At 48.7% G+C, this 124397-nt stretch overlaps 2 protein-coding genes across 2 annotated transcripts; both read right to left on the bottom strand.

The window, feature by feature from the left end:
- Nucleotides 1–5683: 5683 nt before the first annotated feature.
- Nucleotides 5684–70655, bottom strand: LOC119969407 (tumor necrosis factor receptor superfamily member 5-like). Its single transcript, XM_038803024.1, has 9 exons — nucleotides 70284–70655; nucleotides 47566–47650; nucleotides 45541–45666; nucleotides 37809–37955; nucleotides 37563–37659; nucleotides 35282–35334; nucleotides 30896–31003; nucleotides 24436–24473; nucleotides 5684–9810 (listed from the first exon to the last, which is right to left on the bottom strand). Exons 1-9 carry the CDS (start codon nucleotides 70317–70319, stop codon nucleotides 9604–9606), a joined length of 897 nt encoding a protein of 298 aa, XP_038658952.1. The 5' UTR covers nucleotides 70320–70655; the 3' UTR covers nucleotides 5684–9603.
- An 11342-nt stretch (nucleotides 70656–81997) lies between these two features.
- Nucleotides 81998–118932, bottom strand: LOC119969406 (tumor necrosis factor receptor superfamily member 5-like). Its single transcript, XM_038803023.1, has 9 exons — nucleotides 118649–118932; nucleotides 99776–99860; nucleotides 97000–97125; nucleotides 95795–95944; nucleotides 94925–95018; nucleotides 91657–91712; nucleotides 89264–89374; nucleotides 84316–84353; nucleotides 81998–83027 (listed from the first exon to the last, which is right to left on the bottom strand). The coding sequence occupies exons 1-9, from the start codon at nucleotides 118694–118696 to the stop codon at nucleotides 82902–82904; spliced, it is 834 nt and encodes a 277-aa protein (XP_038658951.1). The 5' UTR covers nucleotides 118697–118932; the 3' UTR covers nucleotides 81998–82901.
- Nucleotides 118933–124397: the final 5465 nt, after the last annotated feature.

Genomic DNA, 124397 nt, shown 5'->3' with positions numbered 1-124397 from the left:
TCCCAGCCATGGCCTGCTGTGACTGGGCCACGCTCAGGAGCACTGCTGCAATTTCCAGGTGGCTCTGAGACATTGACACCTGTGAGGCAGCAACCCTGTCCTGGGCCTCGGTCAGCACCTGCACAGAATGCCCCAGGCCTTGGACAAGCTGATCCATCGCCAAAACCTTCGCCCCCCCCCCAATGCCTCCATCGCGGACACCGCCCATGCAGTGTTGGCCTGGGTGGCACGCATTGTTAGCACCACCTCCTGCTGCTTCACGTGGTTGGACTCCTCCAACTGCGCCTGCAGGTGCTGGATGCTCACCGATAACCCCTCATGCAGTCCCTGGCTCTGCGACTGCATCTCCACTATAGATGGGACTGTTTGTTCCAGAAGTCCGAGATCCATCTGGACAGCAGCTTATCCCTGGGTCCGCCCTGCCCTCTGACCTTCCGCCCCTCGGGAGTTCCTACCTCCACCTGGTGTACCAGGTCAACTGTGTGGTGCGCACCAAATAGTGTCGCAAGAGCCTCTTTATTAACATACCCAACTGAGGCGAGTGTCTCTGAGATGGTGGAGGGTGCTGGAGACAGCAGTGATGGAAAATCACTGTCACGCCTGACCCAAACTACGGGGTCTCCTGAGTCTCAGGTGGAGGGCTGGTGCTCGAGCTGTTTTAAGTGTTGGCGCCCAGCTCACATGGGGGCTCCAGCTGTGGCACTGGCTGGGGACGGGGGACACCAGATGGACCCACCCAATCTCCAGCAGGTCCTGCAAGACACAAGACAAGATGCATGATTAGACCATGAGCTGGGCGGGTGGGGGGGGGGGGGGGGAGGGGGAGAGAGTGGGAGTGCAGGTGGAGGTGGGGGATGGTGGAGTTGGCATAAGGGTGGTATGAGGCGAGGATGGTGGGGGGTTGGTACACGGGTAAGCGCAACTAACCGGGGTCTCACTTCCTCGCCCGTTCCTCTGGGCCATCGACCATGTCCAGGACCCTCTGCTCGGCCACGGTAAGGGGCCGTAGGTCAGGCGGTTGTGCGCAGCCCTCCTGTCTTCTCCCACCCCCGGCAGTTGTGTGCAGTCTTCTCCTGGGGCTGGGGTGAGGGAACAGATGACTATAGTGTTAGATAGCCCAACGCATGCTGCCCAGGGGATGGATACCCGGCCATGGCGGCTGGTATGGGTATGTGTTGCAGGGTAGAGGTTCAGCCGTCATCCTGGTAGTGGGGTGTCGGGTTACGGGTGTGTGGGACGTGGGTTACTGCCTGCCTGGCTGCCGTGAGGAGTTTTTTCCAGCATTGTTGGCCCGTCCAGACAGTGTTGCCCAAGGCATTCACGGCCTCTGCGATCTGCGCCCAGGCACGGCAAACGACAGCTGGCAGCAGCCTCCTTCCCGGGCTGGGATACAGGATCATCTGCCACTCTTCCACCGTGTCCGAGAGGGTCTCCAGCTTGGCATCAGTAAACCTCGGGGCTGCTCTCCTCGCTGCCATCTTGTTGGCTGGGATGGTGTGTGTGGGGAGTGAAGTGTGTATACGCACCTGCAGCTTGTCAGCCTCATGATTGTGAGTTGCGAAACTGCCGAATCCAGCACCATTTCTCATTAGAATCGATGTAGTGATCTGGCGCCAGTGCTGGCCCCTTAGCAGTAGCGGAATCGGTCCACGTGGCGCCAGTTTTTCGGAAAGTCCATGAATTCTGCATTGGCGTCAACACTTAGTCTCAGAAACGGAGAATCCCGCCCCTTAGCACAGTGGGCTAAGACAGTTGGCTTGTAATGCAGAACAAGACCAGCAGCGCGGGTTCAATTCCCGTTCCAGCCTCCCTGAACAGGCGCTGGAATGTGGCGATTAGGGGTTTTTCGCAGTAACATCATTGATGTTGTTGATACTTGTGATAATATGCGATAATATGCGGGCTGTGAATTCCACCCCAGGATCCTGGGATCTCCTGGGCTTCACGCACTCTCACATCCCCTGCCAACCCTCAGGGTGCCATCCAACCCTCCCTGCAAATGCACCCCCGGCCGTAGCAGCCTCCCTTGTTCATCAGACCCCAGACCCCAGACACCCACCAGGCACATTACCTGGACCGATCGCTGGTTCCCTCCCCTGTCCACACACCCACCCTCTGGCCAGGGGGATGTCCCCGGTGCTGTGGCAAACTCCTGGGTGTTGGAATGTTGGAGGCTGCCTTTGTGGTGTTGATGCCTCCCGGTGTTCAGGCAAAGTATCCAGGCCTCTCAGTGTTTGGATTCTAGGCAGTCACAACCGCCTGCATCATGGCATGTGTACTGACGGGGATCCATTTGGAAGCTGTGAAGTGCTCACAATACTAGAATTGCCAATTTCCCATTAACAATCGCCTTCAGCTGTGCAGCCAGAGGCCCCCATGGTCAACAGGAGTCAAAGTGATCAATATCTTTGTCGTGATCTGTACATCTGTACCTACATCTGCACATACACCAGGAATTGCAGCACAGATGTAACAGCCACAGCACCACTAGAGGGCAGCATCAGAGACGGGTATAAAGAGTCGAGCCCAAGGGAGGATCCGCCTCTTTCAGAAGCACAGGGCTAGTGAGCAGCAGCAGACAGAGACAGCTCAGCATAGGCAGATTACCTTAGCTTCACTGGTCATACCTCTTGACTGTTTTACATCTAGTTGAGCTCTGGAAGCAGAACAAACCTACTGAATAAAGTATTTGTGTTAACTGGAAGTCTACAATCTTTATTCAGACTTCGAGAATAACATAACCATATTACCACGAACAGGGCTCTGTCCCATGTGTGTTCGTTGGGACAGACAGGCAGTGGCTGGAGCTGCCCCTGTTGTGGGTACACAAGGTCCAGGAGGGGGGTGACATGCCGGGCCCTTGGGCGTTGGACAACCACCCCCCACAAGCTCACTATGGAGGTGGTCAGATCACAGGAGACCGTTTGATCAGGAGTCCTTCCCATTAATGGGATGGTGATTGGTCTTAATTGGTGATTGCTTGTTTCTCACCATGTTGCAGTGGGATTACCGACGGGAATGGGCCGGTTAGATCGGAATCTGAACGGTGTCCAGCATGGTTCCCAATTTCGGCCTCTCCCGCTATCTAACCAACCCACTCGTTCACTCACCTGGCCCGGTAAGGCTGGTAGATCGTTCCCCAAATCAGACAAGAAGAATGTCACCCACTCTCTTTTTAATAAATATACATCATCGCAAAAAGGGCACAAGTGGTTCATTTTCTAGTTGTGCACAACAATTGATGAGGACTGGATGTGACACCATTGGCCGACTTTGCTTTGTCGTATTGACCTCCCATCTCCAATCACCCAGCAATGAAAGGTTCTTGTTTCCCAGAGCCACTACTTTGTTTTATTGCAAATTAATGAATGGGTGTGATTTAATGGAAAAGTTTCCAAGTGTGGTAGCGAGCGGGAACTGCCACGAGCTTCCCAATGTCTGGCTCGACGAGGCCGTCACTGCAGCAAACTATTAATTAGTCCACGTAACGAAGCCCCATGGGCTTCTCGCCGCACATCGTGGTCTCGCCGGCTGATCGCTGGGACCACGCTCGCCAGCCCCTCCCGCTAACTAGGGAGAGCAGCATTTAAACCGCTCCTGCACAGCCTACCCCACTCCACTCACAGCCATGCCACGGAGACAACCAGCCCCACGATTCGGCAATGCCGACCTGGACAGACGACTGGAAGCAGTAGAGGCTGCCGGGATGCCCTGTTCCCCCAAAGGTCTTGGAGGGTCAGCCACAAGGCAGCCAGTGCTGCCTGGGAGGAAGTGGCTGCACCCATCAGCTTGTGGAGCGTCACGAGGAGGACTGGCACAAGAACGTCAATGACCTCCACCGTGTCGCTCAGGTGAGTTTGCACCGATCCCCCTATACTCATCCCCCCCTCCATACGGCCCATCTCCCCAAGCCCCCTCTCCCACACCTTGAGCACCCCCCCCCCCCCCCCACACTGAATCAGGTGTGCAGCTAACGATGCCCCCTCTGTGTTCCTGCAGGAGAAGTTAGCCCACAGTCGACAGGAGAGGGCCTAGACAGGCAGCAACGTGCCGGACATGAGTCTTCACTTCCGATGAAGAATGGGCCCTGGGGGTCGCAGTGGTGGCAGAAGACAAAGCAGTGACCACCATAGAGGTCAGCGCGTGGCCCAGAGATGAGGATACACAGGCCCCCACCAGATGACCTGTCAAACGTAAGTTGTTCATGCCCAAGTGACACTGCAAGATTGGCAGGGGCATTACCAGGGTGCCAGGCTGGCATTTTGTCCACGATCGGGCCTTGGATGCCCCGCCTGTGTGAGGTGGGGCGCAGGGGGAGGCCGCGAAGACATCCTTAGAGGTGTGTTGGGGCGTTGGAGGGGTGGGGGTTGCGAGAGATCAGGGCGTCACTTACAAATAGCCTCCCGATCCCCCTCTGCACTGAGGAGTTCTGGCGAGTGGAGCTCCTCAGTGCAGGAAATCCAACCGAGTGTGGCCATGGGGGAGTGGGAGAGGGCGGGGGCATTCCTCGCTGGGCCACCAAAAATAACCAGAATACCATTAGATAGCGGGGCTGTTCCTGCTGCAGAGAGCACCGGGAACGGCCTCTCTATTCTCACCCAAAACACATTCAATATGTCCTATTCTGGTCACCATACTTCAGGAAGGATGTGAAAGGTCCTTGAGAGGGTGCGGAGGAGATTTATCAGAACGATTCCAGGGATGGGGGATTTTAGCGGCAAGGACAGACTGAAGAATCTGGGTGTTGTTCTCCTTGGAACAAAGGAGACTGAGGGTAGATCTAATAGAGGCGTACCAGATTATGACAGGTTTAGAGAGGTAGACGAACAGAAGGTGATCCTGTTAGCTGGTTAATGAACATGGTTGCCTTCAGCTGGAAGGACAAAAAGATTAGCTGACCGTGCAGGGAATCGGGGACAGATTTAAAGTTTTGGACAAGAGATACAGGGCGGAATTTAAGGAAGATTTTTTAAATTTTATGCAGCGAGTGGCAATGACCTAGAATCCTCTCCCTAGGAGGGTGGTGGAAGCGAAACCAACGAATGATTTCACTGAAGAAACTGGATGTATCCATGAGGGATATAAACCTGCAGCCGACAAGGACAGAGTGGGGAATGGGTTTTGGAGGCCAGGAAGGAGGGGGGGAGCTGAGGGGATGGGTCTTGGAGGCCAGACAAGGAGGCACAAAAGGTGGAGGGTTACCATCTTTTTTTAAAAATCCAATTAAGGGGCGATTTTACCGTGGCCAATCCACCTATCCTGCACATCTTTGGGATGTGGGGATGAGACCCACACAAACACGGAAAGATTGTGCAACTCCACACGGACAGGGGATTATCACCTTAAGGGGTTGCTGCCCCCCCCCTTGCCCCGCCCCACCGATGCACTCAAGGCACCCCCACAGGATGTACCAACCCCTTCCCTTCTCTCCCACCCTTCCACCTGCCCGACTTACTTTACATGACATCCCGCCCACCAGAGGTGGGAGGCGGGCTGTGAAATTCCCCCCCTATATCATTTCCAAATTTACAACTGCACCCCTCCTCCCCCCCACCCCCACCCCCACCCCACTTATTTGTTTCCATTCGAGTGCAGCAGCAGGAGCTGTTGTGTTATGCTGCTTTAGATAACACAGGCTGCTACTTGATGCAGTCTTAACTAAAGGATGCTCCAGACTCTGAAATAAGTTCACCGTGTTTATTGAACTATTAACACAGTTCTCAAATGAGTTTGACTCTCTGCTAATCTAACTGCAGTAACTCAGTCTAACTGTACCAGCTTGCTCTAAGCCACGTGCTGGGGTGTGATGCTGCCGATCAACCCTGCCTGACACTCGAGATGTCTGTCTGTGGAAAGAGGCAGGGTGTGAGTGCCCCATTCCTTTTCTAGTGTTTATGTCATGCCCCCTCGTGGTGATGCCACCTCTGAGTGTCCTGACTGCCCATTGGTTGTGTCCTATTCTGAGTGTTCATTGGTTGCATGTTTGCATATCATGACAGAGTTCAGCTGTTATAGAAAGCAGGTGAAGGAGTAACAGGATGAGGAAATATAAACAATTGTTTTATGTACATTTCTAAAATTAGAGGATGAGTAAGTGCTGGAAAGTACAGAAGCAGTCAGCATTTTCCTGCAAGGTCATCACAATAGGGAGAGAGATCCCACAGGAAGACACACACATTTGTCTGAACTCACTCTGTAAAGAAGAGAACCCTGTGGAGTTGCAGAAGCAGATAAAAGTACTTTCTGCTAATTTTGGAAAGCTCCTATTTTACGGATTGCACAGGCCCCACTTTGCCCTTGGCTTTTCCCTTCCTCAAAACAACGTGTGCTACAATCATTACCACCGTTGAACCCCATAGGTTCTGATCTCCAGTAGTCCACTGTTATTTAACACCTGAAATGCTGATTCAAGAGTTATGGGGATAAAACAGGCAAGAGGAGTTGAGGATTATTTATAGGATCAGTCATGAGCTCAACGAACGGTCGAGCAGACTTGATGGGCCAAATGGCCTACTTCTGTTCCTATATCTTATAGTCTATTCCATTCCACTGCTATTTAACCTCTAAAATTCTGACTTATCCTACTCCATTGCTATTTAACCCCCAAGATTCCAGATCAATCTCACTTGTACTATCCAACCCATTGAAATATTCAAGAAGACTTTGATCTTGGACTGTTTTCACTGATGATATTGACTCGCTGCTGAAGGTTAGTTCAACAGGCACCAGTCACACCCAGAAAGCCATTATAGATGAGAGAGACTATCTACCATGTAGAGGGGATTCAACCACAATGTGCATCACAGCTAATCTCAATGTTACCCCTCAGCACAAATGGCAGCTATCAGAAATGGTAACAGTGGTCAATTCTCTGCCCCGGAATCTTCAGGCAAACTCTGAAATCTGTACTGCCAGCCCAGCTGAGAACAGCAAATTCTGCTCAGAATGGGATTGATACGAGGAGCTTCCTAACCTCTGTTACTCAACTACTCACTAGATAACCTCACATATCAAGGGCAATAAAGGCTGGGAAGGAGATCTGTGGCAGAGTGGGTAGTGCCCCTGATCTCTGAGCCAGAAGTTCCGGGTTGAGTCCCACCCCAGGACCTGATGACCAAGGAAGGTGCATTCATGACATGGCCAAACAGGTTGAATATCAACCATCAAATCCAACATGCCATGTCTGACAGTAAGAGCAGAAGAGACTCCTGGTCAGCCACGCTTGATGTGGAGTGGTGCCCCCTCAAGCTGTAAGTCCCTGGCGGCAGACTAGTGACCTGCTCCAGGAATAATTAGCTATGGAAACAGACAAAAGTCTGCCTTGGTGCACCACCAGGTGTGGAATGAGAATTGGAATAAATGCTGGCCTAGCCAGTGACACCCACATCCCATGAATAAATATATTTTATAAAAGAATGATTGGGTGATTTTACTCTTTGAGAGTTCCTAATAACCAAATAACTACTAATAAAGAATGCCTCAGAAACTATACAATTGTAATAGGTATCACTGGTTTCTAAAAAATAAATGCTTTTTAGTTTATCTGGTAACTATGCAATCAACACAAACCAGGGAGTTCCCAGGTTTAATCCACAATCGTGTGTGGCCAAACCTATGCCTATAATAGAAGGTAATTACTGTAAAAGTCATCAAGTGTGCTTTGTGGAGAACACAATAGTCCAAATGTTTCTAGGCCTCAAGCCAAATGATTTACTACCCTAACGTCACCATGGTGATGGACATTGGAACAGCTCTCTGGGAAATAAGCTGCTTATCAGCTGGGGTGTAAACTCAAAAATTATCTCTTCTGGCCTTGCTGATTGAAGTAAGGTTTGTCTGGAGGAGATAGTTCGCTCCAACCTGCATGTGAAATAAAATAGCCATTCATGAGGAAATTCAGGGAGGTTCAGACTAAAATCGCTACATACGGCTGACAAAGCTCATCGTCAAATTCCTGCTTCTGCTTTAGCCTACTCACATCACAAAAGGCACCTCTGCGAATCGAAAGATGAGCAGGAATCTAAACGCAATTGTTATTCAAGGTTATTTTGTGTTTTTTTATATACAAGTGGCAGGGTGATCAAGTCATTTGTGATCTGTTGCATTACTTCAGGTGGTTTAAATCTGGGCTGAGTTAAATTCACAGCCTAACCATCCTGTCTGTATGTATGTTCCCTTTTACTGTTTGGCTCTCTGGTGAAATAAATTCCCAATATCTGCAACAGTATCTAGTCACCAGGCTGGGAAACTCTCAATCTATCAACATTCTGATTAATCGGTTACTTCCCAATCACCATTGGACTTGCCGACCTACATTGGCTCTCCGTCCCCAAATGTGTCATTTTCCTGTCCTTGTCCAAATTCTTCCTCGAGCTCGCCCCACGCTATTTCTGGAACTTTTCCTGGCCCTCAACCTTCCCAATACAGAGCATTCCTCTAACTCTAGCCTCTTGTCCATCCACTTCCTTCATACCTCCTTTGGCAGCCATGCCTTCCATTGTCTGGGTCCTAAACTCTGGAATTCCCTCTCCCAACTGACTCACCTCTCCTCTTGTCGTTCCTTAAGACACTCCCAATAATAATCTTTATTAGTGTCACAAGTAGGCTTACATTAACACTGCCATGAAGTTAGATCTATCTGTTTGATCGACCTGTCCTAACATCCCCTCCTTTCACTTCGGTGTTCTTGGCTGATAATACTCCTGTGAAGCGACGCAGGAACATTTACAAACTTAGATTTGTTGTTGTAAATAGAGAGCTACCGTTAAATAATTCCCCCCCCTCCCCATCCCATTTTATAGCCCTTCTCGCTCCATGCTCGAAATTGCTATAAATCTAATCAATTCATGGTCACCAAGGAGTTGGCCAGAAATGTGGCCTCTTCACAGCCCACTCAGTGAATTGTAGCTCATCACCGTTCAATATACATCAAGTTGTCCTTCCTAATTCCATACTTAATATTTATTCATCAAGGATCCCATTCCACCCTTGCTTCTCATCAGCCCTCAAGCATTTTTTCATCCATTCTCAGGATGTGTATGCAACTGGCAAGGCTGACGTTTATTGCTCCAACTTGACCTGATGGGTCCGTTACTATTGAATTTTTTGGGTTGTGTTAACTGATCAAGGCTAATTGGACAATCTCTTTCGCCACCTGACTGTGCAATTAGGTAACTTAAGCACTGGCCACTGTCCAAACTGGAAACTTTCCTCACCCCTACAGCCAAGTAGTTTTAATTTTGACACCCCTTTCTGCACATTTATGATTTATATGGAGTGTTAATTCAATAATTAGGCTTTTCAATGCAACAAGTAATTCTGCTTTCTCATGGTCATCGGTAATGGGAATGTGACAGCCTTATTGTCCCTGGTCCTGGAATAAACAGATGAGGATTTAGATGCAGGATTGTCACATCAGCCAAGGTGGTCAGGAGCCATAAGACAATCAAAATAATTAGTACACAGAAAAATGTCCATTTCAGTAACGTCATGCCAAGGCTTGGGGTTCAATGTTGTTCAGACGTTCCTAATAACCTGTCCATCAGCAAGTAGCACAATATAGTCCTTTGGCAAGTATGTTTACTAGGTCTTTGGCAGAGGCATCTACTCTTGCTCTTGTTCTGGGAGATGATACTCCTTGCCATCTTCTTGATGAGCTGGGATCAAGCGATGTTCTTCTGCCAAGGACTCTGGAATCGGGACTGACGTCTCATCGCTTGCCTGTTGTCCAAAATGCCAGTTGTCTTCCGGCAAGATTACAGCACCTCCATTATTATCCTTTCCAGGAGCGTGCTGTTCTGGTTGTTTAAGCTGTAGGAACATTAATGTTAGGTTTTAAAGATGGTTCCCAACACCAATGCATTCCAAATGACGAGTAAGAAATCAGAAAGAGCTGCCCAACTGATCCTTAAAACCTGCTTCTTTGACCAAGCTTTTGATCGCCCGTTATAATATCCCATGTGGCTTAGTGTCAAATTTGATTTAACTACACTCCTGCATTACAAATACAAAGTTTATTAGATTGTTTTATTTTGGGACTGTTTCTTTAATTCACGGAAAAATGGAGGGGATCATCTGATCTGTTCTGAATTCCACCCAGCAACAGGTTTGAGTGGCTCAGGTTGTCTTGCTGGGGAGAAGGTGCGAGATATTCACACATGTGAACAATGACCAGAACAGCTCTGCTGTTAGTCTCCAAGTCTCACAGGAAGGTGTTAGGTTTTTTTAAATGGTTAGACTTTAAAGTGTCTGTTTTATGCCAAGATAGAATGGAGTTGGGGAGTTCGAGATCTCGAAGAGAGCTAATTATAATTAATACCTGGATACAAAGCTCATGTTGCTGTGGAGATGCGCTTTGAGAGGGGAACAGACCACAGTAAGTCACTTGGCTTACAGTTTTCTTAAGGGGGCCTCACAGTAGCATGGTGGTTAGCATCAATGCTTCACAGCTCCAGGGTCCCAGGTTCGATTCCTGGCTGGGTCACTGTCTGTGTGGAGTCTGCACGTCCTCCCCGTGTGTGCGTGGGTTTCCTCCGGGTGCTCCGGTTTCCTCCCACAGTCCAAAGATGTGCGGGTTAGGTGGATTGGCCATGCTAAATTGCCCGTAGTGTAAGGTTAATGGGGGGATTGTTGGGTTACGGGTATACGGGTTACGTGAGTTTAAGTAGGGTGATCATTGCTCGGCACAACATCGAGGGCCGAAGGGCCTGTTCTGTGCTGTACTGTTCTATGTTCTATATCCCTGAACCACACCAAGCTAGTAAGATTAACCTATGGAGCCCCCCGCACCCCCCCCCCTTCAGTCCCACGCCACCTGCACCCACAGATATCTAAAGTGACCACCGCCCTACGAAATTACAGCGCCCCCACTCCCGGCCAGGAGTTTCTGTGGTATTTTTGCTGATTCTTTTGTGAATGTCATGGTTGGGGACAGGGGAAGCTTATCTCCTCCCGATGGAACTGTGGCAGCCTTACGTAGCAAGAACAGCCTTTTCCAAATGGTGCCTTTAACATAGTAAACTGTCTCACACAGGTATCATAATCCCCATCGAGACTTATAACTTTAAGAGTTTACTTGAATTTCCAGTGACTGACTGGTTGGATCACACAACAAGGTTTCATGTTTTAAGACGTTTACCTCTGTCGCTGGCAGGTCAGGTGCAGGCAATTAAAATTAATGTGTGCTGGGGTTTTTTTAAATATTTCAGTCCTGCCAATCTTTTTACCAAAGATGTTTTTCAAAGAGGCGGAGAAGTTGATTGCCTTGTTTATTTGGGGAGCCGGGTGGGAGAGAGGGGCTGGGGGAGGTGGCGAGGATTAGGAAGGTACTTCTGCAAAAAGGACGCCAGGCAGGGGTGTTGGGCCTCCCGAATCTATTGTATTATTGCTGGGCGGCGATGACCCACTGGATTAGAATGGAGGAGAGTCTGTGCAGGGTGTTGGGGTTGAGGGCATTGGCAACAGCACCGCTCCCGATGGCCCCGGGTAAATATTCAGGGAGTCCGGTGGTTGTGGCTATGTTGAAGATCTGGAGGCAGTTGAGGCTGCACTTTAAATTGTGGCCGGGGTCAAGAAAGATGCCAATTAGGGGGAACCACAGGCTTGAGCCAGGAAAGTGGGATGGGAGTTTTCGGAGATGGAAAGAGAGAGGAGGAGTTAGGATATTTAAGTACTTGTTTCTGGGAGGTCGTTTTGCGAGGCCGGAGGAGTTGGGGGAGAAATATGGACTGGGGCAGGGGGAAGTTTTTAGATATCTGCCGATCCAGGATTTTGCCAGGAAGGAGGTTCAGAGCTTCCCGATAGCGCCGGCCTTCCCATTGCTGGAAGAGGCATTGACGTTAAGGGGAATGGAGAAGGGGTGGTGTTGGATATGGGAAGTTTCTGGGAATGGACAAGGTATCATTGGAGGGGATTAAAGCTAAGTGGGAGGAAGAGTTGGGAGAAGTTATGGAGGATGGGCTGAGGTGCTTCGGAGGGTAAACGTCTCAACCTCCTGCACAAGGTTGGGCTGATACAGTTGAAGGTGATATAGGGTGCACCTCACGAGGGCGAGGATGAGCCGAACTTTGAAGGGATGGAAGGTGTGTGTGAGTGCTGTGGGAGGAGTCCCAGAAACCACGTTCTTGCCCAAAACTGGCAGGGTATTGGAGGGAGTTTTTTTTAAAGGTTATCACGGGGGTGATGCATGTGAGGTTCAAACCAGGGCCCCGAGAAACCATTTTCGGAGTGTCAGACCAGCCCAGGCTGCAGGGCAGATGTCCTATCGTTCGGCTCGCTGATTGCCCGAAGGCGGGTCCTGTTGGGGTGGAGGTCAGCTTCTCCGCCCTGTGCCTCGGCTTAGCGGGGGAACCTGCTGGAATTTTTGACTCTCAAGAAAGTTAAGTACGAGTTGAGGAGGAGGATGGAAGGATTCTATAATTCATGGGCACTGTTTATCTTACACTTTCAAGAACTGGATGTCATCAAACATTGCGGTGGGGGGGTGGGGGGGGGGGTGTTCAGTATAATTTTATTGTTGACTATGTATGGGATGATTGTGGATTCTCTTTTGGTCTTTCCGTTTTGTATTTGGGATGTAAGGATGATGTTTGGGTTTGTTTGTTGGAGAGGATGCTGGTTGGGGGAATTGCTATTGTATTTGTTATTGTTGGTTATCTTTTGTTGGTTGTATATTTGATGAAAAAGTGGAAAATGAGGAGAATAAAAATATAAAAATAAAACAATACCACAGAAACTAATGGTAAGCTGGCGATGTTGTGGTTGTGTTACTGAGTTCGTCACCCAGAAGTCTGGAATAATAATGCAGAGAATGTGAGTTTAAATTCCACCACAACAGTTTGAGGTCCTAAATCCATTTTTTTTTAAATATGAAAATAAGAAGCCGGTGTCAATACAAGTGACCATGTGGCTGTCGGACAAACCCGAACTTCCGGAGACAGGGATGTGCTGAGCAGTCGCACATCAGAACACAGTAAAATAGGCACTTCTGAACGAATTTAGCCCAAAAATTCAGACTCATTCCACCCATAAACATAAAAGGAAGAGGAAAGGAGTATTATGCCAGTAACTGGGAGCTCAAGAGGCCACAGGGAAGGTAGAAGCGGTGCAAAAGGACAAGAACCGCGAACAGGCAAGTCCGCGGACCCACAAGGCGGGGTGGGGTGTCCCCGGCCACCCCTGACAGAGGGATGGAAGATATTCCTGACTAAGGAATTGATTGCGAAGAGGGAGGCAATCAAAGTGGAGATCCAGGTGGCGGAGGCGCTGGTCGCCATGCAGATGGCAATCGATGGAATGGGGAAGAAGCTGGAGGCTCAGGGGAAGACGATCCAGGAGCTTGAAAAGGCATTGACTGACAAGAGTGGCAAGTTTGTAGCCCTGGAGGCCGAAATAAAAAGGTTGGTGGCGACCCAGAGGAGCCTGAAGGGGGAAGTCAAGGTTCAGGAGAACCGGTCTCGGCGGCAAGATATTTGAATAGTGGGCCTCCCAGAGACGATCGAGGGCAGGGACCCGACAGACTATGTGGCTCAGATGCTGGGCAACTTGGTCGGAAGGGACAGCTTCCCCAAGCCGCAGGAGATCGACAGGGCACACAGGTCACTCTGACTGAAGCCCAGGGCTGGGGATCAGCCAACGAATATAATCGGCAAACTGCACACGTACCAGTATCAGTGGAGGATCTTGTATTGGGCTTGGCAGACAAAAGCAAGCAGTTCAGAAGGACACAGAATACGGGTGTACCAAGACATTGGGCAGACCTGGCAAAGTGCAGGGCCGAGTTTAACCAAGCGAAATTGACCCTGTACAAAAACGGAATAAAATGTGGGATGTTATTCCCAGCCGGGCCCTGGGGGACATCCCAGAACAAAGAACATTATTTTACCATCCCAGCAGAGGCAGACGGGTTTGTGCGTGCGAATCGCCGAGACAAAAATCAGACAAGGCAGCGATGAGGAAGGCACAGGAAGAAAAAGGAGAAAGAAAACTGATAGACATGAGCAATATTTGCGCGGGACAGTACTGCTTCGCTTTGAGCAATAACACCAGCTCACAGGGAGGAAGGTACGAGGGCAGCGGAGCACAGGAAAAGGGCAAAAGGAGACAGAGGGGATAGCAATTGATCAGGCATAAGGAGGGGGTAGGATCATCCCTGGGAGGGGGGGCCATCACAAGGGGGGCCGGGGCGCATCTCCCAGCAGGGAGGGGGGGCTAGAAAAGGGGACAGAGAGGGAAGGGGGACTACAGGGGGAACACAATGAGAAGGAATGGAAGGATTTTAGATTGGCTTCAGCAAGTCAGGTTTGGGTTGAAGCAATAAGATGGCACCGTAAGCAGCCACTTGAGGGTCCCTAAACAGTGGGAAACCCCAAAGTGCAGGATCTCACCCACGTGGCATACACACAGTTGGTGGCAATGTTGGGTGTCCCCTAGACAAAGGGAGCGCAGGGGCCCAGCCTCATGGTGAGAATGGCGACCGCGATCATTATGGATGGCCCCCGAACAAAGGGGAACTCAAGTGCAGTGGGGCATCCAGAAGGTAAGCATGGTTGATCTTGCAGGAAGGTGGGGGACAAAACCCCCCACCAGGATTATCACCTGGAACATTAGGGGACTTAATAGCCTAGAGAAAAGATCCAGAGTCTTCACCCATTTGAGAGGTTTGAAAGCCGACATGGTCTTCCTCCAAGAGACGGACCTGAGGGAGAAGGATCGACTGGGTCGGAGAGATCTACCATTCCTGCCACGGGACGAGAGCGAGGGGGTAGCTATTTTGAAAAACAAGAGGACGGTGTTTACAGTGACAAAGATGGTTACGGACAAAGGGCGATGGTATGCCATGGTCAGCGGTGTCCTAGATGGGGCAGTGTTAATGTAAGCCTACTTATCACAATAAAGATTATTATTATTATAAGAACCTGGAACCAGATGAGATAACACTTTGGTTTAACTGAGGTGACCACCATGGCCCCCATCTGCGACAAACACAGGTTCCCACCAGCCACGCCAGATGCCACCTTTAAGAGGCGGAGACAGGACGAAGGGACGCTAGAGATCAGGGACCTTTGCACGGGGGACAGGCTTGCAACCTTAGAAGAGCTGACGAAGAGATTGGAACTATCGAACGGACAGGAACTTTGACATTTACAAGTTCAAACTTTCTCCTTAAGGAGGCGACGAGCTACTCGAGAGCCCCGAGACACACAATGTTGGAGGAGAAGACAGTATGGATAAGGGAATTGTGGGTACGAATATGGGCGACTTTTAGAACATAGAACAGTACAGCACAGAACAGGCCCTTCGGCCTCGATGTTGTGCCGAGCAATGAGCACCCTACTCAAACCCCCACGTATCCACCCTATACCCGTAACCCAACAACCCCCCCCCCCTTACCTTACTTTTTAGGACACTATGGACAATTTAGCATGACCAATCCACCTAACCCACCACATCTTTGGACTGTGGGAGGAAACCGGAGCACCCGGAGGAAACCCACGCACACACGGGGAGGACATGCAGACTCCGCACAGACAGTGATCCAGCCGGAAATCGAACCTGGGACCCTGGAGCTGTGAAGCATTTATGCTAACCACCATGCTACCGTGCTCACCACTGGTCATGCAAGGCAGAGATGGGAGGAAGAATTAGGGTGGAGACTCTGGAGCGAAGAACTGAGCAGCGCCAACTCCACCTCCTCCTGTGCAAGGCTAAGCCTCATGCAGTTTAAAATGGTGCAGAGAGCGCACCTGACAAAACCCCGAATGAGCAGGTTCTTCCCCGAGGTGAAGGACAAGTGCGAAAGCTGCCAGGGAGGCCCGGTCAACAACGCCCACACGTCCTGGGCATGCCCCAGGCTTGTCAGGCTCTGGACAGCCTTCTCCGAGGTGACGTCCATGGTTGTGGGGGTAAAGTTGGAGCCGTGCCCAATCTTCGGGATATCGGACCAGCCAGAACTTCATACGGGGAAGAGGGCCAACGCCCTTGCCTTTGTTTCCTTAATCGTCCACCGAAAAATTCTGCTCAGCTGGCAATCAGCAGCACCAATCACAGCTGCAGACTGACTGGCAGACCTATCGGAATTTCTCCATCTGGAGAAGATCAAATACACCATCCGAGGGTCGGACGAGGGCTTTCATAATTCGTGGGGGCAATTCACTAGCCTGTTCCAGAACCTGTTCGAAGCCAACAACGGATAGAAAGTGGGGAGGGGGGAGTGGGGAGTGGGGGGGGGGGGGGGGGGGGGAATGCACGGAAACCACCAGGGCCACAGAAAGCAGGGGCGGGGGGGGGGCGGGGGGACCGCCCACAAAGCTACAAGAGCAAAACAAAAGACAAACAAACAACCTACAATGAGGGAAAGGGCCTGAGATAGGGCCCAAAGACAATAGAAAAGGGGAAGATGGTGCCAAAAAGGAATAACATGTAAATTATAAATAATAACCGTTTCAGTCATCTCCTGTACAGTGTAAGAATGTAAACTTCAATAAAAATATTTAGTTACAAAAAAAATCGTACAAACCCAAAGGATTCACTGCTGTCACTTAAGGAATGAAACCTGGCATCTTTGCTCTGACTGACCTATGTGACTCCAATCACAAACCAGTCTGTTTCCTGCTCTATAAAATGGTCTAGCAATCAAACAACAACCAGCAGTGTAACCTTTTCAGGGAAACTGGGATGGGCAGAAAACGTCAGCCTTGCCAGCAACAACCACACCCTCAGAAGGAATTTATCTTGAATGCCTGCTTTGTTGTTTCTGCCAAGTATCTACTGAAATTATAGGTGACGTTTAGGGAACCTACAGAAATCTCAGGTGATAGTGTTAATGTGAGGAACTAAGACCTCACCCTGTATACTTTTTAAAATAAAATATACAGAGATATGTTCATTGCTATCTCTAAATATTAAATCTGGACAAAAAATAAAAAAATGGCTGAACGCATGTCTCTTCGTGACCCTCGAACAAAAAAAGCTACCTGGCAGTATCAGAGCAACTCATCTCATTTTCTCAAAGAGACACTAACGACATATTGTGGTCTGCACAGTCCAAATTCAAAGAGAGCTATACAAAGCCCATCTACATTTCATAACCCAGGCTGGCCGACAGGAGTCTGCTCGTCTGCGAAGACAAAGGACCCTTCAAACTTCCTTTCAATTCTTAATGGTTGAGACATTCAACAACTTCGGGGATCCAGGTGAGGGATATGCACTCTTTGTCAAAGACAGTATGAAGACATGGACCTCTAATTTGTGGAACTAGCAATATTGCTTTGTGGAACTGCAAAGTCAGTCTGTCATTTTACCTTCCGAAGCAGCATTGCAGTCGAGGAGCTCTGGTCCAGGTTGGCTACCTGGCCCCATCTACACCTCTTCTGCTGGAAATTCTGTACCATCACTTACAAGACCGAATCATCTCTGCATGTCTATCGCATTGTGTGAAGTCAACACGGGCAGCATGGTAGCACAGTGGTTCGCATAGTTGCTTCACAGCTCCGGGTCCCAGGGTCGATTCCCGGCTTCGTCACTGTCTGTGCAGTTCTCCCCACGACTGCGTGGGTTTCCTCCGGGTGCTCCGGTTTCCACCCACAGTCCAAAGATGTGCAGTTAGGTGGATTGGCCATAATAAATTGCCCTTAGTGTCCAAAAAAGTTAGGTGAAGTTACTGGGTTACAGGGATATGGTGGGGGTGTGGGCTTTAGTGGGGTGGTCTTTCCAAGAGCCGGTGCAGACTCGATAGGCTGAATGGCCTCCTTCCGCACCATAAATTCTATGATGATTCTATGAACACCACCACCAGCACCGGTTTTCAACCCATCAACCTTGGTGAAGAAATACCTCACTGGACATTGATTCTGGAGTCTGGAACCCATGTGAAACATTATTTTCTCTGCATTGCCTCTGCACAGTAAATCTTTCTTTTCTCTATCGCTTTTACTGCCAAGGAGACAACATTATGAACCTCCTCCTGTGTTTTGAGTGAGTGCAAATAAACTAGCCCTTTTGAGTTCAACCTAACTCGGGTTTGCTATGGGGTTATTAATAGAAATCGGATCACACCAAAACCAAGGGTTTGGGAAGTACACAACCTTTTATATAATGGGGAGGCCAAACAAAAACACCTTCCTGTTTAAGGGTGGGAGGTGAGAAGAGAAATTAGTACTGTTAAATTATGCCCCTTCTGTCCGAAAAATCAGACATCGCTCAATTCCATCAAGTGAAGGCTGTGATCTGGAAAATTAATTCACGTGCAACTCTCATTTATAGACTAAATATTTTATATAGTTAAAACTATAACCTTTTAATAATTACTGCTCTGCCCAACACAATGTTCTCTCCTCTTCTTTTCACGTTGGAAACTTGCCAGTGAGTATTGACTATTTGATTTACCCACTCTGCAGCCTGGAAATGAGCTGTGACAGGACCTGGTCTACAAACGCACCTATCCCAGCAGGAAAGGGGGATAGGAAATGAAAATGAAATGAAAATGGCTTGTTGTCACAAGTAGGCTTCAAATGAAGTTACTGTGAAAAGCCCCTAGTCGCCACATTCCGGCGCCTGTTCGGGGAGGCTGGTATGGGAATTGAACCGTGCTGCTGGCCTGCCTTGGTCTGCTTTCAAAGCCAGCGATTTAGCCCTGTACTGAACCAGCCCCGGAATTCGGAGCAGGAGAACAAGCCAGAGTGTTTGCTCCCCTTTGCCCACCCGCGCACGGCCAACGTGGCGCAAGCCAAGAATCAACCAGGAGCCTTTTTTTTTTAAAAGATTTTTTTAAATTCTTCCATTGGTTAGTTTTTGAAAAGAAACATGTGTCCTCTGACATCTTTGAATCTGAAATCTGACTCTAATAGCGTCCTTTGCACATGACTCAAATGCTTGTGTCATTCATTAATCATCAGCGGTTGGGTAATATGTTGCTTCAGAGAAACGCATTGCACATTGTAATCATTACTATCACCCACATCGGGCCTCAATGAACTGATCCTGACAGGCAAGTTCAGTAGACTGCCTTTCCCCTTTGCAAACTGAGTAGTCCCTTCTGAGTTACCGAAAATAAAAACCTTAAAGATAAGTAAACAATCCACAAACCAATTAAACTAAATATTTGTAACAAGTGGATAATATTCCTAATAACTAAAACATTAGTGTTATCTGGCTGTAATGTAGATTAGAGATCCTCATGTTTCAATCTATAATCTGCACTGAATTAATGGTCTAGATGCGAATGTGCAGGGTATGATCAGTAAGTTGCTTTTTTTTATAAATTTAGTGTACCCAATCATTTTTCCAATTAAGGGACAATATAGCATGGCCAATCCACCTAGCTTTCACGTTTTTGGGTTGTGGGGGTGAAACCCACGCAGACACGGGGAGAATGTGCAAACTCCACAAGGACAGTGACCCAGAGCCGGGATCGAACCTGGGACCTCAGCGCCGTGAGGCGGTTGTGCTAACCACCAGCGCCGGCCCTAGGGTTGCTGGCGCCCCGGGCAAGCTGAACTTCGTCGCCCTTGGGGGGGGGGGCCGAGAGGGGGGGGCCGAGTGGGGGGGCGGGGCTAGGCCGAGAGGGGGGACGGGGCCGGGAGAGGGGGGCGGGGCCGAGAGAGGGGGGGCTGGGCCGAGAGGGGGGAGGCGGGGCCGAGAGAGGGGGGGCGGGGCTGAGAGAGGGGGGTGCGGGGCCGAGAGAGGGGGGAGGCGGGGCCGAGAGAGGGGGGGCCGAGGGGGGGGGGGGCCGAGGGGGGGGGGGCCAAGAGGGGGGGACCAAGAGGGGGGGGGGCCGAGAGGGGGAGGACCGGGGGAGGGGGCGGACCTGAGGGGGGGGCGGGGGAACGGACCCGAGGGGGGGGCGGGGGGGGGGGAGCGGACGAGCGGTGGGGCGGACCGAGGGGGCGGACCGAGGGGGGGGCCGCCCTGGGGGAGGGCGGCCACCGCGCATGCGCTGGTTGGCACCGGCCCAACTGCGCATGCGCGGGACCCGAGTCTCTGGCGCCCCCTAGCACATGGCGCCCCGGGCGACTGCCGAGTTGCCGGTGCCTTGAGCCGGCCCTGCTAACCACTAGGCCACTGTGCTGCCCTGTATGATCAGTAAGTTAACAAATAGCACGAAAATTAGTTGTGTGGTGAAATTTCGAAAAGGAAAGCCTTAGATTACAGGACAATACAGACAGGTAGAATAGTGGCAAATGGAATTTGACCGAGTGCTGTTAGGGAAGGAGTTCCAGGATTTTGACCCAGTGACAAAGAAGGAACCCACAATATATTTTCAAATCGGGATGGTGAGTGTCTTGGGAGGAGGACTTGCAGGTGGTGGTGTTCCCATGTGTCTGCTGCTCTTGTCTTTCTACGTGGTAGAGGTTGCAGGTTGCTGTTGATGAAGCCTTGCTGAGGGCTGCAGTGCAACTTGCAGATGGTACATACTGCTGCCACTGTATGTTGGTGATGGTGTGGATGGGGTGCCAATTGAGTGGACTGCTTTTTCCTGGATGGTGTTGGGCTTCTCAAGTGTAGGTGCTGCACTTTGTCATAATATCCACTCATGTATATAATGGGATGCAGACAGGCAGTGATTGACACACAGGATGACCAGTAAGCACACAACACAGTGCAGCCAATCACCAGACAGGACACTACCACTATAAAGCCAGAGGGCACTAGGTTTCCCGCTCTCTCTGGACCCAGCCACTGAGACAGTCAGAGTCCACGAGCTAGCAAGTGCAAACACCATGCGGTAGCCACTAAGTCTGGTCAGGCTACTACTAGGTCTCCAGTCAGTTCAGTATAGTGTCGACCCACAGCTGAATATGTTTATCAGTTCTATCGTTGAATAAAACAGTGTTGGATCTTCAGTGTTAGACGTCTGTTTCTAGCTTCCCTGCATCGAGTGCAGTCCACATCGAACCAACCTGCCTAACACATCACACTTATACAGGCAACTTGGGAGTATGCCATCACAATCCTGACTTGTGCCTTTGATGCACTATCAATTGACCACAGAAGCGAAGTTGTAGTCCGAAACTGAAGGCTTTAATAGGCAAGATGTTTCCCCAGCAGCTCAGGTACAGAAAGGAGGCTGTGGGGAACGCACGGGCTCTTATACCCCGCCTTACAGAGCGGAGCTACCTTACAGCTCTAACCAATGGGTGACTAGTGTTATATACCATTGGGCCAATGAGCAGTGAACCTTCTCCACCAATGGTGTCTCAGCCTGTGCCTCTATATTTTCCGACCAAAGTGCACAATCTCACACTTTTCTACATTCTATTCCATCTGCCTCTGCTTTGCCCATTCTCGTAACCTGTCCAGGTCCTTCTGCAGCCTCTCTGCTTCCTTAACACAACCTGTCCTACATATCTTTGTATCATCTGCAAACATAGCAACAATGCCCTCAGTTCCTTCTCCCAGATCATGAATGTATATGGTGGATAGCTATGGTCCCAGCACCGATCCCTGCAGAACACCACTAGTCACCGGCTGCCATCCTGAAAAGGACCACTTTATCCCCACACTCTGTCTTCTGCCAGTCAGCCAATCCTCTATACTCCAAGGCAGTATCTTGCCAAAACACCATGGCCTCTTATCTTGTCTAGCAGCCTCCTGTACGGCACCTTGTCAATAGACTTCTTAAAATCCAAATAGATCACGGCCACTGGTATTCCTTTGTCTAACATCCTTATTACATCCTCAAAGAATTCTAACAAATTTGGCAGACATGACCTTCCCTTGATGAGTCCGTGCTGACTCAGCCCTATTTTACCATGCACTTCTAAGTACTCCGCAATCTCATCCTTAATAATGCTCTAAAATCTTACCAATGACCGAAGTCAGGCTAACCGGCCTATAATTTCCCATCTTCTGCCTCCCTCCCTTCTTAAACAGGGTGTTACATTAGCCATTTTCCAATCCCCTGGAACCCTCCTACACAATCTCCTCAGCTATTTCCTTAAGAACCCTGGGGTCTAGTCCATCAGGTCCAGGTCATTTATCCACCTTCAGACCTTTCAGTTTCCCCAGCACCTTCTCCATTGTGCTGGCCATTTCACTCACCTCTGCTCCTGACTCTCTTAAAGTTCTGGCATGCCACTGGTGTTTTCCACTGTGAAGACTGATGCAAAGTACCTATTCAGTGACATTTCTTTGTTCCCCATTACTAATTCTCCAGCCTCATTTTCCAGTGGTCCAATGTCTATTCTTGCCTCTCTCTTACCTTTTATATATCGAAAAAACTCTTGCAATCTTTAAATCTTTATTTTACTAGCTAGTTTACACTCGTATTTCATCTTCTCCCCCCTTATTGCTTTTTTTGTTGTCCTCTGCTTGCTTTTAAAAAGCTCCCAATAATCCTTGCCACACTCTGGGCGGAATTCTCCGCTCCCGGAAAAAATCGGGAGGGCCTCCGTGAACTCGGCCGAGCTTCACGACGGCCTCGGAGGCCGCTCCTCACCCCCTATTCTCCCCTCCCGGCGGGGCTCGGAGCGGTGCTCCATAACTCTCAGCCACGGGGCGTCGCGCCGAGAATGACACGGCCGGCGCGCCTAATGACGTCAGCCGCGCATGCACAGGTTGGCTGGCTCCAACCCGCGCATGCGCGGCTGACGTCACAACGCTGACAGCTCGACCCCGCGCATGCGCGGTGGCCGTCTTTCCCCTCAGCCGCCCCGCAAGACATGGCGGCTTGATCTTGCAGAGCGGCAGAGGGGTAATAGTGCGTCCGATTGAGACGCCGGCCCGACGATCGGTGGGCACCGATTGCGGGCCTGTCCCCTCCCGAGCACAGTCGTGGTGCTCATTCCCACCAGGCCCCCTACAAGCCCCAAACGGGCATCTCCACACCCGTTTCACGACAGCAGCGACCAGGTGTGGTTGCCACCGTAGTGAAATGGTCACAAACGGCAGGCCGCTCGGCCCATCCGTTCGGAGAATCGCCGGTCGCCGTGAAAAAGGCGAGCGGCGATTCTTCCGAGCGGGGGGGCGGAATCACGGGGGGCGTGAAATTTTTCGGGGGGCCCTCCCGCGATTCTCCCACGCAGCGTGGGAAGCGGAGAATCGCGCCCTCTATATTTTTTCCTTTGTTCTTATCTGTCTTTGACTTCTCTTGTCAGCCATGGTTGCCTTGTCCTCACCTTAACATGTTTCCTCTTCCTTGGGATGAATTTCTTTTTTATATATAAATTTAGAGTACCTAACATGTGTTTTCCAATTAAGAGGCGATTTAGTGTGGCCAATTCACCTGCCCTGCGCATCTTTTTGGGTTGTGGGGATGAGGCCCACACAAACACAGAGAGAATATGCAAACTCCACACGGACAGTGACCCGGGGCCAGGATCAAACCTGGGTCCTCAGCGCCATGAGGCAGCAGTGCTAACCACTGCGCCACTGTGCTGCCCTTGGGATGAATTTCTGTTGTGCCTCCCGAATAACCCCCCAAAACTCCTGCCATTTCCATTCCACGGTCTTCCCCTCTAGGCTCCCCTTCCAATCAACTCTGGCGAGCTCCTCCATCATGTCTTTGTAATTACCTTTATGCAACTGTAAAACGGTTACGTATGATTCCAGCTTCTCCCTTCCAAATTGCAGGGTGAATTCTATTATATTGTGGGCACTGCCCTCTAAGAGTTCTTCACCTTAAGTTCCCTCATCAAGTCTTCCTCATTACACATCACCAAATCCAAAATTGCTTGTTCCCTGGCAGGCTCTACCACAAGCCGCTCCAAAAAAAACATCTTGTAGACATTCCAAAGTCCTTTTCTAGGGATCCGCTACCAATCTGATTTCCTCAATCCCCCATGATTATTGTAATATTTCCTTTCTTATACGCCTTCTCTATCTCCTGATTTATTTTCTGCCCACATATTGACTGCTGCTAGGGAGCCTGTACATAACTCCCACAGGGTCTTTTTCCCTTTGTGATTCCTCAACTTTACCCACAGAGATTCTATGCCTCCTGTTCGTATATTGCTTCTTGCGATCTATTTCATTTCATTCCTTTCTAACAATGCAACTCCGCCCCCTCTGCACGATAGGACACACACACACACACACTCCATCGGAACAGATCCCTCCTTCCCCAGTACAGGTGCCAATGTCCCATGAATTCAAACCCATTTCTCCCAAACCAATCTTTCAGCCACGCATTTACCTCTTTAATTTTATTGATGTTGCAAGGTGGCCAGAAGAGCTTCTGGAATAGCCATGTCCAGGAGTCACAAAGGCAGGGATGAGAGCTTCCACAGTGGATAAGCTGAGGCAGATAAAGAGACAAGCAATCCGACGGAGGTGGAAGTAGGTGGTCTTAGTGCTGGGGAGGGTATTGGGTTTGAAGCTCAATTCAGGATCAGGTAGGAAGTCAAAGTTGCAAATGGGGTTTTTCAGCATCAGAGAACAGCCAACAAGATGGATAGAGTCACGCTTTTCAACTGGAATACTGATAACAGTATAACCTACCTGTTTATGTAACCGGCCCAACATTTCCTTCAGGTAATCTACAAAGAAAAAGCAATCATGAACCACACTAATTAATTTGAAATATTAATAGTTGTAGTTTTTGATCATGCATTATCAACATACATTGCATTTAGCCTGTAATAGTGAAAAGAAGATCTCTCTGACACATTGGCAATGACCATATGATCGGGAACACCAAGATTTGATTCCTTGTCTGTGCTGATCTCAGAATAGAAGGGGCACAAGATTGTTTCTTGCACTCTAATGCACCCAATCCCTACCCAAGAATCCTCACCGGAAGCCCACAAGGATTGGTCTTGACATAGAGTAGGATCGCGCATGCCTGCACGAAAATCGCTTATTGTCACAAGTAGGCTTCAAATGAAGTTACTGTGAAAAGCCCCTAGTCACCACATTCTGGTGCCTGTCGGGGAGGCTGGTAGGGGAATTGAACCCGTGCTGCTGGCCTTGTTCTGCTTTACAAGCCAGCTGTTTAGCCCATTATACTAAACCAGCCCCTAATAGATCCACCCACAGCACAAACAACCAAGCAACATTCTTCAGGCTCAAACCTGACGGACAGAATTTTACAGGCACCCACCGATGACTGATCTGCAGGCGGTCTACCCCATCCTCCCCGACCAATTGGAAATTTCTCAGCCCCACTGAGACCTCAGGCGGAATTCTTCGCTCACAGGAAAAATCAAGTTTCACGACGGCCTCGGAGGCCGCTCCTCGCCCCCTATTCTCCACTCCCTGCGGGGCTAGGAGCGGCACTCCGTAACTCTCGGCCGCGGGGGCGTCGCGCCAAGAATGACGCGGCCGGCGCGCCTAATGACGCCAGCCGCGCATGCGCAGGTTGGCCGGCTCCAACCCGCGCATGCACGGCTGACGCCATGACGCTGACGGCACGAACCCACGCATGCGCGATGGCCGTCTTTCCCCTCAGCCACCCCGCAAGACGTGGCGGCTTGATCTTGCGGAGTGGCGGAGAGGAAATAGTGCGTCCGATTTGGACGCCGGCCCGACGATCGGTGGGCACCGATTGCGGGCCTGTCCCCTCCTGAGCACAGTCGTGGTGCTCTTGCGCCAAACAGCCCCCTAGAAGCCCCAAACGGGCATCTGCCGCCCGTTTCACGACGGCAACGACCAGGTGTGTTTGCCGCCGTCGTGAATGGCAGGCCGCTCAGCCCATCCGGGTCGGAGAATCGCCATTCGCCGTGAAAAACAGCGAGCGGCGATTCTTCCGAGGGGGGTGGGGAGAATCGCGGGGGGGGCGCCAGGGGGGCGTGAAAAATGTCGGGGGGCCCTCCCGCGATTCTCCCACGCCGCGTGGGGAGCGGAGAATTCCGCCCCTTATTATTTTCCATTTAAGAGCCACTTACAACCCAGGCACAATTTTGAAGCTGGCGGGAGGAGGTGAGGGATGGAGGGGGAAATACCAGCTGGTAAGCCTGCTCAGGGTTCGGTTCGGGTGGGAAAGAGGAGGTTGGGGGCACCTCCATCACTGGCTTTTCCCGATTGGTGCCCTAGTCAAGGTCCACCCCCCTCAAGGTCCACCCCGCCCCCACACACACACACACACACACACACACACACGGGGTCGTGACTGTTCCCTCCCTCATGATCCTTTCCAACATGGCCCATGACCACACCAAATTCACCGATTCCTCAGAAGTTCACCTCCCCCCAGCAACGTCCAATCCTACCCCTTCCACAGGACTTAACTTCATCCTTGATTCCCAGCACTTCATCCTTGATTCCCAGCACTGAGAAATTAGGAACTGCCTGTAGTCCTAGTGGTGGTCACTGCTCCTGGTGGCGCTGCTAGAAATAAAGAGCTGCCTAGGGCGGCACGTGGCGCAGTGGATAGCACTGGGACTGCGGCGCTGAGGATCCGGGTTTCGAATGCCAGCCCTAGATCATTGACCGTGTGGAGTTTACACATTCTCCCCCTGTCTGCGTGGGTTTCACCTCCACAACACAAAGATGTGCAGGTTAGGTGGATTGGCCACACTAAATTGCCCCTAATTGGAAAAAAAAATAATTGGGTACTCTAACTTTTAAAAAAAATAAAAGGCTGCCAACCAATCAGGTTTGCTGGCAGCTATCTGATGCGGAGTTTCCAATGAGAACAGGGTTGTGGTAGGGGAGTGGTTTCCTGCTCAAGTAGTAGCAGTATGTGGAAAGAGCAGAGAAGTTGGATGTCGGTACCAGGAGCACAGGAATGATGGGCCAAATGGCCTCCTTCTGGAGATCCCATGATTTTTATATTTATACTGCGTCTTTAACCCAGAAAACATTGGAGCAGCGTAGTCAGACAAAGTCAGACCCGAATCTGAAGAAGGAAATAACACCAGTGATGATGAAATGTTTGCTAAAATATCTGTGTTTGAAGGTCTTGAAATAAGTGAAGAGGCAGTCTGATTGAGGGAGGGAATTGTGCAGTGCAAGACTGAGATGGCTGAAGTCACGGCTACCATTTCTTACTGTACAGTATTATCTTCATAAATAATGACTCTAACCAACAAAAGGTCAGAAGCTGGAATCCTGGGCTCCGGTGTGCACCATGGAGTAAGTGGTCACACACAAGGCAGCTCCTGCCCAAGGTTACAGAAAAGAGCTCTTCTTTAAGCAATACGGGGTGGAATTTTGATGAAAAGGCGTAGGTGAATGTTAAAGGAGTACTTTCCCCCAGGAATGCTATGTTTCTTGGTTACCAGACCCGCAGAAACAGTGAAAGATTTGGCTGAAGCTACAGCAGAGACAAAAGCCTCTTCCAGCATGCAGGCGGGGGAAGGGCGAGCTTAAAGGCCTCAAGCTGACTTGAGGGCCTTTATGAAAGCTGAATTCTAGCAGCAGAGGGAACAACTGTGAAAAGATCTCACAAAGGCCATTGAAGAAACGGTGACGGCTAACGTCCGGTGACGGTGGGCGGGAGGCAGCCGCGCGTTGGAGAGCCCCCGTTCAGGAACGGCATTGTTGGGGATTGACGCCCGGTCCTAGGGGCAGCGAAGGTGGTGAAGGCCAGGAGAAAGTACAGGGAAGGGATATGTTGAGGTCCAGTAAGAAAACGGCTGTAAAAACAGCTGAAAGTTCGGTGGGGAGTAGAAAGGTCACCGTGTGGTCACCAAGGAAAATGGAGGCTGGAGCAACAGGGGTGGCCGCATTGCTTACGGCTTAAGAAAAAACTACGGTAATGGCTGCGGAATTCGAAAGGCAGTTTACAACATACATGGAGACAATGAGGAAGGAGATGAGGGAGGTTTTGAGTGTGCTGGTGGAAGAGGCGATTTCCCCGGTGACGATTGCGGTGGCGAGTGCAGTGGCGGAGGTGCGGGAGCAAGGGGAGGCGCTGAAGGCAGTGGAGGAGACACTATTGCAGCATGGTGATCATCTTACGTCGATGGAGAAGGAGATGCGGAAGATGATGGAAATTAATATAGATCTGCGAGGAAAATGGAAGACCTGTGACGAAATTCTCCGACCCCCGCAGGGTCGGAGAATCGCCCGGAACCGGCGAAAATCCCGCCCCCGCCGTGGCCGGAATTCTCCGCCACCCAGGAATTGGCGGGTATCGCGCCGCGACGATCGGCGAGCCCCCTGCGGCGATTCTCCGGCCCGTAATGGGCCGAAGTCCCACCGCTGAGAGGCCTCTCCCAATGCCGTGGTTTCAACCACCTCTGGTGACGGTGGGATTGGCGGCACGAGCGGGCCCCCGGGTTTCTGGGGGGGGGGGGGGTGAGGCGATCAGACCCCGGGGGATGCCCCCACGGTGGCCAGGCCCGCGATCGGGGCCCACCGATCGGCCGGCGGGCCAGTGCCGTGGCGACGCTCTTTTTCTTCTGCTGCCGCCATGGCCTCCACCATGGCGGAGGTGGAGGAGAACCCCCCTACCGCGCATGCGCCGGTGGTGACGTCAGCGGCAGCTGATGCACCGGCGCATGCGCGAACCGGTGAAGGCCTTTCAGCCAGCCGCAACGTCGGGCAGCGGGCATCAAAGGCCGTTGGGGCCAGTTTTGGCACCAGTTGGCGTGGCGCCAACCACTCCGGCGCGGGTCTAGCCCCTAAAGGTGCGGAGAATTCCGCACCTTTGGGGAGGCCCGACGTCGGAGTGGTTGGCGCCACTCCGCTACGCCGGGACCCCCCGCCCCGCCGGGTAGGGTAGAATCCCGCCCCTGGAAAACAGGTCCAGGCGACAGAATTTGAGGATTGTGGGGCTGCCCGAAGGAGTTGCAGGGCCGAGACCTTATGAGTATTTTGCTGCGATGCTGGCGGAACTATTGGGGGAGGGGGAGGATCCCTCTCGATATGAACTGGATCGGGCTCATCGGTCGTGGAGACCTGTACCAAAGGCGGGTGAGCCGCCAAGGGTAGTGACTCTGTGCTTCCGTAGGTACAGTGTGAAGGAGAAGGTCCTGTCCTGGGCCAAGCAGAAGCAGGTGGTGTACTGGGCTGGAGCTGGTATACGTGTATACCAGGACTTTACGGTGGAGCTGGCAAGGAGGCGGGCTGCTTTCAACCGGGTGAAGAGGGCACTGTACATTAGCAAGGTGCAGTGTGGCATTGGATATCCAGCGAAGCTGAGGGTGACTTACAAGCTCAAGGACTTTTTTTTTGGAACGGCGGAAGCAGCGGAGGAGTTTGCGAAGGCAGAAGGACTATGGCAGAATTGAGAAATGGCCATGTGCCGATGTAACCTCATGACTGTATTTTCTCTTTTTTTTGTTTGTTTGTTTCACTGTGTGCGGGTGTACGGGCTAAAGAAGCCAATGTTGTATATATTTGGGCAAGGGAAGTGATGGGACTTTCACTCGAAGTGAGGGCTCTTTGGGGTGTAGGTGGAACTGCGGGGTTTGTGTGCTAAAAGGGGATTTCTGGGCTTTCCTAGGGTCGGGCAAGGGGGAAAGGGACCTGGGCGGGGGCCTCCATGCTGGCCGGTTTAAGCCAATCAGTGAACGGGAGTGAGGTGGGGGGAGGGGCTGCGGCCATCGGAGCCTGGCAACTCTTGGGTATCATGTACGGCACTCTTTCAGAGGTTGAACGGTGTTGAGTGTGTGTGTGTGTGGCGGGGGGGGGAGTGGACTCTATGGTGACCATGGGCAGTCCCAGGCTCCTTTTTTCTTTTTCTCCTTTGCTTTTTGTTTCCACCGTGGGTTTGTTTTATTGGATGCATATATTGACAGGTGGGCCGTTGCTTGGGGTGGTGGGAGGATGGGAACGTTGTTATTGTTAAGGGGATTGATTTTGTATTTGTTACCGTTTACTGTTTGGGGGTGGGGGTGTAAATTTTGGAGGAAAATGTGAAAATGGAGAATAAAAACATATTTTTTAAAAAGCTAGGAATCCTGTGGTCACTCACCACCTCACTTCCCAAAGCCTGTCTATCATCTACAAGACACAAGTCAGGAGTGTAATGGAATATTCCCCACTTGCCTGAATGGGTGCAGCAACACTCAAGAAGCTCGACACCATCCAGTACAATGCAGCCCGCTTGATTGACACAAACATTCACTCTCTCCACAAACAAAACACAGTGGCAGCCGTGTGTACCATCTACAAGATGCAATGCAGGAAGTCACCAAGGTTCCTTCGGCAGCACCTTCCAAACCCACGACCACTACCATCCAGAAGGACAAGAGCAGCAGATACCTGGAAACACCACCACCTGACGGTTCCCCTGCAAGTCCTGATTTGGATATATCACCGTTCCTTCACTGTTGCTGGGTCAAAATCCTGGAATTCCCTTACTAATAGCCCTGTGGGTGTACCTACATCACAGGGACTGAGCGATTCAAGAAGGAAGCCCACCCCCACCTTCTCAAGGGCAATTAAGGATAGACAATAAATGCTAACTTAGCCAGCGATGCATATGTCCCATAAATTCATTTTTAAAAGGCTACCATACACTTGACAGTGGAAGATATCACCGAATGATAACTGCAACCTGAATCTTGGACCTCAGACTTAATAACGGAGTGAAAATATGAAGATCAGCATTCTCTGATTAATAGAATAGTATTTACAGTGCAGAAGGAGGCCATTCGGCCCATCAAGTCTGCACCAGCTCTTAGAAAGAGCACCCTACTTAAGCCCCACGATTCCACCTTCTCCTCTTTATCCCCGTAACCCAGTAACCCCACCTAACCTTTTTGGACACTAAGGGCAATTTATCATGGCCAATCCACCTAACCTGCCCATCTTTGGACTGTGGGAGGAAACCGGAGCACCCGGAGGAAACCCACACAGACATGGGGAGAATGTGCAGACTCCGCACAGACAGTGACCCAAGCCGGGAATCGAACCTGGGACCCTGGAGCTGTGAAGCAACTGTGCTAACCACTGTGCTACTGTGCTTGAACATTTGCTTTAGTCACACACACTGTGTGTGTGACAATGCTGTCAGCCATCACTCAGCCAGTTACTGCAATAATTTAAGTGAGAACAACATGAGACTTACCTCTGTGGTAGATAAGGGCAGCAGCTAAAGCTACCAGTGTGGCTGTGACTAAAACGCTAATCACAATCGTAGGGGTTTCATCAGGGACTGACCCAGGCCCGGTTTTACCTAGGATAAAGACAAGAATCTGCTCATTCGGAGCTAAAACAGGATTTTGTGTTTTTCTGTGTTAGGCTTAGTTAAAATGGAAAAACCAGCAACAGCTCTAAAAACAGACATCCAGAATAAATGAACAATGCCAATGAGCCCTGGCGTCAGTGCCAGTGGGCCCTGGCGTCAGTGCCAGTGGCAACCAGGTGAAGACTCAACCCGGCCTTTATAAACACTGTAGATCACTAAGATAACCAATACAGTTGGATCAATATTGATAATGATAATGGTGGAACTGGTTTCAAGCAGTTTCAAGGCATTCAAAAGATAGATATTAACCTAATCCTTTATAGAACAGATGTAAACAACCCATTCTTTGCTCCTGTTCTATCCTTCCTTCTAAAGATAGCCTCTGACATCCCCAGCTCCGGGCAGTAAGGGCATCAGCTTTTCTGTGTTGGCCATACGGAGGAGCAATTCATTACCTCCTTTTGCCTTTTGTCCGCAGACCTACAAATTTTTCCTTTTCAGATAAAGATCCAATATCCTTCCGAAAGCCTCGATTGAACCTGCTGCCATCATACACTCAGGCAGCACCTCCTGCATCCTAACCACTCACCGTGTGAAAAGGTTTCCCCTCAGGTCGCCATTGCTTCCTTTGCCAATTACCTCAAATCTCTGTCTTCTGGCTCTGCACATTTACACCAACGGGAACAGTTTGCCCCCATTTCTCTCTCTATCCAGATCCCACAGGATTTCGAACATCTCGAACAAATTTCTCACCCTTCACTTCCAAGAAGAACAATCCCAACTTCTCCAAACTTTCTACGTAACTAAAAATCCTCATCGCTGGAACTATCCCTGGAATCTTTCCTGAATCCTCTCTAATGCTTTCACAGAGAGCAGACTTGATGGCCCGAATGGCCTAATTCGGCTCTTATATCTTATGAACTTATGAGATGAGATTTCCCTCCCCCGCAGCATGTTCTGCGGTGGCAGGGATAGCTCATTATGGCCGCCGCCGGAATCTTCTGGTCTCGCCGCTATCAGCGGGGTTTCCCTCCACCACAGAACCAGACAATCCCACCCCACAGCTTTCCAAAAGTATGGCCCAGGACTGGATGCAATACTCCAGCTGAGGCCAAGCTAATATTTTATACAAATTTAACATTCTTTCCCAGCTTATTCCATATCCTTTATTAACCATGCTTTCAAACTAATCTTCCACCTTCAATGATTTATGCACATTTACATAGAGGACCCTGTGCTCCTGCACTCCTTTCAGAATTCTACTTTTTATCTTGTATTGTCTCCCAGTGTTCTTCCTATCAAAATGAATTACTTCATACTTCTCCGCATTAAATTTCGCCTGCCATCTGTCTGCCCATTCCACCAACCAACGTTTGGTTTTTGAAGTTTTAAACCATCCTCATTGCTCACAATGCAATTTGGATCATCCAAAAATGTTGAAATTGCCCTCTGGTGCACCAAGGTCGAGATGATTAATAGCTGATCAATACATATCAGGAAGAGCAAAGATCCAAACACAGACCCCTGGAGAACTCCACTACAAACCTTTCTCCAGGCTGAAAAACAACCAATAAATACAACACTGTTTCATGTCACTCAGTCAATTTCATATCCATGCTGTCACTTTTAATTTTATTTGTGGGGCTATAACTTTGCTCACAAGTCTGTTGTCCGACACTGTCAAATGCCTTTTGGAAGTCTATATACACCACATCCACAGCATCGCCTTCATCAACTCTTTCTAGTTACCTCATCAAAAAACTGAAACTATTCATTTTGTACTGATTTATTATTTCTAGAGGTTTCCCCACCACTAAGGTTAAACTGACTGGCCTGTAGTTGCTGGGTGTATCCTTACACCTTTTTGAACAAGGGTGTAACTTTTGCAATTCTCCAATCTCCTAACTATAAGGAAGATTGGAAAATTTTGACCACAATTTCCACTCTCACTTTCTTCAGTATCTTTGGATGCATCTCATCCAGTCCTGGGTGCTTGTCAACTTCAAGTAGAGACACCTTATACACAGCTTCCTCCTTACCAATTGACTAAATACTGCTTTCTTTTCATAGGTGATCTTGGCCTACAGTAGGAGATTACCCATTTAACTTAGTATGACCTAAAATCTCCCACTTCCGTTATACATTAACCGTTCCTTAAGTGGGCACTTCATCCTTCAGGAACCAGTCTAAAATTATTCTCCGTCCCGATAGCTTGATTCGTCTTTAGTTTTCCAGTTGGCTAACTTCTAATACCAGAACTGCGTTTTGTTGTGTGGGTTACACTGTCGTGTGCAAGCTCCCACCCACATTTTGTGTGGTGAACGATAGAGTCAGCATTTTTTATGCTTAAAGTACAGGCCTGGCTTTTTCTGTGTCTTGCTCTCTAACTTTCAGATGGTTCCAGACCACAGAAGACAAACTGGAAACTGTGGTCTGTCTGTGATATCCATGGGTTTATCGGAAAGACGGTAACCTAATCTCAAATGGCAATGGGAAATACATCAGCTTTATATCCATGTAGAAATGCTAATTAGTTATTTTTGATCCCAACATCCTTTCATCTCAGATGTATATGACTAGTTTACAGCACCACTATTTACAACTTGTTAGCTATAACATCTTTCTGGGACATTGTGAGACTCAGGATCTATGCATTGTATACTCAGAGACTGCGATCATTGTCTCACACCTTCTTCTCAGTAAAACAATCTTGAGTCATCCTCTGATCTCTAACAATCAAACTGGGTTGACCTATATGTGACACCAGGCCCACAACAATGTGATTGATTCTTAACTGCCCTCTGAAATTGCAACAAACGCTTACCTTGCCATTGACCTCTATATTCCATTCAAGTGTTTTAAAAATCTTTATAGGTCCTACTTGCTCATTTCCAACCTGACTCCCTAAATTTTGACTTCAGGATCACATCCCTCTTTCTACACAGGTCAATGGTACTGATGGGGACCACAGCCACTGGCTGTTCACATCCCCCCCATCAGGGGGCCCTAGCGTCAGGGAGCAACATACCATCTTGGATTCAGGTCTGCAGCTGCAGAAACACCTGTCTGTGCCTCTAGCTATCAAACTGCCTATGGCTATCACTCCTCAAAACTCTACATGCTGCTGCACCCGTATCCTCTCCCTCCCCCACCATACAACTGAACCAGATGAACCATCACTTTCATCAATCAGAGAGTGATGTGCACTCAGAGTAATCCTGCACTACCTGCCTTTTTTTGACTGCCTGGTGGCCACCCATTCCCTTTCTTAAGCTATGGAGTGGTCAAATATATAAACGTGCTATTCACAAAGCTCTCAACCTTGCCAATGAAAAATGAAATGAAATGAAAACCGCTTATTGTCACGAGTAGGCTTCAATGAAGTTACTGTGAAAAGCCCCTAGTCACCACATTCCGGCGCCTGTCCGGGGAGGCTGATACGGGAATCGAACCGTGCTGCTGGCCTGCTTGGTCTGCTTTAAAAGCCAGCGATTTAGCCCAGTGAGCTAAATCAGCCCCACTGCAATGACTCCAGTTAGTGCTCAACCTCCGAAACCTGGCGCTCAAGCTGCTACAGCTGACAACACTTCCTGCACAAATGTTTATTCAGTACAGTGGAAGCATCCTGGAGTTTCCACATGGGACAGGATGTGCACTTCAGGGTTCAGGATTGTCCAGCCATTCCTCTACATCATCCACCCTCAGTGGTATTGTAGCCCCTTTAACCTCGTATAGATTTCCATTTGGTTCCTCCATGACACTTTTCAGTAGCTTCCAAGCAGACACAATGTAAAGCAAACTGCAGTAAGAGAGATCCTGAAATTTTGCTGCACTACATCTATTAGTATGAAGACAATTAGCTCTAAGTGAAAAGTACTTAATAGCCAGACTGATGGTAGAGTTGGCACAACTGGCCTCTCCTCGTTATGGAATGGGGTAAAATATGCGACTAGATTCAGGCTCCTGATCACCATTCAATGATTCCTGATGCAACAAGAATGTGTATAGAACTTGGTGATTGCAGTGCCAAGCATGGTCATAATGCCACTCCCACAATCCACCTTCTGGCCAACCATAATCCACAAGAGCAATGGCAACATGGGTGCGGTAAACAAACAAAATTGGGGGAAGGTGTGGGGGGGGGGGAACACACAACAGGTTCCATATTACCATCCGTGACAATAGTGCAAATCACCACTTTTACCTTAAACAAGCACTGATCCCTATCGAGGTGATGATCTTTTGCAGGGAGCTTGTGATACTTACATGTCACATCAGTTGTTGAGCTGCCTGGCTTGAGTTCTTCTCGTGACCCACAACTGAAAACAAAGAGACAGAGGTCGTCAGGGGATCAGAACACAAGAATTGCCATCGACAATATACGATCAATGGTCCCAATAACAGGCAGACATTTTCCACCTACTTTGTTCAATGATCCAGATCTTTTATGGGATCTATAGGAAGGAAAAAGCTTGGGCTCTTTCCGATGTGATCAGTAGATGGATATCTATAACATAAAGCCCACCCTAGCTCATCCAACCTCTGTTAAACACCAACATCAAGCAGTTTCCTAACTAATTCCAGGATGTTCCCCTTCACTCCTGGTTAAAACACCACTCCCGTGTTGCTCACTCTTAGTGTAATGGAGAGCTTCCTGACATCAAATGTGCCTTTCGTTAGTTTGAACCGCCTCCCTGCCTCTGCCTGACACAGTCACAGTTTGACTTTAAATCATGTTCCAGGTTTCCCCTTTTAACACCATTTATTATTTTATACACTTGCACGAGCTGTCTGCCTGTTTTTGAGGCTGAAAATACCTTTGAGACCAGACTTGGGCTTTGTGCTTTTTCTCAATGCCGCCGCCATCAGGCTGTCTACATCTCACAACCTCTACCACTGAGAAGACCAAGGGCAGCATCCATATAAGAATAGCATAATCTCCAACGACCCTCCGAGTCCCACAATATCATTTACCATCATTATCCTTGCTGCTGGGTCAAAATCCTGGGACTCTCACCCTAACAATGGGAGTGTCTTCACCACCCGAGTGAAGCAACTCAAGGTAACAAGTGATGGACAATATGCCAGAAATGCGGAGGTTAAAGAGACAATTGGTAGAGGAGAACTAAACCAAATGTGTCTTCGCCCTCTGGGATAATCCTGGCTCATGAGCACTTTTGACAGGGAAGTGAGGCACCAGAATGTTTGATGTAGCCCAGCCAGACTTAACGGTGGATGGCGAGAGCAGTTTTGCTGCTGTTGGGCTCAAACCTGAGCCCCAGAAATGGGGCCATCCTAGGGAGAATGACCAACCTGGAAAAGAGTAAAGGTATCGTTTGGGACAAGAGCATCCAATGTGGCAGAGAGAGTGTGGTTTAGCATAGATACAAGGTGAATGAAGGGCCCAGGCACAGCAGTTGGCAGTTTGAAACTTTTTTTAAAAATAAGGATAGGTGGAATCCACACCGTGTAAAAATAAGAACAAAGTTCTATTTACAATCAAATATTTCCCCTACCGGGTCCTTCCTGATCAGTGGCTTACTGACTGACGTAATATACACCAAGCAATTGAGACACCCCCCCCCCCCCCCTAGCGAGAGAGCTTGCACTCAGCAAGGGGCATACGGAAGACAAGCATTCCCCCACTTATGGCCCATGTGGGAGATTACAACTTAGCCCATTTAAACTGTGGTTCCTGCCTCCACCTATTTAACTCTTAGTTCTTGACTTTGCCGACCTAACCTACAGTCACATATCCCGAGAGGAAGCTCAATTATTGAGCATGCAAATAAGCAGACTTCCTGACTCTGTCGATTTAACCAGCATTCCTCACTCTTGCCAAAATTAGGTAGGCATGGAAGTTGGGAGGAGGCTGAAAGGAGGCTTCAAGGGAACTTGGACAGGCTACGGTAATAGGCAAGAACCTGGCAGATGGAATATAATGTGAATAAGTGTAAAGTTATTCACATTGGTTGAAAAAAAACAGAAAAGTAGAATATTTCCTAAATACTGAGAAGTTGGGACATGTTGATGCGCAAATGGACCTGCAACAAAGGTTCAAAAGACTAATCTCCAGGATGGCAGGGTTGTTTTAGGAGGAGAGATTGAGGAAACTGGGCTTGTGTTATCCAGTATTGAAGAATGAGAGGTGATCTCATTGAAACTTGCTAAATTGGTACAGGGTGCGAAAAGTGTGGATGGAAAAAGGGCATTTCCCCTGGCTGGCCAGTGAGTCGAGAAGCAGACAGCACAGGTTAGGCCATTTGAGACTGTGACGAGGAGGAATTGTGTCACTCAGAGGGTGGTGAATCTTTGGCATTCTCTACGCCCGAGAGGAAGCTCAATCATTGAGCATGCTCAAGCCAGAAAGAGAGATTTCTGGAGGCTTGTGACATCATGGGATATGGGGATAACACAGGAAAACGGCATTGAGGTTGATGATCAGCCATATTCTAATTGATAAATGGCCTGAATGGCCTACCCATGTTCCTAGTCTCTCCAATTAACCTGGGTTACCAAGAATCTCCAGTAAACCTGAACTACTTACTTTGTCCATTTCTGACAGCACTCCACAGATGAGGAGACATTTGAGTAATAGCCACTTTCACATTCCTTACACATTGTGTCTTTGTGTTTGCGGTCCGCTAGTAAAGAAAGCAAGTCAGCACATCAGTGAATGACAATTATCACTTGCAGAGATACACCATTGAAGCATTTCACTTTTTCAACATGGTGTTATAAATCAGACAAGTATACAGATTGATGAAATTTGATATAGGTTCGCTGGTTTTACCTGGAATGTCTACTCCAGATCCAGGCTCACACGACGTGTCCTTCACACACATCTCACAGTCGCTATTGATGCAGTGCTTCCCTATTTCACATAGACACACAGTATCTTGCAAAGTGGTCCCAGGAGACTCCGTTACAAATCCTCCATCTGAAAACATTACAATGCAGAGATAAGGCTTCCTCACCTGGCGAGAGTACAAACAGTGACGGGGACAGCGAATTGTACCTGGGACAGTGACAAGGCTGTGTACCCGAGACAGTGAAGGGGCTGTGTACCTGTTACAGTGACAAAGTTGTGTACCTGAGACATGTACTGGGCTGTGTATCTGAGACATGTACTGGGCTGTGGACCTAAGACATGTACTGGGCTGCGTACCTGAGACATGTACAGGGCTGTGTGCCTGAGACATGTACAGGCTGGTGTACCTGACACAGTGACAGGGCTGTGTACCTGACACAGTGACAGGGCTGTCTACCTGACACAGTGACTGGGCTGCGTACCTGACACAGTGACAGGGCTGTGTACCTGACACAGTGACAGGGCTTTGTATCTGACACAGTGACAGGGCTGCTCACCTGACACAGTGACAGGGCTGTGTACCTGACACAGTGACAGGGCTGCATACCTGACACAGTGACTGGGCTGCGGGCCTGACACAGTGACAGGGCTGTGTACCTGACACAGTGACAGGGCTATGTACCTGACACAGTGACAGGGCTGTGTATCTGACACAGTGACAGGGCTGTGTATCTGACACAGTGACAGGGCTGTTCACCTGACACAGTGACAGGGCTGTCTACCTGACACAGTGACGGGGCTGCTCACCTGACACAGTGACAGGGCTGTGTATCTGACACAGTGACAGGGCTCTGTACCTGACACAGTGACAGGGCTGTGTATCTGACACAGTGACAGGGCTGTGTATCTGACACAGTGACAGGGCTGTTCACCTGACACAGTGACAGGGCTGTCTACCTGACACAGTGACGGGGCTGCTCACCTGACACAGTGACAGGGCTGTGTACCTGACACAGTGACAGGGCTGTGTACCTGACACAGTGACAGGGCTGTCTACCTGACACAGTGACTGGGCTGCGCACCTGACACAGTGACAGGGCTGTGTACCTGACACAGTGACAGGGCTGTGTATCTGACACAGTGACAGGGCTGCTCACCTGACACAGTGACAGGGCTGTGTACCTGACACAGTGACAGGGCTGCATACCTGACACAGTGACTGGGCTGCGGGCCTGACACAGTGACAGGGCTGTGTACCTGACACAGTGACAGGGCTATGTACCTGACACAGTGACAGGGCTGTCTACCTGACACAGTGACAGGGCTGCATACCTGACACAGTGACTGGGCTGCGGGCCTGACACAGTGACAGGGCTGTGTACCTGACACAGTGACAGGGCTGTCTACCTGACACAGTGACTGGGCTGTGTACCTGACACAGTGACAGGGCTATGTACCTGACACAGTGACAGGGCTGTCTACCTGACACAGTGACAGGGCTGCTCACCTGACACAGTGACAGGGCTGTGTATCTGACACAGTGACAGGGCTGTGTACCTGACACAGTGACAGGGCTATGTACCTGACACAGTGACAGGGCTGTCTACCTGACACAGTGACAGGGCTGCTCACCTGACACAGTGACAGGGCTGTGTATCTGACACAGTGACAGGGCTCTGTACCTGACACAGTGACAGGGCTGTGTATCTGACACAGTGACAGGGCTGTGTATCTGACACAGTGACAGGGCTGTTCACCTGACACAGTGACAGGGCTGTCTACCTGACACAGTGACGGGGCTGCTCACCTGACACAGTGACAGGGCTGTGTACCTGACACAGTGACGGGGCTGTGTATCTGACACAGTGACAGGGCTGTGTACCTGACACAGTGACAGGGCTGTTCACCTGACACAGTGACAGGGCTGCATACCTGACACAGTGACAGGGCTGTGTACCTAGGACAGTGACTGGGCTCTGTAACTGCGATAGTGACTGGGCTGTGGACCTGGGACAGTGAGTGGACTGCGGGCCTGACACAGTGACGGGACTGCGCACCTGACACACTGACAGGGCTGTGTACCTGGCACAGTGACAGGGCTGTCTACCTGACACAGTGACTGGGCTGTGTATCTGACACAGTGACTGGGCTGTGTATCTGACACAGTGACAGGGCTGTGTACCTGACACAGTGACAGGGCTGTGTACCTGACACAGTGACAGGGCTGTGTACCTGACACAGTGACAGGGCTGTGTATCTGACACAGTGACAGGGCTGCGTACCTGACACAGTGACAGGGCTGCGCACCTGACACAGTGACAGGGCTGCATACCTGACACAGTGACAGGGCTGCTCACCTGACACAGTGACTGGGCTGCGTACCTGACACAGTGACAGGGCTGTGTACCTGACACAGTGACAGGGCTGTCTACCTGACACAGTGACTGGGCTGCGCACCTGACACAGTGACAGGGCTGTGTACCTGACACAGTGACAGGGCTTTGTATCTGACACAGTGACAGGGCTGCTCACCTGACACAGTGACAGGGCTGTGTACCTGACACAGTGACAGGGCTGCATACCTGACACAGTGACTGGGCTGCGGGCCTGACACAGTGACAGGGCTGTGTACCTGACACAGTGACAGGGCTATGTACCTGACACAGTGACAGGGCTGTCTACCTGACACAGTGACGGGGCTGCTCACCTGACACAGTGACAGGGCTGTGTATCTGACACAGTGACAGGGCTCTGTACCTGACACAGTGACAGGGCTGTGTACCTGACACAGTGACAGGGCTGTCTACCTGACACAGTGACTGGGCTGCGCACCTGACACAGTGACAGGGCTGTGTACCTGACACAGTGACAGGGCTTTGTATCTGACACAGTGACAGGGCTGCTCACCTGACACAGTGACAGGGCTGTCTACCTGACACAGTGACTGGGCTGCGCACCTGACACAGTGACAGGGCTGTGTACCTGACACAGTGACAGGGCTGTGTACCTGACACAGTGACAGGGCTATGTACCTGACACAGTGACAGGGCTGTCTACCTGACACAGTGACAGGGCTGCATACCTGACACAGTGACTGGGCTGCGGGCCTGACACAGTGACAGGGCTGTGTACCTGACACAGTGACAGGGCTATGTACCTGACACAGTGACAGGGCTGTCTACCTGACACAGTGACGGGGCTGCTCACCTGACACAGTGACAGGGCTGTGTATCTGACACAGTGACAGGGCTCTGTACCTGACACAGTGACAGGGCTGTGTATCTGACACAGTGACAGGGCTGTGTATCTGACACAGTGACAGGGCTGTTCACCTGACACAGTGACAGGGCTGTCTACCTGACACAGTGACGGGGCTGCTCACCTGACACAGTGACAGGGCTGTGTACCTGACACAGTGACGGGGCTGTGTATCTGACACAGTGACAGGGCTGTGTACCTGACACAGTGACAGGGCTGTTCACCTGACACAGTGACAGGGCTGCATACCTGACACAGTGACAGGGCTGTGTACCTAGGACAGTGACTGGGCTCTGTAACTGCGATAGTGACTGGGCTGTGGACCTGGGACAGTGAGTGGACTGCGGGCCTGACACAGTGACGGGACTGCGCACCTGACACACTGACGGGGCTGTGTACCTGGCACAGTGACAGGGCTGTCTACCTGACACAGTGACTGGGCTGTGTATCTGACACAGTGACTGGGCTGTGTATCTGACACAGTGACAGGGCTGTGTACCTGACACAGTGACAGGGCTGTGTACCTGACACAGTGACAGGGCTGTGTACCTGACACAGTGACAGGGCTGTGTATCTGACACAGTGACAGGGCTGCGTACCTGACACAGTGACAGGGCTGCGCACCTGACACAGTGACAGGGCTGCATACCTGACACAGTGACAGGGCTGCTCACCTGACACAGTGACTGGGCTGCGTACCTGACACAGTGACAGGGCTGTGTACCTGACACAGTGACAGGGCTGTCTACCTGACACAGTGACTGGGCTGCGCACCTGACACAGTGACAGGGCTGTGTACCTGACACAGTGACAGGGCTGTGTATCTGACACAGTGACAGGGCTGCTCACCTGACACAGTGACAGGGCTGTGTACCTGACACAGTGACAGGGCTGCATACCTGACACAGTGACTGGGCTGCGGGCCTGACACAGTGACAGGGCTGTGTACCTGACACAGTGACAGGGCTATGTACCTGACACAGTGACAGGGCTGTCTACCTGACACAGTGACGGGGCTGCTCACCTGACACAGTGACAGGGCTGTGTATCTGACACAGTGACAGGGCTCTGTACCTGACACAGTGACAGGGCTGTGTATCTGACACAGTGACAGGGCTGTGTACCTGACACAGTGACAGGGCTTTGTATCTGACACAGTGACAGGGCTGCTCACCTGACACAGTGACAGGGCTGTGTACCTGACACAGTGACAGGGCTGCATACCTGACACAGTGACAGGGCTGTTCACCTGACACAGTGACAGGGCTGCATACCTGACACAGTGACAGGGCTGCGTACCTGGCACAGTGACAGGGCTGTGTATCTGACACAGTGACAGGGCTGCATAACTGACACAGTGACAGGGCTGTGTACCTGACACAGTGACAGGGCTCTGTATCTGACACAGTGACAGGGCTGTGTACCTGACACAGTGACAGGGCTGTGTACCTGACACAGTGACAGGGCTGCTCACCTGACACAGTGACAGGGCTGTGTACCTGACACAGTGACAGGGCTGTGTACCTGACACAGTGACAGGGCTGCGTACCTGACACAGTGACAGGGCTGCGCACCTGACACAGTGACAGGGCTGCGCACCTGACACAGTGACAGGGCTGTGTACCTGACACAGTGACAGGGCTGTGTATCTGACACAGTGACAGGGCTTTGTATCTGACACAGTGACAGGGCTGTGTACCTGACACAGTGACAGGGCTGTGTACCTGACACAGTCACAGGGCTGTTCACCTGACACAGTGACAGGGCTGTGTACCTGACACAGTGACAGGGCTGTGTACCTGACACAGTGACAGGGCTGTGTACCTGACACAGTGACAGGGCTGTTCACCTGACACAGTGACTGGGCTGCGCACCTGACACGGTGACAGGGCTGCATACCTGACACAGTGACAGGGCTGCGTACCTGGCACAGTGACAGGGCTGCGTACCTGACACAGTGACAGGGCTGCGTACCTGACACAGTGACAGGGCTGCGTACCTGACACAGTGACAGGGCTGTGTACCTGACACAGTGACAGGGCTATGTACCTGACACAGTGACAGGGCTGTGTATCTGACACAGTGACAGGGCTGTGTACCTGACACAGTGACAGGGCTGTGTACCTGACACAGTGACTGGGCTGCGTATCTGACACAGTGACAGGGCTTTGTATCTGACACAGTGACAGGGCTGCTCACCTGGCACAGTGACAGGGCTGTGTATCTGACACAGTGACAGGGCTGCGTACCTGACACAGTGACAGGGCTGTGTATCTGACACAGTGACAGGGCTGCTCACCTGACACAGTGACAGGGCTGTGGATCTGACACAGTGACAAGGCTGTGTACCTGACACAGTGACAGGGCTGCGTACCTGGCACAGTGACAGGGCTGTGTACCTGACACAGTGACTGGGCTGCTCACCTGACACAGTGACAGGGCTGTGTACCTGGCACAGTGACTGGGCTGCTCACCTGACACAGTGACGGGGCTGTGTCTCTGACACAGTGACAGGGCTGTGTATCTGACACAGTGACAGGGCTGTGTATCTGACACAGTGACAGGGCTGCGCACCTGACACAGTGACAGGGCTGCGCACCTGACACAGTGACAGGGCTGTGTACCTGACACAGTGACAGGGCTGCTCACCTGACACAGTGACGGGGCTGCTCACCTGACACAGTGACAGGGCTGTGTATCTGACACAGTGACAGGGCTCTGTACCTGACACAGTGACAGGGCTGTGTATCTGACACAGTGACAGGGCTGTGTATCTGACACAGTGACAGGGCTGTTCACCTGACACAGTGACAGGGCTGTCTACCTGACACAGTGACAGGGCTGCTCACCTGACACAGTGACAGGGCTGTGTACCTGACACAGTGACAGGGCTGTGTACCTGACACAGTGACAGGGCTGTCTACCTGACACAGTGACTGGGCTGCGCACCTGACACAGTGACAGGGCTGTGTACCTGACACAGTGACAGGGCTTTGTATCTGACACAGTGACAGGGCTGCTCACCTGACACAGTGACAGGGCTGTGTACCTGACACAGTGACAGGGCTGCATACCTGACACAGTGACTGGGCTGCGGGCCTGACACAGTGACAGGGCTGTGTACCTGACACAGTGACAGGGCTATGTACCTGACACAGTGACAGGGCTGTGTACCTGACACAGTGACAGGGCTGCATAACTGACACAGTGACAGGGCTGTGTCTCTGACACAGTGACAGGGCTGTGTATCTGACACAGTGACAGGGCTGTGTATCTGACACAGTGACAGGGCTGCGCACCTGACACAGTGACAGGGCTGCGCACCTGACACAGTGACAGGGCTGTGTACCTGACACAGTGACAGGGCTGCTCACCTGACACAGTGACGGGGCTGCTCACCTGACACAGTGACAGGGCTGTGTATCTGACACAGTGACAGGGCTCTGTACCTGACACAGTGACAGGGCTGTGTATCTGACACAGTGACAGGGCTGTGTATCTGACACAGTGACAGGGCTGCGCACCTGACACAGTGACAGGGCTGCGCACCTGACACAGTGACAGGGCTGTGTACCTGACACAGTGACAGGGCTGCTCACCTGACACAGTGACAGGGCTGTGTACCTGACACAGTGACAGGGCTGCTCACCTGACACAGTGACAGGGCTGTGTACCTGACACAGTGACTGGGCTGCGCACCTGACACAGTGACTGGGCTGTGTTCCTGACACAGTGACGGGGCTGCTCACCTGACACAGTGACGGGGCTGCTCACCTGACACAGTGACAGGGCTGCGCACCTGACACAGTGACGGGGCTGTGTACCTGGCACAGTCACAGGGCTGTGTACCTGACACAGTGACGGGGCTGTGCACCTGACACAGTGACAGGGCTGCGTACCTGACACAGTGACAGGGCTGCGCACCTGGCACAGTGACGGGGCTGTGTACCTGGCATAGTCACAGGGCTGTGTACCTGACACAGTGACGGGGCTGTGTACCTGGGAAAGTACCAGGACAGTACCTGGGACACTGGCGGGGTTGTGTAGCTGTGGCAGTGATCTGTGCACATGTGACAGTGCCAGTGCTGCGATTCCTGTCGTTTCTCGTTTTGCTCATTCTGTTGGGTGGGAGAAATTCCTCCCACTTAGTATTCCAACAGGATTTGTATTCTGCTCAGTAGAACATCAATTTAAAGCACAAAGTTTTGCAAATTCCGTTGGGGATTTAATTTGGCGGTGAACTTGCTTCCTGCCTCCACTCCCCCCAAAGTCTATATTTATTCACAGTGGATTGTGATTGAGAGGAAATACTCTCCATTTTGAGCGTGCGGCACAATTTAATCAGACTATCAGTGCTGGCCTCGACGATCAGGATACGCATACACACGCAAACACCAGTGACACACAGCCAGAAATACTTGCAACAACACAATAGGGAAAGCTAATGTGTACCTACTTGGATCGCAGTACATGTGCTGTTGACAGTGATCGGCCAAGTTCCAGTTTGACTGATATCGCCCCTCTTCACAGGCCTTACAATCAGTGTCATTCTGTACCGTGCATTCACTGTTCATGTAGGAACCTGCAACACAAGACAGCACATGTACCAATCTATTGTGCAAGGAATACAATCCATAGACCTGGCTCTAATTCTGCTCCTTTGCCACCGGCCCGGGTGCCCTTTGACACCATTTCATAGAGTCATAGAAGAGTCATAGAATCCATAAAGTGCAGAAGGAGGCCATTTGGTCCGTTGAACTTGCACCGACTCTTAGAAAGAGCACCCTACCTAAGCCCACTCCCTCGCCCTATCCCTTAACACTGCACATTGAAATAGTCAATCCACCTAACCTGCACATCTTTGAAATGTGGGAGGAAACCGGAGCACCCGGAGGAAACCCGCACAGACACGGGAGGAAGTGCAAACTCCACACAGACAGTGACCCAAGGCTGGTGGTGATCCTGGGTCCCTGGCGCTGTGAGGCAACAATGCGAAGCACCATGTCCCCATGCCGCACTTCCCTTGCAGTTAAATACTTGCTCGTTGATACGAAAATAAACCTCCCGGTAGATATTGGAAGTATTGGCCAAAAAAAAAGACAAGCTTTGAGAAGTCGGTTTGAAGATGGCAAAAGGGGAGTTGAGGAGATTGTAGAATTTTCCAGAGAGTGTCACCCATGGTGACTAGCAACAATGCCACCAATTTGGAGTGAAGAGTGGCAGATTCACCAATCAGCAGACCAGAAGGAAGAAAGGAATGATCAGAGCCAAGACTGGCAGTGCTTACACTTTCCAACATTAGCAATTGCCCCCAACCCAGGGGTCAATTTTGCCAACATATCACAGCCGCAACTAATATCAAATTAAATTAACCTAGGTCAACAGCTGGAAATAAAACCCGTCAACTTCCTGATCTGAGTAGCTTAGCTTCTCATTCACCCAATTGCAAAGTCTGATCAGTTTTTTAAAAATTCCCCACCCATTCAGAAGCCAACCAACCAGTCAATCCATCCTACAACTCCCAGATATTCAGTATTGGCTGGGCGAAACATTTGAGTGGCTTGAATTCTATTCAAAGCCATTGATTCCACAAAGAAATGGGTAGAATTGTGGAGATCAAGCCCAAAACACTGATAAAATCTTGGAAAGCTATATCATAAAAATGGAAGTTGACATTTTCAGCCCTATGGACAGGAGGGGGCCATCCCACCCCTCAAGCCATCAATCAAAACATGGCTAATCTGGGACTCAACCATCTCCCTTGATACTCAGGCCTGACAAAATTCTGCTGATCTAAACCTTGAAAGCTCCAATTGGCTCCAGCTTCGACAGCCCTTTTGGGGGACAGTATTTGTTACAACCAACAAGTATCTTACGGGGTGGAAAGAATTAACTTACCCGTGAACCTTGCAGAATAGCACCTCTCCTGTTAAGGGGGCGAAGGACCTCTTAACAATGTCTAGTTGTATGACATATAGAGCCGGCCGGTTAGGCACCGGTAAGGCAGACCCAGTTGGGATCTACCGTGTGGTGTATATAACAGTTATTGTAAATAAAACTAAGTGTCTTAGAACTACTGGTGTGGACTCCTTTGTGGCCTTATAAAAGTATCCCAGATGTCTATTGCACTGTGTCTGTGTGTGTGTATAGAGATGCTCCTTGATTTCACTCCTGAATGGACTCGCACCTATCAGTGATCCAGTTTACATTCCAGCTTTGACAAAGAGTCATCCAGACTCGAAACATTACCGCCATTCTCTCTCCACAGAAGCCATCACACCTGCCGAGATTGTCCAGCATTTTCTGGTTTTGTTTAAGATTCCGGTATCCATAGTCCAGCCTTCTGTTCATCTCGTTCCCACCCCACTGCCCCCCCCCCCTGCCCCCCCCCCCTTGCCCCCCCCCCCCTTGCCCCCCCCCCCCCTTGCCCCGTCCTCCTCCGCAGGAATTCATTCTCCTCCATTATTATTTCTGTACTTACCCGGTGGACACTTGGCACAGCAACGGGAAAACTTTAAGTACTGTGTGATAGTGTTACATTTGGTGGCGGATTCACAATAGCACACCTGAAAGAGTAGTACAAAGACTGCATTAGTATTCACGTTATCGCGTTTCGCTGCATTGCTCATTTTGGGGGTTACCAACCCCGAATAATCTGCAGGACTCTACTGTGAGAAAAATCCAGGAGAAGGTTCATCGGGGCAATTAGAAAAGTGTACGTAGTCAATACATTGTTTAAGTACTCTCACTTATTATTTGTGTACATATCGGAAAGTGAAAAATTGGCTGCTTGACCGTCAGTCAAGAATGTTCCAGTAAGACAAGAAAGAAAGCTGCAACTGGAAGAGGCTCATCAATTAGGTCCATATTACCAGATTCTTTCCACCCATTTTCACCAACCCCAACTCCCAGGGAAACTCTGGTAGCAGGATTATAATGGTTACTGGACTGCTAATCCAGAGGATTTTACTAATGTGCAGAGTGTTTCTTAAATGGTTAGAAAGTGTAGATATAAAAAAGCCAAGCTGTGGAGATGTCGCCGTTGGACTGGGGTGGGCACAGTAAGACGTCTTACAACACCAGGTTAATGTCCAACAGGTTTGTTTCAAACACGAGCTTTCGGAGCACAGCTCCTTCACCTGATGAAGGAGCTGTGCTCCGAAAGCTAGTGATTCGAAACAAACCTGTTGAACTTTAATCTGGTGTTGTAAGATATTAAAAAAGGACCTGCATATCCAATAAACCACTGACGGCTAACATGCAGGTGCAGCAGACAATTCGGAAGGTTAATGGTATGTTGACCTTCAGAATCATTGAATCCCTACAGACAGAAGGAGGCTATTCAGCCCATCAAGTCTGCAACAACCATCCGAAACAGCATACTACCAAGAGATTGGGGAAATTGGGCACTTTCGAGTTTTGAAAAATGAGAGGTGATCTCATTGAAACCTACAAAATACTTAAAGCAATAGGCAGGGTAGATGCAGGCGAGCTGTTTCCTCTGGTTGGAGAGTTTAGAACCAGGATGCACAATTTCAAAGTAAGGAGGAAGCCACGTGCAACTGAGATGAGGAGAATTTATTTTTACTCAGAGGGTTGTGAATCTTTGGAATTCTCTATCCCAGAGGGCTGTGGATGCTCAGTCATTGAGTCCGACTGATTTCTAAATACCAATGACTTCAGAGGTGTGGGGATAGTTTGGGGAAAAGGCATTGAAGTGGATGATCAGGTATGATCACACTGAACGGTCTGATGGGCTGAATGGCCGACAGTTGCTCCTATATTCAGGAGAAAAGGGCAGTAAGGTATGGGCAACAATTGCTGCCTCGCCAGTGATGCCCAAACCCCAGGAACAATGAATGAAAAAATGTTTCTTTTTTGAATATTACAGCTTAGGTGCATAAGGCACACTGAGAAAATGCTTTCAAAACTCACAATAGGAGATGCTATTATGTATATTATATTAAAGAGGGTGGTAATGGGGGGATGTGAGTTCATTGACAACAGACACACATGACTCTGTAATGGATAATACTAAAAAGGCAGATTTGTTAAATTAATATTTTGTATCTGTTTTTCCCATGAAGGAAGGGAAGAAGAAAATAATAAACAGTCTAAAAAGTCACAAGAAGAATTTACTGATTGGATTTAATATAAATAAGGAAACTGTCAAGGGGAGAAACTACTGAACGTGAACAAATCTATAGGATTGCAGGGAATTGAGTGATTTTTATATTTCAGCTCCGTTTTGGGATGGGCTGTTACATCGGCCACTAAGTACCATCTCCTGAGACGGCGCTGGTCAGCTCTGTATTAAGCATTGCCTGGCAAGGCAGTCTCTGCCACGTTTACTGCAGGGGAGGACAGTGAGCTGAGATGGTGCATGTTTCACTGGCCTCTGTCTTCTGGGCTAGCTGAGCTTTTTGTTTCAGCTCGCCTCTTCTATTGCCCTTGCAAACAGCCAGCAGCTCCAAAGTCTCCACCATCAATGACAGTCTCCGAGTTGAAAGTGTCTACGCCTGCCATCTTCAAATCCCACTTACAGGTGTCCTTGTAATGGAGGCATGGACATCCAGCAGGTAATGATGCAGCGGCCAGTTAACTGCATGGAATGTCTTTGGCTATACGATTGTCACCCATCTATTGAAGGTGCCCGAGCCAGGGCAGATGTCGTTGGCTCAGTACTAGACGTATGCTGACAGAATTAGTATGCCTCCCAGCACCAATCCCCTTCCATCCCACACCCATTGTCCAACAGGAGTGGGTCAGGAAATCTGTTGGCATCTGCGAAAGCTCATAAAGTGGGTCACCAACCCTCCCACTCCCAGGATTGTCTTGGAGCCTCCAGATATTAAACAATTAAATCTGGTGCACACTACGGTGAGCCACCAGGAGAGGAATTACTGAGACAATGTGTGCGATTCTCCAGAAAAATTTCTAAGTGTGCCAGCGAGCGGGAATTGTCGCGGGTTTCCCGGCGCTAGCCCAACGAGGCCAGCAATACAAATCAACGTTAATTTGTCCACTTAATGAGGCCTCATGGGCTTCTCGCCCCGAATGCTGGCTCGCCAGCTGATTCGCTGGGACCGCACTCGCCAGCCCCATGCTAACATGCCCCACTCTCAGATGGGCATGGCCGAGGCGCTGCAGAGCTTGACCCAGGCGCAGGTGGGCATTGCTGAGGTGCTGCAGAGCATGCCCCAGCGACTGAGGAGCATCGCCGATGGCTTCGACACGATGGTGCGGACCATGGGGAACCGCCAGGGCTGGCAGAGCCAGATGATGCAGGGACAGCCAGGGCCCGAACCAGCTTCCCCTCCATTCCAAGGTGAACCCCAGGGTGCTGTGGGCACCAACCGGGAGGAGGGGACGCTGAGTGCTTACCAGCTCTCCCGCATTTCACCCCTCTGATGCGGGCCGCAACTCGGGATCAGCACACGGGACAGGGCTGCACGGCCGTGCATGTGCCGCCGACAAGTGAGCCGGGGTCCTCCGGCCCCAGAGCCCCCAGAGGCGCTCGCCCACCAGGGGCACTGAAGGCCGCGGGACACGGTAAGCAGCTGGCTGCTCCATCTCAGATGTGCATCCTGGGGACACACTGAGACGTAGTGGTAGAGCTAGGAGGGCTAAGCACATCGAGGATCACTGAGGGGACCTGGGGGAGGGGGGGCTGCACCATCGGGAGAGTGGGGACCAATATTGAACAATAAACGCCCTTGTGCACAACCAGTAGCATGCCTCTGTCACTTTCTTCCACAATGCATCACCGCGTGCAGGTGATGGGTGTGAGTGAGCACCAGACAGGCAGGGGTCAGACTATGGCACAGATTGAGGAGCACAAACGCCGAGCTCTCTGTGGGTTATCATCAACGCGCTGACCTTGACAGTGACCTGCTGACAGTACCGACACAGTCCCAGCACCGTGGAGTGATGCGACACACACTCTGGAGACATTGGCTTGATGGGTGGGTAAGGTTGCGATGATGGACCAGGCCACGTCCTAGGTGAAGTGGGCAAGTACGAGGGCCTCCCTGGCCCTCCGGGCTTGCCGGACCTCCACCACTGCCACCTGTCCTGCAACCTCTGGCTGGGCCTCAGGTTCCTCCCAGCCTCGTCCTCCAGCCCCAGCTGGTCCAGTGCCTCATCATCATCCTCGTCTCCCCCCCCTCATCCTCTTCCTCCGAGATGGCCACATGTTCCTCGTCATCAACCTCCAGCCCGTCACTCCGCTCCTGTGTCATGTTGTGGAAGATACAGCAGACCACAACAAAGCGGACGACCCTCCAGGAGCGCACCACCATAGCGGTCGAGGTATCGGAACCGCACCTCAAGGAGTCCAATGCACTGCTCAATGACACCCCGGGTGGCTGCATGGGCCTCATTATGGCAGGTCTCCGTTTCAGTCTCCGGCTTCCGTACTGCCATCATTAGCCAGGTCCTCAGCGGATATCCCTTATCCCCCAGGAGCCAGCCACCCATCCTTGGGGTGCTCCTCAGAGAGACCAGGGATGACCGACTGCCCCAGAATGTAGCTGTCGTGCACACTCCCCGGGAAGCGTGCACACACGTGCATTATCTTCATCTGGTGGTTGCACACGAGCTGTATATTGAGGGGTGGAACCCCATTCAGCTAACATAGGGCACCCCAAATGGCTCAGTGAGCACAGGGCAACATATGTGGCATCTATTACCTCCTGGACCTGGGACATTCCGGCGATGGCGGAGAAACCTGCTGCCTGGGCATCCTGTTGGGCTTGGTCCATGTCAATGTGGATGCAGTCTTCCGCCCAGGCATACAGGACATTTGTGACCTGCCCAATGCACCTGTGGGCTGTGGCCTGTGAGATACCACACATATCCTGGAGAAATGGGCTTGGTGGGTGGGTCTGGTTGCGACGATGGACCAGGCCACATCCTAGATGAAGTGGGCAAGTACGAGTGCCTGGAATGATTCCGTGGCATAAACGTTCAGGGCTGCAGTGCTGCAGTGACCTTGACAGCCACCGGGCGCAGGTAATTTCCTCCTCCATGTGGTGCCAAGTCCATGGGGACGTGGCACAGGTACCGCACCACCTCCTTGTTGAGGCGGGGCCTCCTGCGGCACAAGTTGTCTGTCATCTGTTCAAAAGACCAGCAACGCCTGTACACCCTGGTCCATCGTGGGACTCTTCCTCTTGAGTTCCTCCCTAGCCTGATGGGTGGCCAGGTCCTCAGGGTGTGGGATGGGGTCCAACACTCCCTCGAGCATCTGCAGACACTGTTGCTGCCATCTTCTCCTGTCCGCATCGCGTAGCACCAGCACCACTAAGGCAACTGCTACGTCCAACATCCCTGCCATAGTTTACAATATCTGTAAAGAATTGGGAGAGGGATCGCTTATTGGCCTTTTGACTAAGATCGAGCGCATATTGAGCCTTTTGGCTCAGATCTGGTATGTCTCTCTTGTGGGGACCATGAATTGGATCAATTTGAATTGGTTTTTGGAGCAGGCAAGGAGCTGGATTAGGGGTTTGCCCGTGATCCACATTCTGAGCTCTGATTTTGTAACTCTGATAAAGTATTTTTTTTTTTAAATTGGGAGAGGGTGTTAGACTGACAAACAACAGTGACTTCCACCTCGGGACCCTCCATTCTCCCAAAGATCCCCCCCCCCCTCCGCCATCTCGCCCCTACTTGAAACACCCTGCCCACGCACACCCGGCCGCAGCAGGCCCCCTCACCGGGCTCCAGACCCTATATCCCGGACTCCCACTCACAACATCAACTGGACCAGGCACTGGCCGCTTCCCCGTCGAACTCACCCACCCTCCGGCCATGGTCATGTCCCCCGGAGCTGTGTCCCATCCCCTGGGTGTTCTGTTGGCTGCTGAGTGTGTGGTGTTGCCTCCCACAGTGTTCACGCACACTGTCCAGGCATCAAGGTCTGTTCAGGATGCAAGGCAGTAACTCCCACATGCTACCTGGCCTGCGCACCCACGGGAATACACTTGGATTGTGTGAATTACTCACTTAACCACGATTGCCAATTCCCTAGATGCTACAGCCTTCAGACAGTCAGCCAGAGGCCTCGACAGTCAATGGGAGTTATGGGTGGTCGGTGGGGCAGACGGGCAGGGACAAGGGTTGCCCCCGGAACGGGTACACAAGATCCAGGGATTGGCATGGTGGTGCAGCGAGCAGTTGCTCCCCAGTTGCCCCCCCCCACCACCACCCACACATGGCGGCCCACCCCTGCGAAGGGCCCCAGCACGCTCAGTTGAGGGTCCCCCATCCCCCACCGAGCCCAGCATCCGCAAACACTTTGCCTGTCAGCAAAGATGGCTACTCCCCTTCTCGGCTCCCCACAGAAGCCCTTCCGCCAGGTTGACCTTTTTAAAAAGGAGTACTAATCGGTGCCAGCGTGACCACCTGTTGGGGAGTCCGCTGAATGACGGGAGGCATTTGGATCAGGGGTAGCTCTCGTTAATTGTATAGAAATGGGGCGTAAGTGGTGATAATTTGTTTCTCGCCTTGCTACGGCGAGATTCCGATTTCGCCTATGGGAGTAGGCAAGTTGCATCGCAAACTGTTTGGCGCCTGCCGCAGTTCCCGTTTTTGGCCTCTCCCGCTATTCACCGGCCATTCGCTGGCCTCGTTTCACTTGAGCGGGAGTGTAACGAGGCCGGAAGATCACGCCCAATGTTTCTTTGTTATCAAGATATCGGGAATGGCTAAAAGGGCTGTTTCAATAATGGTCTTGGCAGAGGGCACAGGAGGAAATTCCAGTCATAACAGGGATGAAGTTTTCAAAATTTAACAGAGCCCAGCAATCAGAAAGCAGGGAATGATCAGGCCTTGAAGGGAGTCGGGTAGCAGTGGGGGATGATGGGGAGATAATTACAGGGGGAGGGGGGGGGGGGTGATTAATGCTGATAGGGAGGCACAGACTAGAGAAAGTAGTTTGATGAGGTCAGTGGAATGGTTAGCCAATCGCTGGGCAAGCAGTTCAAGGTCTAACGGCCCAGTCACAATTTCAGCAATAGTATCAAAGGCTTGTGCCCCAGAGCTTGTGGTTCCCCTGGCCAATTCAGCTACAACACTGGCATCTACCGGGTGCTGTGGAAAAATGTCATGTCCACAAAAAGCAGGACAAATCTAAACCATCCCATCAATCTATTTTCAATCATCAGTAAAGTGCTGGAAGGGGTAATCAACAGCAGTACCAGGAGGCCCTTACTCAGCAATAACCTGTTAACTAATGCTCAGTTTGAATTCCACCAGGGTCACTCAGCTCCTGGCCTTATTACAGCCTTGGTTCAAACATGGACAAAAGAGCTGAATATCAGAAGTAACATGAGAGTGACTGCCTTTACATCAAGGCTGCATTTGACATTTGCATTTGCAGCATGGCATCAAAGAGGCTTACCAAAGCTGAAGTCAATGGGAATAAGAGGGAAAATACTCCACTAGTTGGAGTCATACCAACACGAAGATGATTGTATTCGTTGGAGGTTAATCATTTCAGTTGCACAATGTTCAGCACCATTCATGACTCCTCAGGTACTGAAGCAGTCCATGTCAAAATACAGCAAGGTCTGGACAATATCCAGGCTTGGGCTAACAAATGGCATAATTGCCAGGCAATGAGCATCTCCCAACAAGAGAGAATCCAAACATCTCCCCTATCAAGTGCGACTACTCAGCAATACCTGCTCTTGAACACTCCATTTGGGTTCTGCCAGGGTCATTCAGCTCCTGACCTCATTACAGCCCTGGTTCACGCATGAACAAAAGAAATGCAGAATGCCAGAGGTGAGGTGAGAGTGACTGCCCTTGACATCAAGGCAGCATTTCACCGAGTATGGCATCAAAGAGCCCTCGCTAAACTGGTGTCAATGGGAATCAGGGGGAAACTCTCTGCTGGTTGGATTCATACCTGGCACAAAAGGAAGATGGTTGTGGGGTTGGAAGTCAATCATCTCAGCTCCAGGACATCACTGTAGGAGTTCCTCAGGGTAGTGTCCTAGGCCCAACCATCTTCAGCTGCTTCATCAATAAGGTCAGAAGTGGGAATGTTTGAGGATGACTGCACAATGTTCAGCGCTATTCGCAACTCCTCAGATAATGAAGCAGCCCATGCCCAAATGCAGCAAGACCTGGATAATATCCAAGCTTGGGCTAAAAAGTGGCAAGTTACATTTGTGCCACAGAAGTGCAAGACAATTGCATCTCCTACAAGAGAGGATCTAACCCCCACCCCTTGACATTCAATGGCATTACCATCGATGAATCCCCCACTGATCAGAAACTGAACTGGACTAGCCTTATTAATACTGTACTGTGGCTACCGGGGCAAGTAAAAGGCTAAGACTCCTGCGGCAAGTAACTCCACCTCCTGACCCCCTAAAGCCTGTTCACCATCTACAAGGCACAAGTCAGGAGTGTAATGGAATACTCTCCACTTGCCTGGATGAGTGCAGCTCCAACAACACAATAAGCTTGACACCGTCCAGGACAAAGCAGCCCACTTGATTGTTCCTCCTTCCGCAAATATCCAAACTCTCCACCACCAACAAACAGTGGCAGCCGCGTGTATCATCTAAGAGATGCACTGCAAGAACGCACCATGGTTCCTTTGACAGCACCTTCCAAACCTACGACCACTACCCTCCAGAAGGATAAGAGTAGCAGATACCTGGGAACCCCACCTGGAGGTTCCCCTCCAAGTCACTCACCACCTCGGCTTGGAAATATATCACAGTTCCTTCACTGTCGCTGGGTCAAAATTCTGGAACGCAGTGACCATCATTATTTGATTTGATTTATTATTGTCACATGTATTAATATACAGTGAAAAGTATTGTTTCTTGTATAAAAGTATACAATACTTTTCACTGTATACTAATACACGTGACAATAATAAATCAAATCAAATCAAATAACGATGGTCACTGTGTTTCAAAGTAATAGATAGCACCTTATACTTCAGGATGTTTCTGAGAGATATAATGAATTGCCACTAGATGCAATCTGCATTGTTAATACGCCTTAACAGAGGGCCGGATTGATTTTATTCACTTATTGCCGGTACAGGGGTGGGGATTCCCTCAGCAGGGCTTATAGAGGCATTGTGCCGCAGTGGGTAGCATCCTTGCCTTGGAGCCAGAAGCTCCAAGTTCAAGTCCCATCACAGGACTTAATTGCCAAGGAAGGCGAAACAGGTTGAGTGTCATCCTGCAAAATCCTTCCAAAGACACCTATGGCTGGCGGCAAGAGCTGGAGTGACTCCTGGTCAGCCGTGCTTGATGAGGAGTGGCGCCTCTCAAGCTACAATTTCTGGCAACAGACTAGCAACCTGTTCCAGGAAATATTAGCTATGGAAACAGACGAAAGTCTGCCTTAGTGCAACACTTGGTGTGGGGAAGAGAATTGGAATGGACCATCATTATGTCAGCAAAGTTCCCATTGTAGCTCAGTGGTAATTCTCTCACTTTCCACACTGATATCATTAGTGTCAACTACTTACACAAAAAACATTCTCAAATTCAACAGAGCAACCAAACGATTCTAAAGTGGCTGAAATGTTTGCTAAAGGTTTAATTCTTTTAATGGCGCTGAAGGCACAACCACCAATAAAAAATGATTATTGCTTAGTTAAAATGATTACGCATGGTGAACTCCACGTCTTGATGTACGAGGCTGGGTTTGATCCAGCTTAAAGTGGTGTTTAGGGTGCACCTGACCAAGTCCAGAATCAGTTTTTTAAGATGTCATTTAAGATGTATCTAGACAGATACCTGAATGAGCAGGGAGCAGAGGGATACATATCCTTAGAAAATAGGCGACAGTTTTAGATAGAGGATCTGGATCAGCGCAGGCTTGAAGGGCCAAAGGGCCTGTTCCTGTGCTGTAACTTTTCTTTGTTCTTTGAGTTGCTTCTTCTCGGAGGTAGATGACAGATGAGAGCGTGTCCGGGGGTCCAGCCAGCCATGCGCACGTGTTCTGATCTTGCCCCAAGCTTGTGAGCTTTTAGGTCTCCTTCTTTAACACCATGTCATAATTTGAATGTTGAAAAGGAGCCCTGTTCATTAGTTGCCATTATTGGGGCATCGGACTCGCCGTGCTGCAGAGGGATAAGAGGGAGGGCGGATGTTCATACCTTCACCGTGTTGATTGCCCGGAGGCGGGTTCTGCTGGGGTGGAGGTCTGTGTCTCCACCCAGCGCCTCAATCTGGTTGGGAGGCTTGATGGAGTTTTTGTGCCGAGAGAAGGTGAAGTACACTGTGAGGGGTTAGGTTGAGGTATTCTACCGGAGGTGGCAACCATTGGTAGTTTATTTTAAGGAACTGATCACCGTCAGTTGTGGTGGGGGAGATGTGATAATGCTACTTCTAATGTATTTTTTCTGTAAATTGTATATATTTGTTTATTTTGTAATCTATAAAACGAAAAACGCTAATAAAAACATTTTTTAAAAAAAAAGAAGCCTTCTGCTGAGCTGTGAGGGGCAATCAGGCCGCCTGCTGAGGACTTTTCCCAGTCCTAAGGCACACAAAAGAGGCAAGAGTGGCTCTGGGAAATCAGGGGGTGGTGGGGTTTCGAGGACAGGCCACAATGGATGCTGGGTCGGGCTGCTTCTTTCAACACCAAACTGCAGTGAGAAAGTGAACGTTTTGTGGCCCTTTTATGAAACAGCCTTCTGTGGCCTCTTTAAAGACCCGCAGTGAAACCAAAATTAACACACCGCAACCTCTGATTCAGGCAAACTGGCTTGGCAATACAGATCTGAAATAGCATCGGGAATTAATTTTTAAAATAGAATGAGACCTGCCCTCACGTGGGGTCATCTTAAAAAAGGCCCCAGCCTATTTACCAGTGACTGAATTGAGCAGATCAGACACAGGCCTCTCCTAAAGAGGTTACCACCACACCCACTTTAAAATGGGTGCAATGAATGGATATGACAATGTTAAATTTAGACGTTATTATTCCTTTTTTAATGAATATGCTAATTATTCCTTGTTAAAATGATTGTACTGATTATTGAGTGTCAAATTGATTATGCCAGTGAATCCTTAAACTAGTTAATCTGTGTTAAAATTATGACACTGATTATCTAATACATATTGGTAGAGTTGAGGAGCAACTCTTGCTGTTTCTACAACAATCACCCACAGTCATGTGGCTGATCACCACAACTAACCCCAGTTTCCCACAATAAAACTCGTGGGGAAATTTCTTCGAAGACACTTCAGTGATTTGTGTCATCGCTTGTTACTGAGCATTCCATCACGGCCAACGGGTTCCAGTGTCTGCTGAGCGCACCTCCAACTAAAAAGATTTGAAATATCAGCTGGCGGAGTCAGTTCCCTCAAGGTGAGCAAATAAAAGGGAGAAATGGTGCTTGCAGGTGATCACTTATCTCATTGCCTGATCTGGTGGTTACAGACTCATATCAGAAGGAAATAAGAGGTTTTCAGAAGTGCTGAACACCCCTGCATAGGATGTGAATGTTCTGTGCCCATGGTATCACCTTCTACCAACACAGTATGCGAGGGGATAGCTTTGCCAGAGTTGTTTCTGGGCTTATGACAAGAGCCAGATACAGTGATTTTGGTCTTTCCTGTGTCTTGCTGAAGAAAGCTACAGAATTGCCAAGACTGGATGTTGACGAGTACCCTGATGGCACAAAGGCGATGGTCAGATGAAGAGAGGCAGAGTTGGTTATCATCCGTGTGCATGGTGACCCCAGGTGCCCGGATACTGTTGCCGAGGGCAGCTTAGGAAGAGGGGGAGGACCAAGGTTAGCTCCCTGGACCTCTCCAGAGTCATTGCGGGGTTGAGGAGATAGCGGGCACAATCTAACAGGAAAAGAACAGAGTCCTGTTAAGGGCGTGTTTGGTGGGGCGATTCTCAGCGCCTACCGTGCCGAGAACAATCCTGCTATCAAACAGGACCTTTTTCTGGCCTCGGATTGGAATGCCCCACCGAGGCCGCACTTACCTTCATTTCCAGAACTGACAAGTTCATCTCGAATCTCACCCTATCTCATAAGGGCAGGGCACCCCGGGCCCGATCTCAAGTATGGGCAACCTGACACCCAGGCATCTTGGCACTGCCAGCCTGGCACACTGCCAGTGCCCCTTCCAACCTAGCAGTGCCTATCTATTATAGAAGTGTTTGGTAGGACAGACAGGCAGCAGCTGTAGTTGCCACTGTTTTGGGTAGCTACAATATTTAAAGATGGCTGGCTTGGAGGCCTCGCAGATGAAAAGCCCCTCGCAGATGAAAAGCCCCTCACCTCCCACCCCTTGCTGGCTCAGGGGCAACGGCCGATCTGGAAATCTTCAGCTCTCCCCGACCATTGCATTCAACTTCAATCTCGCTAATGAAATGGAAATGAATACCAATTAAGGGTTAATGATATGCCCGCCATATTTGAGCAGGATCCGGAACGAGCCATCAGGAGCGAGCCAGTTATATAATAAACTGATTAGAACCAAGGGCAAATCTCGATTTTGGCCTTTCCCGCTATTTAATCAGTGCACCAGATCTGCGCCGTAACAACATGGTTTTTAAATCACGTCCATTAATAGAGTTAAGATGTTTATATTTTGTATTTTGTAAAAATTTCAATAAAAATTATTTATATAAAAAAAACTCTGCGTCTCTCTCCCACAAATGCATCCAAACCTACTGAGTTTATCCAGTATTTTATTTTGGGTGAGACTATAGTCAAGTCAGGGCAGTCTCGCGGAGTTGGGCAATGGAGGAGTTGCCTTGAAGGAAAATCCTGTGATAGTGTCAAAGGCCACAGAGAGGTCAAAGGCCACAGAGAGGTCAAAAGGTTGAGGTGGGTTTGTGCACCACAGTCACAGGGAATGGGACCAGTGACAGGACTGGAAATCCGTCTGGAGAGATTCACTTTGCGAGTTGCGAGAAAGATGGGCATAGATCTGGGAGACATCAGTACAATCAAGGACCTTCGTGGGGATAGGGAGGCCGAAGATAGGATTATTGTTAGTGAGAACAGCGATATGAAGTGTAGGATTTTGGAGAAGGAGGTGTTGACAGGAGTTTTGGAAAACAAAGGCAGTGCCTGAGGAGATGGAGCCATTTACAATATCAGCTAACATGGGGGGGCCGCAAAGTGAGAATATATGTAAACGATAGGGGGAAGGTCCCCCCAACCCCCCAACCACCCCCGGGACAGCTTCAGAAGAAAGTTGGTAGGTGGATGTGGGTGATGAGGGATGAAAGGAAGTGGTGAGGCGGCCTTGCCAGTGTTCGGAAGTAGAGAGGCCACTCAACAGGTACTGTTGGAGATGAAACAGTCTGAAAATAGACAGGAAAGTTTATAGAGTATGCAGAGAGAAAGGGAGAGAAAAAGAGGATTCGGGGTTTAGGTAAGAAATGGAATGGTGAACTCAGGAGAAGGGGCCAGGGAAGTCTAGATAATAATGAGGAATCGCTCTGTACAGAAACTGAAGGAAGCAAGGAGGGAGGATAACACCTGGAGAGACTTAGGGCAAGGTTTTATGGGACAGGAGTGATCCTGTCCAACTGAGGAAAAGTCAGGTACAACCCGCCACGATTTTATGTGCAGGAGACAATTAACTGCGTGCAGTTGGCACTTTCTTTGCTTTAAGAAACAACATTCAATCGTTATGTGCTGCTGACCAATTGAAGGATCACTCTTTAGTCCCAGAAGTGCCACGAGGAAACGTGGCCACTGCTGGGATTGCAAGGAGCCTGCAGCTGCAACAACAACAGAGGGCCTGAAACCCAGCTAAGTGGATTTGAGATCGCCATTGCCATTCAAACCTGCAAGATGGCGCCGGAGCGTGGTGACTCTGCGAGATCACACAGATCCTCTTCTAACATCTCCTCTAATCGTACTAATCTCTTAAAACTTAATTCTAAAACTCACACTATCACTAACCTCTCTCTTTTATGTTATGTTTGCCCTATGTATTTTCTTTTCATGTACGGAATGATCTGTTTTAGCTGTACGCAGAACACTACTTTTCACAGTACGTCGGTAAATGTGACAATAAACAAATCCGAATCCAAATGGGTGTGGAAAAGGGCAAGGTGCTATCGAGAATGGGAGTGGGGATGCTACCAAGAGAGAAACCCTTGCCACTGGGGGGTGGGGGGGGCACACCCTTTGTGGGCCAGTAGCTCCAATCAGGAGAGCTTCCCTCACCCCATGCCCAATAAAGGCTGCCCTTGTATGCCTGGCAGTGTCCCCGTGTAGCAAAGGGCCCGGCTGCCACTTAATCGACTACTTAGAGGCTTCAATTGGCTCAAAGGTGCAATGGCCATCCACCACCTTTCCCATAACTGGTAAAATGCCTACTACTCTCCTCAACCTCTACCCCCACCAGCCTCAGAGTACTCTTCTTGGGTCCCCATAAAATCCCAGTCTTACCGTTTGGGAGAGCAGGGGACAATGGACATAGAACAAGAACATAGAACAGTACAGCACAGAACAGGCCCTTCGGCCCTCGATGTTGTGCCGAGCATTGTCCAAAACCTTAAAAGAGGGATAAGAGGATTGTAATAGGATATGCCCAAAGGCAGGTAAGGGGAAAGGCTAAAGTAATCAAACAGGCTCATGGAATGTTGGCTTTTAACTCAGTTTTGCTGAAATAGAAAATTGCTGAAGTGAAGCAATAGTTGTACAGACCCTGGATCAGACCTCATCCCAGCACAGTGTTCGGTTCTGAGGCCTTGGAAGTGGAGCATCGCAAATTCACCAGACTTATGTTGAGCCTTAAAGGATTCACTTATGAGAACAGGTTGCATAAACTCGGCTTATCTTCCTTTATTTTTCCAATCTCATTTCTAATGAGTTGGACTTGAAGCTTATTTGGTATCTGGACTGCTGATAACAAGTCTCCAGTGTAATGATATGTATGTAGGTACGCCAGTGAAGGGTTAATTACTACATCTCAGTGTAATTCAAACACTAGAGGGCACCACCATTTCTCTGTGTAAATATCATACCTCAGGGAATGCTGGGTAGAACTAGCAAAGGAGAAAGACTGAGAACAGATAATACAAAGGACGCTGATACTAAAAAGTTTGAAAATGGTTCAAAACAATCCAGACGGAACAGTTATTGAGCACAAAAACAGAAACTACGGAATAATGAACTGTACACAATGGTACGTCTCTGAAACTGAAGGGCAACTTAACAGCACAGCCCAAAACAATGCCAGGAGTAGAAACAGAACATGGACATCGTTCAGACAAAACAAATGAATTTCATGAATTCGTATTTGCTCCAAGACAAAAAATCAAACCAGTTTTTAAGGCAAATGACATAGAAAATCAATACCACAAACACAGAAAAAGACCAGGTCATACAACAAAAGTGGTTCAACCAGTGGAACACCTGATGATGACTTGTTGGTACTTCAACACACCAAGAGTGCAGACTAAGGACAGACTCGATTTGTGAATCGTTCCTGTTGAACTTTTTTGTTATTGATTTTTCACTACATTTCAAAGTTATATACATATCATGTATTGTAATAATATTATACATTTTTCCTTTGTAAATAGAAACAAAATGTTAAAAAAGGGGGATGTAATGATATGTAAATAGGCATGCCAGTGAAGGATTAATTATTACATGTCAGGGTAATTCAAACACTAGAGGGAACCACCATTTCGCTGAGTAGAACTAGTGAAGGAGAAAGCCGGAGAACAGCACGAGGAGTAGTTTAGATTAGAGAGAGTTAACACCAGGATATCATTAGTGACTACTAGATTATAGATTACTGCTAGACAGATTCAATATTACTTTATTACTAATCATAGCTCAGTCGTGTGTGCGAACTTCATTTAATTAATCATTATCCAATAAATTAGTTTTGATTCAATGTAAAGATTGGTGGTTTCTTTGTCATCAACTCAACGGACCATTCTGGATCAAAAGGCTAAGAACAACGACATATTACCACCAAAGGTAATATAACATCCAGTGGGGTGAAGGCACAGCAGCTTCGACCAAAAGGGCTAATAGTAGAAGCATGGGCAAGGGTGGGCTGTGGGAAAATGGCAGTGACAAGGGGTGGTAGGCAAGGGATTTGGCTCTTGTTTTGGGTAGAGAGAGATTTCTCAAAAGACCTTCCTTACCAATGACTAGCAGAAACCTATATAAATATATAATCTAAAATACTGCTGAATATCTATTGTACAGATTTCCCCAATACTGGGGCACAACTTCTCCTCTCTTCCATGACTGAACCAAAGCTGGGCTTGATGTCATGCATCAGGTTGGCACTTCCTGTTCAATGCATGGCCCATTTCCACTGTGGGTTTAGTCATTCCTAGGTCAAGGCTAGGAATCCTACAGCATGTAACTCACCTCCTGACCCTCCCCCCCCCCCCCCCCCAAAAAAAAACCTGTCCATCTTCTACAAGGCTCAAGCCAGGAGTGTAATTGGATATTCTCCACTTGCCTGGATGAGTGTAGCTCCAGCAACACTCAAGAAGCTCAACACCATCCAGGACAAAGCAGACCACTTGATTGCTCCTCCTTCCACAAACATTCAAACCCTCCACCACTGATGAACAGTAGCAGCCTTGTGTACCATCTACAAGATGCACTGCAGTAACTCACCAAGGTTCCTCAGACAGCACATTTCAAACCTACGAACACTACCATCTGGAAGGACAAGAAAAGCAGATACCTGCTAACTTCACCACCTGGAGATATACCTCCAAGTCACTCACCACCCTGACTTGGAAATGTATCGCTGTTCCTTCACTGTCGCTGGACCAATATCTTGGAACTCCCTCCCTAACAGCACAGTGGGTGTATCTACACCTCAGGGACCGCAGCGGTTCAAGAAGGCAACTCATCACCACCTTCTGAAGGGCAACTAGGGATGGGCAATAAATGCTGGCCTAACCAGCAATGCCCACATCACATAATGAATTTTTAAAAATCTCATGGTGACTAATATTAATACTATATTCTAGTCGATGCGCTTTTGTTAAACAGTATGATTACTACTTCCCTATTGCACAACGGCTTAATAGACGCTAGTTCACAATTCTCAAATTAATATTGCTGACATGAAAGAACTTGTATTTATACAGCAGCTTTCATAATGCTCCAAAGCACCTCACACCCAATAAAGTAATTTGAAATGCAGTCACTATTGAAATGCGGGAAACACAGCCGCTACTTCGTGCACAGTGACAAACAGCAATAAGGTAGATAGTCATAGAACATACAGTGCAGAAGGAGGCCATTCAGCCCATTGAGCCCTCACTTCCACCCTATTCCCATAACACAACAACCCCTCCCAACCTTTTTGGACACTAAGGGCAATTTAACATGGCCAATCCACCTAACCTGCACGTCTTTGGACTGCGGGAGGCAACCAGAGCGCCCAGAGGAAACCCACACAGACACGGGAAGAACGTACAGATTCCGCACAGACAGTGACCCAGCAGGGAATCGAACCTGGGACCCTGGCGCTGTGAAGCCACAGTGCTATCCACTTGTGCTAGCATGATCAGATTATCTATTTTAGTGATGTTAGTTGAGGGATAAATGTTGTCCAAGATAGTGGTGCCCGTTCTTCTTTGAAATATCACCATGGAATCTTTCACATACAGCTGACAGGGGGAACTGGGATCTCAGTTAATTAATGAATGATTCAAAGGACAGTGCCTTCGACAATGCCAATCTCCCTCACTGCTGCACTGGACTGTCAGCTTCAAACGTGTGTTCAGGTCTCTTGACTTGAAACCACAACTTGCTGGCTCAGAGTTGTGCGTGTCTTCACTGAGCCATGGTGGACACATGAACAAGAAAGATAATAACTGAGCGTGTGAAATACAAAATGGTATTTGAATACCATGTTGTTGATGTTTGTAGCAGGTGCAGCCTGAATGGGAGCTGGAGGCAATTAAAGCCGATGCACATAGAGGAGTGGTACTTAATCCCAGGAAGGAGCCGACTGCTCTTAAAATATGAACAAGAGGCATGGAATTAATTAGAAAACAGACAAAAGCTGGTAAATAGGTTCACAGAAGCTGATGCAACCCCAGGAAATTTTGAAATGAGCTACTTGAATGTAGCACACAATATACCTGCGGTCAGAACTACTACTTTGATGCCAAAATATGTTGTTACACTAAAAGTGCAGTGGGGCATGGGATAGCCAGTGCTTAAATTGTAGCTTTCCCTTGCATTTCATCACTTGTACAATCAGGAAAGACTGAGGAAGACACAGCTTTTTGCATTGCAAAACTTAGAAATTTCTGAAGGAGGATGGAAGGTCTGGCATTTCTTTTTGACAGCTGCCTGTGGACATATACTGATTTTTAAACACCTTTCGTTTGGTACATTTTCCATTGAACAGCCAACTTTTTGGCATCATGGAACTGGTGATGTAACTTGGACTGAATGTGTGCTGCTGTTATTAATTTTTGTATGATTTCTAAAGACTACTGTCAGCACGGGGTGTCTTATTGATGGTTCATTACAGCTCCAAGATCCAACACTAAGCCCTCCCCTTGTCCATCACTTCACACACTGGTAGGTCATGGGATCCAGGCCATGAATTCTTACATTCGGAACTGCCTGTGTTGGTTGGCATTTTGCAGAGCCCAGAAACTGACGCATTTACAGCATTAGACCAGGACCCACTCTTGGGTACCACCTAGTGACTGGTTATGGAGCACTTGCATCTGTTTGTTTTGCTCAATAACCACAACCTCCATTTATAGAATGCCTTTAACATTAAATAAAAACCCACTGGAACTTCACAGCGTAAGTGTGACAAAAAGACACTGATCCAGGGAAGAAGAAATTAGGAGCATTAGGAAAAGCTTCGTTGAGGAAGGTTTTGGAAAAGTTTTTCACAGTGAACATAGAGAAACAGAAATGTTTCGAGATAGAATCCCACAGGTAAGAGCCAGGAGGATGAAGGCCCTGCTGCTGTTGATGAGATGAAAGGAAGGGGCATATGCCAGAGAAACAGAGGTTCCTTTTTATTAGTTCAACAGGTTTGGGCTTTGCTGGCTAGACCAGCATTGATAGCCCATCCTTAGTTGCCCTTGAGGAGGTGATGGTGAGCTGCCTTCTTGAACCGCTGCAGGCCATGTGGTGTAAGTACACACACAGTGCTGTCAGGGAGGGAATTCCAGGATTTTGACCCAGTGACAGTGAAGGAGCAGTGAAGTATTTCCAAATCAGATTGGTGTGTGGCTTGGAGGGGAACTTCCAGGTGGTGGTGTTCCCAAATATCTGCTGCTCCTGCCCTTCTAGATGGTCGTGGTTGTGGATTTGGAAAGTGTTGGGGTCATGAAGGGATTTAGGTTGAAGATTTTAAATTCATTGCATAGAGGGGAGGGGGAAGCTACTGCAGGTCAGCAGGGGAGGGGCAAGGGCAAGGGACGCTCGGTGAAGAACAAAATGTGGCCAAGATATTTGAAGACGATGGAATGCATGGAGGATGCGAGACCAAAGTGGAGAGACCTAGGACATCTGTGGGTAATTTTGGCTTTGCCGATCGTGTAAAACAGGTGATAACAGATCAGGGAGCCTAAAAACTATCTTGATTTTAATTTTCCACTTTGGAAAATCGGAAAAAATGTAGAACAGGTCAAAGTCGTAATGAAGTGCTTAGAGAGGTTGGTCATGAAGCGCATCACCTCCATTCTCCCAGAATGCCTTGATCCACTGCAATTCGCATACCGTCGCAACTGGTCCACAGCAGATTTCATCTCCGTGGCCCTACACTCATCCCAAGAGCATCTCGACAACAAGGACTACTACATCAGACTCCTATTTATTGACTGCTGTTCCGCCTTCAACACCATAATCACAGCCAAGCTCATATCAAAGCTCCAAACCCTAGGACTTGGCTCCTCATTCTGCAACTGGATCCTCGACTTTCTGACACACAGACCACAATCAATAAGGATAAACTACACCTCCTCCACAATAGTCCTCAATACAGGGGCCCCGCAACGCTGCCTACTATACTCCCTGGACACACACGACAGCGTGGCAAAATTTGGTTCCAACTCCATCTACAAGTTTGCTAACGATACGACAATAGTGGGCCGGATCTCAAATAACGGCGAGAGAGAATACAGGAGGGAGATAGAGAACCTAGTGGAGTGGTGCAGCGACAACAATCTATCCCTCAATGCCAGCAAAACTAAAGAGCTGGTCACTGTCTTTAGGAAGCAAAGTACTGTACACATCCCTGTCAGCATCAACAGGGCTGAGGTGGAGATGGTTAGCAGTTTCAAATTTCTAGGGGTACACATCTCCAAACATTTGTCCTGGTTCACCCACATCGACGCTACGACTAAGAAAGCACAACAGCGACTATACTTCCTCAGCATACTAAGGAAATTCAGCATGCCCACATTAACTCTTATCAGCTTTTGCAGATGCACCATAGAAAGCATCCTATCTGGCTGCATCACAGCCTGGTATGGCAACTGCTCGACTAAGACCGCAAGAACCGGTATTCACCAGAATAATAGCTTGGGCATCTGGATTACAACTGGCATTATCACTTAGGACCAAGATTAGGAGAAATTTCTTTACACAGAGGTTCATGAATCTTTGGAATTCTCTACTCCAGAGGGCTGTGGAAGCTCAGTCCTTGAGTATGTTTAAAGTAGAGATTGAAAGATTTCTTATTAAAAATGATGGAATGGGTGTAAAAGGCATTGAAGGGTCCGATGTTCCTCCCACTATACCACCGCCTCCCCTCATATACATGTATTAAATATATTTATATATTTATATACACCTAAAAAGATGTAGGGCATCTAATTCCTGTCCACAAGCAATTCATCTGGCAAAGATATTTTGGTCACATTTTTCTGTCAATTTACAATGTCCTGTAACTGCAGGTTCTGATCATTAGGTATTTCTATGGAGTATGTTTGTGAAGTGTTTCTCCTATACATATCGAAAGAAAAATGATTCGCCAAAGATGTGCAGGTTGGGTGGATTGGTCATGATAAATTGCCCTTAGTGTCCAAAATTCTATGATTAACCTAGGACAAAAGTTCGGCACAACATCATGGGCCGAAGGGCCTGTTCTGTGCTGTATTTCTCTATCTATCTCTATCTTCATGGGCAATTTGCCAATAATGTGCAGTAACTGAAATGGCCCATTGTGTTGAAGGTGTACAGTGATCAAATCGATGATTTCTACAAAGATGTAATAACCCTAAACACTTCAGGTAATCTACTTAAAGCAAAAGAGAGGAACCAGATCATATTATTGTAAACGCTTACTACAGAATCCCCACAGTGCAGAAGGAGGCCACTCGGATAATTGAGTCTGCATGGACCCTCAGAAAGAGCCCATTCCCCCTTCCTATCCACATAGCCCCAGCTAACCTGAACATCTCTGGGCACTAAGGGGTAATTTTTAGCCTGGCTAATCCACGTGAGCTGCACATCTTTGGACTGCGGGAGGAAACCGGAGCACCCAGGGGCTGGTTTGGCACAGGGCTAAATAGCTGGCTTTTAAAGCAGACCAAGCAGACAGGCAGCGCGGGTTCAATTCCCATACCAGCCTCCCCAAACAGGCGCCGGAATGTGGCGTCCAGGGGCTTTTCACAGTAACTTCATTTGAAACCTACTTGTGACAATAAGCGATTTTAATTTCACTTCATTCCAGAAGAAACCCACGCAGACCCAGAGCCCTGTCGCTGTGAGGCAGCAGTGCTAACCACTGTGCCATCGTGCAGGCTTAACACTGCAAATTTCAAAAATTCTATTGCCACATCTAAATATACGTGTATTAAATGCCATGAATGGAACACTGAATTCCTGTCACATTTACTTCCTGCTAACCTGCTCCACCAGTTTTCACTAGCCAAGCAAACTCTCCTCCTGCCTCTGCCAAACCAAAAAAACCATGCATCACCAAGTACGAATGCCACATTTTCAGTAACTGCCATCAGCATTTACTCCCCCGAATTCAAAGTCGCTTCACTCAAATTATGTCCCTTTTTTTGTTTTGTGCTAGGTTTCCAATTTGCCATGGTTGTATTGAATGGCAGTGCGGGCTCAAGGGGCCAAATGGCTCACTCCCTGCCTCTATTTCACACAGGTGAATTAGCTGGTTGTTATCGAGTAGGGGCTTTTCACGGTAACTTCACTGCAGTGTTAATGTAAGCCTACTTGTGACAATAAAGATTATTATTATATAAATTATCGCACTGCTGTAGTTAAGCTTGCTGTGCACAGATATGGCTGCACCAATGTCCACATTGTAACAGTCACTACAAAACTGCTGAAAGTGTTTTGGCAGGTTGAGAAAGGTGCTTTATAAATTAAAGTCCTTAATTTTTCTCTCACATGGAAACATATATAGAAAATAGAAGCCTGGGGAGGCCATTTGGCCCTTCCAGCCTGCTCGGCCATTCATTACAAACCCGGCTGATCATCTCACACATCCGCCTCGACTACAATTGCATCTCCACACATCTAACCTAGATTCCTCTGAACCAGTTTATATAAATAGGGTTGGAGATTAAACTGAACACACAGTGAAAAAACAAACATGGGAATATAATCAAGGTCACTGCTTTACTATTGAATATAATTTCTGAATTTAAAAACCTTTTAACACTCCCAGTGATTACATTCCCCTCGAACGAAATAGAAATCAGCCCTCACAATATAACAATGAAAGAGGGGGGGGGGGGGAGATAGCAGCGTGTCACCCTGAGCTATGTCAGGTATCCATGATAGGCCTGTGGTTAAAGGACAGAGAGTCAAACCCAGTCTCCAAATTCAAAGCCAATCCAGGAGATATTCGGAGCTGCACATTCCCTCCTCCACCAGAATGCTTCAATCATTCTTCAAAAAAGAATAAACTACATGAAACAGCCGTTCCCATTCCCTCCAATGTCCCTGAGCCTGTGACTGCATTTAATCTTGCTCAGTATTTTCTGCTCTTGTGTGTATATTTTCGTAGCTCACTTCCTCTTACAGAGAGTTACATTTATATCCAGATTTCTCACTACCGGATACACAGTGACTGTCCGCACACCCTTTAGCCTCTCATATTATTAATGATGCTGAACAAAAGCCCCTCAAAACCAAACCAACAACAACAACAACAACAAAAAACCCCAGCACCTGTTATTCGGCAATCTCTCTCCGCCGCCCCCCACTGAACGCCCGCAATATAAAAATTTATGAACCTGAGTGAACAGCCAGAGATACAGCAGCACTTTCATTCTGCATTCAGTCCCCGGAGATCAGATCCCTGCGATTGTCCCGATCTCATCTCAGTCTCTGCCGTTTGGGCGAATCGACAATAATATATATTTTTTTTAAAAGAGCTCGGACTCGATGCCTGAATACAAGGCGCAGGGTTTTACTTTGGCAGAGGGAGAGGTGGCGGTGCGGGGTCAGGCTGGGCACAGCGCCTGTGGATTCCCGGCAGCAACCTTGGGAATGATTGTGTGTGTGTGTGTGAGGCGGAAGGCGGAATCAGGCTGGAGGGGAAGAAGGAGGCCGTCCTCAGTTTACACCAGTTACAGAGGATCATCATGGCTCTCACTTCACTGCCTCCCTCCCAGACTGAGCACTTCCTCCACAGGGAATGGGATTTACCATCAGAACTGGGACATGAGAGAGGTTTACAAGGTGCAGGCAGAAGGGGTGGGGGGGACAGGGGAAGATCCCCTCAGTCCTGATGGGGACGTGTGTTTCTCCGGAGCAGCTGCCTGCTCTCTACAGTCTTTCTTGTTTTCAGCTCCAGCAGCTTTTGAACACATTTGATTCCCTGCTGGGACTGTGTTGATTCTTTCGCCTCACGTGTTGACACCCACCCTACGGGCTCCAGTTTAAACACCGAGGCTGAGGCAGCAGGGCACTGCTGAGGGAGTGCTGCATTGTCAGGGGGTCAGCACCGAAGGAATGCAGCACTGTCAGAGGGCCAGTACTCAGGGGGTGCTGCATTTGTCAGGGGGTCAGCACTGAAGGAGTGCAGCACTCTCAGAGGGTCAGTACTCAGGGGGTGCTGCATTGTCAGGGGGTCAGCACTGAAGGAGTGCAGCACTCTCAGAGGGTCAGTACTCAGGGAGTGCCGCATTGTCAGGGGGTCAGTACTGAGGGAGTGCTGTACTGCCAAATGGTCAGTACTGAGGGAGTGCTGCATTGTCAGGGGATCGGCACTGAGGGAGTGCAGCACTGTCAGGGTCAGTACTCAGGGAGTGCTGCATTGTCAGGGGGTCAGTACTGAGGGAGTGCAGCACTGTCAGTGGGTCAGTACTGAGGGAGTGCAGCGCTGTCAGAGGGTCAGTACGGAGGGAGTGCTGCAGTGTCAGAGGGTCAGTACTGAGGGAGTGCAGCGCTGTCAGAGGGTCAGTACTGAGGGAGTGCAGCGCTGTCAGAGGGTCAGTACTGAGAGTGCCGCACTGTCAGAGGGTCAGTACGGAGGGAGTGCTGCAGTGTCAGAGGGTCAGTACTGAGGGAGTGCTGCATTGTCAGAGGGATTAGTATTGAACGAGTGCTGCATGTCAGAGGGTCAGTACAGAGGGAGTGCAGCACTGTCAGAGGGTCAGTACTGAGGGAGTGCTGCACTGGCATAGGGTCAGTACTGAGAGAGTGCAGCACTGTCAGAGGGTCAGCACTGAGGGAGTGCAGCACTGTCAGAGGGTCAGCACTGAGGGAGTGCAGCCCTGTCAGAGGGTCAGTACTGAGGGAGTGCTGCATTGTCAGGGGGTCAGCACTGAGGGAGTGCAGCACTGTCAGAGGGTCAGTACTCCGGGACTGCTGCATTGTCAGGGGGTTAGTATTGAGTGAGTGCTGCGTGTCAGAGGGTCAGTACTGAGGGAGTGCAGCACTGTCAGAGGATCAGTACTGAGGGAGTGCCGCACTGTCAGAGGGTCAGTACGGAGGGAGTGCGGCGCTTATTCCATCAACTCAAACCTGCACCCCCCCCCCCCCCCCCCTTTCCAACCCTACCAACTGCAACCGTTGACAGCTTTGGTCAAGCATCTTCACAGTAGCTTTGGATTCTACAGCATAGAAGTAGAGAAGGTGGATATTCAGCCCATCCAGTGTATGAGGTCTTTCAAAGAGAAACCCAGTCAGTCCTACCACCGGCCCCCAACTCTCACATTTTCCCTGTAATTCTTTATTTCCTGTTATTTATCCGAATTCCTTCTGAATATGAATGCGAGTCTGTATTCACCACAAGATCAGGGAGAGAGTGCATTCCAAATCTTCGCCACCCTTCAGGTAAAAGGTCTCCCTTCTGTCACCTCTGATTCGTTTGTCAATTAACTTCAAGTTAAATTTGGGGCCATCTGTCGATCCTTCAGTCATTGGAAAGAGTTTCTATTTATTCCAGTGAAACCCTTTGTAATTCTGTACTCCTCCGTCAAATTCCCTCAGACTTCCTGGGTCTAAGGAGAACAAAAGCAGTTTCTCTGGAACCCCTCATCTCTGGAGCTTTCCAGTAAATCGTCTCTGAAATCTCTACAAAGCCTTCACATGCTTTGGGTGATCAGAATTGGAAACCATAGTCACTATGGGGCTGAACTGTTTTATATAGGTTCAGCAAAACTTCTTAGTTTTCATACTCTAAGCCTCTATTTATAAAGCCATTTGAAGCAAGGGTTTCATTATGATACATGCTACAACCACAGCTTTGTCAGACAATTAAACACAACTTGCAAGTCTATATTATGCAATCAGCTCTGCTTCTTTGAATCTGGCCCCATGCAATATTCAGGCAGCAACATGCAAAAGGCCTGAACCTCACAAGCGCCACAAACAACAATCCCATGTACAAATGAGAATATTGTGAACTAATAGTGAAATATTCGATTAGCGCATGACTCCTAGTTTCACTTCCATGTTTATAAATGGCAAAACCTTCCAGTAAATTGGCACCAACCAATTCAGCTGCAATGGTATTGTCACTTGATTACGAATCCAGAGACTCTGGGTAATGCTCTGGAGATCAATCTGGGTTCAAATCCCACCACGGCAAATGGTGCAATTTAAACTCAATAAAACATTTGGAATTAAAAGTCTAAAGATGAAACCATTGTCGATTCTCGTAAAACAAGATCCATCAGGTTCACAAATTTCCTTTAGGGAAGGAAACGTGCATTCCTTACCTGATCTGGCCTACATGTGTCTCCAGATCCACAGCAATGAGCTTGACTCTTAAATGGCCAAGCAAGAGTTTTATCCAACTGCTACAAAATCAATAAAAGGAATGAATCTGGACGGAGCACCTGGCATTGACCTAGGCATGGAAATACCACCCTATCAACCTTGAAAAGTCTTCCTCACAAACATCTGGGGGCTTGTGCAAAAATGGGGAGAGATGTTTCACAGACTAGTCAAGCGACAGACTGACATAGTCATACTCACTGAATCATACCTTACAGATAATGTCCCAGAAACCACTATCACTATTCCTGGGTACTGTAGCCACCTGGGGTGGCCACTGCCCAACACAAAATGGAAGATTACAAGGAATGCAGGGAAAATAGACATGTTGCAAAAGCAAGCAGCTTGCAAAAGCGCTTGTGTATTCTGACTGCTGCAGAAGCCAGTTCTGACTGCTGCAGAAACCAGACAGCACTGTGAAAGAAAACGAGTTAGCATACTAATGAGGCGATACCGGGTGATTCCCAGGTACAATGGAAACAAGTTAACGCAAATCGATACATTGAATAGAAGGCCAGACTTCTCGGCGCCAAAAGAAGTCCAAAACAATAAGTCCCAAGAACCGCCCAGTGATCGAGGGACTGCCCCGTTATTGGGGAATTCAAATCAATCGATTGGGAAGAGACCCAATCGATTGCGAGTGTATAGAGGGTCCGCCCAGGTGGGCACGAGACCCTGAGAGAGGTATAAGACAGAGACCGCGACCCCAGCTCTCTCTCTCTGCCAGCCTCTCCTTGACCAGCCAGCCCTCGCAGTAGAACACCGTTGCAGCAGACGAACCTTGAGCAGGAGAGGTCTGGACAGTAGCCGCCATCACGTAAGTGTCATACAATGCACGCTACGAGAGTAGACACTCCTGACCCCCTTTAGTCCATAACTACTCGAAGCCTGCGGACCCAGGACAAAGCTAGAGGCTGTTGTTTCCTGATCCGGCAGTCCCCTTATCCAGATAAGTATTTGGCCTATTAGTGGTAGGATTAGCCTAGTCTTATAGTTTTATATGCATGATTAGTAGATTACTATATTATAATAAACGTGTCTCGTTTGAACTTACTAACTGGTGTATGAAGTTATTGGTTTGAACTTGAACTTGAAACTTGTGGCGGTATCTTAACGATACCTGGCGACTCCACAGCTAAGGAATGAAACAGAGCCAAATTGAGTGTAAAGCACACTCACCCAGAACGCGCAACAGTACGTCCTGTCCCACTGGCAGGACAGATTTGGCAGAGGTGGCAGCACAGTAGTAAACAGTCGGGAGGGAGATGCCTTGGGAGTCCTCAACATCAAGCATCCCCATGGATGCTCATGGCACCAGATAAAATATGGGTAAGGAAACCTCCTGTTGATTATCAAATACTGTCCTCCCCTCAGCTGATGAATCACCATTCCTCCATGTTGAACATAATTTAAAGTAAGCACTAAGGGTGGCATGGGCACAGAATGTATAGAATTTAGAGTGCAGAAGGAGGCCATTTCGCCCATCGACTGCACCAGCCCTTACAATGAGCACCCTATTGAACCCCAAGTATCTTCCCCAACCCAGTAACCCCCACGTAACATTTTTTGGATAATAAGGGCAATTTAGCATGGCCAATCCACCTAGCCCATACACCTTTGGACTGTGGGAGGAAATCGGAGCACGCAGAGGAAACCCACACAGACACGGGAAGGAAGTGCAGACTCCGCACAGAAAGTGACCCAGCCGGGAATCGAACCTGGGACCCTGGAGCTGTGAAGCAACTATGCTAACCACTGTGCTACCGTGGTGTACTCTGGGTCGGGGCCCTTCAATGTCCATTATCAAGAGGGCCCGGTAGCACCACCACAGACTGAGTTGGCCAAGTACTAAAGGACACAGTGGCACAATGGTGCAGTGATTAGCACTGCTGCCTCACAGTGTCAGGGCCTAGGACTGACCACCGCACAGTCCTTGTGGACACAGAGTCCTGTCTTCACATTGGGATACCCTCCATTGTGTTGTCAGGCAGCACGGTAGCACAGTGGTTAGCACTGTTGCTTCACAGCGCCAGGCACCCGGGTTCAATTCCCGGCTTGGGTCACTGTCTGTGTGGAGACTGTACGTTCTCCCTGTGTCTGCGCGGGTTTCCTCCGGGCACTCCAGTTTCCTCCCACAAGTCCCAAAAGACATGCTGTTATGTGAATTGGACATTCTCAATTCTCCCTCTGTGTACCTGAACAAGAGCCGGAATGTGGCGATTAGGGGCTTTTCACAGTAACTTCATTGCAATGTTGATGTAAGACTACTTGTGACACAAATAGAGATTATGATTATTACCATCATGGAATAGACTTTAAGCAGATCTAGCACCTCAAGACTGGGCCTCCATGAGGCGTTGTGAGCCATCAGCAGCAGCAGAATTGTGCTCAAACACAATCTGCAACCTCATGGCCCAGTATATCCCTCATTCTACCATCACCACCAATGCAGGGGATAAACCCTGGTTCAATGAATAGTGCAGGAGGGCATGCCAGGAGCAACAGGAGACATACCTAAAAATAAGTCAACCTGGTGAAGGTACAACACAGTATTACTTGTGTGCCAAACAGAATTATTGACAGCAATAATAGACAGAGCTAAGCATTCTCACAACCAACGGACTAGATCTAAGCTCTGAGGTGCTGCTGCATCCAGTCGAGAATGGTGGTGGACAATTAAGCAACTCACTGGAGGAGGAGGCTCTCCTAATATCCCGAGTCGCATGATGGAGGAGCCCAGCATGTCAGTGCAAAAGACAAGACTGAAGCATTCGCAACAATCTTCATCCAGAAGTGCCGAGTGGATGATCCAGCTCGACCTCCTCTGGAGGACCCCAGCATCATAGATGTCAGTCTTCAGCCAATTTGATTCACTGCACATGATATATAGAAACGGCTGAAGGCACTGGATACTGCAAAGGCTATGGGATCTGACAATATTCCAGTAATATTACTGAAATTTTGTGCTCCAGAACATGCCGCACCCCTTGCCAAGCTGTTCCACTACAGCTACAACACTGGCATCTACCCAATAATGTGGAAAATTGCTCGTGTGTGTCCTGTACACAAGAAACAAGACAAATCCAACTCACACAATTACCATCCCATCAATCTATTCTCAATCGCCAGTGAAGTGATGAAAGGAGGTGTCAGCAGTACTCTCAAGGTATGTTACTCAGCAATAATCTGCTCATTGATGCTCAGTTTGTGTTCCGCCAGGGTCACTCAGATCCTGTCCTCATTACAGCCTTGGTTCAAACATGGGCAAAAGAGCTGATTGCCAGAGGTGAGGTAAGACTGACTGCCCTTGACACCAAGGCAACATTTGATCATATAAGGCACCAAGGAACACTGGCAAAACTGGAGTCAATGAGAATCAGGGGAAAAACACTCCCCTGGTTGGAGTCATAACTTTCATAAAGAAAGATAGTTGGAGGTCAATCATCTCAGCTCCAGGACATTGCTGTTGGGGTTGCTCAGGGTAGTATCATAGGCCCAACCATCTTCATTACTTGATCAATGACCTTTCTCTTGTCATAAGGTCAGAAGATGATGTTTGCACAAATTTCAGTACCATTCATGACTCTGATACTGAAGCAGTCCATGTCCAAATGCAATAAGACAATATCCAGGCTTGGGCAGACAAATGGCAAGTAACATTCGCGCCACACAAGTGCCAGGCAATGACCATCCCCAACAAGATAAGATCTAACCATTGGTCCTTGATCTTCAATGGCATTACCATTGCTGAATCCCCCACTATCAATATCCTGGGGGTTACCATTGACCAGAAACTGAACTGGACTAGCCATATTAATAGTGCGACTACCACAGCAGGTCAAAGGCTTGGAATCCTGCAACAAGTAACTCATCTCCTGGCTCGCTAAAGCCTGCGCATCAACAAGGCTCAAGTCAGGAGTCTTATGAAGTACTCTCCACTTGCCTGGCTGAGTACATCTCCACAACACAAAAGCTTAACACAATCCTGGACAAAGCAAGGCTGTTTGATTCTTACCCCTTCCACAGACATTCAATCCCTCTGCCACAGACAAACAGTGGCAGCCGCGTGAATCATCTACCAGATGCACTGCAGGAACTCACCAATGCTCCTTAGGCAGCACCTTCCAAACCCGTGACCACTACCATCTGGAAGGGCAAGAGCACCACCATCTGGAGGTTCCCCTCCAAGTTACTCACCATCCTGACTTGGCAATATACCACCATTCCTTCACTGTTGCTGGATCAAAATCCTGCAATTCCCTTCCGAACAGCACTGTGGGTGTACCTACACCTCAGGGGCTGCAGCATTTGAAGAAGATGCCTCACCATCACCTCCTCAAGGGCAACAAGGGATAGACAATAAATGCTGGTCTGGCCAGTGACACCAACATCCCATATTGAATTAATAAAAATGTGCTATTTCTAGTCACAAAAGTAGGTTCTGCTGACAGAAAAATTACATTTTGCATTGAGTGATATTTTATAAATTTAAATTGAAACTATCAACACTTACAAATGTCCAGCATAGAGCATGTAATAGAAAAAAGTACAGCATATGCTAGAAATCTGAAATATAGACAGAAAAGGCTTGAAATATCCAGTAGTCCAGGCAGCATCTGTGGAGACAGAAACAGAGCTAATACTTCAGGTCCACGGTCTGCACTACTTCTGACAAAGGGCCATTGGCCTCTTTTTCCCTCTGCCTAGATGGGTCCAGACATGCTGAACATTTCCAACACTTCTCGTTACCATTGCAGCAACAATAGCCACTTTTGTTATCCTTCAGGAAGCAATCAGACCTCTTGAGTCGCTCATCTCCTTTCAGCAAGAAACCCATCAGCAGCTGCCAGAGATCTGCTTTAGCACGACATTAAACCTGAATTTCAGAAAGAAAACTAAGATATGATGAAAACATAAGCAATTTTCTGAGCAAATATAAAATCAATGTCAAAGCATAAATTGATCATTTTAAAAAGGGCAATTAAAAAAAGTGACCAGCAAAAAGTGCAAAGCAACAGACGCTAATAAAACGCTTGTTGGCTTTTCGCTTAACAAGAAGAGCTATAAAGAGACAAACAAGGTCACATGTCCTGATCACCAGAGACTGGAGCTGAGCTAAGGAGTTGGATTTAACTACAGTAATACCTACCTTGTGTTCAGCTCTGGTCTCCCCAAGCTGGTCTCAGCAGAATTCATACAGAAGTGGGGGTCGGAAGCGGGCTGCCTTCCAGCCTGGGATTTCATCCTCTCCTCAACTTCATAAAGAATTGCAAGCTGGGACCAGTTCCAGGTCCTGACGTTGTTCAAGTCACTGGTGGCTTGTAAATTATTCTACCTGAATGTGGCTGATCTTTAACCCTGCCCCCTACTTTACCCAGTCTCGTCATCCCCTGCCCCAATTCCTCCAGCACTTTGTTAATACTGTACTACTGTCGACCATCACCATGTTGCAGCCTTATAATGTAAACTTTTATACAATATAATAAACAAAAATTTCACTTAAAGAACTAAGGTAAACCTTTGTAAATAACTATTAACTGATGAAACAATTCTTTCCTTTCAATTTCAATGTCAAAGGAGTTTTCTTTCTTTTTTTTTCATACATTTAGACCCAATTATTTTTCCCAATTAAGGGGCAATTTAGCGTGACCAATCCATCTACCCTGCATATCTTTGGGTTGTGGGGGTGAGACCCACACAGACACAGGGAGAATGTGCAAACTCCACACGGACGGTGACCCGGGGCCGATATCGAACCTGGGTCCTCGGTGCCGTGTGGCAGCAGTGCTAACCACTGTGCCACCGTGCTGCCCCTGTCAGTGGAGTTTAAGTAATCCTTTGGAAATTGAAGCTGATTGTTCTCCCCTTCAGCTGTTTCAAACTGATCAATTCTTTTCAATTTTGTTCCTCCAACTAACTGGGCTAAAAATGGGATTTAGTGATTTCCGAGAGTTGCCAGGAGAGTTTGGGTGGGGGGGGGGGGGGGTCATTATTCATGATTTACCTGATCCCGTGCAGATGGAAACAATGCAATTTTCAAATGTTCATGTATCCACTTCATCTACATCTAGCATTAGCCCAAGGCAGTTGCAGCACCTCATCCTCTTTATCTGAGTTGCTAATGGGCTCTGTGCAGGTGGCTGGCCAAGGCGCAGGGGCAGTGCGGGGGCAGGGATGAGGATGGGTGAGTTCCACTGGCGCTGGTATGCCTGTCAGGTAAATCTTCCTGGAGGCAGTCAATTAGGAAGCAGGATGTCCAATTATGGGACAATGGCCAGAGCTCAGAGTCTGGATGTGCATTCTGTGCGACCTGGAGTATGGCCGTCTGCGCAGGAGGATGGGGCTGCTGGGAAAGCAAAAGCTGCAAGTTGAGCCCATGACCCTAGGTTTTGCGTGCTCTGCACACCCCCTCTCTTGGGCCTTGTCAATCTGAAGGATTTCTTTCATAGGGAGAAGCACCACTCAGAAGCAACTAGTGAAATGAAATGAAAAATTAAAATTGCTTATTGTCACGAGTAGGCTTCAAATGAAGTTACTGTGAAAAGGCCCTAGTCGCCACATTCCGGCGCGGCTGGTACGGGAATGGAACCGTGCTGCTGGCCTGCTTGGTCTGTTTTCAAAGCCAGCAATTTAACCCTGTGCTAAACAGCCCCTGAAAGAAAATGTTCTTCGAGTCGGAATCGAACGAGCAACCTAAGGATTTCCGGAGTTTGGCTTCTACAGTCCTCCACTCTACCATCTGAGCTATCGAAGGCGCTCGAGGGTATCGAAGTGGTTGGAGCCGTCAACTACTGTGGAAGTTGACATAGCAAAACTGAATTGGAAATAATGACATAGCAATTTAATAATAATAATCATTATTATCACAAGTAAGCTTACATGAACACTGCATTGAAGTTACTGTGAAAAGACCCCAATCTCCACATTCCGGTTCAGGTACGCTGAGGAAGAATTCAGAATGTCCAATTCACCTAACAGCACATCTTTCGGGACTTGTGGGAGGAAACCGGAGCACCCGGAGAAAACCCACACAGATAGGGAGAACATTCAGACTCCGCACAGTCAGTGACCCAAGCCGGGAATCGAACCTGGGACCCTGGCACTGCAATGCAACAGTGTTAACCACTGTGCTATCATGCCGCCCATATTTACAATGATAGACAGACAGAAAAATCTGATGAAAGATCAAGGGGAAATCAAGTCTGTGGGCAAGAAGTGCACAGATAATTTAAATGGCTCATATATATATGTGTGTATATATACACATATATATATATATATATATACACAGTCACTTTGCTCCTTTTCATGATCCTCCCTGTACTGGGCACTGCCCCTGAGCTGAGACAGCAGGCAAGCAATCTGGCACTTGCTGACCCTCGGAGCAGACTCATAAAGGAAGCATTTGCAACGGCAAAGCTGAACTCAGGAACTCAATATGTGGCAAATCAAAGATGCAAATTCCCCTTGATCTTTCATCAGATTTTTCTGTCTGTCTATCATTGTAAATGTGGGCGGCATGATAGCACAGTGGTTAGCACGTGGCTCAACACGTAGGCACTTACATAGATCCTGCTGCGTTTCACTCGCCAGGAACGGCATTGATTTAATTTGATTTAAACATCATAATATAGTGGTAGACATCTCTTTTAAAAGTAAAGTTTAGCTGCATTTGTTTATAACCAACTCCATCCCTTCTGACAGTCACCGACCGGTATTGATTGGTGTGGCTCCCTCACTGTATAGTTTTTACGTTTATCTGATTTAATAACGGTGGTGCTTCTATTTCAGTGTATGTGGTTAAATCAGTTGTTATAATGCTGTAGTGTGAAAATAAATGATGCATGATCCATCTTTTGGCAGAAATGTTTAACCGAGGCCTCACCTGCCCTCTCAGGTAGGCCTAACAAAATCTATAGGCATTACTTCAGAAAAGAGCTGTGGCATTTCCCCCCAATACCAGGGCCAATGTTTACTCCTCTATTAGCAATACACAAACTGATTGTTTGGTCTTTGTCAAATTGTTGGGGATTCGCTGTGTGAAAATTGATTGCCTACTTTACAATTCTGACCACACTTCAAAAGTACTTAACTGACTGTAAAGTGCTTGGAGAAGTCGGGTGATCAGAAACAAGGCACTATATGAATGAAAGCTTTTTTTAAAAAAAAACATCATTGTTGCTAGTGGGACCGTGCAGTGGGAAAATTACAGTGGGTGGTTTCCACTTCGAAATTGGATGTGAAGCACTTTGGGATGTTCTCAGTTTGTGATAGATACTGGGAGGGGTTTTCGGAGCCCCCTCCCACACAGTATGTTTTCCGACAGCGGAGGTGGCTCGCCATTAGCTGTCGACTGGATCGTCCAGTCCCGCCAATGTCTAGAGTGTTTTGCGTGACTCGCACATCCTGCCGGGGTGGACGCCTTCGAAGCATCCAAAAGATCCCGCCGGCAGAAAGGCCCGGAAAATGGGGCCCACTGTTTAAGTCTTTCTCTTTGTTTCATGGAATTAAAGGTTAGCAAAACTCAGGGTCTTCAGGAGCAGGGAGAAAATTGGGAAGGGGAAAACGGTTCTGAAGATAATCACTGTCGTATAAACTTAAAGCAGGTGAACAGTGTAGACATCCCATTGGATCAAGTGCTTGTCTTTACAGTGCCTCACCACCCCCCCACCCCCCCCGCCCCATCATCATCATAACAATCAATAACCCCCATTCCACATGCTAGCATTGAAGAAAATAATCTGACTTCATTAAATGAGTCAGTTATTCAGTTTATTACTTTTTACAACATTTAACCACATCTGTACATTTATCAAAATCAAAAATTGTCCAACAAGAACCACTGGAGAGACCAAAACACGTTTGAAATGATACACAAGGGTCAATTGTACACAATGTAAAGAAATCCAAGGGCGTAATTGTACGTGACCCCAAAGCGGGTTCTGGGCTGGGGGGGGGGGGTCCTCAATTTTTAGCCTGGCGGGAGTGAGAATAGAAAAAAAACTTGTTCTCCATCTCGGCTGGGTAACGAGTTAGACATAACTCTCATGATGGCGAGCACCGATTGCTCAATTTTGCCAAAGGCTTTTACAGAGACCGAGCCTTGAGGTTGGAATTCAGCCGCTTTTACAACCGCAGGTGCCGCAAAACATGGGTTGGCTTCCTGGCAGTCCAGATTCGAGAGCTGCAATTGGACTCTGCTGGGAGAGATGGTGCAGAATGTGCCCCCCCCCCCGCGCCTTGCTGCTTGGGGGAGGAAACTGCAATCTGACTGCAAAATCCTGAGATCAGAAAAGCTTTCAACTCTATATAAAGTCAGTAAGATATCCACATGCTGTAATTCAAGCAGCCATTTCTGTGCTCCGTCACTGAGCAAGATTCAATCATTTCTATTATAGAATCAGAGAATAATACTGCACCAAAGACATCACGCTTGTGTCAGTTGTTCTGAACCAGTGCAGAAATCTTTTGATGTGTGGATTAGTAAATTCATGCAGGTCTATGACCATGACCTAGTGAGGCTCAATTCGGGGAAATTCCCATGAAACATAAATCTGTCAGCATCACGGTGATGTCCACTGCCTGTTCCCATTGGAGCTGGGTTTAATGGTCTTTAGAGCTGCATGTTACACAGCCAGAAGCTCGGTCCCATCCTCAGGACTTTTATCTTCATCTGCAGCCGTGGCTAATATGTTTCCATTCTCCGTCATCTCTCGCACTTGGACGGGTGTTTGAATCTTCTCTTTGCACTTCTGTTAAATAAATAGAAACAAGTTGCCAGTTTATGAAAAGATAAATACGAAACCCAACTCTGTTATTTAAACAAAACACAGCAATTGGTCAGTTTGTAACGGTGGAAATGGACCAACCAGAAATATCCAAGATTCAACAGCTGGTCTCAGCCAACTACCTCCCCCCCCCCCCCCCCCCCCCCCCCCTCCCCCTCCCCCCACACCCCACCCAGGGAGGGTTGTGTCACAGAGTTAGAGAGGGGAGCAGGCAACCAGTGCCCCCTCCCTGATCCCTCTCAGTGCTCCCTCTCAGAGATCCTTCTCCAGATCCTTCTCTTGATCCCTCTCAGTGATCCCTCTCAGAGATCCCTCTCTCAGAGATCCCTCTCTGATCCCTCTCAGAGATCCCTCTCAGTGATCCACCTCAGAGATCCCTCTCAGTGATCCCCCTCAGAGATCCCTCTCAGAGATCCCTCTCAGAGATCCCTCTCTGATCCCTCTCTGATCCATCTCAGAGATCCCTCTCAGTGATCCACCTCAGAGATCCCCCTCAGTGATCCCTCTCAGAGATCCCTCTCAGAGATCCCTCTCAGTGATCCCTCTCAGTGATCCCCCCAGTGATCCCTCTCAGAGATCCCTCTCAATGATCCCCTCAGAGATCCCTCTCAGAGATCCCTCTCGGTCATCCACCTCAGAGATCCACCTCAGAGATCCCTCTCAGTGATCCATCTCAGTGATCCCTCTCAGTGATCCCCCTCATATATCCCTCTCAGTTATCCCCCTCAGAGATCCCTCTCAGTGATCCCTCTCAGTGATCCCTCCCAGTGATCCCTCTCAGTGATCACTCTCAGTGATCATTCTCACTGATCCCTCGTGATCCCTCTCAGTAATCCCTCTCAGAGATCACTCTCAGTGATCCATCTCAGAGATCCATCTCAGTGATCCCTCTCAGTGATCCCTCTCAGAGATCCCTCTCAGAGATCCATCTCAGAGATCCATCTCAGTGATCCCTCTCAGTGATCCCTCTCAGAGATCCCTCTCAGAGATCCATCTCAGAGATCCATCTCAGTGATCCCTCCCAGTGATCCCTCTCAGAGATCCCACTCAGAGATCACTCTCAGTGATCCATCTCAGAGATCCATCTCAGAGATCCATTTCAGAGATCCATCTCAGAGATCCATCTCAGTGATCCCTCCCAGTGATCCCTCCCAGTGATTTTGGTTCCAAATCACTTTCAGGCTCACATGTAAAATCTGGCCCCTGTTGGACAAACCGATTGCTACAAAAATCAGTAATGAAACAAACTTACCAGCCTGTTAATGAAGTCCCTTATTTTAATCCGATTTTCTGAAAGAGAGAGGAGGAAAATGTAATCACCGGAAAGACTGCTCCCTTCCCCCTGTACCCAGCCCCCTGCACCCAGCCACCTGCACCTAGGTCCCTTCACCATGCACCCAGCCCCCGCACCCAGCCCCCCGCACCCAGCCCCCTGCACCCAGCCCCCTTCACCATGCACCCAGCCCCCGCACCCAGCCCCCCGCACCTTACACCCAGCCCCCCGCACCCAGCCCCTGCACCCAGCCCCCCGCACCAGCCCCCTGCACCCAGCCCCTGCACCCAGCCCCCCGCACCTTACACCCAACCCCCTGCACCCAGCCCCCTGCACCCAGCCCCGTGCACCTTCCCCCCTGCACCCGGCCCCCTGCAACCAGCCCCCCCCATCCTGCCCCCTGCACCCAGCCTGCTGCACCCAGCCCCCTTGCACCCAGCCTGCTGCACCCAGCCCCCTTGCACCCAGCCTCCTGCACCCGCCCCCTGCACCTGCACCCAGTCCCCTGCACCTTGCACCCAGCCCCTTGCTCCCAGCCCCCTGCACCCGCCCCCTGCACCTGAACCCAGCACCCTTGCACCCAGCACCCTTGCACCCAGCCCCCTGCACCCACCCCCTGCACCTGCACCCAGCCCCCTTGCACCCAGCCCCCTGCACCCGCCCCCTGCACCTGCACCCAGCCCCCTGCACCTTGCACCTAGCCCCTGCACCCAGCCCCCCGCACCCAGCCCCCTGCACCCGCCCCGTGCACCTGCACCCAGCCCCCTGCACCTTGCACCCAGCCCCCTGCACCCGCCCCCTGCACCCGCCCCCTGCACCTAGCCCCCTGCACCCAGCCACCTGCACCTAGGTCCCTTCACCATGCACCCAGCCCCCCGCACCCAGCCCCCTGCACCCAGCCCCCTTCACCATGCACCCAGCCCCCGCACCCAGCCCCCCACACCTTACACCCAGCCCCCCGCACCCAGCCCCTGCACCCAGCCCCCCGCACCCAGCCCCCTGCACCCAGCCCCTGTACCCAGCCCCCCGAACCTTACACCCAACCCCCTGCACCCAGCCCCCTGCACCCAGGCCCGTGCACCTGCCCCCCTGCACCCGGCCCCCTGCAACCAGCCCCCCCCCCATCCTGCCCCCTGCACCCAGCCTGCTGCACCCAGCCTGTTGCACCCAGCCCCCTTGCACCCAGCCCCCTGCACCCGCCCCCTGCACCTGCACCCATCCCCCTGCACCTTGCACCCAGCCCCTTGTTCCCAGCCCCCTGCACCCGCCCCCTGCACCTGAACCCAGCACCCTTGCACCCAGCCCCCTGCACCCACCCCCTGCACCTGCACCCAGCCCCCTTGCACCCAGCCCCCTGCACCCGCCCCCTGCACCTGCACCCAGCCCCCTGCACCTAGCCCCCCGCACCCAGCCCCCTGCACCCGCCCCGTGCACCTGCACCCAGCCCCCTGCACCTTGCACCCAGCCCCCTGCACCCGCCCCCTGCACCCGCCCCCTGCACCTAGCCCCCTGCACCCACCCCCTGCACCTAGCCCCCTGCAACCAGCCCCTTGCACCCAGCCCCCTTGCACCCAGCCCCCTGCACCCGCCCCCTGCACCTAGCCCCCTGCACCCAGCCCCCTGCACCCAGCCCCTTGCACCCAGCCCCCTGCACCCGCCCCCTGCACCTAGCCCCCTGCACTCAGCCCCTTGCACCCGCCCCCTGCACCTAGCCCCCTGCACCCAGCCCCTTGCACCCAGCCCCCTGCACCCGCCCCCTGCACCTAGCCCCCTGCACCTAGCCCCTTGCACCCAGCCCCCTTGCACCCAGCCCCCTGCACCCTGCACCTAGCCCCCTGCACCTAGCCCCCTGCACCCAGCCCCTTGCACCCAGCCCCCTGCACCCGCCCCCTGCACCTAGCCCCCTCCACCCAGCCCCCTGCACCCAGCCCCCTGAACCCAGCCCCCTGAACCAGCCCCCTGCACCCAGCCCCCTGCATCCAGCCCCCTGCACCCAACCCCCAGCCCCCAGTTCCTGAACCCAGTTCCTGAACCCAGCCCCCTGCACCCAACACTCTGCCCTCTACACCCTGTACCCTGCACATTGCAGCCTGAACGCTGCACCCAGCACTCTGCTCCCTGCATTCTGCCCCCTTCACCTGCATCTTGCATGCTGTACCCAGTACCCTGCATCCTGTACACTGAACCCTACACCCTGAATCCTGTCCAATGCACCCTATACACTGAGCCATGTGCCCTGTATCCTGCGCCCTGTACTCTGTCCCCATTCTCAGTCCCCTTTACCCTGCCACTCCCACTGTGCTTGCATCCAGCACCCTGAGCTGCCCCCTGTACCCTGCACCTGCCTGTCCCTGCAACCTGTCCCCATACCCTATGCCCTGCACACTGTCCCCTGCACCCTGACCCCTGCACCTTGCCCCCTGCACCTATACCCTGCCCCCTGCACCTTGCACCCTTCCCCTTGTAATCAGCCCCCTGCACCCTGTAAGAAAATTTAAACCCCAATGGGTTTCACAAACAATTAATTGTTTTGAAGAAAATCCCATAAATAATACTTGACCAAAGAATGTGACATTGACAGGTGTTGGAGAAGCAAGAAATATTAGTCAGGAGCTGAAGAGAGTTCCATACCCTCCCTTCAAACCATGCCAATGGGGCGCCTCACATCACCATAGGAGCACGTGGAGCCGTGGGATCATGCCTTATTTGAAAGATTGGATCTCTGATACTAATTATAACTAAACTGGTGACCAGAAAGGGCACAGGATGGCGAGTATTGTCACGCCAATGTGGTCGGGTTTACTCTTCTCAGGTTAGATGGGAGACAAACTGTCAGATCAGAGTAGAGGGAGTTTCACCCCATATGTTCGATGGGGACAGTGTACAGGGAGCTTTACTCTGGAGCTAACCCCATGCGGTGTCTGACTTGGGAGTGGGTTGATTCTTAACTGCCCTCTGAAATGGCTGGCAAACCACTCAGTCGCAATCAATCATTATGAAGGAAACACAAAGGAATGAAACCGAATAGACCACGTGGCATCAACCTGGGCACCTGTTATAACCTGCCTGCTTGCCACTGGCTGGGGACTCATGGCAATCCCATAATCCTTTGGGAGTATGAGCTACCCCAATGAGGGGGGCCGAGAAATCATTAGCAGCTCCCTGCAGTATGGAACCAGCTAGAGAGAGGAGTGAGCAGCAAGGGAGTTACTGCTGCTGTTGTATATAAAGTTTTCTTTCTCTTCTATAAACACGTGCTGGATTCTTCGTGGCCCTCATAGAAGAAACAATGGGGACAGTGTAGAAGGAGCTTTACTCTGTATCTAACCCCAAGCTGTACATGTCCAGCGAGTGCCTGATGGGGATGGTGTAGAGGGAGGTTCACTCTGTATCTAACCCCATGTTGTCCCTGTCCTGTGAGTATTTGATGGGGACTGTATAGAGGGAGGTTTACTCTGTATCAAACCCCATGCTGTGCCTCTCCTGGGAGTGTTTGAAGGGAGCAGTGTAGATGGAGGTTTAGTCTCTATCTAACTCCGTGTTGTTTCTGTCCTGGGAGTGTTTGATGGGGGCAGTGTAGATGGAGCTTTATTCTGTATCTAATCCCAGGCAGTATCAGTCCAGGGAGTGTTTGATGGGTGCGGTGTAGAGGGAGCTTTATTCAATATCTAACCCAACCTGTAACTGCCCTGGGAGTGTTTGATGGGGACAGTGTAGAGGGAGCTTTACTCTCTAACCCAGAGCTGTACAGGTCCTGGGAATGTTTAATGGGGACTGTGTAGAGGGAGGGTTATTCCGTATTTAACTCCATGCTGTACCTCTCCTGGGAGTGTTTGATGAGGATGGAATAGAGGGAGCTTTAGGGGCAGCACAGTGCCGCAGTGGTTAGCACTGCTGCCTCAGGGCGCAGAGGTCCCAGGTTTGATCCCGGCACTGGGTCACTGTCTGTGTGGAGTTTGCACATCTCCCCCGTGTTTACGTGTGTTTCGCCCCCACAACGCAAAGATGTGCAGGGTAGGAGAATTGGCCACGCTAAATTGCCCCTTAATTGGTAAAAATGAATTGGGTACTCTAAATTATTATTTTTTTTTAATAGAGGGAGCTTTACTCTGTATCTAACCCCATGCTGTAGCTGTCCTGGGAGTGTTTGATGGGGTCAGCGCAGAGGGAACTTGCCTCTGTACCTAACCCCATGCTTTACCGCTATACCTGTCCTGGGAGTGTTTGATGGGGAAAGTGTAGAGGGATCTTTCCTCTGCATCTAACCCCATGCTGTACCTCTCTTGGGGATGTTTGAAGGGAACAGTGCAGAGGGAGCTGTTTAATGAGGACAGTGTAGAGGGAGCTTTACTCTGTATCTAACCCCATGCTGTACCTGCCCTGTGAGTGTTTGATGGGGACAGTGTAGAGGGAGCTTTATTCTAATCTAACCCCATGTAGTATCTGTCCTGGGAGTGTTTGATGGGGACAGTGTGTAGAGGGAGCTTTATTCTAATCTAACCCCATATAGTATCTGTCCTGGGAGTGTTTTCTGGGTGCAGTGTAGAGGGAGCTTTACTCTGTATCTAACCTCATGCTGTACCTGCCCTGGGAGTGTTTGATGGGGACAGTGTAGTGGGACCATTACCCTCCATCTAACCCCGTGCTGTACCCGTCCTGGGAGTGTTTGATGAGGACAGTGTAGAAGGCGCTTCACTCAGCATCTGTCCCTGTGCTGCACCTGTCCTGGGTGTGCTTGAAGGGAACAGTGTAGAGGGATCTTTACTCTTTATTTAATCCTGTGCTGTACCTGCCCTGGGAGTGTTTGATGGGGTCAGTGAACACACAAAATAGAAAGTGTCACATTTCTCATGTCCAACTTCCATCTTTTAACAAGCATATAAATCACACACAAAAATACTCCAAATCAAATATGTTGAACACTTACCTTGATTATATCCAATGTATATGAGGGAAATCAGTATGATGATAAAAAGCATGACACTGAGGAGTGCAATCACCAAGATTAATCCGCCTTTGGATGGAAGTTCTAGAGTACCTGAAAAGAAGCAAAGTATGCAAAGTTTCACAAATTGATTCTCTGCATCTCAATTTTTAAAATTATCTTCAGCTTGGAGAGGCCAAATGTTCCTAACAGCCTAACCTCACTGTAAATGGTTACAGGTTGGTATAAGTGAGAGCATTGTCTTGTCTGCATTCCCTCTCTCTCACGGTGGCAACAGCCTTCTTTGGGGGTCAGAGGTGAAAGGGCCTTAAAGGTGGGGACGCTGAACAACCCATAGCAGGGTATGCTCACTTTCGGGGTGGCTTGGGCGGGGGGGGGGGGGGGGGGGGGTCCCGATGCCCCGATGCCTACGAGGATGGATGGGGGTACAGCCGGGTCACCTTCATGCCTTCGTGTTTTGGGGTTGACTTTTTGTGATGGGGAGGAGGTTGTCCCTCCATGGCCAAGGGTCGTTGTACTGCCCATGTCTGTGGGGGTTGAGATGTCCATGTGTGGGGGGTGTGGGGGCCTCTCAACCTCACTTCGTTATCTGGACACCCTTTAAAAATGGCGTCCCAATCTCTTGCCGACCTCATTAGATTCCCACTGCAGAAAAAAATACTCAGGTGGGATTTTCCAGTGAGAAATACCCCAAGCTCCAAAAAAATCAGTGTGGGTGAATACGGGTCTGGATTTCACCCAAACACCTGCAGGAATCGCCCGGCCAAACCCATCCAAAAGGACACTTAGGGGCACCCCCATCACTATATTCCAGGGTCCCAGATCTGGCTTTGTATTTGTCAAGGAAACTGATGAAAAAACTGTTTCCAATTTAAAATAAATAGAAAGTCGTCGATAGGTTGAAAGCACACAGCATACCTCAGAAACACCCAGAACATCCCTCAGAAACATTTAAAAATAATTCTGGTCACAGGATGGAAAGGGTCAGCCAATCGAGCTAGGGTCTGCTGGACTCAGTGAGACCCCAACATTCTATGCTGTTCTTTTTTCAGTGTCACTGGATTGGTCGTGTCGCAAGCAGCGCTTTTTAATTAAGCTCGTTTTTCATTGTGAGACTTGGGGAATTAGATAGTCTGTTTTCACTGGGGAGTTGGGGTATTAGAGGGGCAGTTTTCACTGGGGAGTTGGGGTATTAGAGGGGCAGTTTTCACTGGGGAAGTTGGGGTATTTAAGGGGCAGTTTTCACTGGGGGATTTGGGGTATTAGAGGGGCAGTTTTCACTGGGGAGTTGGGGTATTAGAGGGGCAGTTTTCACTGGGGAGTTGGGGTATTTAAGGGACAGTTTTCACTGGGGAGTTGGGGTATTTAAGGGACAGTTTTCACTGGGGAAGTTGGGGTATTAGAGGGGCAGTTTTCACTGGGGAGTTGGGGTATTAGAGGGGCAGTTTTCACTGGGGAAGTTGGGGTATTAGAGGGGCAGTTTTCACTGGGGGAGTTGGGGTATTTAAGGGGCAGTTTTCACTGGGGAGTTGGGGTATTAGAGGGGCAGTTTTCACTGGGGGAGTTGGGGTATTTAAGGGGCAGTTTTCACTGGGGAGTTGGGGTAATAGAGGGGCAGTTTTCACTGAGGAGTTGGGGTATTTAAGGGGCAGTTTTCACTGGGGAAGTTGGGGTATTTAAGGGACAGTTTTCACTGGGGGAGTTGGGGTATTAGAGGGACAGTTTTCACTGGGGAGTTGGGGTATTTAAGGGACAGTTTTCACTGGGGGAGTTGGGTATTTAAGGGGCAGTTTTCACTGGGGAGTTGGGGTATTTAAGGGACAGTTTTCACTGGGGAAGTTGGGGTATTAGAGGGGCAGTTTTCACTGGGGAAGTTGGGGTATTAGAGGGGCAGTTTTCACTGGGGAGTTGGGGTATTAGAGGGGCAGTTTTCACTGGGGAAGTTGGGGTATTAGAGGGGCAGTTTTCACTGGGGAGTTGGGGTATTAGAGGGGCAGTTTTCACTGGGGAAGTTGGGGTATTAGAGGGGCAGTTTTCACTGGGGAAGTTGGGGTATTAGAGGGGCAGTTTTCACTGGGGAAGTTGGGGTATTTAAGGGGCAGACTGTTAATGCAAAGAATCTTCAGAAATAAGGAGATTGATATTTCTGAGTTTTCACAATGAATATTTTAAATTATGACAGCGGGAGTAACTTTAGTTTTGGGAAATTGTGTAAACAGGAACCGTTCGATCAACTGTGCATTATCCATCTATCCTCGTTTTAATTTACATTGACTTTATTTGGCATATTTCCACTGGACCAAAGTGAAAATTACTGCCAATAAGTTTTGATAGTTTGTAATTGTTTAGGAAACAAATTCTCTTGATAGACTCACCACATTTCACATCTTTTGTTGAAGTTCCATTTTCCAGCATTTGGAGTGACCCACAGCTGCAGAAAAACAAGAAAATGGAAAGTACATTATTAGTTTTCATCCCTTTTTCGTTGTCACTCCCCAGAGAGACCCATACAGGGCAGGGGTCATCTGTTTGGAGAGTCAGTCAGGCAGCTCCGCATTTACTGAATAATTCCAGTGCCTGTTCACACTTGGCCAGCAGGTGGGGCTGATGCTGTAGGGCAGCGAAGGGACCAAGGCAGCCACGGAAACAGTAACAGATAGAAAGGGAAGGATTGGCCCAATGAAATTTACCCACCAGCACCCAAATTCTCCCACTGAGAACTGCCCCTCTAATACTCCAAATCTTCCACTGAGAATTGCCCCTCTCAATGCCCCAACTCTCCCATAGTGAACTACCCTCTAATACCCCAACTCTTCCATAGTGAACTACCCTCTAATACCCCAACTCTCCCATAGTGAACTATCCTCTAATACCCCAACTCTCCCATAGTGACCTACCCTCTAATACCCCAACTATCCCATAGTGAACTACCCTCTAATACCCCAACTCTCCCATAGTGAACTACCCTCTAATACCCCAACTCTCCCATAGTGAACTACCCTCTAATACCCCAACTCTCCCATAGTGAACTACCCTCTAATACCCCAACTCTCCCATAGTGAACTACCCTCTAATACCCCAACTCTCCCATAGTGAACTACCCTCTAATACCCCAACTCTCCCATAGTGAACTACCCTCTAATACCCCAACTCTCCCTTAGTAAACTACCCTCTAATACCCCAACTCTCCCATAGTGACCTACCCTCTAATACCCCAACTCTCCCATAGTGACCTACTCTCTAATACCCCAACTCTCCCATAGTGACCTACTCTCTAATACCCCAACTCTCCCATTGTGACCTACCCTCTAATACCCCAATTCTCCCATAGTGAACTACCCCCTAATACCCCAACTCTCCCATAGTGAACTACCCTCTAATACCCCAACTCTCCCATTGTGACCTACCCTCTAATACCCCAATTCTCCCATAGTGAACTACCCCCTAATACCCCAACTCTCCCATAGTGAACTACCCTCTAATACCCCAATTCTCCCATAGTGAATTACCCTCTAATACCCCAACTCTCCCATAGTGAACTACCCTCTAATAACCCAACTCTCCCATAGTGAACTACCCTCTAATACCCCAACTCTCCCATAGTGACCTACACTCTAATACCCCAACTCTCCCATAGTGAACTACCCCCTAATACCCCAACTCTCCCATAGTGACCTACACTCTAATACCCCAACTCTCCCACAGTGAATTACCCTCTAATACCCCAATTCTCCCATAGTGACCTACCCTCTAATACCCCAACTCTCCCATAGTGAACTACCCTCTAATACCCCAACTCTCCCATAGTGAACTACCCCTCTAATACCCCAACTCTCCCATAGTGAACTACCCTCTAATACCCCAACTCTCCCATTGTGACCTACACTCTAATACCTCAACTCTCCCATTGTGACCTACCCTCTAATACCCCAATTCTCCCATAGTGAACTACCCCCTAATACCCCAACTCTCCCATAGTGAACTACCCTCTAATACCCCAACTCTCCCATTGTGACCTACCCTCTAATACCCCAACTCTCCCATAGTGAACTACCCTCTAATACCCATACTCATTCATTAAGAACTGTCCCTCTGATGCCTCAAGACTCCCATTGTGAACTGCCCCTCTCATACCCAAACTCTCCCAGTGAAAGCTGACTCTCTCATGCCTGTCCTGTGAAATCTTAACCCTCTTATTCCTGAACTCTCCTATTAAATTAATCCCGTGAATATCCTCTCTATTCAAACCCTTCCCTTTAATAAGCAAACTCTCTGATAAAAATGAATCTTCGGATACTCTGGTTCTCTCATCAAAACTCAAGTGGCTTGCTTTTCTAACTCTCCCACCACAGCAAGTTTATTTGAATAATACATAATTGGGGCTTTGGATGTTGCTGTTTTTAGCACTTCACTTGTTGAAAGAATCTGTGAGAGATCGGTGTATTCATAGAATTTACAGTGCAGAAGGAGGCCCTTCGGCCCATCGAGTCTGCACCAGCCCTTGGAAAGTGCACCCCACTTAAGCCCAAACTTCCAACCTATCCCCGTAACCCAGTAGCCCCACCTACCTTTTTGAACGCTAAGGGACAGTTTAGCATAGCCAATCCACCTAACCTGCACATCTTTGGACTGTGGGAGGAAACTGGAGCACCCGGAGGAAACCCACGCACACACGGGGAGAACGTGCAGACTCCGCACAGACAGTGACTCAAGACGGGAATCAAACCATTACCCTCAACTCCCACTTAGGCTAAGATCGCAAAGGCAGCATAGACGAGAATGTTGCTCTCAATGGGGGTGATCCACCCGAATGGGGGCAGAGTCTCATAGCTTGCGATAGGCTGGGTGTTGCCCGGCAATCAGAGCGCTGAGAAAGATCCGTTATCTAATGTCCATCCGGGTCAATCGGAGACTCGATGGGGAATGTGCGGCCGAGGCTGCACTTGGCCTCCACTCCCAGGACTAAGGAGCTCCGCTATTTGTAAATGTAAACCCGATCTCTCGAGTCCCCGACGTGACTCCCAACCCCCCCCCTCCAAAACCTCAACTCACTATAAGGGGCGTCCTTGGGCCCCCGCACCCCTTACACCCACATAGGGCACCCCGGCCCAAACTCCACCACATAAAATATGCCAGCTTGGTAGTGCCAGCCTGGCACCCTGGGGCTTCCCTGCAAGCTTGGCAGTGCCACCTGGGCACCTTAAGAATACCAGGCTGGTCCCCGAGTGGCACTGCCAGGATGCCAGCTGGCAGTGCTAGGGTGCCCAGATGACATTAGCAGTGCCACGATGCTACCCTGCCCAGAGGGTATGCAGCTGGGGTCTCCGATCCGATCCCCTGGGAGACCCCCACTAGCGGCGTTCCATCTGGTCCCCCTTTGTGGTGACCAACACTGAACGGCACTCGCCTGAGGTTAGATCCCACACCTTGGTTAGATCTCGGGAACACATATTTGAGTGAGATTAGTTGCCTCGTGGGATCTCCCATCATCTACCAGCCGCGACGTGCTACCTTTCGGGCACAACACAGCCAGTAGGTCCTGCCCAATGTCACTGTACCACATCCTTGTGCAACAAGGCCATCAAACAGATAATTTAATGGAAGATTATTTCAGCAATCTCCCCGCATCGTATCCAGACTTACTCGTTCCATCTCTGGCAAGACTCCAATTTAGAGGACACATTCGAAAAATATCCAGCTTCACATTTCTCACATAAAGGCCTTGCGAAACCCTCATCTAATAAGCAAAACAGAAGCACAACATTATTTAGGATTATATTCTGCATACTACGGGGCTGACACTTGTAGTTGCCAAGTGCTTAGAAATATTGGAGTACAGAATTTATCACCATGTTAACTCACTCTGTGCTACAACAATATGAGTTTAATATAGCATCATTAACATAGCATAAACTGTCCAAGGTATAATCTGACAAAGACTGACGCTGAGCGTAAGAATGAGGTACTGAAGCAGAGACCTCAGGCCAGACGATTAAAACTTTGGCCAGAGTGGTTAAAAGAGAGATGGAGGGGGATTAAAGAGAAAATTCCAGAGCTGAAGCGCCGAGGAACCCAAAGGGGAAAACAGTTTGGAACAGTTTTCTTATTTCCCCGTTGTACTGTGTTTTTTCCTTCTGGGAAGCTGAGATGGCACAGCTGCCAATGGCTGGGTAGAGAGAGTGGGGAATGCCGCACTCACGGGAGGTTGCGGAGCTGGAGGAGATGTCTGAGGTAGGGAGAGTGAGGATGTGAAATTTGAGGCATTGCTGGAGCGAGGCCCAGTGCCAGGTCAGCAAGCCCAGCGGCAATGAGTGAATGGGTCTTGCTGCAAGTTAAGAGACAGGGAGCAGAGCTTTGGGTGAGCTGAGGTTTACAGAGTTGTCCAATCGGCTTGGATCTAATGATCTCTTCCCATTGCTAAGGAGCCTGATGGTCCTTTAATTCACAAAACCATGACTCAGTTGAGTATAAATGAGGGTCCACAATGCCTGATGCTTTCCCTCCATGGCCCACCTTCTCTGTAAACGACTCCAGTTCCAGGTCCACAGACCTCGTTTTCTTTACAAATCTCACAATCCTTGTTGATGCATTGCATTCCTAACTGGCACTGGCAAACAGTGTCTGTGGTACTAGTGCCTGGATTCTCGACCACAAATCCTCCATCTAAAGGGAGATAGAGAGAGAGAACGTCAAAGGAGAATAGAAATGACAGTGCACATTGAGTCCATTCAATACACCAGGAAGTATAACCATGAAGGAAGATTATAACCGAAGAATTATATTCATGGATTATTTAGGTTCCAGCATTTTTGCTAGTGTTTGCTCTCACTCTGAAACAAACACAACTAACAGCTCTCCCCGTTGGCCAAGTTCTTTTTACTGAAGGTGGTGCCAAGTTGGTTGTGATGCCCCTGGTGGTCAAATGACCAGGTGACACCTCCCACCAGTGGCATTTTCCATCCCGCCAAAGTACATTTGAATGGCTCACACCCATCCTGGCTCTTGTCACCCCCACCTCAACTGGTCTGTAAATCTCCACCTCAGTGTCCAGGCTCATGCCTAAAGACTAGGCTCTGGGCTGGGATCCTGGAGTTGTAAGGTAAGGTAAGTCGCCATAGTCCCAGATGACCAGAGGCTGATTTCCCCTTTTGAGAGGGAGAGCTGACAGGTGGTGATTAAACCTAAGGATCAGGGGAGGGGCAAGGTTGAGAAGGCTTATTCACAAATGACCTCAGCCGATACAGGAATTGAACCTGCGCTGCTGGCCTTGCTCTGCATCATAAACCAGCTGTCTAGCCAAGTGAGCTAAACCAACCCATGGAGCTGTGAGCTGTCCCCCACAGCTCTAGCTGTGTTAATCCGAAACACGATGTATCGTTCATGAAGACAATGAAGGGGCAAACAAGCATTGGTTTAGCTCACCAGGCTAAATCACTGGCTTCTAAAACAGGCAGGCCAGCAGCACAGTTCGATTCCCGTACCAGCCTACCCGGACAGGCGCCGGAATGTGGCGACTAGGGGCTTTTCACAGTAACTTCATTGAAGCCTACTCGTGACAATAAGCGATTTTCATTTCATTTTCATTTCATTTCGCCAGAATTGATGCAGATAGATGGCTTAAAGTCAGAGTCTGTGCCTGGGACAAGTACTTTCTCACTTTTCAGGAATTAGGCTTTGGCTCCTAATCAATGAGACACGAGGCAGCAATTAATACCTACTATTGTTACAGCTTTTGTGTAGTTGGCAATGGTCCAATGTGTTCCATTCTGACTGATAACGGTCAGGGCCACAACGTTGACATTCCGAGTCCTTTACATCTGTGCATTGACTGCTCATGTACTCGCCTGCAAACAACAAACAATTCAACACCCTCAGCAAAAGCAAATACACTCGGAAATAACGGGAAATCTTTTCTCTCCTGATTTTAGTCACACCATAAACAATCTCAGATGAAAGGTCATCGACCGGAAGCGTTTCTCTCTCACAGATGCTGCCAGCTCGACCCGTGAGAACGCCCAGCATTTTCTGTTTTATTTCAGATTTCCAGCATTTTGCTTTTGTGATTCCTCCCTCTCTCCCATCTATAAACAGGTGGGTGGGATGTTCCAGATCTCCGAAACTTCCAACATCATCAATCCTATAGCTTCCTCCACTAGCACAGTGGGCTATTGTGCCATATCGCGTACTCCTGATCTACACAAACATGGTGAAAAGTTCTTCCAGTGTAGCTCCTGGTTTGCTACCTGACCTCAAATCTGATAGTGGCAGGAGAATTGCAACTGTCCTTGTCTTAATTCTCCTGTGAGCAAAATGCAAGTGAGGACAGAATTGGCTTGTCAAGATCCAATGTACAAGCACACAACTGAAAAGTGACCATTGATATGAGGCTGCGGGGATGATGGAACCATAAAAAGAGCATGTAGTAAAGTTAAGATAGCTGGTCATAATGACTCCTGCGAACTGAGGTCATTTTTTTTTTAAATCTTTCATTGAATGTGGGTGTCACTGGGTGGGCCAGCATTTGTTGCCCATACCGAATTGCCCCTGAACCGAGTGGCTTGCCAGGTCACTGTAGAGGGCAGTTAAGAGTCAAGCATATTGCTGTGGGTCTGGAGTCACATGTAGGCCAGACCAGGTAAGGACGGCAGATTTCCTTCCCTGAAGGGACATTAGTGAACCAGGTGGGTTTTTTTCACCAGCATTACTGAGATGAGCTTTTTTCAATTCCAAATGTATTTATGAATTAAAATACCATGAGACACAAACCCATGTCCCAAGAAAAAATGATTCTATGATTAACCTAGGACAAAAGTTCGGCACAACATCGTGGGCCGAAGGGCCTGTTCTGTGCTGTATTTCTCTATCTCTATCTATCTATCTCTAAAACTGGCCTGTTTGCCTGGATTACTAATCCAGTGACATTTACCCCCCCCCCCCCCCCCCAATCCCCCCACTGCACCCCCAGTCCCTCTGACTGATAACTCTATAAGTTATTGCACCCTCTCCCAGGACTGATGAGTGGTGCTTCCTGAGGCCGCCTCGCTGTGTTAATCAGTAGGGCCCAGCATGAAAACCTCCCCCTCCTCATTGAGCAGTCAGTGCTGTTGTGTTGCAGGATGGTTGTTGTGCTGGAGGATATTGGGACTAATTTATTCACTGGTGTTTTGTATAAAACCGAAAGGAAAGGGATACAGGCTGACAGTATAGATAATTAAATGTAAGAGAATGAGTGACAAAGAAAACGCAACCATCAAAAACCATTTTAAATGAACATGGCCAAACAGGTTGCTTGTTTTAGTCAGAGACACGGAAGTGGGTATGTCTCAGCAAGCTCCCCACCACCATTCCCTTCTTAAATGTGCATTTGATATTTGTTGTTGTCTAAATTTCGTGTCCAAAGAAATGTTCAGGGCCTCGGGGCATTTCAAAGTGGGCTTCAGCCAATGAAGTACTGTTGGAGTGTTGAAATTTAGGAAAACCAGCTGTCAATTTATGTGTAGCAATGTCCCTCAAACAGATAATAACCAGATCATCTGTTTCTTTAATTATGTTGTTTGAAGGATAAATATTGACAAAGGCGTCAGGGAGAATTGCCCTGGTCTTCTTCAAAATGGGCTAGGTTTGAACTTTGAACTTGGAAGTGAAGAATTCTGTCTACATCACAGTACCATTACCTCTGACATCCTTCCAGGATGCCCTTTCCACCACGCTGCCTCCCTTGCTGGAGTGCAATCTCAGGAAGGATATACTAAACTTGGAGAGACAGCAGTATAGACTTGGCACAATGATGCCAGGGAGAAAAGGCTTAGAGCAAAGTTTTACGGCCCTTCCTGCTGTCGGGGTCTTCCAGTCCCACCAATGCTGATTCCCCCACCCCCTCCCCGCGGCATATTTCCAGGTGGCAGAGGGTGCGGGGCACACAAAACCCTGTAGACGTCAGCAGGACCGCCGGCCAATAACAGTCCATCTCCGCCATCAGGAAATACGCCACGAGGGGGGGGGGAAGAAATTCTGCCCATAAATCCTTCGACAGATTGTATAAACAAAGTTTGTACTTCCTATTCTCTCAAATGTAGAAGATTAAAGGGTGAGGTAACTTCCGTGTTTAAGATTTGATTGGGTAGATAAAGAGAAATGAAATCCTCTGCAGGGGTATCCAAAGCAAGGGATTGTCACAACCTTACAATTCGAACTAGGCTGTTCAGGGGTGATGTCAGGAAGCATAGCTTCGCACAAAGGGTAGTGGAAGTCTGGAGCTCACTCCCACAAAAATACTGTCAGGGTTGTGGATCAATTGGAAATTTCAGTCCCGGGATTGATGGATTTTTCTTAGGCCAGGGTATTAAAGCGACCAAGGTCGGTAGATGAAGTTAAGATAAAGACAACTATGATCTAGTGGAATGGTGGAGCAAATTTGAGGGACTGGATAACTTACTCTTGCTATCATGTTCTGATCCTTGTTCCAATCATTGTCATTGTAATGTCATTACTCACCAGGTGGACACTTGGAGCAACACTTGGCAAACTTTAAGTACTTGGTTCTGTCCTCACAGGTTTTGCGTGAAGCAACCTGACAAACCTGAGAAAGAAGCAGAGGCACAGAATGAAAATCAGAACCTGCACCACTTACAGCCCAGAGTTCAGTCAAACCTTCCACACAGAGACCTAACCATGGATTAGCTCAATGCCATTCTGCATTTCAATTCAAACATTTTTAAAATTTATTCTTTCATGGGATGTGGGTGCCGCTGACAAGGTCAGCATTTGTTGTCCGTCCCTAATTTCCCTTGAACTGAGTAGTTTGCAAGGCTATTTCAGAGGGCAGTTAAAAGTCAACCCACATTACTCAGGGTCTGGAGTCACATGTAGGCCAGACCGGGTAAGGATGGCAGATTTCCTTCACTAAACCAGATGGGTTTTTACAACAGTCGATGGTCCCCAATACTGAGACTGGCCTTTAATCCCAGATTTTATTAATTGAATTTAAATTTCACCAGATGCTTTGGTGGAATTTGAACCGAGAGCAATAGCCTGGCCTTACGGCTTACTAACCCAGTGACATTACCACTACATGCCTCACATTTTAATTAAATTTAACATATATTAAATTGGCACAGAAAGAAGAGCTAACTTGCGTCAAAGACACACATAAATTCAGCTGCTTATATGGGTATGATTTGGTTATGGGAATGGGTATGATGGGTAGACACCTCCCTCAATGTCTCCATTTCTCAACCTCTCTCCTTCAAAATGCTCCTTGAAACCTGTCCTAATGTCTCTTTCATTCTGATTCCATTACTGTTGGGGTGTTTCACCTCATTAAAAGTGCGTACAATGCAAGCTGGTGTTATTGACATTACTTGGACCTAAAACTTGGCCGACCGGCGCATCCCTTTCATTCCCGATTGTGACTTCTTCTCCTCCTGCCCTGCTTATCTGGAATTACACCTGCAATGATTTTTCTTAATCTGACAAGGTTTCAGATCCAATATTCCCTCCTTCCCCTTTCCCTTGAAATCCTCGATTCTTAAGCATCATCCCGTCCGTGTGGCCCAAGCCAATGTTGATAGTGTTGTTGGCCAAGGCTGATATTGTCCTCGCCCAAGGTCAGCACTGACTCTCCATCAAGCGGTTGCAACAGAAACCCCTGACTGATTCTCTGATTCCCATACAACCCATCCCAATACCTTAAACCATTGGCAGTGCCGCTGGTTGAGATGACCGAATTCAGCCCAGAACATTGGCAGCCCATTTTCTCGACAATTAATTGATACATGGCCTGTTCCTAAACATTGACAGTGTCACCATGAATCATTGGGCTTCCCCTGTTTGACTGGGCAATTTTCAACAAAAAAAAAGAGGAATTATTTTTGTTTGAAAACCTTTGACTTCAGAAATCCTAAAAGTTTCCAAAATTCAGATGATCGACGGGGAAACAATATTTGGTGACTGGAAAATCCCAAATATATTTCAGCCGAGACACAAATGCTAGCTGGGTTAATTGAGACTACAGAGATGAGTCAGCACAGCCTCCAGCTGCAAACTAGATTACTTCCAGAAATTCGAGTGGAATTTCCCAGTTTCTTTTCCCTTTAAATTGGTCCAAGTTGTCATTTCTCTGGGCTATTTCCTCCACTAGCGTAAATGGGAAAGGAGGGACGGATTCATAGTGTGTGTCAAGATGCAATAAAGCTGATGGCCAGTTGATGTATTCTCGTCCTTTTCTATGTGTTAGTTTCAGTTCTCAAACACTGAACTCTGTGCTATCTGTCTACACAACCTCTGACGTGTGTGCCACCCCAGGCAATTTTAGATTCAAATTAACGGGTGCATTAGGTTAAAAATACTCCCATTGCCTCTTCTTCTATAAAACTCTCCTCAACGCACAGACTCTTTCTGGGGTATGATCTACAAAACAAACATATGAACATACAAAATGGGAGCAGGAATAGATCATTTGATCCCTTGAGCCTGCTCTGTCCTTCGATAAGAGCACGGCTCATCCATCTGTGTTTCAAGTTCTACATTCCCAGCTACACCTTAAAACCTTTGAATTCATTGTGATTTTCTGCCCTCCCGTAATGTGCGCAGTGACTGAATATTTAGTGAGAGCCGGATATACTGGGTGCAATGTAAGATCTTGTCCAGAAGTGGTCCCCGTCAATGTTTACATACAAGCACTTTCTATCAACTATCACAGGATAGTGGGCAAGCACTTTGCCCAATTTCCTCTGCATGGCCCCAGTGCAGAGATTGACTGTAACCCTTCTACCACTGCCTCACCAGGACCAGTGAGACCAGATAAGGACTCTTACCAAGGTTCATCCAGTGTATAGGGCTCAGGTCTAGGGTTGATACTATTTTTATTACCTGACTATTGGGGAGCACAGTTGATGACTGGTTAGGGTTATGGAATCATACAGCCGAGATACCATAGTCCCACTTCCCTGCTTTTTCCCAATGTCCCTCCATTTTTTATTCCTTTTTAGCCTATCTGTCCAAATCGCTCTGGGGAATTTATTATCTTTTCAGGCAGTGATTTCCAGAGCAAAATAAGTCACTAGGTAAAAAATATATTTTATTATTGACAACCAAGGTCTTCCTTTTGGTCGAACGCATGGTGTCACCTAGATACTGGCCACATAAATAAAGAGTTTAACCCCAGCCGGTGCTGAATTAGGTGACTGTACCAGGAACCACAATCGAATGAGGGGGAGCAAGAAAGTTGTCTGCGTCCTTTTTATTCAGAGCGGGTTCCTGAAGGTGACACCCACCCATCGTTAAAAAAAGCTCAGTATTACTTTCTGCATGTCTGTGCTCTGGTCTTGGGTGAGAAGATCACCTCCTAATGTGGCATTGAAAGCAACGGCATGGATTTGACGCTCCAGTTTCTGGACTGGGACTTTGAACACACGACCTTCTGACCCCGAACCAAGGCCAACATGTGATGGCTGCTGGAACCTACAACACTGGACAGCCAGCAGACAGAGGTCAGAAAGTGACAGCAGAGAAATTGCTACAAATTAAAATGTAAACACATTTCTAAGTATTTCAAATCAGTGATGAGAAATTTCCTCGCAGAATTACACTCTTCAGTTACTATCCATTTCAACAGAGAAGTTTTAAAATAAAAAATTTCCGTCTTTCACTGCTCGAGTGTATCAGTTACGATTCTTGCAGTCAGTCAACATTTTTCTCAGGATTAAATCTCACTGAAAACATTGCAGCCATTGTATTCTGGCGAAACTGTAATCCACTGCAAAAATGTTGCTCCACGCACTACGACAACTGATTATTTACATCAGCAAAAGACTCCTCATATGGGCTTCAATACACAACGGTAAATGTGAGTTCCTTGTACTTGTGTCTAAACATAAAGAGTGATTTTCACTGTCTAATTCTGGAGGGACATTGCTATTATATGTGATAGGTTAAGTCTAGTTGCATAACTGACAAATTCTAGCTTTGATTTATATGTCAAGAATCTTAATGATCTTAATTTGCTTTACATAAATGAATCAGGTCTATCAACAGTGCAGGTACAGTAGATCCTCCAATATTGCATGTGAAAGGTAACCTAAGCTCTTAGGAACATGGGATAGGAGCTGCAATTATCGCAGGTCCATTTGGAGGGAGAGAAAAGATAGTTTAGATGGGGGGGGGGGGGGGAGGTGTCCCAGTCTGGTTTGTTGAGCCCAAAGCATAGAAGCCAACAGTAACTTCAAACCATCTGGTACTAAGTGGTACAGATGGTTCCGCTAATCAATTCATGACTGTTTCTTAATAATTTATCAGCCATAACATTATTTTCTCATGAAATCGAGGGGGAAAGCAGAAAATTTCCCACAGCTTTCTCACTAAAAACACATCTGCCCTGCCAACACATTTTAAATTATTCGATGGGATGTGGGCTTCGCTGGCAAATTAAGCATTTGATGCCCAACCATAATTGCCCCTGAACTTGCTCGGCCATTTCAAGGGGCAGTTAAAGAGTCTACCAAATTATTGTGCATCTGGAGTCACATGTAGTCCAGACCAGTTAAGAATGACAGATTTCCTTCCCTAAAGTGAACCGGATGGGCTTTTACCACAATTGATGATACTGAGACTAGCTTTTAATTCCACATTCATACATTAATCAGATTAAAATTCCACCAGCTGCTGCAGTGAGATTTGAACCCATGTTCTAAGAGCGTTAATAACAGTCTCTGGATTACCAATCCAGTGACATTACCACGACACCACTGCTTCCCCCATGCTGTATAGCTTACATGCCATGCTGATGGCACATTTATACTTTTGTCAGGAAAGGAAATTAAGCATAATGTGAAAGGGGACTTGGGTTTTCTTGAAGCATGATTGTCGGGATTAAAAGTTTCAAACTGCAGCAAGTTAGTCGTTAATTCCGAGTTAGGTATTGATGGGAATCTTCTAATAAAGTGAAAGGGAGAGAATGGTGCCACCGGCAGGAAAGTCAATGACCAAAAAATGTAGATCTAAGGTGAGTAGCAAAAGAACCAGTGGGGAGATTTCATCAATATATGCAGCAAGGGTTGTTACAATCAGGAATTCATAGCTTTAAAGGGTAGTAGAAGCAGATTACAATCCTAACTTTCAAAAGAGAATTGGATATATATTTGAAGGGGAAAGATACGGAGAGGATGGGGAGCCAGCAGAGAGTGAAATTAATTGGATAATGCTTTCAAAGAGCAGGTCCAGGCATGATGGGCCAAATGGCCTCCTTCTGCACTGTATGATTCTCTGAATGTTGGCATGCAGCAGTGAATGACACAGTTACGTCACAGATGATCCCTGAAGACTGAGACGAGCATTTAAAGACCAACTCGGCTCACACATCGATAAAACAATATAGTTCACGAAAACCAAGGTCACAACTGTGAATTATCGACAACAAAGAAAATAACTTGCATTCAGACAGCACCTTCCACATCTTAAGGAGATCCAAAAGCGCTTGACAGTCATTGAGCTACTTCTAAAGCATAGTCACTGTTGGTGACCAGGAAAATGCAGCAACCAATCGGCATGCAGCAGGTCCCCAGAAACAATGAGATGTACAAGTCGATATTGTGATTTCAATGGTGTAGATCGGGGGTTCAATATTGTGCAGGGCATTACCTGTTCTTCTCTGAGTTGTGCCTGAGAGGGAGGACAGAGCCACATCTTAAAAGCTCATCCAAAACACAGCAACACCCACAACAAAGAACTCCATCTGTACTGCAATTCCTGAAGTGGGACAAGTTCTAGCTTGGGAGTGAAACTTACACCCATGATTTTCTGACTCAGATGTAAGAGTGCAATGACTGAGTTCAGATTTTGCGCAAAGTAATATCCTGCAAAACAGCATTTCCACAAGTGATTAGTTGAATGGTGTTTTTGATGATAACAGAAGGCAAGGGAGAGTGCAATGCTTCTCTCCCAATGGTGCTATGGGATCTTTAACATAACAGCTCTTCAATTGCTGCAGTAATCCATCAGTGGCCATTTTAATTATGAACTCCAAATCATGATGAGAGGGACTTAAATCCACAAACCTCTGACCCAAATTTAATCAACCTGACAATTGAATTCAAAAACCTTCTGCTGTGGACTTTTGAGGGAATGCTCAAGACAGAGAAACCACTTGTGAATTCCTGGATTTAAAAAAATTCCTATACACTTAGTGCAAAATTAAATACAATTGTGGGCATTTGTATGTTGGCGAGAGACACACAGAGGATAACTCTAACAGTCAGATTTGAACAAAGTACAATTCAATTTTTTGTTTACGTTCTGGCTGATTATATTAGTACTGAGGAAATTAACTCTTACTAGCTCAGTCACTCTGTATCAGCATCAAACACTTCCAGATTAGGTACAGAGTAAAGATCCTTCCATACTGCTGAAGAACATTCCTCAGTCCCAGTCTCAGTGTTCCTTCCTACATTGGGTGAAATATCTGCATTTCATCGAATCCTAAAGAATCACTACTGTGCAGAAGGAGACCATTCGGCCCATCAAGTCTGCACTGACCCTCTAAAAGAGCACCCTACCTAGGCCAACTCCCCCACCCTATCCCTGTAACCCCACCTAACCTTTGGACACTAAGAGGCAAGTTTAGTATGGCCAATCCATACTAACCGGCACATCTTATAACAGTGGGAGGAAACCGGAGCACCCAGAGGAAACCCACGCAGACATGGAGAGAACACGCAAACTCTGCACAGTCAACCAAGGCCGGAATTGAACCAAGGTCCCTGGTATTGTGAGGCAGCAGCGCTTAACCATTGTGCCACCTTGGAATTTGATTGCTGGACAATGATCCCACTACATAAGCTGCATTGAGACCATCGAAACTTGTTTACACCAGATCCCTGCAGCCACAGATTGAGGATATTTGCATCCCAGTGTGAGGTGGAGCTAAGCTCAGACTGTCCAGCATTTCACCCTACCGCACCTTACCCCAGATTTCTGGGGCCTCATGGAGTGTGACTGCTAGATTACATACGTTCTTAAAATTTGTTTTATAGGATGTGGGTGTCACTGACAAACACCGGCATGTATTGTCCATCCCTAATTGTCCTTAAACTGAGTGGGTTGCCCTCTGAGTCAGGATTACTAGTCCAGTAACAATACCACTCTGCCACCACTTCCCCATGACATCCCTCCCATTTTTTCTTTCATGTATGGGAGCGGAACTGGGCCATCCGTGCTGTGACCTGGCCTCTAAGATCAGAAAGTGCACTGCACCGCAAAATACTGTTGATGTTTATAAACACAATTGACACGTTCGAAATAACATGTCACCCTCTTCGAGCTGTTCAAATGCAGGTGAATGGATTTTCATGACGTGGTGTATGCTAGTGCCACCATCAATCTGACAAAATCTGTATGTCGGCTTGCTGGCTGTGCTTTGACTAATCTGTCCGTCTGGTTCCCCAAGATACAATTTCTCTCATTTGTTTTCATCCATGTTCGTAACACAGTGTTTTGGCTCATACAAAAGACAAAGCAGAAAATAAAGTCGCAATGGGGTAACGAGTGATGTGACTGTACTTTTACATTGTACTGTATCCGGCCCACTAGGGGTTTTCCATGTGAAAACTCCCCTGCAACCTGGGGTTGTACCGTTAACTGACATCTGGCTCTCCCCCCCCCACCCCAACCACCACCATCCTACTGCGGTGGATAAACCACAGAACACACCCAACCAGTATTATTCTGTTACCCTTACCGTAATACCATGAGTTATGCTTAACATAGTCATAAAAGTCTGTGTACAACATGTGAAGAAGGAATTGTCTGAATACTTCTAGTGCTGGCCTTTTCTCACTTTCTCCCTTTCCCTAACCCGCACTTCTCTCTGAAGATGTACAGAACACTCTGCGATACGGTGTTGTTGATGCCAATCAGCTTTCTGTACCCCATTCAAGTAATTGTTTTTCAGTGAATCCAGGCATTGAATGGGGGCAGGATCTTCAGGGATTGGGGGGCGGGGGGGGGGGGGGGGGGCTCAATGCAGAGGAGGGGGGGGGTGTCCACAGGATAGACTCCACTTTATTTGCCTCCTCCTTACTGTAAAGGTGCTGTGGACCAATTGTTGTGCACCAGCTGTCTGGATTCTTTAAGTAGAGAATAGGTTTTTGGGGGGTTTGCTGGCGTGTAGATTTTGGGATCTACACTGGGACTTCTTCGGTTTTTCATCTACGTACATGATTTGGATGTAGCCACAAGAGGTATGGTGTGCACGTTTGCTGATCATGCTAAATCAAGCATTACAAAGAATGAGGAAGAATGCAGGAGGTTGCAAGAGGGGCATTGACCATTCAGAACAGGGGTCACAAAGGTGGCAGAGGGAGTGCAATGCAGAAACCTGTAAAGTAGCCTACTTGAAGAAAAAGAACATGTGAGAGGATGTACATTCTAAATACTCTTAAAGAAACAGAGATCCAGGAGAGTGGACACACAGATCTTTCAAGGTGGTAGAAAGAATTCTAGGTTATATGATGGTAGATCTTGGCACCTTGTTATAGGGAGGATATCAGAGCTCTGAAGAGAATGCAGTGAAGATCAACTAGATTGATATTGAGAATGAATGGATACAATTGTCAAGAAAGACTCAAAGATTGGGTCTTTATCACTGCAAGAGAGCAGATGATTAATGTTAAGAGTTTTCAAACTTATGAAAGGTCTTGACAGGGTATGATCTGCAGTCTATCCACCACCCTAACTACTTTCTCGGCACCACTGTGCACCATGGTTACATTGAGTATTATGTACAAGATGCACTGCAGCAACCTGCCAATGCTTCTCTGAAAAACATAATAGAACAGGATACTAGTAAATTGCCTGTGGCATTTTCCATGGGTCAGTGGATGAATATAAGTTTCATGTTCAAGATGGTGGTTGATGTGAGAGCCGGACAAAATAAATTTTCTCCACAGTACCAGTCTTTGCTCTCTTGGCATGGGGCATACTGGGACGATCACTTTTACTGTTCGTTCCTAGTTGCTCTGAACAGGTAGGTGTTGGTGGGCTTTCTGCTTGATCTGCTGAACACTGTGTGGCGTTGGAGCCTGCAATTGCATGGCAGAATTGAAGGGCAAATGTTGACATATCCGATTAAAACAACTCCAGCAAAACGTGCCCAAAAATGAAAACATTATATGCTCCAACTAGATGATTTTTGTTGCCATCTTACAGTGAGGAAATCTTGCCTTTACACTGTGCCCTTCATTACAACTCGCCATCTCAAATCAATTAACAGCCAATTAAATACCTTTCTGAAGTGTGGTCTCTGTTGTAATGTCAGAAATATGACCGCTACTTTCCACAAAGCAAGATCCCACAAACTGCAATCTGCAATGTGATATGACCAACTAATCTGTTTTTTGTGGTGTTGACTGAGACATAAATATTGGACAGGTCAATGGGTCAATGAAATAGTGCCATGGGATCCTTTAGGGGCTGACAGGGCCTCAATTTAAAATCTCATACGAAAGATCGTATGTCCTGTCCACCGGTGCAGCGCATCCTCAGCACCACAGTGGTGTCTCAGTCAAGGGTTTTGTGCTCATGTTGTTGGAGTGGGGCATGAACCTATAACCTTCTGACTCGTAGGCTACCAACTGAGCCGTGATGGACACCTAAGTGAAGGTGGGGGGTGGTGAGGGAGAGGGGAGGGCTGAATCCCCAGAAGAGGCTTTTTAACCACGTGATTGTAGATAGCAATGAGAACAATTCACCAACATTACTTGTAGACACTCTTGCTGACCACGCCTCCTGGATATGTATAACTTGGTAATCATCCAAACACTCACAGCATTTTCATTGAATGCATAGAACATAGAACAGTACAGCACAGAACAGGCCCTTCGGCCCTCGATGTTGTGCCGAGCAATAATCACCCTACTCAAACCCACGTATCCATCCTATACCCGTAACCCAACAACCCCCCCCCCCCCCCCCCCCCCCCCTTAACCTTACTTTTTAGGACACTACGGGCAATTTAGCATGGCCAATCCACCTAACCCGCACATCTTTGAACTGTGGGAGGAAACCGGAGCACCCGGAGGAAACCCACGCACACACGGGGAGGACGTGCAGACTCCGCACAGACAGTGACCCAGCCGGGAATCGAACCTGGGACCCTGGAGCTGTGAAGAATTTATGCTAACCACCATGCTACCGTGCTGCCCCTAAAACAATTTATCTTGCAGCTTGACTGATTGGCCCTTCTAACATTCAGGCTATTTCCTCAATTTACCTCTTCCCCTTACAAACAGCAGCTTGATATCAACTGGATACCACATCTTGTCTCTGCACCAACATTAGCTCCTGGCCCAGCAATGCCTCAATTTTAAAATTCTCATCCTTGTTTTTAAATCTCTCCAGAGCATCACAATCTCTCGTGTTGTAGGCCTCATCCAGCCCAATAACTCTGAGGTATTTATGCTCCTTCAACTTGTATTTTCTGAGCATCCTCGATTTTAATTTTTCCATCATTGACAACCGTGCCTTCAGCCATCTAGATCTGAAGCTCTGGAATTCCTTCCAGAACCTTCCCTATATTTCGACCTCTCTCTCCTCCATTAGAACACTCGTTAAAATCTACCATTTTGACCAAGCTATTTGTCATCAGTCCCAATGTCTTTGATGCAGTGCCTGTTTTCATTTGATTCCGCTCCTATGAAGCACCTTAGGGGTTTTAATTACGTTGTAGGTGCCATATAAATGCAAGTCTGTCTGTGCTCAAATGAAGTGGAGCTAGCAGTATACCTACCTTCCCACTTACATCAGTGAAAATAAATGTCTTGTTTTGTCTTTGTTTTTAAAATATGCCTTTTGGAACTGACTTTGCATTTATTGCACATTCTGTCTTCCCTCTAGCAAGTACCATTCTGCGGATGCCTGTGGAGACATCACAAGAAGTGTAATCTACACCCACACAATTGTCAGTTGCATTCCTAGATCATTCTCAGTTCTCACAGCTGAAATTCTCATTGAATTGAAAGCACTGCCAAAAGAAATTATCATTCAAACATTACAGACACAAAGGTTTTAGCACATAAGTCATCAATTGCCTGCGAGTTGCACATGGTGAGTTGCTCTACGGAGACCAATGGGACAAATTTTTATCCTTTGATAGAATGGTGAGGGGGACGTTAGCATTTGTTGCCCATCCCTAATTTCCCTTGAACTGTGCAGCTTACCGGGCCATTTCAGAGTCAACCACATTACTGTGGGTCTGGAGTCACATGTAGGCTAGACCAGGTAAGGGTGGCCAATTTCCTTCACTTATGGTGAACCAAATGAATTTTTATGACAATTGGTGATAGTTTCATGACATCCTTCCATCATTTTGGAGAGTAGGGCCCCATTGACCTTCACTAGCAGGAGGGGTCTGAAAATCTCAGCCTAGCTTTCAATCCCAGATTTTAATAAATTGAATTTAAATCCCACTAGCTGCCATGGTGGGATTTGAACTCACAGCCCCCAGAGCATTAGCCTGGGCTTCTGGATTGGGTTACTGCTCCACGGAAATTACCATTCCCTCAATGGCCTCCTTTTGTGCCATAATGGCTCAATTAATCTTTAGATGATATGGGATAATTAGGCTAAGGGCAAGGTTTATAGTAAGATTTAGATGCATAAGATAAAGTATTCAGCCCTAGTTTTCAAGTATTACTTTAGTACACATTTTGTATGTTCTATTTTATATATTACAGATGAATAAAATACCTTACAGAAGTTCAGGATGGGGGCACGGTGATGCAGTGGTCAGCACTGCTGCCTCACAGTGCTGAGGACCCGGGTTTGATCCCAGCTCTGGGTCAATAAGTTCAGATAAGTTCAGGATGTGGAGAGATCGTGTTGGCTGGATGGAAGAGTTTTTTCTTCCATACAAGCTGAGAAATGGGAGACGCAAAATTTAAATGCTATAGTGTTACCATAGTTTTTCTTTAACAGTCTATGGGTATTAAGGATGACTTGCTTCCACTCCAATTCAATGGGTTCTGAATGGCTGGATAAATCCAATCTACAATCTGTGGATTCTGCCACAAGTGGGGCAAGTAGTGCTCGAAATGCTGGTCAGTTGAGGTGTTTGGAGGTTTGGCCACTCTTTTCAATGCCTCGACTTCATCTCCACAAGTGCCTGACAAAGTCTCTTGATGTGTTTGATGTCCTCCTGACTTCTCCATTCATGTCGGTCACAGCACATGTCCTCCCATAGGTTTTAAGACAACCCTAAAGTATTCCATGGGGGTCTCCAGCCATGACTGAGTACCGAGCAGAACAATTCCTTCAAGGGTCTCGTGTGAGGTTCACAAATGACATGTCCTACACAGAGGAGTAGGTTTTGAGTGATTAGTGCCTCGATGCTGGGTATGCTGGCTTGGGAGAGGATGGTTCCGTTGGATTGCTTTCCTTCCTGCCAGATTAGGAAGATCTTGCCAAGGCACCATTACCATTGTAAAACCTGGGATTCTTAGTAGATTTGATGCCAAATGTGTTCAACAAAATCAACTAATTGCTGAACTACATAGCCAAGACATCAAAATAGATTAGGGGCACGATTCTCCGCCCCCCACGCTGGGTGGGAGAATAGTGGGAGGGCCTTCCGACATTTTTCACGCCCTCCCGCTATTCCCACCCCCCCACGCCGACCCACGCCACGAATCACCGCTCGCCGTTTTTTACGGCGAGCGGCGATTCTCAGAGGCCGATGGGCCGAGCGGCCGGGCCTTCACACCCGTTTCAACATAGCAGCAAACACACCTGCTCGCTGCCGTCGTGAAACGGGCGCCAGATGCCTGTTTAGGGCATCTGGGGGCCCGATTGGCACGGCAGTACCACGGCTGTGCCAAGGGGGGCATAGGCCCGCGATCGGTGCCCACCGATCACGGGCCGTGCGTCCGTAACGGACGCACTCTTTTTCCTCCGCCGCCCCGCAAGATCAAGTCTTGCGGGGCGGCTGAGGGAAAAGACGCCAACTGCGCATGCGCGGGTTGGCGTTGTCCAACCTGCGCATGCGCGGCCGACGTCATCAGCCGTGTCAGCCGGCGTGACGCTTGACGTGCGGCCGTGACGCACAGGGCCGCGCTCCTAGTCCCGCTCGGGGGGGAGAATCGGCCCCGGAAGTGGGCGTGAAGGCTGCCGTGGGTCACAGCCTGTCCCACGGCAGCCTTTACGATTCTCCGCATTTGCGGAGAATCTCGCCCTAGATTCTTCAGTTTGAGAGATCCTATCACAGGCAGTGGCAATTGTTAAGAGTATATAAAAGCAGGTTTGGGTTTGGGCAGGGATTTGTGGAGCGGGTCCGGTTATTGTACCGGTGTGGGGGGAACACAGGGTCTCTTTCTATGCAGACGATTTGTTGCTGTATGTCACGGACCTGGTGGGGGGGATGACCGGAATCATGGAGGTATTAGGAAAATTTGGGCGATTTTCAGGCTGTAAGTTAAATATGGGAAAGAGCGAGATGTTCGTGATCCAGGCACGGGGGCAGGAAAGGAAACTGAAGGAGCTATCTTTTAAAGTGGTTGGGAGGAGTTTTAGGTATCTGGGGATTCAAGTGGCCAAGGCTAGGGGGCATCTTCACAAGTTAAATTTGGGCAAAGCAGTGGATCAAATTTCCTTAGATGGGACATGCTCCCAATGACACTGGCAGGGAGGGTTCAGACGGTGAAGATGATGGTCCTTCCGAGATTGCTTTTCTTTTTTCAATGTCTCCCGATTTTTGTCCCACAGGTTTTTTTCAAAAGTGTGAATGCGGCAATATCGAGGTTTATATGGGTGGGTAAAACCCCGAGAATAAGGAGGGCACTCCTGGAATGGACCCGCGGAGAAGGGGGCTTGGCTCTATTACAGGGCTGCCAACATAGCGATGGTCAGGAAGTGGGTAGTGAGGGAGGGGTCGGTTTGGGAGTGGAGGGAGGCAGCATCCTGCAAAGATACGAGTTTGGAGGCTTTACTGACGGTGCCCCTGCCATTCTTGTCAGCTCGGTACTCTAGTGTGGTCACCGATCTGTGATAATCACCGGTTTGACCCGGGGGGGTTGGAAGGGGGCTTTAAGGTATGGCAGCGGGCAGGGGTTGAGAGGTTTGGGGATCTATTCAACCAGGAGAGCTTTCTGACCTTGGAGACATTAGAGGAGGAGTTTGATTTGCCGGGTGGGAATGGGTTTCGGTACCTTCAAGTGCGGGACTTTGTACAGAGGCAGGTCCCAAGCTGTCAAAAACAGGGGTTGGAAGTGGGAAGGTTTCGGAGATATGCAGGAACTGTTAGAGTGGGAAGGGGCCCCTATCAGAGAGGTGAAGAGGAAGTGGGAAGAGGAGCTAGGAGGGGAGCTGGAAACTGAACTGCAGGAAAAAGCCTTGAAAAGGGTAAATGCATCCTCGTCCTGTGCTAGACTTAGCTTGATTCAGTTCAAGGTAGTCCACAGGGCCCACGTAACAGTAGTCCGGATGAGTACGTTCTTCGAGGAGATAGAGGACAGATGTGGATGGTGTGGGAGTAGCCCGGCCAACCATGTTCACATGTTTTGGGCATGTCCGAAACTGAAGGAATTCTGGCAGGAATTTGCAGATGTTATGTCAGAAGTCCTGGAAGGTAGGTTAACTCCGAGTCCAAAATTGGCAATATTTGGGGTGTCGGAGGATCCGGGGGCAAAGCGGGGGAGGGAGGCCGATATCCTGGCCTATTCCTCCCTGGTGGCCCGGAGATGGATCTTGCTGAGATGGAGGGACTCGGAGCCCCCGAAATCAGGAGTGTGGGTCAGCGATATGGTAGGGTTTCTCAGTCTGGAGAAAATCAAGTTCCCTCTGAGAGGATCGATTTCTTTAACAAAAATTGAATGTCAGCAGTAAGGGGGGAAAGGGAAAAGTGGGGGGGGGGGGGGGGGCAGGTGGCAGGATAATGTTAAATAAGGACAGTGAGCTTAGTATCCGGATATTGGGGATAACCGGGTATAAAAAGAGTATAGGGAAAGTATTATTGTAAATTTAACAGTTGGACTAAGGGACACAGGTTCAAATTTGGATGAGCTCCCACATAAACGCAAAACCCTCGAAACAATTAATGCTACAATTAGAATCACTCCAGATGGATAAATGAAAAATGGACTAATTGGCTTTTCCTAATGTAATATTGTCAAATTCCTTTCCAACAAAAGCCAAGCCCCAAGTGATCATGATAGTCATGAACATCAAAACATAACAAATTAGCAACTTACCTCTGTAACTGGAAATCATCTGCTGGTATTCCACAGTGTAATTTACATGTCCATTGTGTTTTCAAGGAATCACATCATAAAATGGTTACAGCACATATCCAATTTCCTTTTGAAAGCCACCATGGAATTTACCTCCACCACATTCTTAGGCAGTTCATTCCAGATGCTAACCTTTCATTGCATAAAATGATTTCCCCCATTTTGATTCTTGTACCGATCACCTTTAACCTGCACCTTCCGATTATCTATTCTTCCACCAATTGGAACAGTTTCTCCCAATATAGTAAAGTAAAGTAGCCATAGTCCCATGCTTTCTCCATTGAGGAGGAGAGCTCACTGGCAGTGATTTAACCTGAGGATCACCACACCTCAGGAGAGGGGCATGGTTGAGAAGGTAAGGTTCATGAATAACCTCAGCCGATACGGAAATTAAACCCAGACTGTTGGCCTCGCTCCACATCATGGACCAGCTGTCCAGCTAACTGAGCTAAACCAAACCCAATATACTCTGTATTTGAACACCTAATTCATTTTCCATGCATAGGTACACACTAATGAAAAGATTTGCTTTTATATGTCGCCTTTCACAACTACAAACATCCCAAAACACTTTACATGCAATGAAGGACTCTTGAAGTGTAGCCTCTGTTGCAAAGTAAGAAATGTGGATGTTAATCCGCATGCAGCAAGCTCCCACAAACAACAACGTTATAATGGACAGATAATCTGTTCTTGTGTTTGAGGGAGACATATTAGCCAGATCACCAGGGAAATAACTCCCTGCTTTCTTTAAACTAGTACCATAAGATTGTTGATGCCAACCTGGGTGACAGACAAGGCCCCAGTCTAATGTGTAACCAAAAGACAGCACCTCCAACAATGCTGCTCTACCTCAGTACACTGCAAGAACGCTCGAGTCCTGTACTGGCACTTAAACCCACAAAGTTATGACTCAGAAGCGAAAGTGCTACCAACTGAACCATCACTAACACTTAGTAATAATCGCAAACCTTGATCCGCTTTGCGAAAAATAACTTCACATTCCCTTGCACTCACATGATATACATTTTGAATTTGCCTTACATTAGCATTTGCATTTTCTTGTATCATGCTCTGGCTAATGCTCTGGAGTGGGCGCAGAGGAGGTTTACCAGGATGTTGCCTGGTCTGGAGGGTGTTACCTATGCGGAGAGGCTGAATAGACTCAGATTGTTTTCATTGGAACGGCAGAGGTTGAGGGGTGATCTGATAAAGGTCTACAGGATTATGAGGGGCATGGATAGAGTGGATGGGCAGGCACGCTTTCCCAGGATGGATGGGTCAGTCACCAGGGCGCATCGGTTTAAGGTCCATGGGGCAAAGTTTAGAGGAGATGTGCGAGACAGATTTTTTACAGAGGGTGATAAGTGCCTGGAATGCATTGCCAGATGAGGTTGTGGAAGCAGATACATTAACGGCATTCAAAAGGCATCTTGACAAATACATAGATAGGATGGGCATAGAGGGATACGACATAAGGAAGTGCTGAGGGTTTTGGCCAAGGTTAGTATCATGGCCGGTACAGGCTTGGAGGGTCGAAGGACCTGTTCCTGTGTATTGTTCTTTGTTCTTTGTTCTAATACCAATTACTAAATGTTTAGGTACCTATGTTCAACAGAAAGATGGGCAAATCTGAGGCTTATTATAAACTTCATTTTTGCAAGTAAATGCCACCTGTGGTTCCCAATCGCACAGTAACCATATCATACACTCCTCACCAAACTTGAACAATCATCACATCTTTAGACACAAATCCTCAATAGGTTGAAAAGAAGAATAGAAAGCATTATTTTAATATTTCCTGTTTGTTTAATCTAAGTAGATTCAGTACTGACTTTTTTCACAGCATTGGAACAGAAGTAGGACATTTAACCCCTCTTGTCTGTAATGCCACCATGCAATCAGAGAATCCCTACAGTGCAGAAGGAAGCTATTCGGCCCATCGAGTCTGCATTGACCCTCTGAGAGAGTACCCTACACAGACCCACTCCCCTGCTTTATCCCCGTAGCCCCACCTAACCTCTTGGACATTAAGGGGCAATTTATCATGGCCAATTCACCTGGCGCGCACAGCTTTGAACTGTGGGAGGAAACCGAAGCACCTGGAGGAAACCCACACAGTCGTGGGGAGAACATGCAAGCTCCACACAGCCACCCGAGATCGTGTCCCTGGTGCTGTGAGGTAGCAATGCTAACCCCTGTGCCGCCATGAGATCTTCAATCTCACTTCATATACCCACCTCCACCCTTAATCCTTCAGTCGTAGTAGGTTCCATCTCCTCAGTAAGTTCAAACAGTACCTCTGTTGTGTGTTGTCTATAACAGGCGTTTTCAAAGTCGGGGTTGCGACCCGTGGGTGGGTCATGGAGGGTTGAGGAGCTGTCCGTCATGGCTCTCCCGATTGAGCAAATACGCGCGCAACAGCCGCAGCAGCCGGTTTTTAACAATGCCGGCTGAGAGCGGCCTTCAAAAAGGCTGCGACCATATTTTTAAAATGCGGCCGCACTGCGCATGCGTGCTCACTCATTGGTAATCATGCGCCGGTGTGGGTCACGAAGGTCGGCCAGTGTGGGCCACGAAGGTCGGCCGGAGTGGGTCCCGAAGGTCGGCCGGAGTGGGTCCCAAAGGTCGGCCGGCATGGGCCACGAAGGTCGGCCGGAGTGGGTCCCGAAGGTCGGCCGGAGTGGGTCCTGAAGGTCGGCTGGAGTGGGTCACGAAGGTCAGCCGGAGTGGGTCACAAAGGTCAGCCGGAGTGGGTCCCAAAGGTCAGCCGGAGTGGGTCACGAAGGTCAGCCGGAGTGGGTCCCGAAGGTCGGCCGGCGTGGGTCCCGAAGGTCGGCCGGCGTGGGTCCCAAAGGTCAGCTGGCATGGGTCTCAAAGGTCAGCCGGAGTGGGTCCCGGAGGTCGGCCAGTTGGTAAAACTGGGTCCCAGGAAAATAAGCTTGAAAAACACTGGTCTATAATGTCTATTGTCTTCAATTGCTATTTACTGAAGAGAGTCCCACACTTCTAGCACCATCTGTATGTCAAAGTGTTCCCTAATTTCACTCCTAAAAGGTCTGGTTCTAAATCTTTCAACAATGTCTCTTAGTCTTAGACTCCCCAACCAGGGAAAATAGTTTATCTCTATCTTCCCCATCTCTTCCCCTCAATATCCTGGAAGGAATTTGAATATATATCTGGGAAGAAAAGATGCAGAGTGCTGAGGGGAAATTTGTATAGCTCTATCAAAGAGTCAGCACAAGACCAATGGGCTAAATGGCCTTCTGCTTTGAAATGAAACTCGATGATGCTGTAAATTGTACAATTCTTCACCGATATAGCAAAGGACCAACCCTCGTCGACAATACATAACAGAGTATCGTTTACTCACGGAGGAGATGGAACCTCATTTATCATTACTATTAAATGTCAGCCCTTGGGGCTGTAATGCAATAAACAGTAACTTCACTCTTCCTCCAGCTTCGATCCAGGAGGCTGCGTGGAGTGGAACATTGCGCCTGAAATTTCTGCAGCCCTCGGGGTTCTCTCCTCGATGCCAATGGAATACAGGTACAGCGCAATGTATGCATTATCTTGGGACATCAGCACCAAATTACATCGGGTTTACAGTACAGCTCAGCTCAACCGGCCCACGTCCGTGTTTATGCTCTGCTATCTCATCTGATCAACATGCAGCTTCTACTAATTTCCCCTTTGTGCACCTTATCTCCTTCTCCCTGGCCTCAACCACTCCATGTGATAGCGAGTTCTACATCCTCACCACATTAAACACAATACTGTAATCTTATTGCTGATAGAAGCAGTGAGTAACAATCGTCAGCCAGTGATGTTCAGGAGATACTGCCCACCTCCCCCCCCCCCCCCCCCCCCCCCGGAGACCCAGCTGAAAATAGCGACCAAAAGCACCAGAGAAAATATCAGTTCGCCTGGTCCCCACCCAATCTTTTGTCACCTCCAACTGCTCTCTGACGGCACGTACAAATAAATCAGAATTCTTTTCGTAAAAATACGTTCATTTAAAGGGAAACTATGTAACTCCATTGCAAAAGTTCTCTAGGCATTTGAAACAAACTTTCGCCTCACTGAAACTTACCTGAAACAGGCACAAAACACAGCAAACCAGGCGACTTGGGCTCAACATTTTGTCCACAGCTTGCGCCAGATGTTCCCCCTTTGTTTTATTGTTCCGAATGATTTCCACGATCCCGAGTGGATGGATGCTTGACTTTTTCCCTCTGAACTTAACAATGAATTCCTTTGTCCAAAGCGACAGCTTTCTTGTATTGCAAATGCAGTGCGACCGGACAGAGAGGAGAGAATTTATACACTGCGCCCTTCTCCCCTCCCCTTTCGCGGTATTTTCCGAGGGAGTTTCCAGCTTCACTGTTTTGCTTGTGTGTGTGTGCGTGGCTATTGTCAGTGCCGTTATTCCCAGCAAATTAAAATTACATCACCTATTTCTGTTATAAATCAGAAATTAAATTCAGATGAGATAAAACCATTCATTTATTTACACTTGCGTTTAAACTCGTGAAACTGACGCCGTCCGCAATTTCACACGACCGTTTTGGTTCTGATTCCACCCCCCCACAGTTTAAAATGAAAGACCCCCCCCCCCCCCCCCCCGCCTCGCAAGGAATGGCGCAAGGGTGAGGTGTCTGGACAAATACCCAGTTTAATGTTGAACATTGTGTATGTTCGGTCTGTCAACCTCTTCAGTCTTTGAGTATTGAGGGCAGGCGAGTTGGATTATTGAGCGTAAAGGGAGCGGGAGAGGGTCCACAATAGCAACGTTGGTGGTCTTTGGAAAAATGTTGCTCTATTGATTGTGCCGCTCCCCCCCCCCCCCCTCCACAACACACGCCCCCCCCTCCCCCACAACACACGCCCCATGGCAGAAAGTTAAACATAATACTCAACCCAATGTCATGAGCACGCCATGACCTCAGTGCCTCCTCACCAGAAAAATCTCCATGATTATTAACCAGACTGGAGGCTCCCAAGGTCAGTCATACATAAGTAGGGAATTAAGGGCGGGATTTTGTGATCCTGAGGCTAAGGGCGCAATTCTCCGGACTTACGAAAAATCAGAGAATAGCGGGCGGCGTACATTTTTACGGACACGCTGGTCCGACGCCCTCCCGCTATTCTCCCCCCCCCCATGCCCGCCTCCCGACACGAATCGCTGCCCACCATTTTTTTACGGCGAGCAGTGATTCTCTCCTGGCCGATGGGACGATTTCCAAGGCCTTTACGGCCGTTTTTACAAGCGTAAAACACACCTGCTCTGACCGTTCGTAAAAACGGCCGTAAAGTCCCGTTCTCGGGAACCATGGCACCGATTGGCACGGCCGTGCCAAGGGTGCCATGGGCCCGTGATCGGTGGGCACCGATCGCGGGCAGCGGGTACTTACCCCGCGCACTCTTTCTCCCTCCGCCGCCCCGATGGATCCATCCGCGGGGCTTCTGCGGGGCATAACAGCCCGCGCATGCGCGGGTTTCACGCACAAGCGCGATGACGTCATCCGCGCATACGCGGGTTGGAGTAGTCTAATCTGCGCACGCGCGGCTGACGTCATCATAAGCGTCAGCCGTCGCTAACTTTGGCTCGCGGGCTTAGCGAAATTCGTTAAGCCCGCGATGCCGGAGTTCACGGCCGCGCGATGCTAGCCCCGACCGGGGAGCAGAATCGGTTCCCGGTCGGGGGGGCGGAGGCTGGCGTCAAACGCGCCCGTTTTTGACGCCAGCTTCCCGATTTTTCGTAACTCGGGAGAATCGCGCCCTAAGTGTTGATGCCATCAGAAACGCCGTTGCGTTTCTTGACGACGTCAACATGGCCTCAGGATCAGCAATTCTGGCCCTGACTAGGGGCTTTTCACAGTAACTTCATTGAAGCCTACTTGTGACAATAAGCGATTGTGATTATTCCGCGCCGGCCCCGACGCAACATGGCGCAGGGCTACAGGGGCCGGCACGGAATAATAATAATTGCTTATTGTCACAAGTTGAATGAAGTTACTGTGAAAAGCCTTTAGTCGCCACATTCCGGCGCCTGTTCGGGGAGGCCGCTAAGGGAATTGAACCCACGCTGCTGGCATTGTTCTGCATTACAAGCCAACTGTTTAGCCAACTGTGCTAAACCAGCCCCATGGGACCTCCCCAAAGGAGGCCCCCAGCCAGAGAGGCCGGCCCGCCAATCGGTGGGCCCCTATTGCAGGCCAGGCCACATCGGAGGGCTCCCCCCCCCCCCCGGGGTCGGACACCCCCTCCTCCCCACAGGCCACCCCCGGACCCTTCCACACCGATGTCCCGCCGGCTGAGAGCAAGTGTGAACGGCGGCGGAGGGATTTGGTTTTTTTTTACGACGGCCGCTTGGCCCATCCTGCTGCAGAGAATCGCATGCCAGTGTCGGGGCACCGTGACAGGATTTGCGCCGGTTGCGGGGATTCTCCGGCCTGGCCCCGGGCTCAGAGAATCCTGCCCCATATGTGGAGGAAGCCACAGCATTGCCCCACTTCACTCTCCCCCCCCCCCCCCCCCCCCCCCCCACCCAAGAGCTCCCCAACCTCACAATCCTCCCAGGAATCTCAGGTACCTACCTGCTGCCACAGCTTAAGGCAGCAAGATGTGATTTATCACTTTTTGCACTTTTTGATTGCACTTGGATTCCCAGTGGATTAACAGTCCTCCATCTAAGATGTAACAACATTCTGTTTTATGGAGGTTTCACACTGCAGCATATCTCAGTATTAAAGTTATATATCAGGTGCAAAACTGTCCATTATGTGTGGGTAAATGTCCTGCAAGACAATAAAGAAAATCTTGTTACTGGCTACAATGCTCACTAACCCACCCACATGAGCGAATTTATACTATTAGATCAGATCCTGAGGGGATTTGACAGGGTGGATGCTGAAATGATGTTTCATCCTTGTGGGAGAGACTGGGACTAGGAGACATTTCAAATCCTGGAACTCTACCGAGTAGCACCTTGAGAGTGGTGGAGATGGGAAGATCTTTTTCCTGAGGGTTGTCAGTCTTTGGAACTCTTTCCCAGAGAAGGGTGGAGGCAGAGTCAATGAATAAGGCAGAGGTAGATGGATTCTTCACTAACAAGGGAGTCAAAGGTTATCAGGGGTTGTGGTTACAATCAGATCAGCCATGATCTTACTGAATGGCAGAGCTGGCTCGAGGGGCTAAATGACCTACCCCTGCTCCTAATGTGCATGTTCATAAAGTCTAATACTTCATCGAAAGAAAACACCTGTCTATAGCCTCACCTATAGTAACATTCACCCTCCCTTCCACAAATACTAAGAAAATGCCTGATCAAGCTCTCAGCTCCCCATGCAGCCTCCTCCTTCAACATTGCCACATGTTCAGTTTGCTTATCATCTTCACAATCCCACTAGGATTGGACCAGTATTAAATTAAAATAGCAGAGATCCGTGTGTGTGTCTCCTAGTTAATATACTGCCCACGTCCAAACACAACAGCAACAATTTGGGGCCTCACGGTAGCATGATGGTTAGCATCAATGCTTCACAGCTCCAGGGTCCCAGGTTCGATTCCCGGCTGGGTCACTGTCTGTGTGGAGTCTGCACGTCCTCCCCGTGTATGCGTGGGTTTCCTCCGGGTGCTCCGGTTTCCTCCCACAGTCCAAAGATGTGCGGGTTAGGTGGATTGGCCATGCTAAATTGCCCGTAGTGTAAGGTTAATGGGGGGATTGTTGGGTTACGGGTATACGGGTTACGTGGGTTTAAGTAGGGTGATCATTGCTCGGCACAACATCGAGGGCCGAAGGGCCTGTTCTGTGCTGTACTGTTCTATGTTCTAATGTATGTTTAAAACATTCACAGGATATTATATCACTGGCAGGATGACTATTTATTGTCCACTGTAATTGCCCTTGAGAAGGTGGGCCTTCTTCTTTTGACAGCTGCAGTCTGTGTCGGGTGAGCACTCTCAAGGTGCTACTCGGTAGAGTTCCAGGATTTGAACTCAGCCACAATGCCAAATGGTTTCCATTAAGAAACTCTTGGCAACTATGCTTAGCTACAAATGGATATAAAATTATAGTTTCTACATTCTTATAACTTGAACTGATCACAGTTCCATCTCACTGCCGGTTGCAAATCAGTATTAGCTTCTATAATTTCATCTCCCAATTTTTTTATCACCTAGATATAATAATTCATTCTGCACAGTATTGTCCTCAATCTCTTTAAATCACCATATCCTCTGACTCACCATGAGTAATGCTATAGAATCCTAGAAGGAAAAAAACAGTTTGCACCAGTATTCTTATTTCCCAGTGTTACTGGTGTTCAATGTTTAAAAAATATATTTTTATTCTCCTCCTTTTTCCACATTTTCTCCCAAATTTACACCCACCAACAATAAACAATCATCAGCAACAAATATGTCAATCCCCATAACAATAACAATGATCCCATCCTCCCACCAACCCCCAAACATTAGCCCGCATGTTTACATAAACAACTGACAAAAAGGAATCAGGAATTACCCATAGTCACCCTTAATACACACAGCCCCTCCCCCAACCCTCCCAACCATCCACCCCAACTAATGTTCGGTGTTATCCAGTTCTTGAAAGTGCATAATAAATAATTCCCATGACTTGTAGAACCCCTCCGTCCTTCCCCTCAGTTCAAACTTAACCGTCTCAAAAGTCAAGAATTCCAACAGGTCCCCTCGCCACGCCACGGCACAGGGTGGAGAGGCTGCTCTCCATCTCAACAGGATCCACCTTCGGGTGATCAACGAGGTGAAGGCTACGATATCTGCCTCCGCACCCGTTTCCAACCCTGGCTGGTCTGACACCCCGAACATGGCCTCCCAGGGACCCAGGTCCAGTTTCACGTACACCACCTTGGAGATTACCCTAATAACCTCCTTCCAGTAATCCACCTGCTTTGGACAGGACCAAAACATATGAACGTGATTAGTGGATCACAAGCCGGGGTTTTCCATGAGCCTGTGAATATGTTTGGCCTCTTCAGGGATGATTTGAGGGCATCCTGAAAGCATTTCTACTGTCTTTCTGAGGGTCTCTTGCCTCGGTTGAGTTCTGAGTAAAACAGTTACTTCAGGTGTCTGGTGTCAAAAACATGAATAGAGAATCCTGTCCAATGGAACTACAGAATATCCACCAGTTATATGTACCAATCCATTTTAAGTGGTATAACACTCCCTAACATGAATACACTTATCAATTAAACCTTACATATGGGACACACCCTTTGTCCATAAAGTACTTCACTTAATCGTGATTTGTGGTCACTTTTGTGTTAACATTTGCCAGGCACACTAGAGGGGCAGTATGCACTCCTGCTCCTATTTCTTGTTGTGAATTTCTTGTTCAGTTATTTGTGGCTAATTGTCATCATTTGGGCGGCACGGTGGCGCAGTGGGTTAGCCCTGTTGCCTCACGGCGCCGAGGTCCCAGGTTCGATCCTGGCTCTGGGTCACTGTCCGTGTGGAGTTTGCACATTCTCCCCGTGTTTGCATGGGTTTCACCCCCACAACCCAAAGATGTGCAGGGTAGGTGGATTGACCATGCTAAATTGCCCCTTAATTGGAAAAAATGAATTGGGTACTCTAAATTTAAAAAAAAAAAAAAAAAAAATTGTCATCATTTAACAGAACCAGTTAAACTAGAGCACAGTTTAACAGAGGTATGAGATATCAAGATAGTAAGATATAAGACCTTCCAAATCCATGCCCACCACCATCTAGGAGGTCAAGGGATCACATAACTGGGAATCCCACCACCTAGACATTCCCCTCCAAGTCAGTCACCATCCTGACTTGGAAATATA

The sequence above is a fragment of the Scyliorhinus canicula genome, chromosome 7 (genome assembly GCF_902713615.1).
Source record: "Scyliorhinus canicula chromosome 7, sScyCan1.1, whole genome shotgun sequence".
Lineage (NCBI taxonomy): Eukaryota > Metazoa > Chordata > Chondrichthyes > Carcharhiniformes > Scyliorhinidae > Scyliorhinus > Scyliorhinus canicula.
The sequence above is the reverse complement of the archived record's forward strand: the minus strand, read 5'-3'. Positions and strand labels throughout refer to the sequence as shown.

Bases quoted from the DNA above. Each gene is read 5' to 3' on its own strand.
- LOC119969407 (XM_038803024.1), bottom strand. From the start codon at position 70,319: ATGAAAGTGCTGCTGTATCTCTGGCTGTTCACTCAG. The intron at 47,651-70,283 runs GTTCATAAATTT...CTACTCTTTCAG, and splicing joins ATCTCTGGCTGTTCACTCAG to GTGTGCTATTGTGAATCCGC. The intron at 45,667-47,565 runs GTAAGTACAGAA...CTTGTGTTGCAG, and splicing joins CTGTGCCAAGTGTCCACCGG to GTTCCTACATGAACAGTGAA.
- LOC119969406 (XM_038803023.1), bottom strand. From the start codon at position 118,696: ATGTTGAGCCCAAGTCGCCTGGTTTGCTGTGTTTTGTGCCTGTTTCAG. The intron at 95,019-95,794 runs GTGGGCCATGGA...TTTGCTTATTAG, and splicing joins TGGAGTCGTTTACAGAGAAG to ATGAGGGTTTCGCAAGGCCT. The intron at 84,354-89,263 runs GTAAGTGTTCAA...TCTCTCTTTCAG, and splicing joins ATACATTGGATATAATCAAG to AAAATCGGATTAAAATAAGG.